Source organism: Acomys minous, assembly GCF_964271855.1.
Source record: "Acomys minous genome assembly, chromosome: 7".
NCBI classification, from domain to species: domain Eukaryota; kingdom Metazoa; phylum Chordata; class Mammalia; order Rodentia; family Muridae; genus Acomys; species Acomys minous.
Window position 1 is genome coordinate 76,108,269 of NC_140488.1, and position 122,579 is coordinate 76,230,847.

General features: G+C 42.3%; 2 protein-coding genes and 1 pseudogene across 3 annotated transcripts; 1 reads left to right on the plus strand and 2 right to left on the minus strand.

Moving 5' to 3' along the window:
* Nucleotides 1-12,175: 12,175 nt before the first annotated feature.
* NALF2 (NALCN channel auxiliary factor 2) lies at nt 12,176-38,964 on the minus strand. Its single transcript, XM_084788966.1, has 3 exons — nt 37,994-38,964; nt 15,380-15,551; nt 12,176-14,979 (listed from the first exon to the last, which is right to left on the minus strand). Exons 1-3 carry the CDS (start codon nt 38,852-38,854, stop codon nt 14,594-14,596), a joined length of 1,419 nt encoding a protein of 472 aa, XP_084645092.1. The 5' UTR covers nt 38,855-38,964; the 3' UTR covers nt 12,176-14,593.
* LOC311601492 (uncharacterized protein) lies at nt 36,381-119,645 on the plus strand. The gene is made up of 8 exons (XM_084788967.1): nt 36,381-36,465; nt 78,509-78,586; nt 81,914-81,987; nt 90,748-90,915; nt 103,140-103,250; nt 107,297-107,373; nt 107,522-107,651; nt 119,567-119,645. The coding sequence occupies exons 1-5, from the start codon at nt 36,451-36,453 to the stop codon at nt 103,192-103,194; spliced, it is 390 nt and encodes a 129-aa protein (XP_084645093.1). The 5' UTR covers nt 36,381-36,450; the 3' UTR covers nt 103,195-103,250; nt 107,297-107,373; nt 107,522-107,651; nt 119,567-119,645.
* On the minus strand, nt 81,436-81,906 carry LOC311602002 (metalloproteinase inhibitor 1-like; annotated as a pseudogene). Its single transcript has one exon. The product of its transcript is annotated as a metalloproteinase inhibitor 1-like (transcript).
* Nucleotides 119,646-122,579: the final 2,934 nt, after the last annotated feature.

The window sequence follows — 122,579 nt, forward strand, 5'->3', positions numbered from 1 at the left end:
ATATTCCATGGTCTTAGAAACACATTGGAAGAAAAGCGCTAGATACTCCATCACTTGAAAATGTGGGAGAATTCAGATGGTAAGTGCATTTACTAATTCATTCCATGACTTGGTTCCAGCATCTGTTCCACACCTTGGGGCATGATGGGCTCATTGCCTTTGGGAGACTGGATGGACAGTGTCAGGAGATTTTTGACACAGTGGAAAGTATGACTGTATAAGCCTGTACCAGCAGCATAACCTGGGTGGAAGTGGGGTGAAATGCCTCCCATATCCAGTAAGAATGGCCAACAAGATGCTTTAGGGTGTGCCATGACCATGAGACTACCAATGTGGTAGGAAATCATGACACTGTGAAAAGATGAGGCATCCTGACTCTATCGAGAATTATTGCCTCAGCCCCTTACTCCTTGCTGTAACCATATTTTGGTGCGACAACCATTTGCATCTCCTTGGATGCCTAGGATGTAGGCAAGCCCACAGTATGGCTATGCCCAAGATTGGAAGTGGCATAATTTTATTTTTTTGAGAAAGAGATAATATGTGGAAATTTCCCAGGATTCTCTGTATTCTGTGTTTTCTCCCATAAACACCCAAGTATTTGCTGGAGACTCCTTCTCATGTACCTGAAGGAGGTTCTTTCATCCAAACCTAGGACTTTGACAGTGTTTGAAAAACCACTTTATGTTGTACCAATTTCTGCCAACATGGCCAGTAGAGAAGGGTTATGCCTTCACACAGCTGCTGATATAAGGATGAAGGAAGCAGCAGGGATACAGGCTGCAAAAGTGGGTGCTAGAGAAAACAGGTCTTGTGACCCCCCCCTGCCTTCTCCCTGGGTCTGCTGGGATGGCCTTCTCCTGAGTCCCTCCCTTGCCTCCTCCCTTTGTGGGCAGGGCTGTACCAGACCATGAAGACACTGCCCCAGGGGCTCGTAATCTGAGTGAGACAGTCCAATTATCTACAATTTATGGAGCTCAATTGGAGTGAGTTCAGAAAAGAGCAACCTGAACAATTAAGGGACCGGAGGGCTCGGCTTCTGGGGCGAGATAAAAGGCAGGAGGTCTCAGGCAGCCCCAGTGGTTTCAGAAGAGTGGGTTAAGGGGGAGGGCCTGCAAGGATGTCTGCCAGCAAGGGAGTGTTAACGGGCCAACACCTGGGAGCCAGGGGGTGGACGAGCAGGAACAAGGCAAGGGATGTGAGCCCCCAGGAAGTGTGGCCAAGAGGCTTGGAGCACAGACCCAGGTGCTGGGAGCCAAGGTATGTTGAGCAAGTAGTAAATTTTGGCTTTCCTGGCCCAAGTCCTGGCTTGAGGGAATCCCAGGAAGCCCCGGAGAGTGGAGCTGGCAGCAGGATGGTGCCTTGATAGAAGAAATCTAGATTGGGGCCTAGTAAATGCCGAGGCTCCATCAGAAGGCTGCATGATGTAGAAAAATGGTCGTTAGGGTTGACTGCTGAAGAGTTCTAAATTCCAGACATGCAAGCAACCTATAGGGAAGAGATTCCTTAGGGCAACACAGTTCTTAACTCAGGGTTAGGACTCTTCAGGCTTGGAAGGAGGAGCCTCTTTCAGCCCTGACTGTTACCTCTGTTAGGCTGGGTGATTTGGGGAAAGTCCTTTCCTTTCCTGAGTCTGCTTCCTCCTCTGTCAAAGAGGAGGACCTTTTGAAGCATTGAACTCTCCATTTTAATGAAGTCTTATGTAGACTCCCACTCTGTAAAAGAGAGAGAAAGCAGTACTTGATTAATAGAGTTTAAGTTGATGTCACTTATCTTATTATAAGATGAGTCAACAGAATTATGGGGGCATTTGTATCACCTCAGTGGTGTGAAGTCAAATGGTCCAGCTTTCACTTGCTACCTAAAATCTACCCTGGCAGCCGGAGGGCATCTCAGAACACTGAGAGAAGGCCATGTACAAGCTTATATTCTAGAATCCTTCTGATTGTGATGCTTCCTGTGTGAGTACTGTGTGGGTCCTGAAAGGGCATATACTGTCTTCTTTTCTTGTGTTTACAGGGACTTGGGCCTTTTCCCGCCTGCCATGGGGCTTGGTTCAACTCTGATCAGGCAAAAGATGAACTGCCAGAGGCTGTCTCAGTGTTTCCATCCCAGATGACTCTAGAAGGTTTTTGTTGTTGTGATGATGTTTTTGTTTTTAGAGGGGAGGACTCACAGCAGTCAGACCTCTGGGTGTGTTATTCTACCAGACCCCTTTTTTCTTTGGCTACAGTCCCAAGAAGTTTTCATATCTGGGTGCTGAGGAGGTGGCCCACACAACAAAGTTTTAGAGGTTGAGTATAACCAACTTGATCAAAGAGACCTTGGACAAGAAGTTTGAGAGTGGCTGGACATGGTGGTGCATGCTTTTAATTCCAGCACTGGAGAGGCAGAGGCAGGCAGATCTCTGTGAGTTCCCGGCTAGCCTAGTCTACAAAGAAAGTCCAGGACAGGCAGGACTACAAGAGAAGCCCTGTGCAAAAAAAACAAAAAAACAAAAAAAACAAAAAAAAAAACAAAAAACAAACAAAAAAACAAAACAAAAAAACAAAAAAACAAAAACAAAAACAAACCAAAGCAAAGCAAAAACAAAAAGAGAAGTTCAAGAGTGGGCCTGATGTAAACACCACACTTGGCCATAGGGTGCGGACTGTGGAAATGACATCACCAAGCAAAGCTCTGCAGAGTGAAGGTTCTTGGCTGTTTCTCATAGGGCCTTCCCTGAATGGAAGGTAATTCTAGGTCTCCTTTGGAGAATACTAAAGAGGATTTATTAGAATTACCTTTTTACTAGGCTAATGGTGAAAATTCAACATGAATATGAAGGAATATAGTTTTAAAAAAGTATGCATGTATGTATGCTTATATTTTCCATTCCTTTCCCTTAGAAATGCAAAAGTGCCTTGCCATACTACTATTCACAGTCTTCAAAGTGTCTGTTATAGTATGCATCAAAATTTATTGAACCTATCATTTTAAATGAAATCTAAGTTCCATTAATTTATATGATCCATGATCTTACAATAGCTGTTATTATGTACACATCATTCAAGAGAGGTGTAAGTAGGTAAGCATATCTGATTACAGAGTTACTTATGCCACCTTTTAAAAGTGAACCTTGAGGTGGCAAGGCAGAATGCTCTGGAATGCTCTGGCCTCATTTTGCTGCCCTTTACCAGTTTTGGTGCTTTTCCAAATGGCTAAATGGTTTTCTGGGACATTTTGAAAAAGGAAGCCAAAATCTCAGATTGGCCTGGTAGCAGTCTCTTGAGGCTTACCTACTAACTAAACGTTCCTGATTGGTGACTTTTTTCCCCTTGAATCACTTGAAGCAGTGTCCAGAGATGGCAGACTACTTTTAGAAGCCAGGCAGATAATGAAAATTCAGAAAGCCAACTTTATGTAGGGTGACAGATGGCAACTGACACCTAGCTTCAGTGAGGGACCAAAGGGGAAGGTGTGACAATGGCGCTGACTTCTAGAGCTGACTCAATTCGAGCTGCCAGCACTGCCACCTATGAATGGAGAAGCCAGGAATTTGGCTTTAAATGAACTCTCCCCAGGATGTACATAAAAATAATAGAAAATGCATAAGCTCAGAACACTTACTACACATCAAGGCAGTGTTCTAAGAGTTTGGACATGGGCTCCACTGCTAACCAAGGAGCTTTTAGAATTGATACCTGCTGGGAAAGGGAAATCAGTTTTCTCCCATGGAGTGTCACTCGGTGTATCAACCACACTCCAGGGCAGGCCCCATGCCCAGGGGTAATTCGATACCACAAAATGAACTCCATGCTGTTGTTGGTGCTTTTCTTCCTGAATGTTTTCTTTCATTTTGACGTGTATGTGTGTGTGTGTGTGTGTGTGTGTGTGTGTGTGTGTGTGTGTGTGTGTGTTATTGGCTTTTTTGTTTTTGGTTTGATTTTTATCTTCAGTGTTGTGATTTGAGGAAGGGAGGGAGAGGGGAAGAAGGAAAGGGAGAGGGGAGACATAAAATTGGTGGTAGGGAGCATTTGGGGAAATGTGGAAAAACATGATCAGAATATATAATAATATTGACTGTAACCCAGGGAGACAGAGTAATACTGTTTATTTCCATATTGCAGATGAGCTATAGAAGACTCAGATAATTTAAGAAACCTCCCAAGAGCCATACAGATCAAGTGACAGGGTCAGGATACAACCCTAGGCTATATTAATGATTATAAATACACAACCACTTACTGTACTGTAGGAGTTAACATTACCAACCCATATGAAATGTTGCTGGAAACCTCCTGGAAAGGTCCCTGCCTTACTCTGGAATGAGGCTGACTGTCATTGATGGTCCTCAAAACCTTAACACTGGCCAAATTCACTTGCTAGCGTTCCTGCATAGGCAAGCTCTGGCTCAGGAGCAAGCCCTTTACCTGGCTTTAGGAATATTACCTGCTGATTCAGTTGCTTTTGAGACCAAGGAGAGAACACAGAGCTGGATCAGTTGGCCTAGCTTTGGCACCTCAAGAGGCCTCAACACTAGAGGTTGAGAGATAACACTTGGACTTACTTTCTAATTCTGGGCCTCCGCCTACTCCTCTTCTTCTTCGGTTGTGCTGGAGCTGGAAACCAGGGCTTTGAACATGCTTGGCAAGTGCACTCCCATTGAGCTACATCCTTAACCTTTGGGTTTGGGGGAGAGGGTTTTGCCAGGTAGCCCAGTCTGGCAAGAACCTACTAGGTAACCCAGGCTGACCTTGACTTTGCAATGATCCTCTTGCTTCCCAGGTGCTGGGATTACAGGCATGTAGCAGCATGCCTGGCTGGTTCGGACTCTGGTTCGTTGGCTTGTTTGTTTGGAGTGGGTGGATCTTTTGGTGTCTGTCAGTCTCAGTTTTCTCACCTGTAAATCCCAACAAGTAATCTGTCCTGCATAGTGTTGCTGTGAGGATCGGCAGGACACTGTGTGCACATGAACAGTACACAGAGGATGTTCTCAGCAGTAGATAAGAAGATGCCATTTCCCGGGGAAATCCACCCAGAAATGGAACCAGGGATGATGAACTCTGTTTTTCTGCCATTACATCCTTCTCAGAACCTGTCTTTGATTCCGAGCTCTTTCATCCACCAGGCCACCAGATCTATGGCTATATCTGACCATGGGCACTGATCTCTGGAGTTCAAGAGCTTGGGGCATTTTGAAATGTACCATAAGTGCTTGTTTGCCAACAGATCACCCTTTGCCATTTTTTTCACTTTCAGTTTTTAATTTTTTATTACATTTATTTATTTGTGTGTATGCAAGCACACACACAAACATTCCACAATGAACGTGTGGAAGGTTTTACCATCCACTATGTGGGTACTGCTAAAACTCAGCTCTCCAGGCGCCTTCATCCTCTGAGCCATTTTGGGGACTCTACTTTTAAGGGTTTTTTTCATGTTAATTTATAGGTTTATGTGTTGAGCCCCACAAGGCTAAACACACACACACACACACACACACACACACACACAGAGAGAGAGAGAGAGAGAGAGAGAGAGAGAGAGAGAGAGAGAGAGAGAATATATCTTTTCCTCATGAAGAACTATCTGTTGTCTTAGAACTGTAAATATTAGACTCCATAATGAACATATACAAGGGGAGGTAATCCCCCTCAGGAACAGTCATAGGGGAGGGGAATAAGGGGAAATTGGGAGGGAGGGAAGAATGGGAGGATACAAGGGATGGGATAACCATTGAGATGTAACAAGAATAAATTAATAAAGGAGAAAAAAAAGAAAAAAAAGAATAACAGAAACCAAAAAGGCTACCTGCTTGAAGTGAGGCTCAGCATTGTGGAGACACTTGATCGTGAATGTCATCAGCCACTTGGTGATGAGTGTATGCTGGCTGAGAGTAACTATCCAGGAAGCAGCAGGGAGGTCAGGAGGGGAAGATGCTGAGGGAGACGACAAAGCAGTTCAGAAGCTGGTGAATAGGAGAGGACAACAGCAGAGAATGCAGATGTACTCTGCTGTGCTGGGGAGGCAGTCACATACTCTTTGTATCTGGTCCCCAGTCTTGTCACAATACGCTCCTGAGTGAAGACTGTTCAAACAGACGCCTCTGAAACTCTTCACAGAGTTCCATTGAGTCTCCTGTTCTAGAACCACATACCAAAGTAGGCCTTTGAGTATAAGAGTTGAAGCCAACTGTCCAAAATGGTGTGGTCCAAGTGTGGAGGGCTTTGAATATCAGCTTCTGTTTTTGCCAACCAGTGGGAACCATTACAGGAACAGGAAGTCAGAGCAAAGCTTTACAAGGCGCCTGGCCCTGTGCCAGGGTTACTTTTCTATGAGGGCAGGAGGCTGGAGGCAGGTGTGGAAAGACTGAGCATCTATGGACCAAATAACAGCCATGATGATGGATCAGTAGGAGAGAAGAGGGGGGAGAGGGGATGGGAAGAATGAGGCAGACAAATGGAGAGAGGGAGGGAAGAGGAGGGAGGGTAGGGAGAGAGGGGGAGAGAGGGAAAGATAGAGGTAGAGAGAACCAAGAGACACAGAGACAGCCAGCCAGACACAATCTGGGTCATGCGGTGGGACAGGGGAAGGCGCCAAAGGAATCCTAGATGATAACTGGCTGGCTTCTTGCTCTAACTGCCCCAGGGAATGGCAGGCTATTAGTACAAACGGTGAAATGCCCCTTAGTGGCTTTCTTCCTTCTGCACCAAAAAGGCTGCCCATGCAGCCCTGTGCATCTTTTCATTCCAGCCTGGCTAGACGGGGCGGCCGGCTCCCAAGCTGTGGCTGAGGCTCTGGGGAGCTGAGTTGCATTGTATTGGCATGGTTCCGGGAGGCCCCGGCCTTCAGGGGCCTCGAGGCCGGCGCTCCCCGCCCAGCCTCCTGCGCCCCGCCCATGCCCCAGCCTAGGCCTGCCTTTGGCTTGACAGGGCGGCAGGAGAGCCAAGGCCGCCAGAGGCGGAGGGGAGCAGGCAACGCAGGGCCCGGGTGCGGATGAAGGCGGGAAACGGCCCAGACGCGAGGAAAGCACGAAGAAAGAGAAAGAGGCCAAGGAGGGAAGGCCGGCAGGGCGGACTGCTGCGGACCCCCGCGCCTGGGGCCTTGTTCAGCCGCTGCTCCTCCGCCTCCCTGACGCCTCCCGCCTGGGTAGGAGGAACCACAGCGCCACCCAGCGGTCGGTGTCGGGGAAAGGCAGTTAGGGCTTTTCCTTTGCCCCTCGAGAAAAAGAGCTTGAGAGCTGGGTGATGCAGAGTGTGAGGGAAGAGCCTGGAAGATAGCCTGATATAAAGGTTGGGCAATTTGTGATTCACTAGCTTTCTAAACCAAACCCTCCGTTCACTTCATCCACCGATCTATCCAGAAAGTGGCACTACTTGAATCTGACTTCAGGTCAGCTGGTAATATTCTTCTCAAGCTCAACAATCTTGCATGGCTCCCAATGGACCACGCTGTGAAGGCAGCCCATATCTCCCTGTCTGACTGGCCTTCAAGGCCTTTCATGTTTTCACCTTAGGCAATCTTTCAAGCTCATCTCTTGCCACCCACCCTGCACATCCCAAACCACTCTTTCTTACCCAAATGAACTACTTACCACCTCCCCATTCATTCACTCTGTGGATGTTGAGTAAAGCACCACAGAAATGATTTTTTAAAAAGAAAGAAAGAAAAGAAAGACAAAAAGGGGGGAAAAAGGTCCTTGTCTGTCTTAGAGTGTCTATTCAATTTCAGAGACAACACAAGAAAGCAGATGCGAAAACCATTGTTCCGTGTCCACTTATCCTTTAAAATAGTTGCATGCCATCTAGATGGTATATAAAAAGCAGGGTGGCATGTTAAAATATTGGGGCAAGAGGGCCACTGCTCTACTTTGAGTCGTCAAAAGAGAAGCCCTCTGAGAAATTGACGTGTGAGCTGAAACCCGATAATGAAGAGTCAGCCTTGCAAAAACTTAAGGCTGAGGAACTACAGCTCTAAGCTCCGCATAGCAGAGAAAAAGAAAATAGGTGGGGTGACAGGAAGTGAGGGAAGTGGTGAGGAGGGAGGGCAAGGCAAGCTGCTTCTGGCTGTGTAGAGCACAGCGAGCCATGAAGAGTTCAGATCTCATTCTATTCTATGTGTGAAGTGAAAGCACGGGAGGTTGTTCGCAGGGGACTATGGGCTGGTTTTCATCTCTAGGCGATTTCTGCAGGAAGGATACAAGCTCAGAAACGGAAAGACTGTTTCCCCACACCCTCTCCAGGATTTGTTGTCAGTTACGTTGTTGGTCTTTGCCACTCTGGATAAGATGAAATCTCAAAGTGGTTTTTATTTGCATTTCCCTATTTGCTAGGGATGATGAACAGTTTTTGAGATATTTCTTAGGTCTCTCTCTCTCTCTCTCTCTCTCTCTCTCTCTCTCTCTCTCTCTCTCTCTCTCTCTCTCTCTCTCTCTCTCTCCTCCCAGCATGTACGCGCATGTGTGTGTGTGTGTGTGTTTGTTTTGAGAGCTCTCTGTTCAGATACAAGGTCCATTTTTTGAGTGCATCGTTTGTGAGACATCTTTGCCTTTGCCTCTGGTCTAAGAGTCACTAGTGGTGTGAACTAGGTGACACCAATGGGCATAGGAAACATTCTCAGAATCAGCAGGCATTTGAGAGATTTCTGTTTGGGTTTTCTCCCTATCCAATCCAGGGGCTCTTGAGAGCAGACCCCATGTTTGAGTAACCTATTGACACTCATCCTATACTCCAAGGCAGTTATCCTCATGGGCATGTGACAGCACTAATGGCAGTAAGACTGAACATTGAGCCTGTTGCTGTAGTGGACTTCTACCATTTTCTTTCTTTATCCCCGTGTCTTCTGTGCTAGCAACTGGACCTAAGGATTTCACTTATCTTACTTTGAGTTGTTTTTTAACTACTTAACATCTAATCCCATCCCCCTTTTTTTAAAGAGATCAAACCCAAAAGGAGAAAAAGGACTCTATGAATGTTGGGCAGAAAGTCCAAGTCAGCATAGCATAAAACGTTCACTATTTTGAGTCTCAAATAAGCTCTTCTTCCCACTTGCCCCAATTGTTTATCCACAACCATTATCCTAAGATCATTTTTAGCCTCTCATTAAATTGTTAAAGTAGTGTAGCACAATGCAAGTGGATCTCAGGGTAAAATTGAAAGTATTAAAAAAGATTCACGATTTCATGATGTCGATGAAAATGATATTGGAGACCACCTTTAATGTCACATTAAACAACTTGAGGTGCCAGGGTGGATTAGTACCTCTTGGGGACCTCCCTTTCTTTGAGGAGAAGGAGAAGGGAGAATTGGAGGGGGGGTTAGAGTTAGGGCGGTATGAGGGTGGGACTGGGAGGAGAGGAAGGGGTTGGGATCAGGCTGTAAAGTGATTAAATAACTTTAAAAAAAACTAAATGGGCATTTAGCAGAGATAGGCCGGTTACCCCTGGCAAGTTGACCTGGGTAATGACGGGATCAAGGTTTCAAAGAGAACAACTTAACTCTCAAAGGATTAGAAGAGGTCCTTGGGATAATTGAGGAAGCGCTCTAATTTTAAACAAAACCTTGCTTATGACTGTGCCACAAAAGTCAACATTGTACTCTCATGCACTTTGGTCTGGAAAATTACATTATCTTGCAACAGTTGAGTCAGATTTTTTTTTGTTGGTGTTCATTCTCAGAATTACAATTATTTACACATTTACAAAATAAATTACTATTTTTTCCAACATGTTCAACTTCAGTTCCCAGGTTAAAGTCCCAAATCAAGACTTTCCCTTTTCTCTGACCCTATTTTGCAACGCCGATTCCCGCTTACAATGCAGCCTTTCTCTAGCACCACTTCCCCTGAAATAACAAGGACGTCGTGTAGCTGCAAACTTCTTTTCACTGGTGATTGCCAGGCCTGGCTGAACATTAGAACCACTTGAGGAGTTTGGTAAACAAAGCTGAACTGGGACCCTCCTCACCCGACACTAATTAAATTAGATTTTTTTTTTCTGGCAGGGCCTGTGCTAATGCTCTCCAGGTGATTGTGATGCAAGCTCAGGGCTTTGAGCCACTGAAGTCCTTCTGCTTCATGTTGTGTGCTAAGAGATGGAGGCTGGCTGTAGTTGCAGTGACCAGAGGCAGAATGTCAGGGTGTGGGTCTAGACAGATGGGTGCACTCAGAGAGGCAGTTGCAGGGTGATGCTATCCTGTTTCGGGAGTCAAAGGGTGGCATAAAGCTTGTAGAGCCACTTTTTAAAATTCCCTAGATGTATATTTCCTACCCCTTGACTTTTCATGTGTAGTAGCTTATAGAGAATCCATCTCTCTGTCCTATACCCAAAGCCAAGTGAACCTGCCTTGCTCCACATGGACATGTGTGAAGCCAAAATGCTAAGTGTCAATGTTATAGTGAGAATGTTATGGTATAATTTAAAAAGTCATGTTGCGTGTCTAGAATGCATCCATCCTGCTGCACTGCCAGTATCCAACACAGTGCTTGACATGTTGTAACTGTTCCATAGATATATTTTAAATGAATGAATAAGCTGAACACGGGAAGAATGTTATATGTACCATGATTAAAATACAAAGCTTTACCAAATATAGGGAAAGAGTATGTCCTGCTAGGGAAAAGAGAGGATGTGAAAGCATTTATAGCAAAACAAATATTTGAGCTGGATTTTGAAATCTAGGCAAGGTAGTGATGGGAAGAGATGGGGAGGAAACCTTCCAGGAAGAAGAAACTAATAAGAGCAAAGGGCAGAAGGTGAGATGGTGCGGGGTCCAACCACCTAAGACCTGAATGTACCAGCATTATGGTATATACTATTACACTGGTGGGATAGGATCAGAAACTAAAGAGTCTTGAGTGTCATGCTCAGAATTTTCCCTTCATTCTATAGAGGAACCATCTGATGTTTTTGATGTTGTATGTATGCATATGTGTATGTGTACTTGGTGTTTTGGAGACATGTAGTATATTAGCTTTAGGAAGATTAGCGTTGTCCTCTAGAAAAACTAAGCATGGTAGATTTTCGTTATTGTTTTATGTGTCTAAGGGTTGCTTCCATGTATGTGTATGTGTCACATGCATGTGCCAGCTGCCAACAGAGGCCAGTAGGGGATGCCAGATCTCCTGGAACTGGAGCTACAGGTGGTTGTGAGTCACCATGTGGACGTTGGGAGCTGAGTCAGAGTCCTCTCCTGGCCAGTGCTCTTAACCACTGAGCCACCCATCTCTCTAAGCCCAAACGTGGCCATTGCATTGGGTTCCTCTATAGTACCTGGGACTGGGCTAGGCAGAAGATTGACTGGGGCCAGAGTAATTGGACAAAAGATTAGCTGGACAATAGTTAGGCTAGTATCATAGGCCAAGCAGAGGTCTTGAGGTCCTGAAATGGCTTAGCGGATCTCTGGGTGGAAAGGATGAGACAGGCTTGATCACATAGTACAGAGAATGACAGAATTTGAGGTGGAAGTCAAAGAAAATGAAATGACCAACGCGTGCCACCTAGAGTGTCAAGTGGCTATGTACGTATCGTATTCTCACAATAAGGTGGTGACTTGACTTTTTACATCCAGTTTGATCTCAAAGGCCATGTGCCATGCAGCATGTTTCATTGCTTTGGAGGCAACCGGCAGTGGGGCTTGTTTCCTTGAAAAGTAATCTGGAAACTCCATTCTTACGAAAGAGGTTCAGTGGCACAGGCACCTCAGCAATTACTGAGTGTTCTTTGCTCCTACAGTAGGAAGATGAGCCTGGGGCAGTGGCCCATCTGGAATGAGGTAAGGCGGCTGATTAGCTTTTAGGAGGTATGGGGCATCATGTCAAAATCTTGAGTCCTGGCTTCCCTTGCATTCATAATAAGGACTGGCCACATGCCTCATATTCCCCACAGTAAAACTTGGACTTGAGCTTTGGCCTTTCCATATGTCCTGAAGCTCCAAGCACTCCAGGTTGAGCCTGCACTCTCCCTTGGATTTGCCCTTTATGTCAGTTACCAGCTTGGCCGTTGTCAGTGGATGGCTTTGTGATCTCCTTGTCTAGACTGGTATATGACAACATTTATGGTTCTTCTCCTGAGATTTAAACTGAGTATTGACATCTCCTGGTCCAGTGTCCTCTTCGGACCTTAAGAGTTTTTCCTAGAGCAGCAAGCTGGATTGTACAGAGTAAATTCACAAAGAGAGAGTTATCAAGTCTTACCATTTATTTCTTTTAAGGGGTTAAACAAGAGCAGAGAGATGTCTGCCCCACAGTGCAACAAAACAGAAAGCAGTACACATACAGACACTCTCACTGAAACACAGAGGCAGGAAAAAGGTAGGGCAGAGACAACTGAACCGTAGCCAGGGAAATGAGGAAGGGATGGGAGACTACTAGGGAACCAGCTTGGAGACTCAGTCATAGGAACTAGTGCAAGAAAGTCCTACTCATGAAGCACAGTGTAGAAAATGGCAGAAGAAAGCTGCCCAGCTCTGCTGCCTGTGACGGAGGGCAGGGGCAGCTGGGGAGGTGGTGGAAGATCAAGGGGTTGGGTCGATGGGGACAGTCAAATGACTTTGAGGTGGAGTGTGGTGCCCCTTTCCCCTGCCACTGGGCAAGGCCTTGGGCTGGTCTGAGCCAGGGGTCTCCAGGGCACTTGGTGAGGGGGAAGAGAGGATGGGAGTCTCCAAGGGTCCATTCCCTGGGACCACATTGTCCCCCTTTGCTGCCCAGTCCCTTTTCCCCTCCTGAGGATGCAGGAGTTAGAAGGCAGTACTGGGGTCTCTCCGGAGCCCAAGCCCCTGCCTTGCACTTATACATAAGCACACCTGGGAAGGATCCAGCACCTCTTACCCTCCCCAGCTGAAAAGAGCACTCTAGGGATGGGGTATGTGGCCAGGCCCAAAGTGCTGAGGGCCAAAAGATGGAGGACACAGGGTCCAGGCAGAGGACAGGCTGTGAGATATGAGTAAACTGGCAGAGAGAAGGGCTCCATAGGCTCAAGAAGCTGATTTGGGATCCAACAGTGGCCCTTGAATGAAGGAACCTTGCCTACTAGGGAGGGCTTCCACTCAACCCAAAGCTGGCAAGGTGCAGCTCCTCCCCTCCTCCTGTTTCTTGGTAATGCTGCTCCAGAACTGTCCTCCCCTGTTCATCCTTTTGGTCTCTGAAAGCCCCTGGCCTGTCCCACAAAGAATCTGGCTCCCATTCTTGTCAGCTTTCATTGGCCTTTAGATACCCAGGCAACATGGCCTCCCTTTTCCCCTGCAGATGAGTTCAAGCAAGGCCAAAGGCTCCCAAGCCCCATCTCTCACTCATCCCTGTAGCCTAACTGAACACGTTTCTCAGGCAAAGGTCAGCAGCAGCACTTTGTCTCCAGTCAGAGTCCTCTTGCCAGTCTCTGAACTTGGTCCAGCAAGGGGTGGCTAGAGACAGGGACCTGCTAAAGGGTGAGGAGGAGTCTAGCCGTCCCTCAGTGGGACAATAGGCCACAAGGTCAGGAGTGGGAAGGGATGAATACTCTTTGGTAGGCTGGGGATGGACACAGGATGGGGTAGGGGAGGCTCATCTCTGGAGAGCTCTGGGGCAACACCACCAGGTTCTCCTTCATGGAGGCCTGGGCTAGGACAAGATGGGGGAGTGTGGGGACCCAGGCCAGGCCTGACGCACTTGGGCTCAAGTCCCTCCTCCCTGTGGAGATTGGAAATGAAAGGTCTGTGGCCACAAGGCCAAGATTTCCAGGGCAAAAGCAGCCCTAGGGAGTGTGTGCACCTTCTGTAAGATATGGCCCTCCAGACAGCGGCAGTCCAACCATGTGCCCTCAACCTTCAGGTTTTGGCTCCTGGGCTCTTTCCCCAGGGTTCTCTTTATGCACCTTTCTGATTTTGGGGGTCGCTCTTGAGCCTGCCTCAACACTAATCACCCACCTCCCCAAAGCCAGGTAGCATTAGTCGAACCATCTCGTCAAGCTCTCTGTCCACTTCTCCCCTTTCGTCTTCCCTTCCCTATCTATTTTCTCTTTTTACCACTCATTCCATATCTGGCTCCAAGCCCTCATTGCCTAGGGTGGTGGGGGCAGCCTCATGACCCAGCCTGGTGTTCCAGCTGGGACCGCCCCACACTCAGGGGGCGATGAAGTGGCAGGAGGGCAACCACACTGTCTGCCGTCAGCTGTAAGGATACGGGCAGGAGGGAATTAAGGATCTTGGCAACGAAAGGAATGTGGAGGGGGGAGAACTACTCCCCTCTGTGCCCCCAACATTCCCTGCAGGGCTGAGGCCGGGTAAGCAGCCTCCTTCCCTGGGGTCAGGGCTCTTGGCAGAAGTGGGCAACTTCAGCCCCCCCCCACTCCCCCCCCCCTTTGATACTAAGCCCCACAGGTGGGGCTCCGGAGGGGAAACCTGCTGCTTCTACCTTTTTTCTCCTGGGTGAGTTTTGCAGCTCCTTGGGGGCCCTCTGGCCATTCTGTTGGAGCTGCTTTTAGGGCAGGGGTAGATTGGGGACAATATCTGGCCCCCCATTTCTCCCCCACCCCCACCTGGTCCTACACCTCCTGTGGGAGGTGCTCCCTCCCCCCAGCCTGGAGCAGGGCTGGAGCTGATGTCAGTATGTGGTGGAGGCTGGTCCTCCCTCCCTGTTGTCACTCTTCCTGTGTCAGGCCCTCCTCCAGGGCAGGCAGTGTCTCCAGCCCCAGTCCCCCACCCCCCTGGCTGCTGGAGAAGGACACTACGGTATGGAGGAGCATAAGAACAAGGACACAGAGCCGGATCCTGCTGGGACTGAGGCGGGAGCCCCCAGAGACCGGCAGCAGGGAGGGCTTGTTGCTGACACGGCCTGGGGGGTCATGGCGGGGGTGGTAGTGGTGGTACTGTTGGTGGTAGTGGTGAAAATAGGAGTGGTGGAATTGCTGGTGGTGGGTTTTGGGGGGCTCAGATTCCTTGAACTTCTTCTTCTCCGACTCACAGGAGACCCACTGCACATCACAGCACTTGGTTTCCGGCCGCTTTGGTGAAGTATCCAGCAACCCTGCCAAGGGATAAGGAAGGTGTATGTAGGGAGGGTGTTTAGGGGGCTGATGGCTCTGCCTGACCTGGAAAAGGGATGTTCAAAGCTGAGCCTCAGGTAGCCCTACTAAAGAACCCTCCCCACCAGCCTTCACGCCTTCCCTTCTAAGTTCCTTTCTTCCAGGGACTACAGCAGTTCCTCCAGAGTGACTCATGGCTCAGTGTATTCTGAGTACATAGATGTGGTCACTCTGGTCTTTTTGTTCTGTTCCACTTGGCCCTAGCCCAAATTTGGGACCTGACTGCCCACTCCTCTTGTCATTGACCTCCTGATCTGGCCTGATGCCCCTTGATGTCCTTCCTGTCCCCATGCCCCTAAATGCTTTCATCTCCTCCCTCTTCCCCAGTGCCCCTGACTTTACCTGTACAGATAAAGCCAGGGAGGCCGCCATACACCATTTCTTCATTGTCAGGGAGGATAAAGGGGCACCGGGTCTGCACCTCCAGGCAATATTGCTTGCAGGGCACCCAGTGCTGGCATTCCTGCTGGGTCACACTGAAGTACTCTGAGCACAGCCAGGCCTTGTAGACAGCCTGTGGAGGAAAGGAAACAGCATCAGGGCCCTGTGCCATGCGGGAGATGGGCTCTTGTGTCTCTCTATGGAGGCAAGCCAACTAAACCCCAGGGTTTGGAGAAGGCCTACATATTACCTAAGATCTCCCATCTCAAAGCCAGGGCTCCCAAGTTCTCTAATCTACCATCAACTGATATTTAGAACTATTGGTCAAAATCATAAAACTAATCCTATTGTCAGAATTGAAGGCACTTTACCAATCATCTCCTCCAACTCCATCATTTTACACAGGCTTCAAAGAGGTGTTTTGACTTCTCTGAGGCTACCTATATATAATGAGACAACCCTCAGCCATTTCCTTGGTGGATGGTACTAAGCTTTTAAATTCAAGAAGGAGAAGAGAATAATTCATGCTTGACCTCATCGGTCTAGTACGGATTAAGGAGTGCGGCACATGTGAAAATGTTTTGTAAACTCTAAAGGGCAATACAAATGTGAAGGGTTATTTTTTAATAAAAACTGGAGTCTGCCTTGCCAGACACCACATGTGTCTTTGAGGTCTACTTAATCCAGGCTCTGCCTTATTGGCTTCAATCCTGGGATGGAGCAGATATCATGGACACTGCTCCATTGCCTTTTGGAATCTTTTGTTGTGATTTGGCTTCATCAATATACATTTTTTCCTTCATCCAGCCCCCTCCCGCCCTAGACACTGGTCCTAGGGAGAAAGCTCCCCTGCTCCATACCTTGTTTCTCCCTGAGTCTATGGTTTCTCAGAAAAACCTGAGTCACTTGGGGACAGATAATTCTTTGTCGGAGGGGTTATGCTGTGCATTGTAGGGTATCAAGTAGCTTCTGTGGCCTCCACACATTAGACACCAATAGTGATGTCTCCTCTCTCATATTGTGACAATGAAAGGAATGCCGTGGGCCTTAGTCAAATGTCCCCTGGGGGAAGCCAAAGGCCTTTGTGAAGGCCACCATAATCTCTCACCTGGATGACAGACATCTCCCACCTTCCTTCTTGCCCTTTCTAATCTATTGCATGAGAATAAGAGTGGACTCAAACTGTCATCCAATCACGCCACTCCTGTGCTTCACGCTCTTAGGTGCATTTTGACAAAAAGCCTAATGTCTAAGCACAGACTTCAAAGCCCCACACAACTCTACCCATCTCTCTGCAACCTCCTTTTCCATCTCTCCTCAAGCCCATCGCGCTGCACAAACAGAGGGTTTCCTTCTTTTCCTTCAATGTGCCCTACTTCTTTCTACCTCCAGGCCTCGGCACATGTGATCTCCTGGCATGGAATGTTCTTCACCCCACCTTTGTTATAAATGGGTCCTTTACATGGTTCAGGGCTCAGATTCAATATCATTTCTGCCCAGAGTGTCTCTTTCACTCCTCTCATCAGAGGACACAGCCCCAATTATTCTTAACTATTTATTTCTTCAGCACAGATGCTATGGTGTCTGCATCCTTATTTTAGTTTCTGTGAGCTCCATGAAACGATGAGTTACATATACAGTCATGAGCTTCTCTATTAACCACTGTACATTCAGTACAATAGACATTAAAAATTTTTTTTTATGACTGAATGAACAGGATACGTAAATGAGGACAGGTCCTCTCTCTCATGAAAATTCCAGTTTCATGAGTAGACCTACCTAACTTGAACCTGTGACATATGACTTGTTCCATATGAATTATGGTTCGTTAGGGCTAATAGTAAACGGAGAAACTTTTCAATGAGGAGATAGATTGGGTGCTATAAATGTGATTCAATTAGTAGAGTCCTTGCATAGCATGCATGGAGCTCTCGGTTCAATCCCTAGCATGCCATAAGCTAGGTGTGGTGGTGCACACTTGTAATTCCACCCTGTATTCAGTCCCTAGCACTGTAGCTGGGGATAATGGTGTGTTTATAATCCCCACATTTGGGAGGTGGAGGCAGAAGGATCCAGAGTTCAACATCTCTTTGTCTACATAGTGAATTTAAGGCCAGCTGAAGATACACGAGTTCCCATCTCAAACAAACAACCCCATCAAGACTGGGCTTACAAAAGGATTTTTATAGATAGATGTGGCAATATGGCAACAGTGTAAGCAAAACTGTAGAGATGAACAAGTACACGTGGACTAAGAGAAGTGAACGTTTCATATGAATGTCATAGAAAGGGGACAACAAAACTCTGTGATCCAAAGTAGGGGTACACAGCATGAGGAATGGGAGGAATCACGCGGGCAGGATAACAGTTGAGGAAGAACAGAAGGAGAGCTGGAGGTGTACATGAGGTAAAGGGTAAGAATGAGGTGAATGTACGAGAAGGGTGAAGAAGAGCAGGGAGAAAAGCTCAGGTGGGGGCAGGAGGGGTGAGATGGAGGCAGGAGGGGATACTGAGAGAAGGCTTTAAGAAAGGGAGTAAAAAAAAGATAGGACCAAGAGAGCACGGGGATGGATAGCGAGAGGCAAGAATAACTGAGAAAGAAGGGTCGAAGATTAGACAGTGAGGAGTGAAGCAGAAAAGAAAGTACAATTTCAAAAGCCAAGGGCCCCAGCACCTGAGAACCCCCTCCATCTTCTGGGCCCCCAAGTGCCAAGATATGTCTCTGTCCATAGCCACAAATCTCATTTTTGCAACATGGACCAAGAGCCCACGTAACTCCCCAAACTGTGTAATCAGCCCCCTACTCTGTGGTCATCAGTGGAGCTGGAGCTCAGAGGGCCCTGCGACAGTCTTCCTTAGCAAGTCCAGTCCAGTGCTCCTGCTTCTAGATGAGGAGTCCCCAGCGATGGCCCTGCTCTCCTCACAGGCATTTGCCATTAGCCCAGTAACAAACTATACAGTCTGGGCACTCCCTTCGTCTGAGGGGAGGGGGAGGGAGAAGGGGTGGCCTGACAGTGGGAATATGGCCTTTCTCCTTAATTAGCCGACCCCCCCTTCAGTCCCCACACCCCCAGTTGGAGTAACCATGGCAACAAGTGGGTGAGCAGATTGCCTGGGGAGGACACCAGGCCTGTGGGTGGTGAGGCAGGAACAGGCAAGAAGCTAATGAGGGGAATAGAAGTAGAAGAGCCACAGTGAGCTCAGAGGTAATCGAATTCCTAAGCCCCACAGCTGGCCAGCTGGGCCACCGCTGGCTCACCTGGGGCCTGTCTCAGGTGATAGTACAGATCACAGTGCTACTGAAACCCTGTTCCTAGTCATCTTGTCCTGTCTCATCAGTGTGATAACTGTGCCAAGGAGCTGGCTGGTGTGGGGCTGTGACAGGATGCCTGGGCACTCCTCTGGAAGGATAGGAAAGGGTTAGGAGGGCTTGCTGGAAGGAAGCATCATAGAACCAGGTAAGGGAAGTTGGGAGACCTGTGGAGAGCTTTTGCTCTCACATTCTTAACTCTGGTTGTATACCAGGACCCCTAGGGAGTTTGTTTTTGTTTTTAAATAAACCTGTCTGCTTTACACGGCCCTCAGAGCAACAAAGTCAGAATCTCTGCAAGCGGAGTCCCACACACCTGCAATTGGAAAATGACGTGAGGCAATTTTCAGCATGCAGCCAGGGTTAAGAATGTCAGCTTTTACCATTATATAGATGGAGGAACGGATGCCTAAAAAGAGGAGAAGGATTTGAGCATAAACCGTATAAAATACTAGCAGAGAAAGGAACTGGAAGCCTGGTTTCAGGAAGCTGAACCTCCACCTCCAGGATCTTCCTATTGAAAAACTCTGTCAGCAACCAAATCCTACACTAGGGGCCACATACCAGGGGCCTGGATAGAAGAGAGCTGAGAAAAGCTAGGCCTATTCTACAGTTTCAGATTCTTCTAATGCAAGGCCTGCTAGAAAAGCCCTTCCCATTATGCCCTGTTCTCTGAGTGGAGCCATCCTAGATTCTCGAGAGAGTAGGGATGGGGAAAGATGTCCTAGGGAGCCTGGTGTGGTGGCGCACGCCTGTAATCCCAGCGCTCGGGAGGCAGAGGCAGAGGCAGAGGCAGAGGCAGAGGCAGGTGGATCTCTGTGAGTTCGAGGCCAGCCTGGTCTACAGAGAGTCCAAGACAGCCAAGGCTACACAGAGAAACCCTGTCTCAAAAAAACCAGAAAAAAAAAAAGGATGTCATAGGGAACCCCTGTACTACCAGTGCCTTCCTTTCCTCACCTCAGTAGGGCCACCACGGGTCTCAATCAAGTTCTGGCTACTACAGCCCAGTTGCTATGGGGACTGGGAGGGGAAGGAAACAGGGAATAACTAGAGGGAACACCAATTAACCCCAAAAGGAAGGAAGGAGGGCTGTCTCAACCCTTGTCCCATCTGAGCAAAGGAACCACTCCTCAAACAGGAGGGGCGAGACAAAGGGGATCCTCATTTCTCCAGAACTCTGTAATTGTCAGTTTAGGGAGGAGTGGAATGACCCAGCCAGGCTTATCCCCAGATTATGGACTTGTAGCCTGGCCACAGCATTTTAATTTCACATTCCTCTAGAAAGAAATATCTGACTTCATAGAGAGCTGTGTAACTGCACACTCACACCCGAAAGTCAGGACTTGGGGCCAGAAGGTTTAGAAAGAGGAGGCCATTGGCAGCCCAAAGCTTTGGAACTAGAAAGGCCTCCAAAGGGGAAAGCTTCAGTTATTTTCCAACCAGGAAGCAAATAGTTTCCTTCCTGATTTCTAACTCACTTCTCTCCCTAGGGTCTGTTTTCCCATCCAAATCTTCCCTGTAGACCCTTTCTTCATGGCTGCTTATCTTCTTAATGTCCCCATGGGACCCCTGGCCAGGAGCCGCAACTCCAGTGCTTGCGGAAGGAAAGCAGCAAGGGGGTGGGCTGAGCTTAGGACAAAAACCTATTGTCTACAAAAGCCACAGTATACAAGTTGCCAACCTAGCCCCAGTTTTTACCCATGGGAACCGAGGTCCATAGTATTGGACTACCTTGACTGAGTAGAGATGTGAAAGGCACCCTGGCTACTGACTGGATCCCTTCTTGCTCCGCATCTATCAGCAATCCTCAAGTTATTTGAGGGACTCTCCTGGACAGAAGAAAGTGTGATTTCTCTACTCTGGGCACCAACAGTTGGATCAGAACAGAGTAAAGGCGGTGTCGGAGCATGGCTGTCACTCTGCAGATAGCAATAATCTGCTGGGATTGGTAAAGTCCACAGTACTGGGCAAACACAGGGAATGACCGGGCTCTACTTAAGAGTCTATAAGCTTCAGCTGTCCTGCTTCTTAGTATGAGCAGCTATGAGTCGAAGTGGCCTGGTCTGGCCTGAAGAAAAGGTGGGCGAGATGGCTAGAGCCGTGGGTGAGAACCTAAAGCTAGTCCAGTCCAGAGGGTCCTCATACTGCCAAGGCTCTTAGACCATCTGCTCAAAGGCTAGCTATGCCCAGTCTGGCCAAGGGTGGACCAATGGAGAAGTGGTGCCCATAATCCAGGGACTGTTCTGAAGGGGCCTGGATGACTGATACCAAATTAAACGAGCACAGGAAGCACGTTCATAACTATTCTAGAATGAAAAGGAGTGTGAGAGTCATCACTCCACATCCACCCCAACGTCATAGTGAAGTGCCACCCAGCTTCTAATTGTAAACACTGTCATAGAAAGCTCCTCCTCTCCCAGGGCAGCCCAGAGCTCCAGAGAACTCTAGTGATTAATGAAGTTCTTTCTTCTTTGGAGCTGAAATAAATGCCTTCCTGTGACTTCACTCACGTATCTTACTAGCTCTTCTGGGGCCATATATAACATCCACAATCCTGTTCCTCAGGCCAACTCTTAGGAATATATAGACATCTCTGAATCTAGTCTCTTTATTCGTTTGTTCATGTACTGAACACCCTCTTTATCCCTGAGTGTCTGGCGCTGTGTTAGGAGCTACAGATAAAGAGGACAAATAAAATAAGAAAAGATTCCTGTCTTGAGCAAGGGAAACAACCATGTGAATCAATTAGTATAAACGTCTGTGTGATGTCACGGGTATTTGACACCATGGTAGGATAAAGGGAAGAGTGGTTAACTGTGTTTGGAAAGCTGAAGGACAGAAAACATCTCCATGTGGGGAAGGTTTAAATTCGGGCTTGACAAAAAGGGGTGGAGAAGCTCAGTAGGTGAAACAGAGAGAAAATAAGTACTCTTCAGGCAAAGGAATCCGCAGGCATAATAACCTGGAAGTAGGAAATAATGTTGGGTTCAGACAACGTACTGTAATTAGAGGCTGTGAATGGGAGGTTATGAAAGAGCACGTGCTGTACAGGAAGGACATGACCATATCAACATGCTTTAGATACTGGGGAGGAACTGGGGTTCTTCCTATAGGCAATGGAGACTTTTTTAATGGGCCCGACATAACTGCTTATTTAAAGATGTTTATGGCTAGCCTAGTGGAGCAGGTCTGTAATCCTTGCTACTTGGTAGACTGAGGCAGGAGTATCACAAATTTGAGCCAGTCTGGGCAATTTAGTATGACTCTGTCTTAGGGGCTTAGGGAAAGATTGCTTATCACTTTGTGACTAATTTTTCAGACTTCTGTTTGCAAGTGTGGAGGACGACGTGTTGACATTAAGACTGGAGGCAGGGATTATTAAGACTGGAGCTAGATTATCATTACTGTTGTTGTTGTTGTTGTTTTGAGACAGGTTTTCTCTGTGTAGCCCTGGCTGTCCTGGACTCGCTTTGTAGACCAGGCTGGCCTTGAACTCACAGAGATTTGTCTGCCTCTGCCTTCCGAGTGTTGGGATTAAAGGTGTGTGCCACCACACCCGGCTGGAGCAACGATCTGAATAAGGTAGTGTGGGGGCCTCAACTAAGGCAGTAGCAGCAGAATTTAAAATCTGAGAGTAGAAAAACAATACAAGTATTGAAATAATATGAAGGTAATAATGGATAACCATATTTTATGACAGTAGGAACCTCTCCGAACACTGAGGTTAGCAGTAGTACCCACTTGACTAATACACACCAAATGAATGAATGCTAAGATACAATAGTAAGGTTTTTTTTTTCCTGAGACTTTTGGTTCACAATGGTTATGCAAACTATTCAATAAAATTTAAAAAGTGTCTTGCCCGAGGGGAAGAATTGGGAGGAAGGAATGTATGTGAGAAAAGATGTAAATGAAGCAAAACCAACAGGATTACTTGTAGATATGGAAAACAGTTGCATGAGGGGGGTCGAGGATATCTACTAGACTTGCAGGTTGGGTGGTATGGTGAATACCAATTTCATTTTATCTTTTTAAAATTTGTTATTGCTATTGTTTTGAGAACAGGGTCTCATGTAGACCAGGCTGCCCTCAAGCTCATTATGTAGCCAAGGTTGGCCTTGAAGTCTTCTGATCTTCCTTCTACTTCCTAACTGCTAGGATCAAAGCCATGTGCCACCACCCCTGGCTAGTTTCACTTATTAAAGAAAGAATTGGGTTAACGGTGTATCTGAGAATGAAGATGAATGCAACCTGGGGTATATGTATATCTGCTGGATGGAAATATCGGGCATGCAAATGGACTGATGGTCAGAGCTCTAAAGAAGGTTCTGAACCTGATGTGGTAGCACATGCCAATATTTTCAGCACTTAATCAGAAGGCAGAACAAGGGGAAATTGCTGCAAGTTCAAGCTAGCCTTGTCTACATGGTGAATTTAAGGAAAATCTGGACTATATGAGACTTTGCCTCAAAAAAAAAATTAACCAAAAAAAAAAAAAAGGATGGGAGTCTTGATGAAGGTCTCTAAGTCATGGGGAGCTAAGGAGGTAGTCAACACAGTAGGACTATGTTTTCTTCTTTGAATTAGACATGGTCATCAACATGCCTTGAAGTAAAACAGTTTACTTCTGAGGAGACACTTTAAGGGCTGACACGTGTTTATGCCACATTATTTCTTTTGCTTCTAATTATGGAAGCCAAGTTGAGATAGATGATCCTTCTCCCCTATATAGTGACCATTATGAAGAGACGCCTTATCCCTGCTGACCTATCTTGAACATGAATCACAGCAAGAAATAACCACCTGTTGTGTTAAGCTCCTAATGTTTGGTGGTTACTCATTATGACAGTGTAACCTAGCTCACCCTAGGTGATAAAGCAATATAGAAGCCAAGGGTGGAGACAAAGGGCTCAACAGTAGAGTAGATTCCTGAGGAAACACTAAGGTAATTGAAGTGCAGGTGGAGGAAAGAAATGAGACGAAGATGGATGGCTCAGCGGTTTAAGAAATTGGAGAAGAGCTGGGGGTTTAGCTCAGTGGTAGAACATTTGTCTAGCATGCACAAGGCCCTACAACGAACCTCCAGAGCAATTAGAGGAGAAAAAGGAAGAGAATGTCACTCTGTAAATTAAGAGAGGAGAGAATGTCAAAGATTGGGGGGAGGGCAGTCAACAGATAAGGATTTATTTAGGTGAGAACACACTGGTTTGGGTAATTAAGACACAGTCCTCCTCACAGTGAGAATAGTTTCAGTGGAGCAGCAGGGAAAGAAATCAGGCTGTAGTAATTTGAAAAGAGAATGCAAGCAAAGAAAACTAGAGGTGAGTATGTGTACACAAAGCTTCCAAGAAGCCAAACATCCCCAGGTTTTCCAACTATTTCAATGGATGTAGTTTTTAGTTCCCTGTTATTCACAGATCCAAAAGCCTCTGGTTTTTGTTTTGTTTTCTGCACCAGAACTCGGTCCCCAGATAAGGGTTTATTGACACAAAGTAAAGTAGAACTATCATCCCTCCTGTCCTAGAAACTGTTTCTGTTAATGTAGCCTGAGATACCATTTGCTCTCTGGGGGACTACATCCTATTCTTCTGCTAACTCCTTGTAGATGGAGAGGGGAGGCTATTCTCAAGTGCAGGACCAAAGAGATGGCCTAATTCAAAGTCCCAGGATAGAGTTCACGCTTTCCAACGAGACCTCTGCACAGATTGAATATCATTATTATGACTTTGTGTTCTTTGAGGACAGCATTCATTATATCTTTCTTAGACGTGAATTTTTTGCAGGGTCTCACAGGCTCTCTTGATACAGAGTGGGAAGATGTATGCACAAAAAGATGTGTGCCAAGTACTTGAAAACCAAGTTCTCAGTAGCTAGCCCAGATCGAACAATGTGAAGAACTTTCTCAAAAAAGGGAAATATTAAAATAATGGGTTATAAATATATCTCCATGGACTTTCACAGTGAATGAGGAAATTGGTGTTATGTTAGCAAAATGTCAAAGAAAACCAAGCAAAGGGGAAATGAGAGGCCATTGTTAACTCCAAGAAAGCAAGTTGACCAAAGAATGAAATGTTAACGATACAAATTTATATTGCTGGATGTAAACAACAGTTATAAAGTTAACAATGTAAATATGTTAAACTCTTAGGACCAGAAATTTAGATATACCAATATTAGATGTATGAAGGGAGGAAAAGTGTGTGTGCACATATGGTGCTACTGATAGTAAGAAAGCTAAATATTCCTCTAACCATCTTCTTAAAAAAGTTTTATTTAAAACATAAATAAACAAGAAATAGCATATTGATGTGCCATTTAGAAATGTGAAGGTAAATATTAGTAAAACAACAACAAAAACAGTCAGAAGCGCAGAAGTATTTAATACTCAAGAGTGAGCTCAAGGGTGAAGCATAGGGCTAAGGTTTCAATGACAGGCATTCATATTTACATATTATTTAAAAGACATAATGCTATAAGGATAGATATATGTGATAAATGCACAAATATATGTGCATGGTGTACTTTTGTCTGTTGATATATGTATGTACACACAGAAAATCAAATAGTAGTAATATTGGCATGACGTTAACATACAACCCTGGGCACACAGTAAAGTTTCAAGGGCTTAACTCTGAAGAGAAAAATCAGGGGCAACTGGAAACAAATGCACATATAAATATATCTTCATGGACTTTTATAGTGTATATGTGTAGCATGAACATAACTGAAAATTTTGAATATGTATTACTTTGATAAAATGAAAAATAAATAGAAAGTCTCGTCTGCAGTCAAGAACCTCAAAAAGAATAAAGCAAAAATATCTAAGACTTGATATGACCAGCTTTGCCAGACTCAATCCACATGGCCTTGTCCCAGAGGCCCTGAGTCAGCTAATCTATCATCAGTGTCAGGGCTATTGGCTCCATCCAGGTGCACTTAACAAACCAAAAGAGCAAACAGAACAGTATAGACAAAGAGAGAAGCTAAGACGGGAGGAGGAAAACTTCTGGCTGGGCCTTTTCTGCACAGTGGTTGTGTTGGTCACCACACGAATGACATTAGTGTGACATGGGCAACTACAGTATATTTTGAATTGTACACACTCCTCCTTCAATAGAACACTTGTCTTTTACAGAAAGACATCTTCAGCTATCACCTAGGTCAATGAAGAAAAAAAAAACCCAATAGCTTCCTTCCCCTGCTTCACCTTCCTCCATCAGGTAGATGACAACAGGCTGGGAAGAGCAGAGACCTAATCAAAGTTTACTACAACTATTCTTTAGTTAAAATGCGAATCAAGGACTTTGGGAGTCCTTCTTTCTCTCCACCTCCTACCTCACCCACCTAAACAGGTCTTTATGTGCTTACTAAAATATCTCCAGTTGCCTTCTAGCTTTCAATTCGCACCCCCATCCCAGACACTTCACCTCCTCTTCAAACACTACCTTTTCATCCTCCTCAGCAACCCACCCCAGTGTTGAGAATTTCAATTGCGTATTAAGCAATCATTTGGACTAAACACATCTAATTAAGATGAGAAAATAGCTACCATTTATTAAGTGCTTACTATATGCCAGGCTCTATTCTAAGCATTTAATCCTGACATTTATTAACTCATTGATTCTCCATAATCACCCCCTGAGGGAGATACAAATCTTTACAGATAAAGACAGAAAGGACCAAAGAGTTTAAATAACTTATCTGAGGCACCTAGCCAACGATAATCATAATGATGTTTAGGATTTCTTGAGCACCTTCTACCATGAAGACACTGTAAGAAATTAGGATGATTTATGTCCTTCAAGCCTCATAATGACCCTATTTCTTAGTTTTGAAGGTGAAAAAAGTGGGGTTCTAAGTGAGATTAAAGAATATATTGAAGGCTGGCAAGATCATCAGTAAGCATCAGTAAGGGTGCTTGCCTCTAAGCCTGATGAGCTGAGTTCAAACTCTGGGACCCACTTCGTGGAAAAAGAGAACTGACTCCAAGAAGCTGCCCTTGTGTGCTGTTGCCTATGCAATTCACCACCTCCCCCCCTCCGCCCCAATACATATATTTTTAAAATGCAAAAAAAAAAAAAACCTATAATGCATGTCTACAGAGAAGACAGATTTCAAAGTAGAATCTGAAGTAAATATTACCTGTACTTCAGTGCCCAAGCTCTTATAACCAACCATACTGCCCTGGGGGCAGTCCTTTCAGTTTACCACTGCTATAAAACAAATTTCTTTTTGGTGTAATTTCAGGCCAAGTTGAGGAGAGATTTCTAGGCTTGGATAGAGGAGAATGGTTTTCCAAAACCAATCTATTCATTGCATTTCACATAGAAGTAGAGTTTTCTTTGTAAGTGGATGTGAGAGAAAGAACATTTGGATACTAGACACTGCAAACGATCGTTTCCATTCCCTTATTAAAGTACTCCATTCAGACTGGAGGTGCAATTCAGTGGTGGAGCACTTGCCTAGGTAATGCAAGGCCCAAAGTTCATGCCTCAGCACTGCAAACCAATAAAAAAATGAACAAGAAGCAAAACAAATTCCCAAAGGCCCCCTTTCCCTCTTTCCCCACACACTCGCACAATTAGTGTCTCTAGTAGAAATGCTTTATTATTCCCTAGGGCATGAGTTCACCTGTCCCAAGTGCTACCATTTGGGGGCTTCTGGGATTCTGGAGTAGCCTTATACTGGAAGACTCCAATGCCAGAGACCAGAGAAAATGTGGTACATTAACTACCCCTTTCCCACAACCTTCCCCACAAATATTCTTTAACCAGTCTTTGCTCCAACAGATGGGTAGTTTGTCAAAGCTTGGCTGGTCATGCCTCTGCCAATAACTAGCTGTGTGAAGTTGGACCTATCACTAGAAAGGAGGTATGGCCACTAATTTGCTATATGACCATGAGCCAAGTATTCCTTCCCCAAGCTGTCACATGAATCTGAGAAGACGGTTTTTTAGGCAACATAGGTGATGGAAAGGTGGAGTCAAACATCTTTAACTCAAACAGATCTGCAGTCAAAATCTCAGTTTTGCCCTTGCTGGTAATAAAAGCATAGGCAAAATTGTTGACCTTGCTGACCCCTCCTTTCCTGAGAGACAAGTTGTGTCCCTTAAAAAAGAAACTACCAACTGTAGAGGAATTTTAGTTGTGCAATGTGGCTGCTTTGGTAAGGGATCACATATAAAAACTTTCTAGGTCTTTGTGATCTGGCTGGATGACACACCTTTAGTCCACTGGCTGGAAGACAGACACACCCTTAGTACACACCTTTAATCCCAAACAGTGAAGGTAAAGTTAGTTTGTAGAAGGAAGCAACCATGTTTGAAAATGACATCTAACTAAGGGTCAGACAAAGTGACAAATCAGAGAGAGATTTAACAGAATGAGTCAGAGAGAGGATACACCCAACTCTCATGAGAACAAACAGGAAAGATCAAAGCTACTTAAGAGCAGTGCAGTAGACTTGAGACAGTAGAGTATGGCAGAGAGAGAAAGCGAGGAGGCAGTTTTACTGGGAGAGTTTTACACAAGTTGAAGAAAGAACACGCTTCACATAGGTGAAGACAGAACAAGCCAGAGAATGAGAATGAGACAGGTGATTAGAACATGTCTTAGAGTTAGTTTGAGGCCAAGAAGAGCAATTCAGTCAGAACCCGAGAGAATCAGTCAGCTTGGAGAGGAGTTTGCATCAGAACAGCTGAGTTGAACCAGCCAGCCAGAGTTCAGAAAGAACAAGAAAGGGCGAGCTTATTCAGCAGTAAGTTTCAGAGGCTAAAAACATTCTAGGCCTAGATTAGATTATATGGAGGCTAGAAGCTTCCAGGACTAGACTCAGGTTAGCAGACAGAGGCAGTAAGCCTCCCAGACAACAATTAAATCAGGCAAATAAAATTACATTTACAACTCTCGCCTTTCTGTAAACGATGCCTCTAAAACAAAAGTAGAAAGCTTTATCCATATGCACCCTAGCACAGATTGAATAGTAGTGCTGTCTGCCAATATGCAATTTCTATCTCCACCTCTATGGGCTGGATGACTGCAAGTCATTTGACACCTCTGGGACTGTCTTGTCCACTGCAAAATGGGGACAGTATGTGTACACTTCACAAGACAGGTATAAGACTTAAGTAAGATAAACAAATGTCTGACCAAAGGAATGTCAATGAGAATTTACGACTAGGTCATTTTTCAAGTAAATTAGTCTCACATTTTTGTCGAGGATATAAAGTAGAATAATCTAGTAATTTGAAAGAGATTCAGCAATGTATGCAAGTAGCATTAAAAAGGTTAATACTGTGATTCTGTAAGTCTAGTTCTAAACTTCATTCTGCAGAATGGATGTTTATACTTCCATTTGTATGCAAAACAAAGAAAGAGTCATTTTGTATAGATGTTTATGTAAGCTTACAGAGAGGGGAGCATAACACAAACTGTTAACATCCAGGACCATAGGGCAGTGGAACTAGGAAAGACTGAATAGGAGGATTATTAATGTTCTCTTTATAAATCTCCACATTGTTAGATTTGAGAAAATAAGCATGCATCATTTGTGATTTTAAAAACTCAGCAAAGTACAGCAATAAGAAAAAATGGTTGAGATAACCTTTATTAGTAAAAATTATAGATCTGATATGGATTTATGAAAAAAGATAATCATCACAAGATTACTTATGATAGCAAAAAGTTGGCAATAATGTAAATAGCTAACAGTACATGGCCTGTTAAATCAATTATGTAACTTGTGACAGAATATCATACTCATCAAGGATGGAGCTTATGAATTTTTAAGTGCATGGAAAGGTACTCAGAGTATCAGTAAGTTGAAAAGATCTATAATAAAATATTAGGGAACCATGTGGTTGCATCAACATGGGTATTATTATTAAAAGAACCCAGAAGATAACAAGAGTGGAGATTTGGATTCTTGTTCATTTCACTGCTGGTATGTTTATAAAATGGTGCAGAATTTAAAAAAATGTAAGAATGGAATGTAAAATGGCACAGCTGCTAACAAGGGTTGAGAAGCAATTACTCAAAAAATTACATTGAAGCAGGACACAATGGTGCATACCTGTAATGCCAGCACTTGAGGCAAAGGAAGGTGGAGCATGAGCTCAATGATAGTCTAGGCTACATAGCCATAGCAAAAGCCTGTCTCAAAAACAAACAAATAGAAATTCAGCATGGAATTATCATGTGTCCAAGTAATTCCCTTCCTAAAAAATATACTCAAAAGATGTCAACACAAATATTCGACAAGTATTAGTAGAATGGTGTTCATAGCAGCATTATTCACAATAGCTAAAAGTTAGACTAGTTCAAATATCTACTAAGAAATGAACAGGTAAGCATGTGGCAAATGCACACAGTGGAATATTATTCAGCCATAAGAAGAAATGAAATACTAATAGCTGCTAAACCTTTGATGACACTTAAGAGCATCATATAATATATAACATGCCACACAAAAGGACAAATCTTGTATGACTCCACTTCTGTGTGTTACCTAAAACAGTCAAGTTCAAAGAGATAAAAGAAGATTTCTGGTTGCCATGGAATAGAGTGAAGGTGAAAGGGGGAATTTATTGTTTAAGAGGTAGATTGTGGGCCTAAAAATATTTTAGAAATGGTAACGAAATGGAAATGTACCCAATGCCACTTACATGGTAAGTTCTGTTTATGTATACTTCATGACAATGAAAAAAAAAAACCCAACTGCCTCTAGAGCCCTTTTCTCTATTATATTTCTAGTTACCAAAAATTCTCAAAGGCCACTTTTTTTTTTAATAATCAAGGAAAATTTTCTTTAAAAAGATTTTGAGTCTATAACAATTTTGAAGAATTAACTTGAGTTGAACACTGAACAGACATATTCACCTTTCATAAATCAGCTTGGTGGACATGCTCTCTGCTTCGAATGAAGTAAGACAGGAAACTCCAGTACCATTCACGCCACCACTTGCCCTTCCCTCAGACAGAATGCTATGGGCTACTTCTTCCTTTCTGTTTCTAAGAAGACACGGCCTTTAAGACTGGGGACTCAATAAAATCCTGGCATGGGAACTGGACATCCAAATTCCAGGCCAGGCCAGGCCTCACTTGCCTTTTACATGACAAGAACCCACTGCATTTGTTTTCCCTTTTGGTTCTGCCAGCTACCAGTGAGTGCTGGGGTGGGGTGGGGCTCAGACAGGCATTGGGCCTGTGAATGGCCTCTTCTCCTTTTCTGCCCTGGCTGACACTTCCTGTAGATTGGCGCTGAGAAGCTAACAGAAATACCTTTTCCCAAGACAAGTGGAACTCAGCTCTTCCCTTCTTTTCTTAGCCTAAAGAAAAGGAAGGAGCAAACCTCTTAGTCCCATCTTCCTGTCTCTGTCCTCACTGAGGACAGAGAATTTTGTTTATTTTAATATGTTTTGAGAATTTCCTACCTATGTACTATATTCACATCACTCCTACTCCTTCCTTCCCCCCATAACACCCCTACTCCTGCTCAAATTCTTGACTTTTTCTTCTTTAATTGTCATTGGCACATGCATACATGCACACATGGAAATCTGCTAAGTCCATTTAATGCTGCTCATACATTTATGTGTTTAAGGTGGACTACTTGGGATTGGATAATTTAGCATGAAGAACTATAGTCTGCCAAGAGAGGGAAAATCTATGGCTGGATCTTAAGGACATGACGCACATATGGTAAACAAAGAGGATGCTAGTGATTCCTCACTCTGAACCTGAGCTACTCCAGACGGCTCCTAAGTTTCCACTATACTCTACTGAACCTCCCCTCTACCCAGCATAACTTCTCACCAATGTAGTCATAGCCAGCAGGGCACTGCCTTGTATATCTGACAGAGAATATTAACATCTTCCATACACCTGTGCAGTAGGAGAAGCCCAGAGGCAGGTTTGTATCCCAGCTCCCTGCCCGATGTAACCTCGGCAGGTAATTTCCTCTTGCTGAACCTCAACTATTACATTTGTAAAATGGAGATAATAATGGTGCTTTCCTGCTAGGATCACTGTCAATATAGAGTTCATGGACATGTATAACCCACCCACTCCCAACACACACACACACACACACACACACACACACACACACACACACACATACACACACACACACACACACACACACACACACACACACACACACACACACAGCTCCTAGGTACTCAAAAGCTTATATATTATTTTATTCTTGCCTTCCTTTTCTTATCCCTTTCTTCTTTGGAGCCAGCTGGACTCATCTTTTGGCCCAGAAACTTGTGGCTCAGATTCCAGATCCCATTTCCAAAATCTGTTTGAGCAAGAGCTTTGGCTGTGGCAACCCTTCTCCAGTAGTAACTCCTCCCCACTCCTCGACAAACCTAGCCCATTTGGTGCCCTTGTTCTTCCCTCTAAAAATCCTACCTGATTCAGGGTCTTGTAAATTCAGGCTTCTCTGAACTCTCTCGTATGCCCACAGACAAAAGACTGATTTGTCATTCCTCACATAGATTCTGATCCGTACACCTGTAGCCACAGGAATTTGGACATAACCATTTTCCAGAGCCCTATCTGACAACTACTGGAGAACTGTGTTGGTCGGCCCCCAGATTGTGCAAAGTCCCCAGAAGGAGAGGAGCTGAGGGGTCAGGTTAATTGACCAAGGTGAAGAAGCGCACCACAGGTAAACAGCCTTGGAGCATAGCATCACAAAACTACCCTGAGAGTGACGTTTTCCTAAGACAACGAGTCATAGGTGTTGTCCTACATCCCCAACCACACAGGGAAGAGTGGGTATACTCTTTTCCTGGGGTACCAATATCTGCAGAAGCCACCAACACGTATTCACATAGCCTCGGAGCACCCTCCTGCCTTTTGATGGATCTAGAGATCCCTGGCTCACTTTAGATCTTGGCCCCACCCACTTCTTATATGTCCTCAACCCCCCACCTTCACTGTGTTCAGCAGACTACTACCAGCCAGGACAATATTTGGGTGGGAGGTTGTTGGGTTCCTTTTGTCCCTCTTTACTCCCCCCAACCCCATCTTCAGAAGATACCAGTACATCCTTCCTGGAGGTTCTCGTTGCTATGGTGACTATAGTAGTCAGGCCACCAGCTTGTAGGAAGTATGGGAAGTAGCCACGAAGCCAGTGCATGTCTATGTTTATGAGTGTGAGTGCATGCACTCATGCATATGTCTGCCCTGAGTAGGCTGAGGAAGGGGAAGAGAAGGGGGAAGAAAGATCAGAGGAAGAGAGGAGGAGAGAGGGGGAAAGTGGCAAAGGAAGAGACAATCAAAAGATGAAAGAAAATCGGGGCAGAAAGAGAGATAGGCATGAGGGAGGTAAAGTGCGAGTTGAGTGTGAGGGAGCATGGAGCTGTCAAGGGCAAGAAGTATGGTGCCAAGGAGCTGAGGCAGGCAAGGCAGAAAAGGGTGTGAGATCTGAAGTAAAGGCAGGCCCGGAGCTTGGGATGCTGGGGTAGACGGGGAGTGGCCAGGAAGATTAGAAGTAAGTTTTAGGAGGAGCAGAGGTTAGAGAGTGGGAGGGAGGATGAGGGTTAGAGAGTGAGGTGTGGGATGTGGTCGAGGAAGGGTGTAGGGTAACAAAACACTGTCCAGCTGGCACTCCCGGAAATATGGATGGGAACGTTGGGCATGGGCTACCATGGTGGAAGAACATGGGAGTTAGAGTGAAGGGAACAGGTCAGGATGTAGGTCAAGGAGGGGGAGAAGTATATTTCAACAAGTACCTGCTGTGTGCCGCTCCCAGCTTTAATTCCTATGTCCTTGTCCTAGCTGTAAGCATTACCTCTTCTCTGTGCTTACTCTTGGACTCTGGGTCACTGGCCTTTCCTAGAATACCATGGGTACAGCCCTTAGTGATGAGGAGATGAACTGTTGTGGACCTGGAGGCCCCACCCTGCAGCCAGCTTTGCTGTGATTCCCAGGAGGCTGCTTATTGATGGCTTTCCTCTTCCTCCAAACATGGAGGGCACCCTTTCTAGCTTTAAGGGTTCTGGGCCAGAGAGGACATCTGGGTGACAACTATTCAACTTCAGACTCCTGTCCTTTGCCCAGTACTTCAAGCCCTTTGCTCTTTGTACCCATCATCTCTAGTGTTAGCCTGAGAGTCCTGTTTGGCAGGAAAGCTGTGGCAGGTGGGAGGAGAGAAGGCAGGGAGGCAGAAACAGCTGCCAGCCTGAGTGGAGGAAGAGCAGGGCCCCAGTAGGTATGGGCAGAAGGTGGGCAGTCCATACCCTTTACCTTTGTTGGGGTGTTGAGGGCAAGCATCCTTCCCCAGCCTCTCCTATCCAGTGCTGCTGTCAAGGATCAGGCTCTGCTCTAATGCCTAACCTACCTCTGGACTGAAGCGGACCTCCGAGGTCAGCTGATCCAATTCCTTCCTCTATGCACATAGAGTCCTAGAGTCCTCCTCATGGCATTTTCACCCAGCAGCCCACTTGTATTAGGACAGATACTTCCTGGGGACAGGAGCTCTGAGGCAGTCTGTTCCCTCTTTGCAAAGAAAACCTGAATGGAGAACTTCTGATGTGCTAAGCCTAGATGCTGTACAGACTTCTCATTGATAATGGATTCATAGGGCTTTTCTGATGAATGAGCCCATTTGACAGATGAAAAAAGTGAGGCTCAGAGACTTGAAGTTCATAGGTTCAAGGTCACACTAGAATGAAATGAAAAAAATCTAGGTTGGAATGCAGGACTTTCTATGAAGTCCCTTGGGGCCAAATCAAGACCTACATCTTTTATACAAGGACAACCCTTTTGAGGTGTGAAGTCTGGGGACCTATTTTCCTGAATCTCCTCTTCTCCATGTCAAACTCCTTTAATTCCATCCAGGGAATTCAGGCTCCAGCCTCCTTCTCAACCTCATCAGTTGATCCATCCCAGTATGAATCCTGCAGGCTGCCAGGTGGGTGGTAGACAGTCTGGGGTGGATCAGCACTATCCCAATCCTTCCTTGAAAGAGCTGGTTAGAGCACCTAATGGCCGCTTAAAGAGCTGACAATGCCCCTCCTCTTGGGTCTCTTGCCTTCTTAAAGGAGTAGCTGTGAGAAAAGAAGCCAGAGTTTTGCTCCTATGCTCTCATTCTCCTCACCCTGAGTGTTCTGACTTGAGAGGAGGAGAGAGGCAGAGGTGGGAGAGGCGATCAGCAGCAGGCAGGAGCATGATAAGATCAGGAGGATTGAGCCGGGGAAGGAATTTATTTGTATGATAACCCTGGGCAAGGCCAAGGGAAAGTGTGTGTGTGTGTGTGTGTGTGTGTGTGTGTGTGTGTGTGTGTGTGTGTGTGTGTGCTGGGGGTCATTCACAGGGGATTAAGCGAAGGATGGGGTACAGCCCTCGGACCTAGAAGAGGCCAGTATGGGGATGGGCACTGGCTCAGGTTAGCTACATCTTTCTGCTATGCGAGAGGAAGTCAGTCGCACATTAAGAAAATGTTGCAGCTGGTACTAAATTGGGAGGTGTCACAGGCAGCAGTGAGGACAGGTATGATTTGTGGAGCCCTGTGTGGCCCAACAGGGGCAGAAAGAAACAGGTTTCTAGGGCCACACCAAAAGGATCTGATTGAGGCACTTAGAACAAGGACCCTGTTGATGGAGGGTTACCTGCCTCTAGAACCAGACTCCAGACTTGGTTTACAGACATAGAAGATACAGCCTCGTCTTGGCTTAGGACTTCAGGATCTCACTTAAGAGGATTCTCGGTGTGGGTCATTATCTTTACCGGATTCTATTTGGGATGAGGGCTGGAAAGGAGGGCTCTGAGCTCAGGGGGAGGCTAGGATGGGTAAAGAAGGCCCGGGAGAAGGTGGGGTGAGTGGCTGAGGAGACAAGATTTCAAAAGGGGGGTCAGGACTGCCTTTCTCTTTCATGTCATCGAAAAACTGGATTAAAAACTCAGGCCGAACTGAGGTTTGGGCCTCAGCTGAAGGAGAAAGCTGTGAACGAGGTAGAAAACACAAGAGAAGAACTGAGGAGCCCTCCCAGCCCTTCTGCGAGCAGGCCAGAGAGCAGGAGAGCTCACTTGCTGCTGGAGAGACAAACAAGGAGCCGAGAAAAGGCCTGGTTGGCATGAGGGCACTGAGCAGGAGTACTGGAATTCTTGCTCATTGCTGAGGGCAAACTGTACGACCCCTCTGCACCTGAGTTCCTTCCCCTGTAACATGGAGGTGACCTAGGCGGCTATGCTCTCATAACACACGTGAACGACCGCAACCCCTAAATATTACATCTATGTCAGGTGTTAAACTCTTACTACAAAACGCTGCCAGCCATGCCTTGCCACTTAAATCTCACAAACCACTCGGGGCTTGGGCAGGGCAAGGATATTTTTTCTGTTTTACAAATGAGGAAATGAAAGCTTAGAGGAAGCAACATAAAGTGCCCAAGAGAAACTGCTAACAAGCCCTCAACAGAGGTGGTAAGACCTCCAGAATCAGAGAGAACCTCTGCTTTTCCAGACATCAAACAGCTTTGTATCAGCAATCAATGCGAGGGATTTTAATTCAGTGTGGGGTCAGAAGGAGGCAACTGTCACATGGAGAAAACCCCAGGAAAAAAAAAGTTGTGCCATGGTTTTCATTCATTCTGGAGACTGAACAAAAGAACAGTTGTGGCCACAGGCTTGGAGAAGGAACGGCAAAATATGGACATCTTCTATTGTGTCTGCTAGGGGGACCATATCCCTCTGCTCTCCCTGAGGACATGTGCCTGTGGCAGGTAATTAGAATATGTGTCTCTAGCTCTGTATGGCCAAATGTGTCTTTTTTTTTCATGTGACTGTATGCCTAAATGCATGTCTCTGACTCCACAGGGAGATGTATGTGACATGGTGCCCGCTTCTGTCTATGAAAGTGAAAACCTTTCTGTTTCTCGGTATTACTTTCTTCAGAGTACTGCCGGTGGTGCATGGCTGTATATGTTTGTCTATCTGCCTGTACACCTTTAAGAAGTGGAATATCTCATTTGGTAGTGTGAGTGAGGCAGTGAGTCAGCTGAGGCTGAGTGAGGCGGGAGGAGACTGCTAGGTTACGAGAATAGGAAAAGGGAGAAGGAGAAAAGTGAAGTCAGGATCCAGGAGCTACTCCTTTCCTCCCCAGTCCTCCACCCCAAATCCCGAAGGGGCCCACAGACGCCAGCAGAACCTTACAGAAGTCCAGAGGACCAAAGCTTGCTGGAATAGAGGCGCTTGCTACCCCTTCTCAAAGCCTTGAAAGACGGTCTACCCTAGGAAGCAACTGCCTCACTCTCCAGCTGATGGCCCCCAGCTCCAGAAGGAGTGAGACCTACCTGGTCTCACTGTCACTTGACCTTTTGACCTTGCTGTTCTTTTGTCTCCAAAGCAGGCCACCTGGCTAGGCAGGAAAAACAGGGAAGTAGCTTCAGGCACCAAATGTGTATAGCCCCTCCTACCTACTGTGCAGAACAACCCTACTGAGGGTCAAGACGTTTCTCAACACTCAATTCTTCCCTAAGAAGGTCCTTTCTACAGTTGTCTACTCTCAGACTTCCTCTAGATGCCCATCCCTAGCATCCACACAGCCAGGTTTTCCTGTCGCCACCCTGGAGCACTGGAGTTTTGTAATGCACCAACCTTCCACGGCCCTTGTAGGAGCTGATAAGCCCTGTTCCCCCAAGCTTTCTTTCGTCAGAAGACAGAAGCCTACAGGTTCCCTTCTAAAGAGAAGGCAGGCAGCCCTGAGCTCCCCAGCCTAGGACCTGGCCAGGCTATCTCAGGTCATATAAGGTCAACAGTGTGGTTGGTATACCCCGTCACCAGGCGTGGCCTGGCCTCTTATCCATTGGCAGGAACCAAAGGATGAGGATTAGGTAGTCAAATATTCTTCCTCCTGCTTTTGAACACACTCCCTCTTCCACAGCCAGTTCCAGGACTAATTCTAGTCCAGGACTGAGGTTCAGGGCCAGCCAGGGTGGGAGCCGGGAGAGCATAGACTCTCCTCCTACCACTTTGCCCGGCCAGGTGACCCACTTCCCCCCTCATGCGGGAAGCAATTCACCAGGAAGCTCCAGCCTTAAAATGTTCAAGCCTGAAACTCATAGAAGTTGACCTGAATCCCTGCAGGTTCTTCTGTAGAGAGGGGTTCAGGGTGACACTTACAGGGCTACACTGGGAATGTGGGAGTGGTGCAGTCCATAGAGAGGGAGCCCTTTATTTTTTCCTGGTCCCACTGCCACAGGCACTGCTTCTGGCCAGGCAGCTATTGTGGCTTGGGTTGCCAATCCCTACCTTGCAGCCTTTCGTGCAGGACCGGATAGAGTACTCTTCTGCCTGTAAGTATTTATGCAGCACGAGGTCGAACTCGTCATATTTTTCCTGAGCATGTCGGTCCAGTCGCTGGTACGCCTCTATGCAGTTGCTACAGGCCTCCCAGGTCCCAGAGCCCGGGCTGGCCACGACGGCCAGCAGATCCCCCAGCAGGGTGTCCAGACTGCAGTCAAGGCTGTCAGGGCGGTCCATGCCAAGCAGCAAGTCCCAGACCGTGTAGGTGTCGCAAAAGGAGAGAGTGAAGTTCCGAAAGTGGCCTTTCAGCAAGTTTTTTTTGGCGGAGGGGAACTCGGGCGGGGCACGGGAAGGGGAGTCAGGGGGCCGCAGAGGGGGAGCCGGGGTGGTCGGTTCGAAAAGTCTCTGCAAAGATTCCAATTTGGTGCAAGCTGCGTCCAGCCCCGTGGGCTCTGGGACGCCACCGCAGACCGGCCCGGGGCCGGCGGCTGGGGCAGCTTTGGTCAGGTTGCTGTATCGCGGGCCGCAGGTGCCCGAGGACGCGCTGGATTCGCCGGGCGACGGCGGCGGCAGCGGCAGCACCGCGCGGGGAGGCACCGGCTGCCGCTCGCGGCCAGCCCCCCAGGGCGGCCGCATGGCGCTGCTCAGCTCTCTGGCCCGGGGCCGGGCCCCCGCGCACAGCCACAGATGGTCAGCGAGCAGCACGGTGAAGAAGAGCAGGGACGCCAGGGACAGTCGCCATCGCTGCGCCCGCTCAGAATCGGCGCAAGGTTTGTCGCTCGGCCTGGGAGCCCAGCAGCAGCAGCAGCAGCAGATAGTCAGAGCGGCGGCGTCTTTCCCGGGCCACATCCAAGCGCCCCTGAACATATTTCAGGGGGGTCCGGGCTGGAGGGAGTAGGGAGGCGCGAGGCCGGACGGCCGTCTCGGGAGGGCGGGCTGCGCACCGCACCGCGCTCCTCAGCGCCGTCCAGGCTCTACCTCGGGGGCCGCATGGCTAGACAGGCCGGCCGGCCGGCCGGGGGCCCCGCTCAGGTCGGAGTCGCGGGGCGCTCTCGGGCCGTCCCCTCGCCCCTCCCGCGCTCCCTCGCTGGCAGCCGGGGCGCCGCCGCCCGGCCCGCTAGGCGCAGCCCGGCGTCCCGGCGGGGGGCGGTGCGGGGCACTGGGGCGGTGGCGGCTGCGGCGGCAGCGCCGCACTCCTCATAGTGTCGGGCCCCTCAGCTGCCCTGGGCTCCACGCCACTTCACTCCGCGCCACCGGCCACCTGGCTCGCACTCTGTTCCAGCCGTCTCGGCTCGGCGCGGCTCTGCGCCCCTCAGCGCCGCCGTGCGGGCCCCGCCGCGCTCCGCTCCGCTCCGCTCCCCTCGCCCGCGCCGCTCCTCTCCCGCCCGTCTGCCCGCTCCTTGCAGCTCCCTGCCTTGCTCGCGCCCTCCTAGGCCGGCCGGCCGGTCCGCTGCCGGCCCTTTGGGCTTCACTCGTGCTCTGGCCGTTTACCGGGGCCGGTCCCGGGCCGGCTTTGCTCTGGCTCTGCACCCGCAGCTCCCGGAGTTCCGGCTCGGGCGGGCCACCTGGCTCCCCGCAGCGCCACAGACGCCGGACGCGGACGCCCGGCTTTACTTAGTGCGCCTCTCGCTTCCGCCTCTGGTTCGCACCGCTGTGGCGGCCGCCCAAAGGCATGGCCCCGTGGCTCCTGCTGGCCATGCCCCCTCAGTCTGTCGCCATCTTCCGCTGTGCGGAGAACACCTTGAGAGCCCGTGTGCGAGTGTGTTTGGGGGGGAGCAGGGCGGAGAAAGAGGCACCGGGAGGAGGAGGGAGCGGGACTGGGGCCCCGACTGCGCCTGCGCCTCAGGACTCCCCCCTCCCCAACCCCAGCCCCCGCCGGCCGCAGCCTGTGCTGTTTGGGGATGTTTCCAGTCCACCCCCAACTCCATTCACTTCAGCGCCTCCGTTCATCCGACCGCTCCCCGCGTGCACACGCCACACGCTGAGTCCCAGGCCTGGCGCTCCCCCTCCCCCCACCAAGCCGGCGCCCGCCTCCCTCCCCAGGACCGCCCCTCGCTCTCCCCCCCCCCCCCCGAGGGCTAGGGGACTTCTGAGGGTGATTCTAAGAAGCAGGAGGCGTCTCCTTAGGCTCTTGCTACCTCTCTGGGTAGCCTTGCCCATGTCCTCATGACTAGGGGACACTGAAACTGGTTGCGAATCGGACCGGTCTTGAGTCCCTAACTCCACTGACGCCCTCACTGTCCTGCCTGAGGCCAAGGCTGCCCCTGGTGCTGAAGGACAGCTCCCAGTTTAGCTGCACAAGAAAACTGAGCTAGGAGTGCGTCCTGAAGGAGGCAAGGCGCTGCACTGAGACCAGTAGTAGTGGTGGGGTGTCGTTTTTGCCCTTAGGAAGATTTCCAGCAGCCTCCCCCCAAACCCCGTCCTAGCTTCCTGGCTCCCCCTACAGGCTGCTGAGAATAGCTGAGCGCCAGAGTTAGGGAAGCTGCGCCAGGTGGAACCATGTGCTCCGGGCTCATAGAGTCACATGGCTCTAGGAACTCAACTCCGACGCACAAATGTCCTGTCGCGCTACTAACCTTGTTTGGACTCTACAAAAATCTCAGATTGTTCCTGTGGTATACTTCCTTTCATCATTCCCTCTTTCCCCCGTAACTCCTTGTCGTTTTTTAACAGACCACTGCAGCAGAGATTTGATACTAGTCATACCAATGGAGAAAAGAGCCTTTATGGAGCACACATACAGTTTGCTAGATACTGGACTTGCCATTTTAACTTGCTTTATTCTTCTAATCTTAACAATCTTATGAGATAGAAGTTAGCTTTGTCTTCATTTGCATGAGAGGAAGCTGAGATTTAGTGTCCTTAAACCACCTCAGATAAACAGTGCATCCCGACAGAAACCCAGAGAGTCTGGTCCTAGAAGTCTCTACAGCTCCAAAAGGTCCTGGAAAGATAAAGGAGTAGAAGACACAGACCTGCCTTAAAGGAAATGACAGTCCGCAGAATGAGGGAACAAGGCTTATATGTTGGCTAGTAGAATTCACGGACAGCATTGGGGGTCACATAATACTTATACAACTGGCCATGCTTTGTGCCCTGAAACAATCCTTCCCCTTTCTTCGTCTTGGCAACATGAGAAGAGACCAAGGGCTAAACGAGATGATGGGAACTGTTAGCACTACTCAGAGCTAGACTGCAAAGGATGCTTGGGGCTTGGAGAATTGGAGCTAGTTTTTAAAGAAGTAGCAGAATTGGCTGGGTTAGTGAGGACATTCCAGATAAAAGAAATGAGAGAGAAAATTGTCAAGGTAAGAAAGCAGCCGTATATGTTTGTGAGTGCGATAGTTTAGACTTTAGTGGCAAAGTAAAGCAAAATATGGAACAAGTAAAAAACTGTCAGACAAGGCTGTGATCTTATAGAGGGGGACAAGCTCCCCTTCTGTCACAGACCTAGGAGAGGGGAACAGGATGAAAGAGGGAGGAAGGGGGAATGGGAAGATACAAGTGAGAGGATGACAAATAAGATGTAATATGAATAAATTATTTAAATACATTTTAATAAAGAAAAAACCTGTCAGACATTCAGGAGGCCTATTCATTAATTTTATTTAAGCACTCCCTGGACCTACATAGGGTGTTGCAATTATCCAGAAATAGCCTTGCTATGGAAGTTTAATTGAAGAAGCATAGATGTTAAGGAAGGGATTGTAGCCCCAAATAAAACAATGGTATCAATGAGAGGTCTCCCTTCCATCGAAAAATGGACTAGTCAACTCTGAAAGCTTTCCTCAGAGGCGGTTTTGCCCATAGCTAGGTCAGCTGGCAAGCAGCTACTGAGAATGCACTAAGTTCCATGTGCTACAGTAGGTATCAGTGATGAAGACGTGAGTATCATGTGTGTCCTGGGACGGAAAGAGGTTAGTTGAAGTGGTAAGAAATAAGTAGATCTTGGCTAAACAGAAAGTAGAGAAACTGATGCATGAAGGATCTCTGAGTAGAAAGGAAGTCACATATAAGGGTGTAGAAGAAAAGATAGAGAGAGCATGTTTAGAAACCTACAGAGTAGTTTGCTGTGGCTAGCTGTAAAGTAGGAACAGTGCCAAAATGGAAGGAGAACATTTGGCAGAAACCTAATCATGAGGGCCTTGGATTTAACCCAACCAAGGCTACCTAAATCCACAGAGGAGTTTGGATGGTTTTTGAGAGAAGATGCCATGACCAGATTTGTGTTTTCAAAGGACTGATTTGGCTGAGGCGTAGAGACTGCATTGGAGCAGACAAGACTGGAGGCAGGGAGATGGGTTAGGAGACTGTTCAGGAGTCTAAGGGAAGGGCTTTGAGGACTGGACAAGCAAGCATGAACTGAGATGGGAGAAGAAATGTGCAGCAGGAGGAAAAGGAAAGATGTATAATTGAAAAGACCTGGGACTGGCCTAGGTATGAGGAATGAAGACAATTCAGTGGAGAAGGAGGGTGAAACTAAAGGGCTCCACTAGTGACACCAGCATGACTCATGACTCCTTGTGGCCACATAGGAGCTGTCTTTGAGGGGCCATGCTTTGTTCAGTCTTTGGAGGATTCAGCATTGAACAAAGAAGGCTAGTAACTTGCAGATGTCTAGTATAAAGATGACTGGCAGACCCACAGTGATTGACACCCTTCCTTGCCTGGCCTAGGCTATCAGTCATCTCTGAGCACATCTGGAACTTTCTTGAGAAGCTACTCAGGCAAGGTTCCCTCTTTCTCTGTACAACAAGGTAAAAAGTGTCTCACAGAGGTCCATTTATCACAGGAGCACAATATCACAATGACTTACCCACACAGCACCTGGCACCCACAAAGGAGAAGTGCTAGCACACTAGCAGTCAGGAAAATCTCATTCTCTCACTCTAGATGACACTAGAAAGTGGAATGGAGGGGGGGAAGCATTGTCATGTGTTGGAGCAAAGAAGCCAGGATGAGAAGGGGACTGGAGTGGTGTACTGTACCCTGCAACTGGTAGGCTCCAGCCAGGCTTCTTCCTAGCCCTTGCTCTCCATCTGCACCCCAAGCAGAGACCAGAGGCTAAAGGTTGGTCACGTCTGAGAGGACTCACACTACACATAAAGAACATCCTGAAACTGGACAAGGGAGAAGACAGCTTGGGGTAGAGAGAGGAGGGAAAGATTTCCATGGTAAAATACTGACAACAACAAGAAGAAGACAAAGTAGGAAGTGTTTAAAGAGACAAGGGTGATTACACAAGAGGCCTTCTCTTAAAGCCAGGTCTTTACAAAGTTATGGGTAAAAGGAGGAAAGAAAAGCATGTAATGAACAGTGAATCTAAGGAGAGTGTCAGGAGGGCTAAAGCACAACTTGAGTTAAAGCTTGTCAGGTTCTGCCTGTGTCACATGGGGGTGGGGGTGAGGGACCGTCTACTTCCATGAACTGAGTAAACCCAGCTTGCCCCAACTCCGAACCTGGACTACAGCATCAGTTTGGTTTATTTTAAAGATTTGTTTATTTATTATGTATCTGCTATTCTGTCAGCACGTACACTTGCGAGACAGAAGAAGGTACCAGATCTCATTATAGGTGGTTGTGAGCCATCATGTGGTTGCTGGGGATTGAACTCAGGACCTCTCTGGAAGAGCATCCAGTGCTCTTAACCTCTGAGCCAACTCTCCAGCCCCCAGTGTATCTTTTTGATGCTCTTCTGAGTTTGGTCTCATGTTTCCTGATCCTCTGCCTCATTGCCCACTTCTGACTCTTAGTCTTCAGTGTCTCATCCTGTACCCAAGTTCCAGCTTCATACCTATACCCTAGGAAGACCCAGACCTGACAATGCTCTTTTAGCCTGCCATCTAGGGAGAAAGTACTGACCCTGACCTTGAACCTGAACCCCATTGCAGAAGGCTCCTGGCAGGTCCAATTGCCTATGTGTATTTCTTAGTAGCCCCTATTTTTATTTCTAGAGTCATGTTTGTCTTTCATTTAGATCCTTAGTTTTTGTTATGACTTTGTTCCACTTAGAAAATTCTTTGGCAAAAACAAAACAAACAAAAAACCCAAAAACAACAACAAACCCCCCCAAAAAAACAAAAAACAAAAAAAAAACCCAAAACCTACAATTGTAGCTTAAATAGGTAAAGATTTATTTGTTTCACTTAACAAAATTTCCTTGATCTAGGACTACCATGGCAGTTCAATGACATCCTTAATACCTTGAATTTTGCCAGGTGTGGTGGTGCACTCATAGTTTCAGTAACTTAAGCAAATGAGCCAGATGCTGCTGCATTTAAGCTAGCCTGAACAATGAAGTGTGGTTATCAATCCCCACCCCAACAGAAAGACCCTGGCTTTTCATCTCTACTATTCTTAATACGGGGGAGGGGCTTTCATTAATTTGCATTGTGCTATAGGATCACAAGATAGCTGCTTTATATCTGAGCTTCTCTGTATTCTAGACAGGAGGAAAGAAGCACACTGAATAGGAAGAGAACTAAAAGGAAAGGTCAGTTTACAGAGCCTTTGGTTTTTTAAAAATTCACAGTGATATTCTGTAACCAGTGACATCCACCTACACCTCTTTAACTACAACTATGCTATATGGACATTCTGAGCTGCAAAGAAAGCTGAGAAATCCACTAATTTTTGCTTAGCACATTGCTTCTCTGAACAATGGTGCAATTCTGTAAAAAAAAAAAAATGAAGAACAGGAAAAATCATTACGGGCAGAAAACTGGTAGCATCTTCCATGACCTCCAACTATCAACAGCTTGCCTGGACTGTCTTTTCCTTGTAACTAAAGTCTTCTGCTACTTGGCTTTGATTGCTGCCTGGGACTTTCTCCTTGCAATTACAGCTGGTTTGTTCCTCTAGTACAGGATAGAAGAGAACTGCCTGGTTTAACAACAGCATATGTGAAAGAGACCTTGATTTGATTGTAAAGTCAATGTGAGCCAACAGAGTGATGATGCTGCCAAAAAAGCTAATTAGATTTTTAGGCTGCATTAATAGAAGTATAGAAGCAGAACAAGAGAAGCGATGGTTTTTCTCTTCCCTACACTTGTCACATCCTACCTGGAGCACTGGGATCCATTCTAGACAGCCCATTTAAACTGCCATACAGTGACAAAGTGCAAGATGTCTAAAAGTGAGTTACCAGGCTGGAGTAACAGCAGAAACACCATATGGAAAACAGTTGAAAGCTGTGGGCTTCTTCAGTCTGGAGGTAAACAGTCTCAGAGAAAAGCACACAGAGCAGAAGGTTAAGAAGGACTCATTTAGGTTAGCGTCCAAAGCTATGGAGACGAGAGCAAGCAGAATAGTCTCAAGTGGTTAAATAGGAGAGATGGAGAGAGAATAAACAACAATCAAAAGAAACATTTACATAGAACCTAATGTGCACCTGATGCTGTTTTATGTATTTGTATATATTGTCACTTAGCTTTCCTTTCCAAATAGAAATCTTTTATTAATATATAATAATCATATAAAGTAATATATTTCATTATGACATTTTCATACACATAGAACATACCCTGATCATATTCACCCAACATTACTCTTTAATATGCCCCTTCAGTCTCCTTCTGATTCCCTTCCTTTCCCTCAGATAATTCAATTGCTCCTTTCATATCTTCCTGAAATATAGATTCTATATATAAGATAAAATATAGTATTTTTCTGAAACTGCCTTATTTTGTTTAACATGATTATCTTCAGCTCCACCCATTTTCCTAAAAAATAACATAATTTCATTCTTTCTAACCAACTAAAAGTCCAGTGGTGTGTGTGTGTGTGTGTGTGTGTGTGTGTGTGTGTGTGTGTGTGTGTGTATGTTTTGTGTGTTGTATTTTTTATTGATAGCCATTCATTACTGGGTACCTAAGCAGATTTCAAAATTTGGCTGTTGTGAATAGTGCTAAATATGGATGGCATCTATAACAATAATTCTGTGAAGTATTATTATTGTTTCCATTTTCCAGATGAAGAAATTGAAGCACAGACAAGTTATTCATCAGAGGTGGCAGAACTAATAAGTGCCTGAAGTATAATTAGAACACATGTAGTCCACTCCAACTTTCATGCCTACCTCACCTCATTTCAGAAGTGGATAGTGATAAAGTAACTGTCTAGATATGTCAGCTAACATTTTCCACTTCTTAATTATTTGGAACTTAAGGGTAGATTGGTGCATGTGGGGCTTAGGAGTGGAGGGTACCATTTTAAGTTCTATAGCCTAGACTCCACATAAATTTTTTTATATCTTCATAGTCAAAGGCCAGAGCAGTGAATGTCTACACTTTAGCTCACTATATGCTCTCCCTCTCCTCACTCCGACTTTTTTTGTTCTGCTTTGTATTTTGAAACAGGATTTCTCTGTGTAACAGCTCTGGCTGTACTGGAACTCACTCTGTAGACCAGGCTGGCCTTGAACTCAGAGATCTGCCTGCCTCCGCCTTCCAAGTGCTGAGATTAAAGGCAATGTGTCACTACCACCCAGCCTCACTTCCCATATTTACTATGAGGAAGGTAGCAGCATCCCTAGGTAGCTGATGGAGTGGCCTCATCCTAACATCTACTTTACAAAAAAAGGAGCAGAGATGGCTGCCCTTAGGATCACCAGTACTCTAGAGCATGCAGTGTACACACTCTGAAAGTATTGCAGCTGCCCTCAACTCTGGCAGAGGGCAACACAAGTCTAGCCATTAGGCATAAGCCCAGAGCCCACTTCCCCAAAGCTCCCGTGAATAACTGCAGTCTGTACTCCATGTCCTAAAAACTTCAGTCAGCTCCCAACATGCAAGCCCCATATTCCCCTTACAAAGATTCACAAATTGCTCTACATTTCTCTTCAGCCAATCTAGGCTCATTATTTTTTTCTCTACCTTCAAAAGTTGCCAGTATGTCCACAGTCCTCAACTGGCATTCTCAAGTCCTTTGGCCTCACTGAAACCTAACTAGCTGGAGGACTCTGTTTTCCATGTAGCCTTTCTCTATGAGACCTACTAGTTGTCTTTTCCAGTGCTGTGTGATCAGGAGTTTGGTTAAGAGTTTTGCTTGCTCCTGACTGCCACTTTCAAAGCGTTTGCCTTTTCTTGTACAAACTACCAGGCGTTGAGTCTTATATCACTTTTGGTGTGTTAGACACTCCCCATTGCTGTCACTTACTAGTCTCCTGATCATTTCTTCTGTAGTGAGTTGAAATGTGCCCCCTAAAGTACCTCTGAAGGACCTATGAACTTATTTGAACACAGGGTCTTTGCAGATTGAGACCAAATTAAGAGGAGGAGTGGGCCACAGTCACATGATTGATGTCCTTAAAGAATAGAGACATTTGAACATTAGAACTGTCCACAGAGACAAGTCGCAGACATGCGATAACAGAGGCAGAGATTGGAGTGATGCAGCTGCACACCAAGGATTGCTGGTGGCCTCCAGAAGCTACAAGGAAGTCATGGAAAGATTTTTCCCTGGAAGCTTCTAGAAACCACCAAGATTTTGATGCCCATACTTAGAATCTCTGGCCTCTCTATGAAAGAAAAAACTTGTGTGTCAAATCTCCCACCTTGTGGCAATCTGTTAGGTCAGCCCTAGAAAAATAATACACCTACCCTCTCAATGAAGACTATGGTTTCTCTCTCCCTGGCTTCCCAAGCTACCATGACAAGGATTGCCATCATCCGAGGTGACAACAGTGTATACATTGATTACCCAGCCATCACTTGAGTCTCCTTGTTTTTAAATTTCACCATCTATTCCTCTATAGCTCAGTTGCCTCCAATCATTGTCACCAAGTGTGTCTCAAATAAAGCCCTCATCACTGCTTTGCAGTTCTTCTCTGTATTAAATTCCTTAAATGCCTCTCATTCTCCAGGATGACTATTTAGAACCTTCTTTACTCTTTTCTCAAACCTTCAGCCCCCTTCTTACTCTTAGCAGATAGCCTTATCAGGTATTTTACTGCCACCATATCTACACATTAGCTCATCTATGCCCTCTGTAGGTACTTTTGTCTGAAATGGTGGAGAAGACATCCTTCTTTTCGGGGGACTATGCTTTCCATAGGTGCTTTATAGTTCATCCCTTCCTACCGTCTCTTATTATTAAATATTCTTTTCTCTCAATACAGAAAGCCCTTTTCCTTCAAGTGGGTGCCTGTTAGTAGCGGGTGAAACAGTTCCTCCTATCTCAGAGTGATGACCTCTACGTTTGTAGTCCAGTTATCATTCTTTGCTTCCAAAGACGTTTCTCAGAAGACTTGTCTCAGCCTGCTCCAACCTCCCCTAAACAGGCCGAATCTTCTTTCTCCAAAGCCACTAGTGACCTGCATGCTAGGAAACCCAAAAGATGTTCTCAATTCTTATTTTACCCGAAATCTCAGTGGCTTTTGACTGGCCACTTCTTTGTTGAGATTTTCTTATATTAATTTCCCCCTTTTTTCCTCCTACCTTTTAAGATGTCCTTTGGGGCCTATTTCTCACTCTACAAGTGATCTATATCCACAGTCCCTTTTCCACTTTTTATTGTGAAACTGAGATCTCACTAAGGAGCAAAAGTTGGGGAGTCTGCAGCCCAAGCTGACCTTGAACTTCATTCTTTCTGCCTCTGCCTCCTGCATCACTGGCATTAAATATTAGAGTTCTCAGAATCTATCTTTCTTATTCTCTGCTCTTTCTTTGGGAAACCTCATGAATTCATGCTCATGGTTTGCATCCCCCAGCTTTCTCCTTATTGAGATGTTTGAACTATGGCTCAAATAACAATTCAAGGTCAAGCCCATCATCTCCTTCCTTTGAGCTAGCTCTCTATCATTTTCCTCTTTTAGTTCATGGTGCTCTCAAATATCCAATTAGCAATTCAGAAGACCAAAAGTTATCTTAGTTCCCTCTTCTTCATATCTAGTATGATAGTAAGCTGTATTTGGAAGTCTTTTAGTCCAATCACACATATGTAGTTGCACTGCCAGCCACCATGTTTATTATATGCCACTTTATTTATTGTAATCGACTTGTAGCTACACATCCACATTGTGCCCCTCAACCATTGAAAATAGTATTAAAACTTTTAAAATACACTATATTCTGAGTACATTATCCCCCCAACTCCTTTTAGATATTCATCACCTCTAAATGCACTCAACTTCATGCTCTCTCTCATGTTTCTCTCTCTATTCTCTTTCAAAAACAAGAAAAACAACAAAAAACAATACACAGACTTCAAGAGTTTGTACCAGTGATAGGGAGGGAAACACCTCGTTTATGCTGCTTTGAATCCTGGACACAGTACAGGATAGCCTTTATAAGAAAAGGTAGGCATGGTTGACTGGGAGATATGTGCTGTGAAAGATATGTGCTGGGTGCTTTTGGCTTTGGCAGGGTCATTTGCATCTCAGAATGCTTCAGTGTGTGTGTGGGGGGGGGTGGTGGCGCAGCAGGGCCCATGAGACAGAAAGAATCAGGCTCTACCATAGGACTTAGTATGGAGAAGCCAGGAACAAGAGTTTTTCTCTACTATGACTTCCTCCCAAAAATCTTTTTTACTCTGACATGGAGGTTCCTGTGTTTCATTTACCAAAGGAGTGACACTGTTAAGATCATAATGAGGCACAGAGCCCTGTGGAGAGAGGAGAGACTCAAAGAGTCCAAGCTTGAGGGTGTCTATGGCCTCTTCCTCTAGAGAGCCTCTTTCTTCTGTTTCTCTTCTCACAGAGTACTTTTGTATAGGTCAACAAGAGCTATGTAGACAGAGAGCTATGTCTACACCTATATAGACAGAGGTGGGCCTCCTCAGAGGTGGCCAGGGACCCACCAACACTGTTGTGCAGACCCTCTTCAAAGCCAGTTTCTTGGCAAGAAAATTTCTTTCCCAAGGAAAGGCTTTGGCACAGATGAATCTCTAAAGGCCAGAAAATTTCTCCTTCAGCATCCCATTTCACTGTAACCAGGGATGCTGTCTCATGGAGGTGGTGATAGGTAAGCCAAGGGGACCAAAAAATGAGTTCTGTCTTCCATACACACACCAACATAATATCACTGTTTCCCTCACCTCCTGCCACTAGAAAGGCTGTCTATAAGTCTTAAGACAGCAGACTTGGGCATGTACACTACAGTCCATGTCACATTGGATGTTGACACATTCTTGACCTGGGGCTTTTTTCCCAACGATGGTTTGCCTGGACTCAAAGCTTCTCCCATTGCACCTCCGAGAACCTGCTTCTCCATTGCCCCTGGGTGGGTAGAAGGCATAACCGGATACATGCTGCACTTTGACTCTGTGGCTTTCTTATACCCCATAGGGCCTGTGGTTGTTCTCCTGTGACTTGGGCCATTTTCTGTTGTCTTGAGCTTGCCTTTAAAATCTAGCTTTGTGGGCTTTAGTTTATGGTTCTGGAAGTCCAAGGCCTCCCATCATCTTGAGGAAGCCACTCATTATGGGTAGTGGATACACTATTCATTTGGAAGTCAGGCAGATGTGGGTTAACATCCCAGCTCAGTACCTCTGTGTATCAAGGATAACAAGCAATTTCCCCTTCAACAAAATGAGGGCATATCTATCTACTTTGTAAGGTTGTTGTGCACCCTAAACATCATGATGGCTCTGTAGTGTATTATACATAGCCCTGGGCACATATTAGTCTACCTTAAACTAGTCTTTGTAGGACAGAATAAACATTGCATTTTCCTTCTCTCCTGGTGTCTTTCTGTGCTGTTCTGTTGCTTGAGACACATTCACAAGCAGGTTATTAAGTCTGATTCTCTGCTGGGAGGAAACTCCCTAGAGGGGACAATTTCTATGTATAGCCGAGGCTTGTGGGTTGAACGCTTCTTTTCAGCACCCAGTGCAAATATCCTTGGAGATCCAGATTCCATATGCAAAGAAGGAAGGCCAGCACACATTTGCTTTAGATGTGAGTTGGGAAGATTGTATATGTGTATTGGGTTGAGAGGCGCGCTTTGTATGTTAGGGAAAAATAACCTCTGCCTTCAGGGTAAGGAGAGTGGAGGAAAAGAAGTCTAAAGGAGCATCCAGTGGCCATCTAGGAAACAGGCTCCAAACGCCAGCTCTCTGAAGACTTTAGAAGATGGAGCCTTTGCCCTTTTATATTTATTCCAGTATAACAATCCACCAAACCCAGTACATTCAATGTCTTGTTTTTAATTTTGTGACTTCTGTTCTTTTTGCTTTCTTGGTGGTCAGGAGATTCCTTTATCTGAAGACTGTCTTTAGATTTATTGGTGGGGAGTATGTTAGGCTGGCTTTATCTCACTCCAACCCAAAGGAAGGTTGTATTTCACCCAAAGGGACAGATTGCTACAGCAGCTTTAAGGAGAAAAGGAAAGGACTAGATACCTGGGCCCATCATAAAGAAGCCAGGAGGTCTCTTGGAATTGGTTTGAACCTGGACGTGATCAGGAAACTTAAGAGGAAACAGATGCGAGGCTTTCCCAGGACATTGCTCTGGGACTCAGAACCCTCCCTTGTTGATCTAAACTCCTATCTGAAGTGATTTATTACATTGGTTACATGGCCTCTGGGATGCATGGTGTCTGGGGCTCAGGTATCTCAGTTAGCAGCCTCATTCTTCCTGTTCTCAAATCTTAGCTCTCCTTTGAACTTTGCCAGTTCAAAAATGCGTTTGGATTTTAGCTCATCCGTACAGTTTAAGCAGCCAAGTATTTGAGTTTATAGCTAAACAAGCTAGCATGGATAACCAAACCACCCTTATCTTCTCCCGCAAGAAATTACTTGCCTTTCCAGTATATCAGAGGAGGATGGAATTCTCCCCAATAGCAGCAAATTACATCCTTACAATACCAGAATACCCTAAATTCATGGGCCATAAAATTTAAAAGGTAGCTCTTCTATGCCAGAAAGGCCCAGCATGGTGGACATGAAAATAATGTTGTTGCCAAAATGATCTGGGACAGCAGTTCAAGCAGCTCTTCTAAGCAGTTTTAGGTTAGGAGAGTTCAGCTTAGACTATCAAAAGGAGGAAAATAGAATGTACGAATGAGTCCATTGGGAAGGAGGAATTCCTGGGTATAGCTACAGTGAGGGTGGAACTGAATTGTACGCAATAACGGTCTCTTCTTACCTGCTATTTCTCTAGTGTAACAGTTTTGGTCCCCAGGACTGTCCTAGTGTCCTGGAACCTTCCTTTTCTTGGACTTCTCTGACTGTTCTTTGGATCACTCTCCTGCCCATTGGGACAGGACTGTGCTGGCCTGTAGGAAAGTGATCCCAGTGTGGGATGGGGCTGATCCCAGACAAGAATTAGAGCACCCAAGCAGTGTAAACCAGTTCTTAGTCTAGGTTTAAGGTTCTGTAAATTGGCCTCTGCTGCCCCCCCATGGTAACTGAGATTACTTTTCCTCACCTGGGGTGGCTTTTGAAAAATGGCCCTCAGATTCCCACATTTCTAGTCACGTTGTTTCCCAGGTCTGGGCTCCTCCTTCCGCACAATACCCTTAGGAACACGACTCTTTCCTGAGACACGGAAAGGACAAAACTCAGTGAAGTGCTGACACTAGTGAGATGTTAGCTGTGGCAGAGGTGCCACTTTCCCTTCTGGCTTGCATCCAGATTCCCCATCTCGCATTATTCTGGGGCTGTGGGAAAGGTGCTGAGAATGGGGGAGGAGGATTCAGAACGCTGGAAACGGAAGCACTTCTCTTAGATTGCTCCAAATCTCCAGTGTGTGCCTTTGTTAGAGGAGTTTTGCCACTGGAGGTGGGCTTTGAGGTTTCAAAAGCCCACCCCATTTCTGGTCAGCTTGTCCTGCTTCCTGCTTGTTGATAAGATTGTAAACTCTCAGCTACTGCTCCAGCACCATTATCTGCTTGCCTTCTGCCATGCTCCCGTCCATGACAGTCACTTTCTGAAACTGTAAGTCCCCAACAATCTCTGTATTCTATATGCTGTCTTGGTCATGACGTATAAAAATAAGTCCTGGTTTCAAAGGGTTTTCTGTCCATTATGGAGGTGATCTATGGTAGAATAATTCACTTAACAGTGGCAAGAGTGGATGGTCGAAGCTGTTTATATCATGGCAAGCCAAGAGTCAAAGAGCAAAGATGGACCTAGAGAGCTCTATGAATTACCTGTGGCCGTGTCTGTGGGAGATTGTCTTGACCGTTAATTGATGTTGGAGGACCCAGCCCACTGGAGGTAGAACCATGCATTCCCCGGACAAGTGATTTTGGATTATGTAAGGAAACGATCTGAACGTGAGCCTGAGCAATCAGCAAGCAGTCTTCTTCTATGGTCTGCCTTCAGGTACCTGCCTTGATTTCCTGCCCTCACTTCTTCCATTGATGGACTATGACCCAGAAGTATAAGATGAAATAAACAATTTCCTCATATATATTGCTTTTAGTCAGAATGTTTTATTGCACCACCAGAAAACAGACAAGGGCAAAAATTATTTTGCATATTTGTGAATCATATACTTAATCTTGTGTCGCAGTTGCAGCAATATATGATTCATATACTGTATGATTTGCCCACATAAATGTACAATTGAATGTTTTTTAGTATGTTCAAAGGGTGAAACACCATGTGGCTGCTGGAAACGCAATCCAGGTCTTCTGTAAGAGCAACAAATGCTTTTAACAGCTGAGTTAATTCTCCAGCCCATGGAGAATATTTTCTTCATTAATGATATATATGGGAGAGCCCAGATCAATGAAAGTGGTACCACCCATTGGCATACAGTTTTAGGTGATATAAGAAAGTTGGGTGAACAATCATGAGGAACAAGCCAATAAGCAGCACTCTTCCATGGTCTCTAATTCACTTCTTGCTTCATGTTCCTGCCTTGAGTTCCTGTCCTGGCATCCCTTTGTGACAGACTGTAAGCAGTAAGATGAAATTAACTCTCTCCTCTCCAAATTGATTTTGGTCATGGTGTTTATCACAGGATGAGAAATCAAACTAACACAGAACTTGGTACCAGGATCTGAGGTATTTCTGTGACTGATCTGACCATGTTATTTTGGGGAGGATTATGGAAGGAGATTGGAACGTTGGGCTGAAAAGGTCATTGAGTGTTCATAATTTAATGGGATGTTGTGGGAGATTCGAAGGCAGGAATTCTGAGATGCAGATGATATAAGTCTGGCTTGTGAAGTTTCAGAGATAAGAGGCCATTTATGTGGTATTTCGAAGATGAATATAAGATTTTTGGTCAGCTCCCGATTAAGAATCAGCTGTGAGTAACAAGAGCCCACAATCACTAAAATGAAATTTTTGCTTTAATGGAGCACTGGTTAGCTAAGGCTGAGAAATCAGCCATGATTAAGAGACCAGAATCATTAAGGTAAATTCTTCCGGGAATATTTCCTGTGGGCCAGCACACAGATGTTTTGGTTCAGGGGTTGAGGCGGGGGTGGGACAAAAGCTGAATTGCATGCTGCCACTGAAACTGATACTATTAAGAACCGTCTAGGTAGTGCTGGTCTTGAAGGCATGAAGGGGTAACAAAGAGAGGCTTAGGCTTGACATCATGGGAGGCAAAGGGAAGCATTGGTGAAGGTGCAGCCTCAGCTGGAGTGGAGACTCCAGGACTGCAACAGTCGTGGAGAGAAGCTGCGGCTTTGCAGGATGAGGGAGGGCCATGATCCGTGCAGAGACCTTAGATGAAGCTATTGATGAAGGTGCAGTCTCAGTGGCAGTGGAGACCCCAGCATGTCGGAGATGCCGGGACTATAGGATGACTGCCAAGGACAGCAGCAACTGTGGAGTGGGGTCAGCCTGAGTCCAGAAGAAAAGCTGCGTGTGCTGTGAATGGCAAAGCATGAGAGGTAGAGCTTCCCGAACCATAGGCACCTAGAAGATCATAAGTGAATCCCAGATGCTGGGTAGCAACCTACAGGACTTGATCTATCTACACTGTTGAATTTTGCTTTTGCTTTGATGATTGTAACTGTTTCTTGTTTCTTTACTTTTGAAGTAAGAAAGCACATAATTTATTTTGTATTTTATTTTTTAAGAGTTCACAGTTGAGAGACTTTGAGTTTGTAGAGAGTTCCTGTGTTTTAATAGATAACTTGGCCTTTTTTGAAATTCAGTTAACTTTCCTTAAATTGAATTTTTTTCTTAAAACTGCATTTAATATCAAGATCCTTTCTCATAAAAATCATCAGTATTTCTAAGGCAGAAATATTTATGTTAACAAAACAAGCTTTTACTTTGGAGTTTATTCTTTAAACAAATTCTGGAGCGTGGAGAGAAAAAAAATGGTGATTTATAGAACATGTCTACATATGTACTCAGGTACAAACTCGGTGACAGAAAAGGCCCCAGAACATACTGGCATCTCAGAAAAAGTTCCCAAAGATTTGGTTTTATCAGTTTCTAGCAATGCCTAAAATTCTAGGGCTGAGGGACCAGCTGTATCTTCAGCCCTTAATGTCATGCTGTCTGCATTGCCAGCACATTTTAATATTTTGGACATGTCAGCATGTGAGGTTCAGGCTCCTGGCCAGGCTGTGTTTGCAGCAGTATGTGGTGAAGCCTTTAGAGCACAGGGTGGACTACAGCAAGAATATGTGCAGCAAGTTCACAGCCCTGTTGTCCCAGCAAGCTGAAAGGAACAAGGCTGCCAACGGCTCCTGGGTCATGATGCAGAAGTGACGGTAAACACCCTGACTAGATGACTATCTTGGACTTTTAAAATGTTGAAAAATTAAAGGACTGTGGAAATTTTCAGGGCCAAAGAAATGGCTTAGCAGTTAAGAGCATGGACTGCTCTTGCAGAGGACCTAAGTTTGATTTCCGGTACCCATGTTTGATGCCTTGAACATATGTGCACACAACCTCACACAGTACACATAGTTCAAAGTAAAATAAACTTTAAAAGAGATTGTGAGATGAGAAGACCAGGTAGGCTACCCATAAACCTATTTGAGTATCTCTGTTTCCTAAGATCCCATCCTCAGAGTCATCCCAGGCACTGCAACAGAACACCAGCTGCAGCCTTCCCTTCCCCTCCCTCCACACCCATGCATCCTGTGGATCCCACAGACCACCCCCTCCTGGGCTCCCCTCCCCAGCCTCCAACACCAGCAGGAATTCCTATGGACACACCAGCACAGCAGGCCAGGAAAACAGGCAACACAAATCCAACCAATCCCTGACAATGCAGAGAGGAAAAAGAAACCAAAGAACAAAATATGCACACAACAAAGGCAAACCCAGAAATTAGTAGCTAGACCTATAACCACCTCAAACTCAGATACAATAACAGCGATCAATAACAGCTCTCCTACCACAGCAGGTGTGAATATTCCAACATAGCTGAAGCCGAAGAAAAAGACCTGAAAACCAAATATATGAAGATGATAGAGATTCTTAAACTAGGAAATGAATAAATCCATCAGAGAAAGTCAGGAAAACACAAATAAACAATTGGGGGAAATGAATAAAGCCTTGGAAAAACAAGCAAACAGTTGAAGGAAACAAAAGTGTTCAAGACGTGAAAATGGAAATAGATGCAATTTTTAAAAATCACAAACTGAAGGAATTCTGGAGATAAAAAATTTAGGAATTTCAACAGGAGTTATAGAGGCAAACTTCACTAATAGAATGAATACAAGAGACAGAAGAGAAAAATCTCAGGCATTGAAGATACAATAAAAGAAGTAGACATCAATCAAAGAAAATGTCAAATTAAAAAAAAATTCTGACACAAAACATCCAGAAAATTTGGGACACAATGAGAAGACCAAACCAAAGAATAATAAGAACACAGGAAGGTCCTGTCCATCGGGTAGATCAGAGTAGGGGTTCAGTGTTTACTATTGTATTGTCCTTGGTTAGTGCAATAGTTTGAGCAGAACCCCCTGGGCTCAGATCCACCTGTCATGTTCTTCTTGTATGTTTCTAGGACCCTCTAGGTCCTTCTATTTCCCCATCTCCTATATTTCTCTTACTTAGAGTCCCAGTAGGATGTCCTCACATCTATCCTAATCTCCTAGTAAGTGAAGAATTTCATGGGACATGCCTTTGGGCTAGTGCTCAATTATAAGTGAGTATATACCATGTGAGTCTTTCTGCTTCTGGGTTAGCTCACTCATTATGATCATTTCTAGCTCAATCCATTTGTCCACAAATTTCAGGATTTCCTTGTTTTTAATAGCTGAGTAGGATTCCATAGTGTAAATGTACCACAGTTTCTTTATCCATTCTTCAACTGAGGGACACTTAGGCTGTTTCAAAGTTCTGGCTATTATGAATAAGGCTGCTATGAACATGTAGAGAGCACAGACTGACTCTGACATGAACTCTGGTGCCCCAGGATGATCATTTCTAGTTCCATCCATTTGCCTGCAAACTTCATAATTTCCTTGTCTTTAATAGCTGAGTAGTATTTCATAGTGTAAATGTACCACAGTTTCTTTATCCATTCTTTGGTTGAGGGACATGTGGGTTGCTTAGGTTGAGACTCCTAGTAGCGGGGGTGGGGGGGAGGTGTTATGGAGGCTGAAGACACCACCCTTTAAGAAGACATGATTCTTAGTGAAAGGAGTGGAACACCAACTTATCCACAAAATCTTCCACCCAAAACATACCCTGCCTGCAAGACGCGCAGGGACAAAAATAAAGCAGAGATTATGGAAATGTCCAAGCAATGCCTACCCTACCCTGAGACCTACCCCGTAGGAGAGAACCAACCCCTAACACTATTGGTGATCCTCTGTTATGCTTTCAGCCTGGCATGGCTGTCCTCTGAGAAGCTCCATCCAGCAGCTGATGGAAACAGATGCAGAGACCGACAACCAAACATTAGCGGAAGCACAGGGAGTCTTGAGGAAGAGGGTGGGGCAGGAGGATAGAAGAACACAGAGGGGATAGGAGGTCCACAGAAAGGCCCAAAGAAGGAGTGTTCCTCTTTCTCCACATCCTCGCCAGCATGTAGTGTCACTTGAATTTTTTATCTTAGCCATTCTAATGGGTGTAAGATGGAATCTTAGAGTGGTTTTGATTTGCATTTCTCTGATGACTAAAGACGTTGAGTATTTCTTTAAGTGTTTCTCAGCCTTTCGATATTTCTCTGTTGAGAATTCTCTGTTTAGTTCTGAGTCCCATTTCTCATCTGGACTATTTGGTTTGATGGTGTTTAATTTCTTGAGTTCTTTATATATTTTGGATATTAGACCTTTGTCAAATGTAGAGTTGGTGAAGGGCCCAGGGGGTCTGCTCAAACTATTGCACTAACCAAGGACAATACAAGTAGTAAACATCGAACCCCTACTCTGATCTACCCAATGGACAGGAAATTCTCCACAGTTATGTGGAGAGCGAGGACTGACTCTGACATGAACTCTGGTGCTTCATATTTGACCACTTTCCCTTGGTGGGGAGGCCTGGTGGCACTCAAAGAAAGAATAAGCAGGCTACCAAGATGAGACTTGATAGCCTATGACCACATAGTGGGGGAGGAGGTCCCCCTCGGTCATAGCCCTAGGGGAGGGGAATAGGGTGAATGTGGGAGGGAGGGAGGAATGGGAGGATACAAGTGATGTGACAACAGTTGAGTTGCAATATGAATAAATTAATAAAATTAAAATAAAACATTTTTTAGAAAGGCCAAAAGAGCCAACTAACCAGGACCCGGGTGGGGGCTGTGGAGACTGAAGCTCCAACCAAGGACCATGCACAGGGTCCTTGACCCCCTATGAAGATGTAGCCGATGGACAGCTTGGTCTTCATATGGGTCCCTTAGTAAGGGGAGCTGAGCATGGCTGTGACATGAACTCTGTTGCCTGATTTTTGATAATTCCCCCTGGCTAGGCTACCTCAAAAGGCCACAGGGGAAGAGGATGCACTCAGCCCTGATACAACTTCATGAGCTGGGGTGGGTGGGTAGGAATGACTCCTCTTCTCTGGGACATAGGAGAGGGCTGATAGGAAAAGCAGGGAGGGAGGGTGGGACCAGGAGGAGAGGAGGAAGTAGACTATGATCGAGATGTAAAATGAATAATTAATAATAAAAATGATCACCTAGCTATAAGCTCTGTGACCTATAAAAGTGGCCTGCCTGCAAAATGTACTGGTACAATAGTGGCACACATATTATGACAGTAACCAACTACTTTTTAATTCTATTTAAGGCGCACACCATAAAATGGAATCCATACCCGAAACTGCTAAAGTGGTAACCTGGTAGTAGATAAGTCATGGGCCCTAGGGAGGAAACTACTTCCGTTACTCTGCTAAAGGAACATAGCAATAAGGTAACTTGTAATAACATAGTACTACGTTCAACCCTCATCAGAGACACTTCTTTTTTCAGTGGTTGATAATCACTACAGAGACCCACATCTAGACAATATGCAGAGATTTTTGAGACCTTAGAGCACTCAATTGGATGTAGTTATAAAAGCTCTCTCTTCAAGACTCAGAGATCTAGGGAGGAGATGAAACAGAAAGATTGTAAGGGCCAAAGGTGGTAGATGACTCCAAGGAAACAATATCTTTTTGACACAACAGGACTGATACACATGAACTCACAGAGACTGTGACGGCACACATAGGACCTGCACCAGTCTAAACCAAAGTCAGAGTATTGAGAAGGGGAAAAGGATACAAAGTTCTACCCCTAACCAAGATGCTGTTTTCAATTGATACCTGCTGAAAGAGAGAAATTAGTTTTCTCCAATGAAATGTCATTTGATGTATCTATAAATACTCCAGGACATACCTCATGCCCAAGACACCATGGGCATGTGTTTCATGGGCTTCTTGTTTTGTTTGGGTATTTTTTGTCTTGTTTTTTGTTTGTTTGTTTGAGTTTTGTCTTGATTTTGAAAAAAAAGATAGAGAGACTTTATTTTAAAATCATGTATATTTGCTTAACTCATGCATCAAAGAAGGAACTACTCTAAATGAGAAATATTTATAATCAATGCTGACAAAATAATTCATATCAAAATATATAGAGTGTAGCAAATAAAGATTGTACATAGAAAAATTTATACTTTTAAATATACTCTTTTTAATAAAAAAATTAGCAGTTATATATAATGTGCCAAACAAGCCACTAGAAGTGCTGTAATGAAGCAAATACAAAGCAGTCTGGCACATGTCTTTAACTTCAGTACTTGACAGGCAGATGCAGGTGGATTTCTATTAACTTGAAGCCAGTCTGGCCTAATATTGTATTCCAAGCCATTCAAGGCTACATGGTGAGACCTTGTCTCCAGAAAATAATCCTAGGAAAATAGAACAAAGAAAATATTAAAGAGTGAAAACCAGTAAAAAGAGAAAAACAAACTATAATAGAGAAGATTTAAGGAACTCTCTTATTGGTATCTCAAAAAGATTGACTTCTTGAAAATAAATACTTTTGACAATGACAATAAATTAATAAAGAAGAAAAGTAAAAAAAAAATGAAAAGTCTACAAGAATGTAAAAAAAGAATAAAAATAATTTATTACCTTGAACTATTTTATTATGATAAAGCTGAAACATAAACAAGTTAGATAATAATATACACAAATATAATGTGACAAAATGATTCAAGAAGCTAAAAGTGTGACTATAACTATAACCTTGAATATATGAACCAATAGTTAAAACTCTATCCCAACCCCATAAGAAGCTGACTCTAAAAGTTATGTCAAAATACAAAGAGTCCAGTTTAGACACTGATATTTATTGAGCATGGTGTATTGCAGTTTTCTAATCTTGTATTAATGGCTTACATGTATTCATTCATTTAATACTCACAACAATCCTGAAAGTTAGCACTATTTTGAGTCAATTTTGTATATGAGAAAACTGAGGTATAGTAAGGCTAAGTCACTTGGCCCAGGTAGTGCAGCCAATAAACAGTAGAACCAGAACTCAAATCCAGGAAATTTGGCTCTAGGTTCCACATTCATAAAGTACATTGTAGATGAATTGAATAACAACAAGCAAAAATAACATTTTCTCTACCTGGTATCAGTGTGTATTATATAGTTACAGTGAATAGGAAAAGTGGTTCTGATGTAAGCTTAGACAAATGGGACAATGCAACAGAATGCAGAACACAGAAATAGACCCTCAGAGACCAATCCTAAGAAGGAAGCTATAATTAAAAATCATTCAACAGATATTTATGAAGCACTAACTTTGTGATAGGTACTGGAAACACAGAGTGTCGCCTTTCCTTTCACTGACTTTACATTCTAGAGAGAGACCACAGAAAACAAGCAAGTAATTTGTAGTAATAAAGTCCAGCAGGGAGCAGTGTGCTCAAGAGAAACCTAAAGAACCATGTGGAACATATTATATACTGCTGTAAGAGATTCTGAAGCAGTTGGAGAACTGGGTAATGATTTCAGAGATCTGGAAAGGATCCATCGATGGCCTCACTTTTTTACATCAGGATTGGCTGAAGCAGGTGGTGCCAGAGAAACAGCAGGCCAGATTTCCTAGGTGGCCCGCAGCCTCTACCTTGATGGTCAGTGTGTTCATGAGCAGCCATGCAGCCTGGAAAACAGCCTAGAGTTTCCAAGGCACTGACCAAATGGTAATTGCCGTGAGCGATTCCATTTACCATCACTGAAGCCAAAGGTTTTTGCGTGAAGTATAGTAGCCGTTCAGGACGTCTGGGTTAGTTGTTAAATTAAGGCCTTCTAGGGTATATATGCTATACGTACAGGATGGTAATGCCATATATGAAGCCACTAAAACCCAAAGGACCACATTCAGTATTTTCCTGAACACACACACTTCTGGAATAATATTGTGTAAGGAATGCCAGCTATACTTGCCATCCTTTTTCTTCAACACATTCTTCTCATCCCTAACTTTACACTTGTTGTAATAATCTGTAAGATGGTTCTTCTTCAACCGCTTACTTTCCACAAAGTAAGCCCTCAATCATATGGTCATATTATTTGCTTAGTAATCTTTTCAGCACCTATCAAAATTTGAAGTTATCTCATGTTTACTGCTTACTTTCTCCTACTTAAAAAACAATCTCTGCTTGGCATAATGGCATACACCTGTAATCCTAGCATTTGGGGAGGCAGAAGCAGGTGGATTTCTGTGAGCTCAAGGCAAGCCTGGTCTACAAATTCAGAAGAGCCACGAGGCTATACAGAGAAACTCTGTCTTGAAATGAAAAAAAAAAAAAAGAACCCAACGAATCTCCATGATGTTAGAGACAATTTCTATCTTGATTACTGTCTAATTTCCAGATATTAGTAAATGTTTTGATGATGGAAAGAAGAAAAGAATTAGAAGTCATCTAGATTGATTCTTTGACTCCCTTGGCTTCTACTATGCAAAAATTGTATGCAGCTATTGGCCTGCTATCTATGGAAGATTGCTACTACTATCTACAATCAGAATAATCAAGACAGACTTCCATACTTTGTGGTTATAGATGGTCCCAAGATAGAACTTTGTACAATGTTTTTAGTTGTCAAAGAACTAATGAAAATGAGGGTGATAAGATGGTATATAACATGAAGGAATACATAATATAAGTTTCAAAACAGTGCATAGGAGCCAGGCATATGGCACACACTTATTATGCCAATAGTCACAATGCTGACTGAGGCAAGGGGATTACAGCAAAGCTGTAGCTAAACAACAACAAACCACATATTACTAAAATAGTCCTTATTCCACCGCCATTTACACTACATAACATCATAATTTTTTGTTTTTCTTCAATGTGTCACAAATATGCTTCTATATGTAATCAATACACATTGTAACTTACCAGCCACTTTTAAATTTTTGACAATTTCCTATGTGTATATAATACATGTTGATGGTCTCTCCCATTAGCCTCTCTTATTACCTTCCTCCTCCAGCTTAATCCCATCTTCTTCCCAACTATTCCACCTCCTGTTTTCATGATGGGTTTATTTACAGGATTGTGGATGTGAGGTGTTATTTTCTGGAGCATGGAAAAGTTACCAGTGACTACACCGCAGAAGAAAATGCCTCACCTTCCCTAGCAGCCAGTAACTGTCAATAGCTCCTCAGGGAAGGATTGGGCTTCTAAACCCCTCCTCACCCATAAAGTAATGTTGGCAGGCCCAGTCTTGTGCAGATAACCACAGAGGCTGGGTGCTCAGGAGTGCAATGGTCATGTCATGTTAGGAAGTCAGAACTTCACAGTACTTCTCCCATTTTGGGCTCTTATTCTCTGCTCCCTCTTCTTCGATGGTCCCTGTGCCTTGGAAGGGATAATAGAGATGTCTCATTTAGATATGAGCACACGACAGTCACCTATTCCTCAGCAAATAGTCACTTTTCTCTAAGATGTTATCTGAGTATGTTTCACATTTAACGCTAGTGCCCATATGAAAAAAAAAGAAAAAAAAAGACAACAGAATGTGATGGTGCAGGCTTGTAATTTCAGCACTTGGGAGACTGAGGTTACAGAATCTCTAATTTGAGATCAGCCCTGGGATATACAGCATGACTAGGAAGGAAAGAAATAAATGAAGGAAGAAGATAGAGGGGAAGGAGGAAATCAGGGAAATGCATTTGCTGCTTTTAGCTGTTTTGTATTCTGAAAATGTTCATACAGCTTTCCTTTTAGCCCAAATGCATCTTGAAAGTGTTTCCAGAGCATGTAATTTAGATTTTTACATATAATTTCTCCACTTTTCTTACAACAGATACAATTCTGACTAAAAAAGAAGAAGAAAAGAATTTAAAGGTATCTACTAGATATTCAATATTAAAAGACTGATGAAATTAATGCATTTTAATAACTACACCATCAAGACAAGTCATTAGAAAGTGTTACATGCTGAGTAATCTGGAATTGTTTTTAAATTGTGGTAATATAAAACAACTAAGGAAAAAGTAGAAATTTAGCCCAGGCAAGACATATGACATCCCTAACTATATAATTTCTTACACCACAACCACTACAAGGGAAGGACAGGAGTGGCACAAAAGCTCTGTCTTTGAAGATAGATTTGTCAAGACAATAGTAAGGCTCTACCTTGGGAACATCTATGACCAGAAAGTTTGAAGGTCTTGTTATTTTGATTACAACTAATGGCAGCAACTATAAATAGATATTAACCCAATGGCTATATACCATTTTGCTTGGTAGAAACCAAGGAAGCCAAAGAATCAATCTAGAGAAAATTCTCTTCCTTCCTTCATCAATAATTGACGAATCTGGAAAGGAGTGGGTTACCTCATTCAGAATAGCTGTTTGCAGCTCCATCCATTTACCTACGAATTTCATAATTTCATTTTTCTTAACTGATGACTAATATTCCATTGTGTAAATGCACTACATTTTCATTATCCATTTACTGGTTGATGGACATCTAGGCTGTTTCTATTCCCCAGCTGTTGTGAATTGAGCAGCAGTGAATATGGATGAGCAGATAGATATCTTTGTAGTAGGATATAAAGTGCTTTGGGTACGTGCTCACAAGTGATATAACTGGATCATGTGGTGCATCTATTTTTAGCTTTTTAAGGAATCTCCACACTGATTTCTATAGTGGATGCAACAGGTTTCACTCCAATTGGCAGTTAAAAAATGTTTTCTTTCCCCTGCATCCTCACCAATCTGTGCTGACGTTTGTTTTATTGCTCTTGGTCATTCAGACTAGGGTAAGATGAAATTTCAAAGTAGTTTTAATTTACATTTCCTTGATGGCTAAGGATGTTGAATTTTTTAAAAAAAATTCTCATCCATTTGTATTTCATTTTTTGAGAATTCTGTTTAGTTCCATGCCACATTTTTAATTGGCTTGTTTGTTTCCTTAATATTTAATTTGAGCTATTTATATATTTTAGATAATAACCCTCAGTATAATGTACATCAGGTAATGACTATTTCCATTCTGTAGGCTTCCTCGTCACTTGAGTGATGGTGTACTTTGCTCTACAGGAACATTTCAGTTTTATGAGGTTCCATTTATTAATTGTTGGTCTTGGTGCCTGTAGAACCAGGTTTCTGTTCAGAAAACCCTTTCCTGTGTCACGGAATGCAAGCATATTCTCTACTTTCTCTTTTTTATCAAATTCAGGGTGTTCAGTCTTATGTTGAAGTCCCTGATTTATTTGGAGTTTTGAGTATGGCAAGAGATAAGGATCAAGTTTCATATTTTTTCAGTTAACTATATAATTTTACCATCATGATTTGTTGAAGACGGTGTCTTTTCTCCAATGCATATTGTTGGCGCCTTTCCCAAAAATCAAGTTGTTTATACAAGCGTGGGTTTATATGTGGGTCCTCTATTCCATTGGCCAGTGAGTCTGTTTTTAATGCCAGTACCATCCTGTTTTCATTACTCTACCTCTGTAGTATAACTTGAAATATGAGATAGTGATACTTCCAGTAGTTTTTCCCTTGTTCAGGTGGGACTTTGGGGGCGGGTGAGAGACAATTAGGTTTGTGTGTGTGTGTGTGTGTGTGTGTGTGTGTGTGTGTGTGTTTCCATATGAAATTTAAGGTTATTTTTCTTTTCAATTTCTGTGAAGAATTGCATTGAGATTTTTATGCGGACGAAATTGAATCTGTAGATTGCTTTTGATATTACGGACATTTTCATGATATTAATTCTGCCAACCCCTGAGCATGTAATGTCTTTCCATTTTCTGATATCATTTTCAACTTTTAAAAAATCTTAAAGTTTTCATAGTACAAATCTTTCACTTCCTTGGTTAGGTTTATTCCAAGATATTTCCAAGATTTTTGTATTAACTCACACCGCTTAATTATGGATAAACTGCAATATAGAGACATCAAGTTACTATAGCACATCCTGGGAAATAGTTGGACTTAAATTTGATTCCAGGCAGTCTTACCTGGGAGTCTTTTTATCTTAACCACTTCACTGGTACACTTGGCTACTAATTGTTTCCCTTTCTACTTGAGAAAATTGCCATCAGGTGGAGAAATAGACTTAGGAGAGAAAGAAAGGGGAGCATGGATCCTCTGGGGACAAAGTAGCCTACAACTTTTAGAGTATTAACATGTGTGTTAATATATACATATATACTTATATAAATATTGTCTTTGTCTTCATAGTTTCACACATACACACAGAGAGAGAGAGAGAGAAGAGAGAAGAGAGAGAGAGAGAGAGAGAGAGAGAGAGAGAGAGAGAAAGAGAAGAGAGAAGAGAGAGAGAGAGAGAGAGAGAGAGAGAGAGAGAGAGAGAGAGAGAGAGAGAATGGTAAAAGTGCATTTAACAGTGAACTACAACATCAAACATATTACCTAAATTCATACATTTTAACAGAAAAAATAGAAGATTCAAGTAAAGAAATGAATTCTACTAAAAAGTATTGTATCAGTTACTTTTTTATTGTTGTGATAAAATACCATAACCAAAAGAAACTTAGAGAAGAAAGAGTTTATTTTGGCTTCTGGTTCCAGAGAGAGTTTATAATGCCTAAGAAGGCATGGAATGGCACTGAAAACAAGGAGCTGGATGATCACATCCTTATCCACACTCAGGAAGCAGAGACAGAATGGGGGCGTGGAGCAAGTGCAATGAGTAGAGTAGGATGAAGCTATAAAACTTTAAAGACACACCTCACATTGGCATGCTTCTTCCAGCAAAGTTGCACCTCCTAAAGTCTTCATATTCTCTGCCAAGCAGTGCCACCAACTGGGGACCAAGTGTTCAAGTATATGAACTTTTGAGGGACATTTTTCCATTTAAACCACCACAGGTAGATAAAATGAAACTCATTGTTTTTGCTGCTGGAGACCAAATCCAGGACTTTGTACATGCTAGATAAATGTTCTACCACTATCACAGTCCCAAGGGTAAAATAAGATTTTAAAGATACACTCTGTTCTTAAATTTAAAAAGGTTTAATATAGTAAATACTGTTGATTTTCTCACAATTAGCCTACAAATTAGAAACATTCTCAAAAATTCTAAGAGTTTTGATGGAACTTATCTGAAGGACTACATATTTTAAAAAGCAAGGATGTTTTGAAAAGTCAGAGAGGACTTACGTAGCCACATATTAAAATTCATTATAGAGCTACAAACAGGGTGGAGAGACAGCTTAGCCATTAAGTGCATATACTGCTCCTGTAGAGGACCTGAGCCTGATTTCTAGCATCCATGTTAAGCAGCTTGCAACTGCCTGTAACTACAGATCCAGAGGATTAGGTATCATTTTCTAGCCCGCAAGGTACATGACTCACATACACTTACATAGGCACTCATATACATACATACAAGCATACAATAAAAATATTTTTAAAAAGCTACAGTAATTAAATATTGTAATATTATCCCAAGAATACAGAATAAGAAATCTAGAAATAAACTCCAAATGTAAATTTATGGTTAAAGGACTCACTGCAAGTTAAGGATGTATATATATGTATACGTACATATACATACATATATAATTATTTTAAAAATAAACAAATCTATAGTAATGCCCCACTCTTATGCACACACAAAACTTTGGTATAACAATGGAAAACATGAGAACAGCTAACCAATAAACGCAACAGAAGGAAATGTGAGAATTTTATAATCTCAGAGTGCTAGGGCCTTTTGGGGCATGATATGAAATGCATAAACTATAATGAGAAGATTGACAGATTTGACTACATAAAAATGGAAAATTTTCCATATAGCAGAATATGTCATAAACAAGATTGAAAGACAAACAAAATGTTTGGAAAGAGCAGCATGATGGACAAGGTTTCTTTTTTTTTTATCTCACAAGCTATTATTAACAAATGTATAAATACTCCAGTGGAAAAGTGGACAAAGGATACAAATAGAAAAATCACTAAAGAAAAATATGTATGATCAGTAAAGCATTGAAATTCAGCTTTTCAACATCACCTTTAAGCAGAGAATTGAGAATAAACATAGTGATATGGACTTTATCATTTTGGGGTTATGGAATATTTTAAGGTAGTCTTTGTCTTTTAGAACAGCTTTATATTTCTAGAAAAAATTGAAAAGATATTACAGAGTTCCCATATACCCTAAACCCATTTTACTTTATTATTAAAGTGTTACATGAATATAATATGTTCACTAAAATAATGAGCTAGTAAAAACGTTATTGCTAAAATTCATACTTGAGTAAAAAAAAAAGAAATAAAAAGGAAAAATGTGATTGCTCCTAGGTATGGTGGAGAAGATTTGTTGTAGATATGAGGCAGAAACATCTGGGAGAGTCCAGAGTGAACATAACCCTGAGTAGATCCATATGAAGAGAGGCAGGAGTTAGAGGAGGGGAGAGCCAGAAGGCCAGGAGACCAAAAGGCCAGGAGGATAATGGGTAAAAGAAGGACTTGTGTAGCCAAAATTGCTGAATTATATAGGGAACAACTGTTGAGGGAAGGGCAACCAAGAGCCTGGGCTGGGGAGTTCAGGGTAGAGATGGGTTATGCCAGCCATGCCCTTTAATAGATAGGGATTGAGGGATGCTGGGAGAACCTTATAACCAGGTCTGCTTTGATATGTTAAATAGGTACTTCAGCCATTTGTCCTGGGTTGAGACCTAACTGTATTTAGATTCCTCTAGTTTTGTTTTGGCTTTTCAATATAGCCTTGGCTGTCCTACACTCACTTTGTAGACCAGGCTAGCCTCAAATTCAGAGATCCACCTGCCTCTGCCTGTCTGAGTGCTGAGATTAAAGGTGTGAGCCACTGCACCCTGGTGATTCCCCTAGTTTTAACCTCATGTCCATCACTCTTCTGTTCCAGAATCTCACTAAGAATAGATGCCATGTTGTGCTAGCTAGTCTTATGTCAACTTGACACACAAACTAAAGGGATCTGGAAAGAGGAAACCTTCAGTGAGAAAATGCTTCCAAAAGATCCAACTCTGAGGCATTTTCTTAATTACTGATTGATTGGTGGCAACTTATTCCATTGTTGGTAGTACCATCCCTGGGCTTATGGTCCTGATACTGTAAGAAAGCAGGCTGAGCGGGCTGTGGGAAGCAAGCCAGTAAGCAGCACCCCTCCATGGCTTCTGTATCAGCTTTTGCCTGCAGTTTCTTTCCCTGTTTGTGTTCCTCTCCTGGATTCCTACAATGTGGAACTATACGCCAAATAAACCCTTTCCTCCCCATCTTAATGTTTGGTCATGCTGTTTTATTGCAGCAATAGAAACCCCAACATAGGCACATGCTGGCAGCATCTTTTCCTAAGTTCCTCTTGGCTACAGTAATCTCTCAGATTTCTTTGCAATTATTTTCAAGTACCAGTTAGATATTTCCTGGAATCTACAGTATGGAATTTGTCAAATATTCTTCTCAGATAAACTGTAAGATTGGATCATGGATTACTGGCAGGAAGAGTACAGAATTAAAGTAACATTGTATGACATAGTGTAAGGATATATGTAATCAAATTTTTGTCTGTTGGTGTTGAGCTTGCCAGGGTAGTACTGTTAGAATTTGCTGCTTCTCCCAAATACCCCATGTCATTCCATTCCATTCAAGTCCTAAGGAGTTGGTCATTATGTTATCCATTACTGAGGGCATAGCATCTATATAAATGACAGTAATTATTCTGCAAAGCTTATTTATTTATTCCATATCTGTTACTTTTTCCTGTTATTTATGTCAGCATAGGCTTTCAGATATCTATTTTATGGTTTAGGTTATAACGTGGAGCTATCTTGTTTTCTTGCTAATTTTATTCTAGATTTAGCCATTGGGAAATTGCTTAGTTGAGGTCTGTGTTCCTTTTGAGGCCTTGGGCCCCAGGAAAGGGAAAGAGAGGATGAGAGAAACATTTCCAGTTCCCCTTCTCTACTTTAAGGTTCTCTTTCCCATTTCTCTTTCCTGGTTGTTACTGCAGGGCCTCCCTGATTAGTCCCAAACCCTAAGCAACCAGCAGTCATTTAAATACCTACCACCAGGCATCCTCTTGGAAAGAGATGGGAAGTCCAACTCCTGTGCCTTAGGACCAATAGAGGAGACAAGAGGGTTGCAGGAAGAGGGTGCTCGAAATCAACAAAAGCCCAGGTCCCCTCAGAGTCAGTGGTACCCTAGAAGTCTGTAATGTTTGCCAAAAACCTCCCTTCTCACTTTGCTCTGCCCTATTTTCTTATATTTTGGTTCTTTTCTTAATGCTTTTAATTCTTTTTAACTATGTATATGTATGCATATCACTCTGTGGGTGTGTAAACATTAGTGTTCCTACCTACATAGGCCAGAGGCCTTGGATCCCCTGGACCTGGAGCTACAGTTGGCTCTAAGAACTGAACTTAAGTCCATTATACAAGTAGCAAAAACTTAACTGCTGAGACATCTGACTCAGTGCCTTTTAATTCTTTAACTTACGGAGAAAAAGAACCATCCAGCCATACCAGTACCATTTTTGATATGCCATTAGTGTATGGGTGTGTTTGGTACTTCTTCAATATGTGACATTATAAAATGCTAGGCTTTCATTTTATGTATTCCCCATTGCAGTCCTAAAATCACCCATTTCTCCAAAAGGCTCTCATGTGGTTCTTTTTGTTTTTGTTTTTGTTTTTGTTTTTGTTTTTTTAAAGAATGGTATTGGAAACCAAGATCTATATGCTTGCTTCATTGCTTTCAGACAATCTCAGCCCACAGAACAAAGAAATACATTCATGAATACTAATGTGTTTATATACATATTTCTATAACTGTTCTACATTTAACCATCTGTAACAATATTGTGTTAAATCTGAGTTCATGCTGATGTTTCCAACTTTAATTTACCACATGGATCATTTTAGCCTTTTCCTCTTGCTTATCTATATATTTCTACACCAACAGTGAGAAATCTAGTTCCCACCATAGGCTATCTATATAATTAGTTGTTCATTTTGACATATATGCATAGCACCGTCATCATTGATAACACATAGCCCTATGGGAAACGGGTTTTATCTGCTATATCACAGGACTTAAGAACACATCCTTGTGTTGCTCTACGGAGTCCACATGTTTCCAAAGCTGTGTGGGTCAGGACCTGTTCCTCCCTACTTCTTTCAATGAATTTGTTTCATATACTTGTGGTAAACTAAGAGTCTCTTGTCATAAACTGCATTCCTTGCCAGGATCCCAGACCACTTAGATGACATCTTAGAACTGCATGTTATACACTAAGATCTGTTCCTTGTGCTGTAACATCCTATGGGTTTTTGGCAAGTATGTATTACCAAGCATTACATTATTACACAGTTATCTTACTGTCATAAAACATCCCTTCTGCTTTATCTTTCATCTTCCCACCCTCTGAAGCACTATTAACCATTAATCATTGTGTCTAAAATTGCCTCTTCTCTAAAATGTAATATCCTTTAAATGGTACATTATGTAGTCTCTTCTGGTTGACTTATTTGACTACATTTGAGTTTTCTTCCATGTGTTTTTATGAATTGATATTCATTTATGTTTTAGCACTGAATATAGTCCATTCCATATAGGTGTACCAAAGTTTATATACTCACCTATTAAGAGACATCTTGGTTGCTTCCTGGTTTGTGTGATTATGAATAATACTGTTATAAGAAATTAGGACAGGCGTGGTGATGCCCACCTTTAATCCCAGCACTCAGGAGGCAGAGGAAAAGGCAGGCAAATCTATGTGAGTTTTAGGCCGGCCTGGTCTACAAAGTGACTCTATGACAGCCAAGGCTATGCAGAGAAATCCTGTGTCAAAAAACTAACACACACACACACACACACACACACACACACACACACACACACACACAGAGGCTGACACAGGAAGGCTACCTTTCAAAGCCTTTTTTAAAAAAGTATGCAGGTGTTTGTAAGGACACGGCTTTTTCAACCAACTGCGTAAACATCTAAGAGAGCAAGTGACATATTGAAAATATATATTTAGCTTTGTAAGAAATTGCTGATTCTTAAACTCTATGCAATACACAATTCATTGTGATTGCATCCATCCTCCCATATTGCTCTCTCTTATCCCTATCTCCCTCCCTCTGAATGCTTTTTCTTCACCAAAGGTCCCTCCTACTTTCACTACATTTTTATCTACTAAATTTAGTTGGGATTAGTTACATAAGCGATATGTAGGGGAGATTTTGCTGGAGCATAGGCAAGTAGTGGAACCACTAACTACCAATAGTTCTTTAGGAAAGGACAGGTGCCTCATTGGCAATTTCCTCACTGCTTGTGGAATGCTGATAGGCCCAATCCCAGGCAGGCCTTATGTAGCAATGGGCAGATACTATATATTTGTGATGGTAGCAGCCATTTTGTATCAGGTTAGCATTTTCTTTTTCTTTTTTTTTTTTCCTTTTTTTTTTTTTATTAATTTATTCTTGTTACATCTCAATGGTTATCCCTTCCCTTGTATCCTCCCGTTCTTCCCTCCCTCCCATTTTCCCCTTACTCCCCTCCCCTATGACTGTTCCTGAGGGGGATTACCTCCCCCTCTATATGTTCATAGGGTATCAAGTCTCTTCTTGGTAACCTGCTGTCCTTCCTCTGAGTGCCATCAGGTCTCCCCCTCCAGGGGACATGGTCAAAGGTGAGGCACCAGAGTATGTGAGAAAGTAATATCCCACTCTCCACTCTACTGTGGAGAGTGTTCCGTCCATTGGCTAGATCTGGGTAGGGGTTTAAGGTTTACCGCCTGTATTGTCCTTGGCTGGTGCCTTAGTTTGAGCGGGACCCCTATGCCCAAATCTGCCTATCATAATGTTCTACTTGTAGGCTTCTAGGACCCTCTGGGTCCTTCAGGTTAGCATTTTCATAGCACTTTTCTCTATCCTCAACCTTTTACATTCTTTCCACCCATTCTCTACAGTGTTCTATGGACAGTGGCAGGGATGATACAGGTGTATAGGTTATGGCTGAACATTCAACAGTCACTTACAGTCTCAGTACAGAGACCAGATATGTCTCTTCACTAATCTTCACCCATTGCAACAAAGCAAAAGACATCTCTGCCCAAGACTGAGGGTAGCACTAGTTTATGAGCATAAGAATAATTATTTACAAGATATTTGAGAACATGTCAATTTAGCAAAATAACAGTGGTAGGCTCCACAGCAGGGCCTTTGAACCCTCCTCTTAGCCATAGGTTTTGATTTAGCTTACAGTAACAAGAGTGTATTTCTTCCCATGGTTTGGGCCTCAATTCTTATCAGAAAGCTGTTGGTCACTACCCAAGCACTCATGTCACTATGGTACCAGTAGTCATCACATCTTGCCTGGCAAGTCAGTATTGTATCACACAGGGTCCACACACAGCAACATCTAGCTCTGGACACTAATCTGTAGAAGGCTTCCAACCCAGTTCCATTTTGAATTCTCTCTGTTTGGGGGACAAAATGTGTGAGGTTTTTGGTAATAGGGTCTTATAATCAAATCCTAGTGGTCAGCCAAGAGGAGCAACAATAAACTGTATTATTTTCAGAGCTTGTGGGTTCTTTCTGACCAAAAACTTATAGGAAGATGTCCTGCACCTGGCTCTGGAATTTTCACACTAACATGCATGAAGTAACAATAACTAAAGCAAAAAATATTATGGAGAGCAGGGAAGGGCATATGTGAGGGTTTTGAGGGAAGAACAGGAAGGGAGGAAAGTATTCAAATTATAATCTCAAAAAATTAAAAACTAACTGTGGTGGTTTGAATAGGTTTGGTCCCCACAGACTAATGTGTTTGAATGCTTGGCCCACAGGGAGTGGCATAATTAGGAGGTGCACACTTGTTGGAATAGGTGTGGCCTTATTGGAGGAAATGTGTCACTGTGTAGGTGGGCTTTGAGGTCTCCTATTGCTCATGTTCCCTACAGTGTGGAAGACTGGCTTTTCCTGGTGCTTGTGGATGACAATCTCCTCCTTGTTGCCTTAGAATCAAGATGTAGAACCATGTCTGCCTACATGCTGTCAAGCTTCCTGCCATGATGTTAATGGACTAAACCTCTAAAATTGCAAGCCACCGCAATTAGATGTTTACCTTTATAAGAGTTGACTTGGTCATGGTGTCTCATCACAGCAATAAAACCCCAAGACAAAACAAGCAAACAAGAACCAAAATGCCATGCCATTAGGGAGTAACATTATCCACCTATATAAGCTCCCTTTCAAGTTATATTTTTGGTTAGATTATAAAATAATGGGATTCTGTATGTTTTTTTCATACAACCTTTGTTTCTGTTAACCTTCTCTCTTGTTCCCCCTTTCTTTTACTCTTCCTCCTCATCCCCCTTAAACCTTTAATTCCTAGTAGTTTCCCTTTTATTTTAGTATACCATCTGTTTTACTATACATCTTAATACCTACCCCTATCCCCTGGCTCCTTTCTTGCTCCCTGGCCTCTATAGACACTCTAAGTTAAGTACAGAAATGTAAAACTTTGAGGGTAGGGTCTCTATAAGAAAGAACATGTAGCATTTACCTACTGAATTGGGCCGCTTCATTTGGTATAATAATTATTTTCAGTTTCATTCATTTTCTAGCAAATTTCATTTTCCTGTACAACTTGGTAAAATCCCATTGTGTCTATATCTCAAATTTTCATTACTGGTTCATAAATTGATGGACATCTAGACTGATTTCATTTCCTATTTATTGTGAGGGAAGTACTCATGAAGCACCTACCCTTTTCTGAATAAATGTTGGCAGTTAACAGTCCCAGGGGAAGGAGGGGATATTTTATTCATCCTGGGCTATCTTGACAGGTAGCCCAGAACATAACCATATTGAATACTGATAAGCAAGCATCTCTTTTGCAATGAACAGAGTCCTTTGGATATATGCCCAGGAATGGTATGGCTGAATCATGTGGAAACTCAAGTTTCAGCTTTGTGAGAAACACAACACAAATTTCCATAGTGACCACCTCAATTTACACTCCAACCAACAGTGAGGAAGGATCTCCATTTCACCACAAAAGATCTTTTGATCTTTTGGTGATATTCATTCTGACTGGGGTGAGAAGGAATATTAAAGTGTTTTAAAATTAATTAATTTGCTTTACATCCTGAATGCAGTTTCCACCCTTTCCTCTCCTCCCATTCCCTTCCCCCATCCTCTCTAACCACTTCCACTCCTCCTTCCTTTATCTTCAGAAAAGGGGAGGCTTCCCCTGGACTTCAGCCAGCCTGGGCATGTCAAGTTGCAGTAAGACTAGGGTTATCTTTTCCTACTGAGGCTAGAAAAGGTATCCCAGTTAAGAGAAAGGATACCACAGGCAAGCAGCACAGTCAGAGACTGCCTCCACTCCTGCTGTTAGAAGCCCCACATGACACCAACTGTACATATGTTATGTAAGTGCAGAAGGCCTAGGTCCTCCCATGCATCCTTTCTGGTGGGTGGTTCATCCTCTGTGAGCCCCTATGGGATCAAGCTAGTTGATTCTGTCAAAGGAGTTTTAATTTGCACTTCTCTGAAAACTAATGAGTTTTAAAACTTTACTTTAGAGTCATCTATTTTATGTGTATAACTGCTAGCATGTGTGTATGTGTATGTGAGTGTGTGTGTGTGTGTGTGTGTGTGTGTGTATGTGTGTGTGTGTGTTCTTTGTGCCAGAGAAGGTCTTAAGTGGGTGTTGAATCCCCTGGAACTGGAGTTACAAGTGGTTATGAGTCACTGTGTGAATGTTGGGAACCAAATCCTAGTCCTCTGCAAGAGCAAGTACTCATAACCATTGGGCTAGCTCTTCCGTCTAATGTTGAACACTTTTAAGTGTGTTAATTAGCCATTTATATTTCTCTTTCAAGACTTCTTTGTTTGGTTCCATAATCTATTTTTATTAGGCTTTTTGTTTTGTTGATTTTTTGAGTTCTTTGTATATTCTGGATATTAATCTCTGTAATATGTATATCTGGAAGGTATTTCTTTCAATCTTCCATTTACTTAATTGACAAAAAAAACCCTACCAATCTGTTTTATAAAGTCATTTGTGGTTCTCCTTGTCCCCGGGGGTGGTGGGGTGCTGTTGGCCACCAGCCCACCAAGGCAGAAGGAGCAAAAGGCAGGGCGCAGAGCTTGGAAGGCCACGAGCACAGTGGATATAAAACACACCAGAGAACCACTTCAACTTTACTCAGGGAGAACAAAGGTTTTATATAGTCCTTGGGGAGTAGGGAGTGGGCTTCCAGGATAGGTGTACATAATTGGTTGATACCAGACACTTTAAGGATACTTGTTTTGCATTTGGCAGCATGCTCCTATCATATGGATGGAAACACAATACATAATTATCCTATGGGCACATGGAGGGCAGAGCTAGCAGGGAGCTGTGTCGAGGGCCATATAGCAAATGTGGTTAGGGGCATCTTTGTCTAAAGACATTCTGCGGATGAAGTCAGGCAGAGAGCAGAAGGTCCTCCTCTGGGAGAATGAGTTCTTTACCTAATGCCAAGCTCAGAATGGCTATCCAGACTGTGATGATTGCAACCTCAAACAGCAGGATCTTTCCAACAGTCATTTGTACTACTTTAGTAACACCACTAACAATGAATTAGAGTCCCCATATCTCTATCATTACCAGAACATTGAATTTATCATGTTTTATGTCGTAACCATTCTTATAGGTATATAATCATATCGGTTTTGTTTCCATTTGCAATTCATTAGTGACATTAATGTTCATATGCTTATTTGTTATCTGCCTATCTTAATAGTTAAGATATTTGTTCACATATTTTTCCCATTTCTTAATTGTACTATTCATTTTCATATTGTTGATTTTAAATTATTATTGGTAAGCTCAGTGTGGTAGGCATATGCCTTTAATCCTAACACTCAACACTTGGGAGGCAGAATCAAATGGATCTCTGTGAGTGCAAAGTTAGCCTAGTTTACGAGCTGAGTCCCAGACCAATCATAGCTACATAATTAGACCTGTCTCAAAAAATATAAAGTGTTCATCGGCTAGGTCTGGGTAGGGGTTCGAAGTTTACTGCCTATTTCTCCTTGGCTGCTGCCTTAGTTTGAGAATGACCCCAGGACCCAGATCTGCCTGTCATAAAGTTCTTCTTGTAGGTTTCCAGGACCCTGTGGGTCCTACTATTTCCCCATTCTTCCATGCTACTCTCACCTAAAGTCTCAATAGGATGTCCTCTCCTCTGACCCACTTTCTTGGTAAGTAAAGTTTTTCATGGGACGTATCCCTTGGACTAGTGTCTTGATATAAGTGAATATATACTGTTTGTCTCTTTTTGCTTCTGGGTGAACTCACTCATTATGGTAATTTCTAGATCAATCCATTTGTCCACAAATTTAGGGAATTCCTTGTTTTTAATAGCTGAGTAGTATTCCATAGTGTAAATGTACCACAGTTTCTTGGAGAGTGAGATCTGACTCTCACATGAACTCTGGTGCCCCTTTTCTGACCACGTCCCCTGGATGGGGAGGCCTGGCGGCACTCAGAGGAAGGATAGCAAGTTACCAAGAAGAGACTTGATGCTCTAAGAGCATATATATATAGGGGGAGGAGGTCTCCCTCAATCACAGACATAGGGGAGGGGAGAAGGGGGGAAGTGGGAGGGAGGGAGGAATAGGAGGATACAAGGGAAGGGCTAATAATCGAGATGTAATATGAATAAATTAATAAATTAATAAAAAAAGAACTACATGCACAGCGTGAGGACACCAGGGACTGGCTGCACATGTGAGGACAAATGGCTGTGCTAAAGCACAACTTTGGCTATTGGTCTAGGATATGCATGAATCACGGTATGTCAGATGGCCATGCACGGCTGCCTAGCCATTATCACGTTTCCTCTTTTACCATGATTATAATAAATTGTGCTTTGTGCTAGCCTAAATATATATATATAAAGTGTTATTGATATATGTGATGTGTAAGTCCTTTATTGTATATGTGATTTCAAATGTTTTCTTTCTAATTTGTGGTTTACCCTTGATTTTGTAAACAATGCCTTTGACAGAGAAGCTTTGAATTTTACTAGAAATCTATTTTACATTTTTTTCTTTTCTTTTGTGAGTTGCAGTTTCAGTCATGTATATAGAGGTGAATTGCCAAATCCAAAGTCACACGTATTTTTCTTATTCATTGTTTTCTAGACATTTTATAATACGGAACTTTATGTTTATTGGACTATGCTCTATTTTAAGTTAGATTTTTGTGAAAGATATAAGGTCTTTTTAAAAATCATTTTGTCATGTGGATAGCATGCTTTCTCACCATTAAGACTGATGTATGCTGTTATAGGTTTTATGGATATCTGTCAAACTGAAGAAATGTTTCTTAATTCTTAATTTGTTGAGAGGATTTTTCATCATAAAGTGATATTGAATTTATAAAAAGGCTTTTTAATGTATCTATTGATTTGATTACTTTCATATATTTTTGGACTCATTTCCTAGTATTTTATGGAGGATTTTCATTAATGTTCATGAGATATCATGATCTGTCTTGTTCTCTTTTTTTATATTTATCCATGGGCCTCTGCTAGCCTTATATAAGGCAGATTGTTCTTTTTATGTTACTATCTAGAATATTTGTAGGAAATTAACGTCTTCTTTAAACAGTTGGAAGAATTCACTAATGAAACTAAGCTTAGAACATTATTATTGATTCAATGCTTATAATGTTTTTTATTATCCTTTTATAGTCTAAGGGATCAGGAAAATCATGCCTCTTACTGGAAGTCTGTGTCTTCTTGTTGTGCCTAACTACAATTTTAATGCTTGTAAGTGCTTTTTTTTAAAGCAGCCTTTTGTTTTGCTAATTTTGTGCATTACTTTCCTGTTCACAATTTCATTAATTTTATATATTAATTTTGATATTTCTTTTTCTTGATTAAACTTAAATTACTGTATTTTATATTATTTTATAAGTGGAAGTTTGCTGATTTTAGATTTTTCTAATATAAAGTTGCCTTTGAAATTTTCTGCATCAGAAAAATTGTGACAAGTCATATTTTCATTTTTACTTACAACAAGCATTCTTTTTTTAACGTTTATTGAATGTCTGTGATTTACACGCATGCACCAAAATCCCTCTCCTCCCCCCAGTAAAATAAAACAGACAAACAAAAAATCTTGTCACAGAAACGGTAGTGTATCACGTGGTATAGCCTTTTGTCCACATATGTTTACTTTCAGATATTCATTGTTATGAGTCATGGGTCTGGTTGGAGGCCTACACTATCATTACCTGATCCTCACTGGGACTGCTGTTGGATATCCTGTTGTTGCTGTGTGTCAAGGAGATTCTTAATTTTTGATTCTAGTCATACTGGGGTAGATGTTGGGGTAAGGCTCACTCAGAGCCCTGGATCAGAGCCACTCCCTTGTCCTCAAGGCAGGGCCCGCTCTCTCGCTCCCAAATCATCATGGCAGGGCCAGCTCTCCTGCTCCCATGTCTCAGGGCAGGAACTGCTCATCTACTCCCTTGTCCTCAAGGCAGGGCCCACTCTCCTGCTCCCATGTCATCATGGCAGGGCCAGCTCACCTGCTCCCATATCCTCAGGCCAGGGTCCAACAAAGCATTCTTAAATTTTCTATTGAGACTTCATTGGCTGCTTTATTTAGAAATGTGTGCCTTAATCTCTACATATTTTGATATTTTCCAGGATCTTTCCATTTACAGATTTCTAGCCTAATTCCACTGTGTACTGAGAACATATTTTGTAATATTTCTATTATTAAAAACTGTAAAAATTTAGTATGGCTCTTAATATGGCCTTTATTGGTGAATGATTATTATAAACTTGAGAAAAATAGTACTCTTCTTTTGCTAGATGAAGTACTCTATAAATGTCAACTATACCCAGTTGATTGATGGTGCTCTTCAGTTACACTATACCCTTGCTGATGTTTGATCTATCAATTATCAAAAGTAGAAGTTTGTGAGCTGAGCGTGGTGCCGCACACTTTTAATCCCAGCACTTGGGAGGCAGAGGCAGGAGGATCTCTGTGAGTTCCAGGCCAGCCTGGTCTACAGAGTGAGTCCAGGACAACCAAGGCTACACAGAGAAACCCTGTCTCGAAAAACCAAAACCAAACCAAAACAAAAACAACAACAAACAAAACAAAAATGAAAAACAAAAGTAGAAGTTTGTAGCTATAGTAGTAGATTTGTCTGTTAGTACAGTTAGTTTTTCCTTGTTTGACATTCTATAAACATATGCATTTTATATCTTCTTGGAGGACTGATCCCTTTATTATCAGGTAGAACCTTCTTCATCCTGGATACCTTTCCTCGTTCTAGGCTTCTTTCTATAAAGTTTGTATATTGACTCCAGGTTCCTTTGATTAGTGTAAGCATGGTATATCTTTCTTTCAACTTTCACAATTTTAAATTTGGAAACTGCAGTACCACTACTACCAGCAATCTTGATGTGGTCTGTTATATTAAATTTACCTTTAAACCGCTTTTATTTATTCTTTAAATACATTTTATTAATTTATTCATATTACATCTCAATTGTTATCCCATCCCTTGTATCTTCCCATTAAACCACTTTTAAATGCATAGTTTACTACTGTTAAGTCCATTCATAATTTTGAGGACATCACCACCATTTGCTTCCAAAATGTTTTCATGGCCCTCTATGGAAACTCTGTATCCACTAAACTATAACTCACCACCTCTCTCTCTCCCAGTTTCTGTTAGTCTCTATTTTCTCTTTGAATTTACTGATTATACATGTCCCATAGAAATATAATCACAGATTATTGGTCTTTTTAGGTCTGGCTTGACTTTACAGCACAATAATACATTTACTGTTCACCCATGTTATAGCATATATCAAAAATTCATTTATATGGCTGAAAATATTCATCATAAATACTTATTATAATATGCCTATCTATTCATATCTTGATGAGAAATTGGGTTGTTTGCTAATTTGGGCTACTAAGACTAGTGTCTCTAATGAGTAGCCTGTGCAAACACCAGAAACCACAATGTTCATGGTTCATTGGTGCTGCTAAGGGTCATGTCTGGGTCTGTGGTCCTACTGTAGCCAGGGGTTCTGTTGATGTCTGTGGCCCATCTTAACACTGACGACCATGAAGATACCAGTGGTCTGCACTGTCACCTGAGGCCATGTTGATATCCTTGGCTTGTGCTGCCACCAAGGACTGCGATAGTATCCATGGCCCATGCTGTGTCAGAGGGCATTGTTGATGTCTGTCTTATGTACTGCCACCAGAGACCATGCTGAAATCTGTGGCACATGCTGATGCCAAAAACCATATGGAGGTTCACGATTTGTGCTCCCCTTGACTGTAAAGAGCATGGAAGCTAATTTTGCTGTGGTATTTTCACAGCTGAGAAAGAGGGACATAGAGAAGGTTTATGTGACAACCTCTACTCCCCACGGACGTAACAGCGTAGACAGAAAGCCATCAATTGTGATAAGGTTGCTGAAGTGTAGCTGATGAGGATGGACTCTTTTTTTTTTTTTTTTGCTGTGAGTTGGTTCTTTACTTCACCATCTAAGAGAAAGAAAGACAGAGTGAAGGTAAAGAGTGTTCAGGCTTCAGCTTCCCCTGGGGGCAGTTTTCTGGTCATCGAGGCCCCCAGGGATTGTCAGGTGCATAAGCCTGGATTCCATGGCTGGCAGGCAAAGTTAAAGCTCAGGTAGCCTTTCTCAGAGCCCATGACAATCTGATCTGTCCACAAGCAATGAGAGTCACTCTCCAGTTTGCAAGGGAACACTCTGCACACCCCACAGCCAGCACTATAGGTCTTCAAGAAGGCCTTTTGCTGAGCAGGGTTCAGACTATGCCAGCGAACCAAGAAGCTGCAGGAACTAATGTGCAAATTTCTATTTCTTAGCCATCCAGCAATGAGAAACTCTTTGCTGTGGTTCTGGGACTTGTGGACTTATCCATAGAGGCTCTCCATGGCTTGAGTGTAGGCGAACAGGAAATCTGCAGCATTCCCCACAACTTAGAGTTCTTTGAGCATCTTAGTCATCTTGATCTCATAACGCTGGTATAAGGTGATATCATTAATTTCTGAGGACCCTACAAATTTAGCCTTTATGACTTTGGTGTCTCACTAGGAGCAAGATCTGTGGCGATGCCTGAACTCAGTTTTCTTTAATGGATTGACCACTGGGAATTTGACCATGCTCCGGTGAGTATACGGGCAACACATATTGCACTTGTTTTTTTCTTCTTCTTCTTTTTGGGGGAAAGAGGAGGTCACAATGGTAGGGGGCAGACTTGGGAGAACTGGGAAGTGAGTATGCTTGGGGTTCATGACATGAAACTACCAAATAATCAATAAAAATATTATGAATAGAAAAAATAGTATTGCTATAAACACTCATGTACAAGTTTCTGCTTTTAATTTTTTGAATATACTTGGTAATGGAAATGTAGGATAATATAGAAATTCTATGTTTAGAAATTATAAAATTGTGTTCCATAGCATTTATATTATTTTATATTCCCACGAGAAATGTACAAGGGTTCCAATTTTTCACATCCTTGCCAATGCTTATTATGTCCTGTTGTTTTTCTTTTTCTAAGTAAAAAATGAAAATTTTAATTTAATGAGGAATTGTTACTAAGTAGTACAATCTCAGCTACTCTACAAAGCACTAAAATACAAAGCAGAACAATATTATGCAAGAAAAGCCTAAGCAGTAGCATTTTTAGTGATCAATCTGAAAATGACCACTAATGAGAGTATCAAAATTATAGTCATATAATGGGGTACAATGAGAAAAACAAAATAATTATGTCTGAGATATACTTTGCTAAAAGCAATGTTTTGAGTCTAATAATAATGATAAATCAGAAAATTCCAACTATAAGACATTCTAGATTCAAAGATTCCAGGTCCGGAGGTCAACAAAAGACTGAAGAATGTTTCAGACTAATGGAGTCTAAGGAACATACTGCATGGACTCTTTTTCTTGTAAAGGGCATATAGACAAGTAACAAAACTTGGGAAAGAGTCTAAAGGTTAAATGGTAGAAAATGTTAGCATTTTCTTTCTAATTACAAATGCTGTGTTGTTGCAGAGAAAGTTCTGACTTACAGGAGAAACACACAAGTCATGAAGGATGGTGGCATATGTCAGCAATTTGGTTTGGAGAGTAAAAGTTCTTTGAACTAGAATGTGTAATTTTTTTCTCTGACTTTAAGTCCATCTCCAAAAGTTATTCAATGATGAATAAGTAATAACAAATAAACAAGCAGAAAAGGTCAAAATCCTTAGGAAAATGTTTCCTCATGTGCAAACAACAATAAATTATTCCTTAAAATTATAAGCTTCGACAGACTAGAGTGACAGCTCTTCAGGTAACAGTACTGGCTGTTCCAGAGGCTTCACGTTCAGTTCCTGTTGCCATATGGTAGATTACAATTGTAACTCCAGTTCCTGAAACCCTGATACCCTCTCTAGCCTCAGTGGATACTGCACACATGTGTTACACAGACAAACATGCAGACAAAACACACATAATACACATAAGGTAAAAATAAATATATCTTTAAAAAATTATAATTCTAAACATTTAAAATTATATGCTTAGAATCCTATATAGGTAAAATCCACACTAACACTGACTGGAATAGAGTACGCAGTGACATCTGTCTAAATCTTCAGGTCCATACTAGCAAGAGTTCATAAATCCAGCTACTCAGGAGGCAGTAGGATTGTGACTTTATGTCCATCATAATGGGACGGTAGAGCAGAGGATGGAAGGAGAGATAACCAACACTAAGAATGTTTTAAAGAGCCACATGGAAACCTACTACTGTATAAACTTCCTTAAAGATATGTATATATTTATTTAAACATGAATGCATGCACACGTGTGCATGAGTGTGTGTGTGTGTGTGTGTGTGTGTGTGTGTGTGTGTGTATTCATATACAAGAGTTTAATGCTTACATGGGAGATTATGCTTCTCCCAGGTTGGCATAACTAAAGCTCAGTAACACGTGAGTAGTACCAGGACTTGTTTTGCTGGTAAGAGTTGCTTTTGCTCTTGATTGACCACCAGAACTGGATTCTAAGATCCCTTTGCTAAAGACACCACATACATTGTTCACAGGACGTGAACAATGAAGAAACTAAGAAGAAATTAAGTTGGTACTGACTAGGAAGCTTCCTTCCTGCTGGTTACTTTTCATAGTAATGGAAGGTATACATAGGATTCTGGTAAAAATATTAATTGTACTACCCAGTTGTGAATGGTGTAAATTACAATAATGATGACTGTGTCAAGATATACTCATGGGTTTGATAGTGGCAAGAATGTTATGGCAGTAACCACCCACTTTCTGATTAGTTTTAAGGTGTGCTCCACAGGAAGAAATGAATGCCTGGTACTATGCATCTGAGTAAAACCCCAAGGTTGGGGAGCTCATAGGCTCCGGGAATAAACTTACTACTATTATTCTGCTAAATGAAGAGAGCATAAAACTGCCCTCTAAATTCATATCTCTATGCACCATAGATTAACACAGCAATCAAACTTCCCCAGAGACGTTTCTTTGGGAAGTGGATGATGAGTAACATAGAAATTCATAACTGGTTAAAGTGTAGAGAAAAAAAGTATGGAGTGCTCATTCATAAAGGAGTGTCTATGTCATCTTTTCCCCTCAAATCTCAGGGAGAATCATGGAAAGGGGGGTAGAAAGATTTTAATAGCCAAAGGTCAGCAAGATTAGTGTGGCAATGTCTTCTGGACTGCTGGAGGGATGGCTTGACAGTTGACAATGTCTTCTGGACATGACAGGACTGCTTACCTCATGAAATCACAGCAACTGTGGTTGCCTGAATAAAATCAAGCCAGACAACATTCCAGCACCAAAAGGGCAGGAGCTCATATGTCCATACCCCTAATTAAAAAGTAAAGACAACTGATGGTTTCTTGGAGAGGGAGACTCAGTTTTTTTTCCTAGGGGGTGTGGCCCCTGATAGATTGACCAAACTCCAGTGGATCATTCCACACTTAGGAATGTTGGAATAGCACAGATTAGACTGTAAAAGAAACTAATTATTCTGTAGATATTAATACTACAATTCAATACAGGAGAAGTTTCTTTAACAAGCTAGTTCCCCAATGATTGACACAGGGAGACTATGAATTATTATTAAGCTGTACACACCATGCTGGGTGGAATTCTGAGCTACTCTAATCCTAATACCTTTAAAACCCACATAAAAACCAATCACTTGCCAATCTAATGAGTCCCTGGTGTCTTTTCCATTAGCTGTACTCATGGCATAATTTCCTTGACCTCAAGCTTCTAGTCCATCCCATCCAGTAGCTGATCTCCTTCCTCCTCATCTCCTGCTACATCTTCTCTTCCCTTGTGGTCCCTCAGAGACCCCAAGCCTGGGAACCTAAGCCCCACCTACCTCTCATCTGCCCAGTCACCGGCATCAGTATCTTTATTAACTAATCAGGGATAATTGGGGAACATTCCTTATATCATGTGGGTACAGGACATGGCACAACATTCATAACAATGCCTATGGCAGGGTGGTAACCAAATCTCTGGGCACTGAAATTAGCATCTGAAAACATTGTGCATGAAATCCTCCTCTACCATCTCACTCAATGGGTTATTTTAAAAAAAATATGTCACAAAGTTGCAAGGTTAAGTAGGTGAACATGGACCAAGGAGGAAAGTTTTTCTTTTAAATAACTAAACAAGTGTATGTGAAGTGCTTTCTTATTGTGATTGTTATTTTTGGTTCTTTAAGTAATTAATCTACATGTGTTTTTATGGTCATTTGTGTATCTTATTCAGATAAATGTTTACTAAAGTTGATTGATCAATTTCAAATTGGTTATTACTTTGTTGTTACATTGTTGAATTTCTTTATATAGCCTGGCTATTGACTCCTATCAGATATAGAATTTGTGACTATTTTCTCTCATTTTATTTTTTCATTTTGCTGTTGGTATTCTTTGGTATACAAATAGCTTTTACTTTATGATGGTGGTGGTTACATACTACTGTAATACCAGTACTGAAAAGGCTGAAGCAAGAGAATTGAAAGTTTCGGGCCAGCCTGGACTACACACGGGTCTCAAAATAAGGGCCTTAAACTTGAGAAAGTCTAATCCATTGTTCTTTTGTTGCTAGTCAGTTGGTGTCATCTGTAGATCATTGCCGAATCCCATTTCATGGAGAGTTTCTCTTATGTTTTGTATGAATTTTATAATTTTAGATTTTATGTTAGTTCTCTGATCCATTTTGAGGTTTTGTTGTTTGTTTGTTTGTTTGTTTGTTTGTTTAGAATCAAGTAAGGGTCCAGGTTCTTTTGAGTGTGGATATCAAGTTTTCCCCCATTGCAAATACATTTTGTTTGCTTAAGCATTTCAGTGCCTAGAGCTCACAGTAGCAGCCAATAAATACTAGTTGAATGACTTAACAATACATTGGTATACCTAGAAGTGCCTGGTATATAACACACATGAAATAAATACTCTAGTATCCTCTCCAAATCTTTGCTTAATTTGCTTAACAAGATAAAAGCCATGTATGAAAAACTAACAGCTAATGTATTCAGTGCTGAAAGACTGAAAGTTTCATCTTACTCAAAAATAAAATGTTGGTCACATATGCAAGAGCTTATTTCTGAGCTCTTTATTCTATTCCATTGGTCTATATGTCTATTTTTATGAAAATTGCAAATTACTTGGATTACTATAGGTTTGGGGTTTCCAGATCAAGAGTGTTAGTCTCCAACCCTTCTTCTTCTTCTTCTTTTTTAATCTCAGGAATGTGATTGGTGTCCTTTAAGATTTTATGTGGATTGTAGGATGAGTTTTCTTTTTCTATAAAACAAATAACAAGACAAAGAGGAATTTTTGACAGGGAATGCATTGAATCTATAAAAAGCTTTGCATATTATTGTCATCTTAATACTGAGTCTTTTGATCACAAGTTTCCTTTCAATTTATTGATATTCTCTTTCATTTCTTTCAGTAGTGTTTCATAATTTTCAGTATACAAGTTTTTTCCTTCCATGGTTATATTTGTTCCTTTTGATGCTACTGTAAATAGAACTACTTCTTATTTTTTTCTGAACTGCTTATTACTGTGATTGTTCTTTGCTATAAAATCAAATCATTTCTACATGTTGCTTTTCCATTCTGCAGCTTTGCTGAATATATTTATTACTAGTATCAGTTGTTTCTGAAATTTCTAGTATTTTCTATATGTAAAATCATGTCATCTGTGAACAGAAATAATTTTACTCCTTCCTTTTATTACTATTTTTTGCCAAATGATCTTGCTAGAGCTTGCAATAATATGTTAATTAGAAGTGGTGAAAGCAAGCATCATTGTCTTGTTTTTGATTTTTGAAGAAAAATCAGTCTTTCACTTGAATATGATGCTATCTGTGACTTTTTGTTTCATAGGCTTTGTCATCTTGAAGAAGGGGAGATAGAGGTTGATAGAAGAAAGTCATATTTATTGCATACATTTTATATTCCAGATAATATTCTATATGTGTTAATTCATTGTTAAATTATTCAAAAATACTTATCGAGTGCTTGCTATGTGCTAGGTAATGCAATACAATGGAAAATGAAACATTTTTTACCTTCCTATCCTGGCAACTACAGTTCACTGAGTGAAACAGACATACATGTATATGAATAGATGATGATGATGGTGGTGATGATGATGAAGAAGAACAGGGGCTATTTTTCTCCGGAATCCCCTGGGAAAGAAGGGTAAATCAGTAGAGACCATTTTTAAAATTAATGTTAGAAAGACTTTTTCTCTGAGAGAGGTTTTTTTTTTTAGGCTGAGACTTAAAAGAAAACAAGGGAGATTATTATATTTGAGGGACAAATATTCCAAACAGAGGAAACAGCAAAGTTCTTAAAGTGAGAAATGACAGGTTGTGTGAACACAAAGGAGGCCAGCTTGGCTAGAAGGAAGTAAGTGATAAGAGACCGTATGATGAGAGGTGTGAAGATTAAGAATACAAAGAGCATTGTAAAAGCATGGTAATGAATTTAGATTTAATTTCCTAAGGGACATAAAGTCATGCGGGGGCATGAAATACAGGGATCTAAGTTACATATACAAACAGTTACTCAGCTGTGGGCTGGGAGCAGGTAACTAAGCACTAGGAATTGGGGTGAGAGGATGAAAAGGTTCTGGGTCTTGATGGCAGTGGTGTTTTCTAATGTCTGTCAAAACTCATCAAATTGTGCCATCAAATCATACCACCAAACATCAAGTGCTACTACGGATTGATTTGCTTTTTGTACATAAATTGTACTTCAATAAGGTCAATGTTTACTTTCTAGTTGTTGCACAGGGAGTAGGTGGTAGGAGGCAAGAGTAGCAGAGATGTTAATCAGAGAGCTATTCTAGTTACTTTAACCACAGGCATTAATATCACATTTAGTTGTTACAGGTAACTTTAAAGGGCATATTCTTCATTTTGGAGCTGGAGAAATAGGTTCAGAGCAGTAAAGTAAATCTTTCAGCATCACCCAACTAGGAACTGGCAGAGGCAGAGCTAGAACACACACACACACACACACACACACACACACACACACACACACACACACACACACATCCTACTGCCCCCCCCCCAGATCCCAAGAATTAGAGCCTAAAGACGAACTCTGGTGCCCCATATTTGACCACGTCCCCTGGAGGGGGAGGCCTGGTGGCACTCAGAGGAAGGATAGCAGGCTACCAAGAAGAGACTTGATACCCTATGAGCATATACAGGGGGAGGAGGTCCCCCTCAGGAACAGTTATAGGGGAGGGGAGTAAGGGAAAAATGGGAGGGAGGGAGGAATGGGAGGATACAAGGGATGGGATAACAATTGAGATGTAATATGAATAAATTAATAAAATATATTTTAAAAAAGACTGGCTAAGAATAACCTTTGACCCAGTAGTATGAACACTCAGTTGACATATATGCCATATGATCTTAGTTCTTGAATAGAGTATCCTATGTGACTTCTGATCCCAAGCCCTTGCCCATTGTTAAGGAGCCCAGACCTCAAGAGGACTCAAAGAGACAGAGAAAAAGAACGTCTTCAAGATCCTTTCCGTTGTAACTCAAACAGATCTAATTTCTGTGATTTCTTTTGTACTCTAGGAATTTACGTATTGTGGCTTTAAAAAAAAGCCAGAGAAGGACAAAAATATAGTTTGCCATAATCTCATTTCTATAAATCCCATGATTTTATCTAATATCACCAAATGTAAAATGCTGTGGCCTGTTTGCATCAATATCTCCCTAAGGGAAGATCTGAAAAGTAAGAGTTTGAGTGCTACATCCAAGACTCTTTTGACCGCCAGTGACAGAAGTCTAGGTAAAAGTGGTATAAGGCAAGAGGGAAAGTCCAGGAGTGCAAGTGACAGTTGCACTCATCTCTTTCCCAAGAATGTCAGTAAAGTTATTAGCTATTAGTCCAGAACAAACTAACAATAGTCTGGCAAATGAAATTCCTGCTTGATACTTCGAAGAAATTATCCAACCACTCTGGTTAGGTAAAGTGAGGCCATTTACAATGCTGTGAAAATGGCAGGTGGGATGATTTCCCCATCTGGATCTCATGAACTAAGTTAGGAGGAATGACTCCCTAAAGAGATACTGTGTCAGGAATAAAAAGCATGACCGTTCACGGCTGAATTCCTCCTTTCTACTGATGTCTTAGATGCCCTCTCCTACCAGATCCCATGCTTAGAACTTGGATAAAAACCAAGTGGGCACTTCCCATAAGACACTGAAAGAAGGTGACCAAGTAGCATAGGAAACAGGATAAACTAAAAGGTGGGGTTTGAAGGTACCTAAAGCATCCCAAGATACCACAATCAGATGGTGATCAGTGAAGACATGAAAACATCAAGGACAGAGAAAACAAAATCAAGAGCATAGAAAAGAGATGAGGAAGAGTGAGGTAAAGACAGGAATGGTGGCTAGCCCCTATAATTACAACACTCAGGAGGCTGAGATAGGAAGATAATTGAGAGTTCAAGGTCACCCAAGACTACATGGGCCTGAGCAAGAGATGGAGACTGAGTGTTAGTCTCAAAGACAATAAAGTAATACAGTGAAGAAAATTATTCAAAATCAGACATAATGGTATACTTGGAAACTGAGGTAGGAATGTCACATGTCCTAGGCCAGCCTTGGCTAAAATGATTGGTTGTCTTTCCCACTCCTCACCAGCTGCAGCACTGAAGAGAGTGGGCCCTAACACCTTGGCTGGGCAGTGTAGGAGAGCTGGCCCTAAGGGCATGAGCTCAGGGGAGCCAGTCCTGTCCCTGGCTGGCTGCTGCAGGCAGGGTGGAAGGCAGGACCCAGTCCTCAGCTGAGAGAACTGGCCCTGGTGGCACAGGCACAGGAGAGATAGTAGGCTGATCAACTCAGTTACCACCAAGGCCCAGATCCAGGACTTTGAGTTGGCCCCACCCCAACATTTATCCCATCCATGAATTGCTGGAGTGCATTAAGGGGCCAGTCTTGTAGAACCAAAGCTACAGAATCTCCAGGGCATGAGAAGTAATAGCATATCTGAGAGATGTCCAGGTGAGGATCCAATATTGATGGTGTAACAGAAGCCAGAAGCCTTGAACCAGACCAATGACTCATTGCTATGAACATTTTCAAGTAAAGCTCTTTGAGCAAAGGGTGTACTGTGTGATACATTGTGATACACCACAGCTTCCACAGGGAGATGTTTGCTGTTGTTGTTTTGGTGTTTTTTGCTTGTTTTCTTTTGGGGGGAGTTTGAAAGGGCAGAGGACAGGTATGGAAGGATGGGGAGATGGATGGGATTGCTGTGCATGGTGTGAAATTCACAAAAAAAATCAATAAAATTTAAAAAGATTGTCTTCCAGGCCCTGTCTCCTCCTCTTCTCTTCTTGCCTCAGTGGGCTGGTGGCCTACTGCCCCCCAGGGAAGAGGATACCTAAGTATACCAAGTATACAAACTTGGTAATACTTATTATCGAAGACCCAAGGAACCAAACAAAGAATGGCCAAGTAGGTCAGCAGCAAGCCTGTGTGATTCCTGACACTAGGGGAGCACATGAGAAGAGGTAAGCCAAAGCTAGTTGATGGAATCTGGGATCATGATGATTGCTGAGTTTATGGAAGCTGAAATTATGGAGGAAGATGCTGCCACTGCCAGAAATGCTTCTGGAAGGAGAGTGGGGGTGGGCGGGGAGGGGGGAGCAGAAATACCTTGTTCTGACATGTTTTCTTACTCCATCTCCAACCAATATTTTCTGCTAGCCAAATCTAGTTGTCAAAAGAACCTGAGCCACATAATTTATAAGAAAAGAGCATGGCCTGAAGCTGGAGCATACAATGTCCATAGAGCATTCATTCTTATTAGAATGGTCATGAACAGTAATTCCTTACTCTTCTCTTCATTTACCTGATCTTCAAACTTTCTACCAACCTCCTGCCAAAGCTACAGTCCAGATGATCCCTTAGCAACATACCACTTGTTTTTTTTTAATATCATAATATCAGTAATGTTATGCAGGTATCATTTTATGTCTTGTGTTTCTTCTTAAGGACAGATTTAGTGTGTGTGTGTGTTTGTGTGTCTGTGTGTGTGTGTGTGTGTGTGTGTGTGTGTGTGTGTGTGTGTTCCACATGTGGGTATCCATGAAGGACAGAAGAGGGTGTTGGGGTCCCTGGAGCTGGAGTTACACAAGTGGTAATCCACCTGATGTTGGTCCTGGAAACTGAATCTGGATCCTCTGGAAGAACAGTAAATCCCTGAGTCATCAATTCCAGCCCCAGTGTTTTCTATATGGCATTAAAATCTTGCTTATGAGGCAAATATGATCTTGGATGTCACCCTCACCCCTTCTTCATTGCTTCTGTCTATCAGTACCACAGCAATACTCCCTGATCCCACTCATAGGCTCACTTATTCTCCTTGATTAAAGACTTTGGAATCTATCTCATGCAATCTTTTCACACATGACAGAAATATCTAAATCAACTGACTTATAAATCAACCAAAAGTTCACATAAATAATTGTATTTCCACCCACAACAAGAGCTCTAGAAACAGAAAGGGCAGGCTCCAAGCTGCTTAATTCAGTGGCACTATAGTGTCATGTAGAGGCCACCTGTTGTTTTTTTTTTTCTGCCGTGGTAGCTATGATGCAATTCTCTGCATGTTTGCTTAGAGTGATTACCCTTTCCATTTTTAACAGCCACATATAAACCTGTAAGTCATTTTGCATGCATACAAAGAGTAAAAGACATCAAAAGTATAACGAGAAATTTGCTTATTGAGCATGACAGAAAGTGGAAGGATATGGTTATATTATTTATATAAAAGCATCTAGCCAAGAAATTTGGAAAATTCTCCCAAAATATGTGGGTTTTCAGAGATAGGCCCTTAAGCCAGGTAACTATATTATTTGGAAAGTGTGAATTGCTCATATTTGTCTTTTGTTCTGTCTCCATTTACAGTAGACCAGCTCCTTTTCTATTCAATGTATTATTTCTTTAGACATACCAATAACTTCTATCAGGTCCCAGTCAAATTCTTGCTGGCAAGGGAGCCATTCTGTCTTATTAGGGTGCCATTGCATATTTTTGTTAATATTCATCTTACACTAATTCAACAGCTCAGCTCTCAAGGGCAATCTTAGTTTTTTCTAAGCTCTATACATACACTTTGCTTAAGTGGAAGATAGTGGAACATGATTTGATTCTAGAATAGCCTTCCGATGCCACTTTCAATTTCTGAGCCACCGTTTTGTCATCTATGATGTGAAGATTAAAAAGGTACTTACTTTGCAAGGTTGTTGTGAAGATGAAATGAGAAAATAATTTGAAAGCATATACTGCAGCACTGGTGCACAGAATGCACTCAATAAATGTTATCTATTATCATTATGATCACAGTAAATTTCCTCAATTATCATTTTTGTTTGACTATCAGAGAGAAGGCAGAATACAAAGGCCCCAAACACATTAGTAATAGATAAATGCTATCTATTAGTCTTACTATAAAAAATATTTTTTCTCCAGTTGTCTTTCTTCTTTTAATATCTTAAAATGAAGAGTACAAAAGTCCCCATACAAGATAAGGCATACTAGGAAAAATACAGATGATCCTGTATGGTGTGAGGATAGGTGTCTGGTTGGATGAGCAAATGTCCAAATATAAAGTATAAAGCTTAAGAGACAAATGGGAGTCTAGTCATGGTATGGAATTGTTTTGTTTTGTTTTTGAGATAGGGTCCCACTATACAGCTCTGACTATCTTGGAACTAACTCTGTAGACCATACTGGCCTAGACCTCACGGAGATCCGCCTGCTTCTGTCTCTAGTGCTGGTATTAAAAGCATGCGTCACCACGTCCAACAATGCTGTCGAATTTTGACACTGTCCTGTTGTTAAATCTTGGACATAAAATGTGTCCCGTAGGATTATTGTTGAAGGCTTGGTTCCTAATTAGTGCTATTTAGGAAGGTTGTAGAAACTTTCAGCGGTGAGAACAACTTAAGAAAGTGGATGACTACAGGCTTGCTCTTGTGTAGCCTCTATCTTGTTTCAGGCTACCACTCCTCCTGTTTCCTATCTGCTATCAGGTGACTGGAACCCGCCACACAAGCCCATCACTATAATGTGTTACCTCACAATAGATCTGTAGTTAGTGGAGACAAAAAGTGTAAACTAAAACCTTTGAAATTGTGATCCAAAAAATCCTTTATCCTTTCAGCTCTATGCGTAAGCTATTCAATACAGCAACAGAATGTCTGATGAATACACTTGTGCATGATGAGAAGGAAAGATGCTCAAAATCATCAAGGAGACTAGTTTTTAGCTTTAAAAACAAACCATTCCAGCGATGGTTTTAGTGTGGTTTATAAAAGTAGCTAGAGAAAAAGAATCCAGAAAAGAGTCTATTCCAATAGCACAGCTCAAATGATAAGGCTGTGATTAAAATAAGGGAAAGGGGGGGAATTCTGGTCCCAGTAAGGACAGCATAGCTTATATTAATCTAAGCTTTCCACAGATAATAATTATGAACCCTAGATAAAGTATTTGTAAAGTATGATTTGAAATCAAACACGTTATTTGAATGCTTTGGAGACCGAATGAAAGCACAGACACTAGAAGAGATTAGATTCCTAAAAGAAGAGACTGTCGGTGGCTGAAAGCCACAGCTATGCTTCTTTTTCCCTGTGTATAACCAGAGTTCTTGTGCCACACAATGGGTTCACCTTAACGAGAAAAGCACACTATTTCCTTTTGCATTGCTACAGAATAGAGATTGGGCTGGTTAGAGCAGCCAACAGTTGGGAAGGGAAGTCTTGTAGAAAAGGAACCCTGGGAGAGAGATTCTGTGATTTTCAACTGACACTGGATTTTGCGTGCATGAAAGGACTCCAAGGACTTGGAATAAAGCAATAGCTAGGAGTTTGAAAATCATATACAGGGCCTTCAGCCTCTGTCTACTTCAAAGAAGACAGAATTTGGAGTTTGAATATTGCCAAATAAAAGGGTAAACATTTCAGGTTTCCCATTGAAACTCAGAAAGCTTTTGGCTGGAACAAAGATTGTCCAAAGATGAAAGGACTTGCCCTGAGACTGAAGACTAATTCTGAAACAGGACCACCATGTAAAAAGTATAAGAGCAGGTGGTAGGAGAATGACTCCATTGGTAAAATGCTTGCTGTGCAATCACAAGGACCTCATTTTTGATCCTTTGCACTCATGTAAAACTCTGAGTATTACAGTTGGCATATTTAACCCCAGTGAAGGGTCTCTGGGCCTTGTTAGTTAGCAAGTCTAGTTAAATGGCTGAGTTTCAGGTTCAATGAAAAACCCTGTCTCAAAAAATAAGATGGAGAGAGGCTGAAGAAGATACCCAACATTGATCTCTGACATCCATATACATACACACTCACACAAATATATATGTATGTAAAATGTAAAACAAAATTCCTATTAATTTTATATTATTAACCGGTTATTTATTTGCCCACTAGAATAAGAAATCAACAATCCGATTGTCCTGTATAATCTACAAGGTTAAAGACAAAATAAAAAGTTAGCAGATGTGTGAAGAAATGGAAATATCTATCTCAGGGCCAAAAGAAACAGAAACTAGTAGAAACCAACCTGAGATAAGCCATTTATAGAGATGACAATTTACACCCCATGATAAGATAAATGCAGGAAATAGCACCAGACTCAACCCAATGAGAACTCTTAAAAGTGGAAAGAGAAAGATGGACTTGTTGGTACTTTAGGGTTGGGAAAATATTCGAACAGCATTCTCTGACTTCTAGCCTAGAAGAAGAAAGATAGCGTCTACGGATTCCATTCTAGCAACAGAGGGCATCCTAGATGGAACTTGTCTTTACCTGGGTGGTTCAGGAAACCCAGTGGAGATTCTGGAGGAAAGTGGATACTTTAAAAAGCAAAATCAGACCATAGATTTGCAAACAATAAGGGGCCAAGAGATGTAATGTCCTTCATCAGCACTGATACTGCCATCTCCTGACAGGAGAAAGCAACTGGCTTAGTGCTGGAAGCACTAGAAAGAGCCCCTACCCAAAGTAGTATGGCTCAGGAAGTAGTCTTCATTCTCATATAATAGCCTGCGGGAATTCCTTCTGCCCACTTAATATTACCATAAGAAAAACCAGTGGGAACCCTGCAGTAGCATATAAATCAATTTGAGAAAACAGCCTTCAAAGCTCTCAAATTTAATTGTCCCTGGAATTAGAGTCCATGGGCATAGTCCAAGATCTGTATGCCGTATGTAGAGTAACTACTGCTAAAATAAAAGCTTTAAATAGGATCAAGAACTCCTGAAATAACAGACAGACAACATGTCTAAGACAAAACATTTTTGTAATAAACTTTTAAAATACTACTTTTTGCACATGGGTGTGTACACACACTAATGTGCCATGTTGCACGTGTAGAGGTCAAAGGACACTTTGCAGGAGTTTGTTCTGTCCTTCTACAGTGTGAGTCCTTAGCTTAGCAGTTCTGATTTGGTGGGTCATGACCTCTTTGGCAAACCTCTATCTCCAAAAATATTTACATTACAATTCTCATAATGGTAGCAAAATTATAATTATAAAGGAGCAGCAAAGATAATTTTGGTTGGGTGGGGCTCAGCACAACATGAGGAAGTGTATTAAAGGGTCGCAGCATTAGGAAGGCTGAGATGCACTCCTCTAACTGCTGAGCCATCTCACTGGCCCTTTCATAATAAGAACAAGGAAAATCAAAACTTGCAAGAGGAGAAAAAATGAGAAATAGATGAGAGTGCTCAGATGAATCAGATGTTGGAATTATCTGACACGATATTAAAATAATCATCATAAGTGTTCCAACAGATAACTAAAACTTATCTTGAAGCAAATGAAAAACCAGAAATTCCCTGCAACAAATAAAAGCTACATAAAATAATCAAATAGATACCACAGAACCAAAACCACAATAATAAAAAATAAATGCCTAATAGATGGGTTCTACAGTGCATCAGTCATTTTTGAGGATAGGTCAATGGAATTTACACAATCTGAACAACAAAGACAAAAGAGACTGAAGGGGGAGGTGAAACAGAGGCATGATACCTATGGGCTAATGACAAAAGTAATGCACTGATGTCATTGGAGTCCTAGAATTAAAAGAAAATGTGCTGAGGATATGACTCAGTGGAAGAACACTTGCCTAACATGTGCAAAGTTCTGGGGTTTGATCTTGTCAAAGAGGATGTGGTACTTAAGCACTTACAGAAATAATGGTGAGGGGCTAGACAGATGGCTAAGTAGTTAAGAGTGGGTAGTACTGTTATACAGGACTTGAGGTTAGCTACCAGAACCCACGGTTGTGTGGTTTATAACTTCCTGCAAGTTCAGCTCCAAGGAATCTTATGCTCTCTTCTGGACTCCTTAGCCACCTGCATACACATGGTATACATACTCAGATGTTCTCTCTCTCCCTCTCTCTCTCTCTCTCTCTCTCTCTCTCTCTCTCTCTCTCTCTCTCTCTCTCCCCCCCCCTCTCTCTCTGTCTTTCTCTCTCAAACACACACACACACACAATCACACACTCACACACACAATTGAAAAAGAATTTCAACAAAAATAATGGACAAAAGCTATCAAAAACTGAGAAAGCCTTAAAAGGGTTGCCCATCAAAATGCAAAAACTACACATTGAGATATATCATAATGGAATTTCTGAGAGGTAATGAAGGTTGAGAAAGAGAAGTGACAGGTTACGGGTATGGAAATTCCCAATTCAAACTTCAGAGGATTTTCTGTTGGAAAAAAAATCTTCTATCTGACTACTGGAAGGAAGTGGTGCAGTTTTGAAGAACTTAAAAAATATGCTCTCAAGTATAAATTCTATGTCTAGTCAAAGTATCCTTCAGGTGTAAATAAGAAATCAATTCTCACATAAAAGATGCTCAAAAATTGGTTCGCAGTAGCATTTCCCTTCCATTTTTTTCTAAAAGAAGTGTTTTAAATAGAATTAGTAAAAGGACTTGAGGCAGCAGAAAGAACAGAAAGAAATATGAGTATGTAATATAGAGTATCTTCACAGGTTTTCTAAATGGTATTTGGTGTGTGGACCATGTCTGATACCCAAGACAATATTTAACTGTGGAAAAGGAAAAGAATTTAAATGGAAGTAATGCTTATCTTTATGTTAACTTTTCTTTCTTAAATTCTATATTATTGGCATTCTGGCATCTAGGATCTTGCTGACTGTGAAGAAACTGGCTGTCCCAGGATTAGTCAACATTTAGAGAAAAACTCACCACAGAGCATAAGTTTCATATACCAACTAACAAATCCCAAACCCATACTCTAAATTCCAGCTTTAAAACTGAGACCAAGTAACTAAATGCGAAGGTTTTTAAATTTTTGACCAAAAAAAAAAAATCGGTATCAGATGTATTAACAATCTTACTTTTTATATGGTTTATTTTTGGTTTTAAAAGTATGTGGATGTAGGGGCTACAGAGATGGTTCAGAAGTTAAGAGCACTTGTTGCTTTTGCAGAAGAACTGGGTTTGATTCCCAGCAGCCACTGGGGCGCTCACAACAATCAGCAACAACAGTACCTGGAGATCTGATGCCCCCTTTTGAATTCTATGGGATCTTGTATGCATGTGGTGTACATGCAAATGTACACTCTATACAAATCACTACAGGTAACTGAGTAAAGCTGCGAGGGAAAGAGGTGATCCTCCCTAAGGTAAAGCTCAGGAATTGATTGTCTAGTCGGTAGACTCTAGTGCCAAATGGTGAGCACTACAAAACAAGTGTTGTACATTTAAATTTTTCTGTATGACTTCTTTTTTTTTTAATTGAAAATAGATTTGTCTCTCATACAACACATCCCAACCATAGTTTCTCCTCCCTACACTCCTCCAAGCTCCTCTACCTCTCCTGTCCATCAGATCCACTCAGGAAAGAGCAGGCCTATGAGAGACAACAGCCAGACTGGACAAAGCAAGATACCACAAGACAAAGAAAAAGCCTTCATAACAAGGCTAGACAGGGCACCCCAATAGGAGGAAAGGAGCAGGCAAAAGAGTAAGAGACACAACTGCTTCCGCTGCTAGGAGTCCCACGAAAACACCAAGCTAACAGCCATAACATATATGCAGAGGACCTGGTGCAGACCCATGCAAGCCCCATGATTGCCACTTCAAGTCTCTTTGAGTCCACATGTTCCCTGATTAGTTGATTCTTTTCTTGGCTATACATTATCTTCAGAGATTGTTACGCTGTTTTTTCTTTTTCTTTTGTTTTTGCTTTTGTTTGTTTGTTTTCTGAGACAGGGTCTCTCTACATCACCCTGGCTGCTGTAGAACTCAGTGTGTAGATCAGGCTGGCCATCCACCTGTCTCTCAGAATAAAGGCATATGCCACTACAGTCAGTTTATGTTGGTTTTTCTGATTTCTGTTTGAATTATGCATGATGAAATTCTTTAAAATACTTGAGATTTTTCCAGGGCTGAAGAGATGGTTCAGTGATTAAGAGTGTTTGCTCTTCTTGCAGAGGACCTCAATATGATTCCCGCACTAACATTAGGTGGCTCTCAACCACCTCAAACTCCTGTTCCAAGGGTTCTGGTGCTCTTTTCTGGTCTCACCAGCACCCATACTCATGTGCACACACATACACATACATACATACATACATACATACATACATACATACATACATACATACACACACCTACACACACAGTAAATTAATTCATGTACTTTTAAGCTAAAGTAAAAAACAAATCCAGACCCAGACAGATTCCCTGTAGAATTCTTCCAGACCTTTACAAAACTAACACTAATATTTCTCAAAATGTTCCATAAAAATGAAAAGGAAGATACATTTCCTCTTTTTTACAAAACAGGTATTAGTCTGATCCCAGAACCAGATAATGATACAAGTATAAAAACAAAATCATGGGGAAATCTCTCTGATGAACATAGATAAAAAACTTCTACATAAAATACTTGCAAACAGTATTCAAGAGCTCATCAAAAAGATCATTCATCATGATCAAGTTGACTTTATTCTAGAGATTCAGGGATGATTCAACATATGCAAATCACCAAATGCAATTCATCACATAAATGGACTCATGGACAGAAATCACATGACAAGATCCAACATGACTTCATGATAAAAGCCCCAAAGAGACTAAGAATAAAAGAAACATATCTCAATACATTAAATGCTACGTACAATAAACGTATAGGCAATATCATACTAAATGGGAGGAAAACTCCAAGTATTTATACTGAAAGCAACAGGTGTTAACATATTCTCCACTCTTGTTCAATATAGTGCTTGAAGTACTAAATACCGCGATAAGAGAAGGAAATAAAAGTGCTTGACATAGATAAGGAAGAAGTCAAAGTATCCTTATTTGCAGATGATATTACTCTATACGGAAGAGACACTGAAGAATTCATCAGAAAACTCTTAGAGGTGATTCTCACTTTCAACAAAATGGCATGGCATAATATAAAATTAACATACAAAATCAGCATCCTTTCTATGTACAAATTACAAACATACTGAGAAAGAAATCAGGGAAATAGTCCCATCTCAATTGCCTATAAAGACATACCTTGAACTATGTCTAATCATAGAAGTAATCCCATGCTCAGGAATTTAAATAATTGATACCATTAAATGGCTGCTCAACCAAAACTGATCTACAGATCCACCAAAATTCCAACATAAGTTTTCACAGAAATAAGAGAAATTGTTTTAAAATCTTAAAATTCATATAGGCATAAAAGAGACCCTGGATGGGTAAAGCAATTCTGAGTGACAGTAATACTACTGGGAGCCTGTTTGTATCTGTTTTCAAGTAAGTTGTTTTTTAATTTTTTACTTTTAATTTGTTCACTTTACATCCCGAATGTTGCCCCCTCCCTTGTTGTCTCCTGATCCCACCCTCCCTCTCTCATACCCTCTCCCTCCCTCCCCTAGTCCTCAGAAAGGGGGAGACATCCTCCCTTAACATCTGACCTCAGCCTATCAACTCTCATCTGGACTGCCTGCATCTTCTTCCTCTGTGGCCTGGCAAGGCTGCCTCGCCAGGGGGAAGTGATCAACATGGGAGAGCCAGAGTCCATGTGAGAAGTAGTCCCTGCTCCCTGTATTATGGGACCCACAAGGAGACTGTGCTGCCTATCTACTACATCTGAGCAGAGGGTCTAGGTCCTCACCATGCACGGTCCTTGGTTGGTGCACCAGTCTCTGCAGCAACCCCTTCTCCGCCTGGATTTGTTGGCTCCATTGGTCTCCTTGTGGAGCGTCTTACTTCTCCAGGTCCCTCTATTCAACAGCTATTCCATAATACTCCCTGCCCTCCATCCCAAAGTTTGGCTGTGAGTCTCAGCATCTACTTGGATCCCTTGCTGAGTGGAGTCTCTGTGGTAGGCTCCTGTCCTGTTCCTTCTCTTCAACTGCTTCTGGTGTCTATTCTATTTGCCCTTCTGAATGAGAATTGAGCATCCTCTCTAGGGTCCTCCTTGTTATTTACCTTCTTTAGGTCTGTGCATTGTAGTGTGGTTATTCTGTATTATTTGGCTAATATCCACTTATAAGTGAGTATACACCATGTATGTCTTTCTGGGTCTGGTTACCTGACTCAGGATGATTGTTTCTAGGTCCATCCATTTGACTGCAAATTTCAAGATGTCCTTGTTTTAAATAGTTGAGTAGCATTCCATTGTGTAAATGTACCATAGTTTCTTTATCCATTCTTCAGTTGAGGGACATCTATGTTGTTTCCAGTTTCTGGCTATTACAAATAAAGCTGCTATGAACATAGTTAAGCAATAAAGAACTAAATGTATAATGTACATGTGCTCCAGCAATTGGACTCCTTGCATTTGTTCCAGAGAAGTGAAAATGTAAACTTAAACAAAAATTTGTGTGTAAATGTTCATAGAAGCTTCATTCAAAATGGCCCAAACCTGGAAAAGACTCATTTTTAATAGGCAAATGCATAAGCAAACTGTTGTATATTCAAGTCTTGGAATACTACTCACCAAAAGAGGAATAAGCCATGCTATATACAACCATGTAAATTAATCTCGAAGGAGTCATCTTGAGTGAAAAAAGCTAACCATGCAATTTTATATACAGCATGAGTCAACTAATGTATTTTTGAAATGAGAAAATTATAGAGATGTAAAAAAGATTAGTGGTTGCTTGTGATTGAGTATGGGAGACAAGGCAGGAATGAGGCAGATTATAACAACATAAATGCCCACACAAACACTTGGTATATGTAAAGCTAGGGAAATTCAAATAAAATCAGTCTATTGTTCCAGTGTCAATATCCTGATTATGATATTGTGCTGTACTAATGCATGCTGTTCCCACTAAAGGAAACCAGGTGAAAATTAGGTAGGATCTCTGTATTATTTCTGGCACATGCACATGAGTCTATAATAATTTTAATTAAAAATCTGAAAATGTTGGCTCTCATGTTCTAATTTGGATAAAAAATAAAAAACTAATCTTTTCAAAGAATTAATTTTTGTGGAGGTGTTCTGGGGGTGCCAATGTTTTTCAGGAGTCACAGTAGGGTGAGCGGATATGTGTGGTGTCAACTAGACAAAATTCCTAAAACTGTGTAAAGTGAGAAAAATTTGTGTCCATGTGCATTTTACCAGTCTTTTAAAATATAAAACAAAAACTTAGTTAAAAAAGAATTAATTTTTAATTATTGTTACTATTGCTTTTGCCTCTTTCATTTTTAATTTTGTGTGTGTGTTTGTGTGTGTTTGTGTGTGTGTGTGTGTGTGTGTGTGTGTGTGTGTAAGTGTTTGCAACACATCTGTGGAGGCCAAAACAGTGCATTGGGCATCCTGGAGTAAGAGTTACAGAAAGTCATTAGTCACCCAACATGGGTGCTGAGAAACAAGCTCGAGTCGGCTTTAAGAATAAATATGTGAAAAAAAAAAAAAAGAATAAATATGTGCTCTTGACTACTGAGCCGTCGCTCCAGCCCCTCATTTTTATTTCTTTAACCGTAATAGTTATACATTCTGTGTCCATTTAGAGGACTTCACAGAAGTATAACCCTACTGTCTTTTTTTTCTGCCAATGCTAATTAATATTGTTGTTTCTTCAGGACTTTTTTCCTTTCTTCTTTTTTCTTTTTTTAATTAATTTATTCTTGTTACATCTGAATGGTTATCCCATCCCTTGTATCCTCCCATTCCTCCCTCCCTCTCATTTTCCCCTTATTCCCCTCCCCTATGACTGTGCCTGAGGGGGACTTTTAATTCAGTTGTGACCTCAGTTTCATTTGTCGGTGAACTGTTCGGCCTGGCTTGACATTCCATCCTATGGAGTTGGTTTACTTTTGCTTCTCAGGAGCATAGAAACCTAGGACACTTTTGATAATTTTTAGGTTCGGTTTCCTGGATATCCAGGTCATATAAAATTTTCCCCATAACTGTTAGTGGTTATGAATTTTTTAGAGACCTTATCCACTAATACATACATAGAAATGCTGAAGCTAAATTGCTATATTTACTTGTTCTTTTACATTGTTGTCAAGTGGAACTTTTCTAGTGTAACTACCAAGATATGGGCTGTGCCTTCATCTATGTGTGGATGATCAGAACATAACCATGTTAATCATATAGGGAAAATGGTTACATTGGGTTGTGGTAAGGTTTTTTTTTGTTTGTTTGTTTAAATCAAGAGCTACCTTTAACAAATGAGGAGACAACTTACAAGTGGGTAAAAATTTTTGTTTTGTTTGTAGTACTGGGAGTCCAGACCAAGACCTTGCACATGCTGAGCAAGCACCTTTCTCCTGAGTCTAATGCCCTCGTTGTGGTACTAAGGATTGAACCTAGAGCCTTGTACGAATCAGGTGAGCACTCTACCACTGAGATACGTTCCTTGTTCAATTATAAGTCATGAATACTGTTTGTGTGAGAACATATTTGTACAATCACTTTGGAAAGTGCTTGTGGGCATCTACAGAATTCAATACATACGTCATCTCACTCATAAAGCAGCACTTTTAGCATATATATATATATATATGTTCAATAATCAAAAGACTTGTATGAGATGATGTTTTAGCAGAGTTCTTTATAATAATAACAAATGAAAACAGCCCCAACAGCCAGCATCAGTAGATTGCATAAAGAAATCCTGGTATATTTATACAGTGAAATATTATATATAAATGAAAATGAACAAACTGTACTGATATCTGGTATCATGGATGAAAGAGGTCAGACATGCACCAATCAGTCCTATCGTGTTTCATGCTAAAGTGGTTGCAAACCACATAGAATTTCTCTCAGCGGCAGAGCACTCGTGAAGCACAATGCCCTGGACTCCCAGCATCACCACCAAGAACAGTGCAGTCTGAGGAATACAAGTGTTGGTGAGATGTGAAGAAATTGGAAATCTTTACTAAGCTGATGAGGACTTAAAATAGTTCAGGGCTATTGAAAAGAAGCATAGTTTCCTCCAAAAAGCAGAGCTATTCATTATATGATCTAGCAGCTTACTTCTGTACATATATGTAATCTCAAAGAGCCTAAAGTGGGACCCCAAAGCAATGTTCACACCCACACTACTGCCACACTGGTTGGTTATAGTAATCAGGTTATAGAAATCAGCTTAGTTGAAAGACAAATTGATAAAGAAAATGTGGATATATGCACAGTGTAATGTTTATTATCTGTAGCATGAAAATGAAATTCTGACATTTGTGACAACAAAGTTGAACCATGAAAAAAATAATGCTAAATGAAATAAGCCAATCATAGAAGGAAAAATACTGCATGGTTCCAATGAGACAAGGTCCCTAAAAGAGTCAAACTCATAGAAGCAGAGGCTATAACTGTGGTTACTGGGGATTATGAATAGGAAAGAGTAGAGAGTTGACCAATTGCTGTAAAGTTTTAGTCATCCAAAATATATTAGCTGAGGAGATCTTTTTTCTGTTTTTTAATTTTAATTTCAATTTATTTTTAAAAATTTATTCACTTTACATCCCAATTGTAGCACCCTCCCTCATCTCCTCGAGGTTCTACCCTCCCTCCATTTTCCCTCCTATTCACCTCCCCTAGTCCTCAGAGAGGAGGAGCCCTCCTCCCTTACCAACTGACCCCAGCCTATCAAGTCTCATCAGGATGGCCTGCATCCTCTTTTTCTCTGGCATGGTAAGGCACCCCGCTAGGAGGAAGTTATCAAAGTACAGGCAACAGAGTCCATGGCAGGCACTCCCCTTAATAGGGGAGCCATATGGAGATTGAGCTGCCTACTGGCTACATTTGAGTGAGGGGCTGAGGCCCCCTCCATGCATGGTCCTTGGTTGGCCAATCAGCCTCCTCTAGCCCTCCCTGAGTCCAGATTTGTGCCTTGAGCTCATTGGCACAGGAGACAACTTCCTGAACAGAACACCAACATCTCAGGCTCTAAAATCAACAATTTATAAATGGGACCTCATGAACCTGTAAAGCTCTGTAAAGCAAAGGACACTGTCAACAGAACAAAACAAAAGCCTACAGACTGGGAAAAAAATATATATATATAAAGAAATTAAACACCAACAAACCAAATAATCCAATTAAAAATGGAGTGTACAGAGCTAAATAGATAATTCTCAATAGAAGACTATCTAATGGCTGAGAAACACTTAAAGAAATACTTAGAGTTCTTAGCCATCAGGGAAATGCAAATCAAAACTACCCTGAGATTCCATCTTACACCTATCAGAATAGCTAAGATCAAAAAACTCAAGTGGCAGCACAAGCTGGCGATGCTGTGGAGAAAAAAAAATTCTTCCATTGCTGGTGGATGTGCAAACTTGCACAAGACTTTGGAAATCAATCTGGCGCTTTCTCAGAAAATTGGGAACAGCTCTACCTCAAGACCCAACTATACCACTCCTGAACACATACAGAAAAGATGCTCCACCATACAACAAGGATATTTACTCAACTATGTTCCTAGCAGCTTTATTTGTAATAGCCAGGAACTCAAAACAACCCAAATGCCCCTCAGCTGGAGAATGGATAAAGAAACTGTGGTACATTTACACACAGGAATACTATTCAGCTATCAAAAACAAGGACATCATAAAATTTGCAGGTAAAAATAAGTGCAGGTAAATGGATGGCACTCTAAAAGATCATCCAGAGTGAAGTAACCCAGACTCAGAAGGACCTGCATGGTATATACTCACTTTATAAGTGGATATTAGCCACATAATACAAGATAACCATAGTACAATCCACAGACTTAAAGAGGACCCTAAAGAGGATGTTTAATTCTCATTCTGAAGGGCAAATAGAAGCTGAGTCTCAAAGGCAAACTTTGGGCAGAGGGCCAAGAATCCTATGGAAGAAGGGCCCAGGAGGGATAGGAGCCCCACAAGAAAACCAACGGATTCCTTTATTTTAATAAAACAAGCTTCATGATTTGGGCAGCTCTAAATAAGCCCAGACATGGTTCTGGGAGCTTTTTATGGAATGGGAAATAAGAAGCTTTTGGTTTAGGATGGATGAAGATGAAGCCAAGAAATCATTCAATGGATTACAATTATTCACTTGCCTTATTTTGTTTATCTAGTTGGAACATTCCTACTCCAGCCTGAAAGTATATTGGCTATTTCTGACTGGTCGTTTGATTTCTGTTTTTCTCTAATATAAGCATTTACAAGGCAGAGGTCAGGTTAAGCTTCTGCTTATGTTTGCAAGGTTAGAGACTGCCTGATAACCTAGCAGGCTCTGTCTGCTTGGAGATGCTCCAGGCTTGCTCTCCACCTTAACTCACTTTAGCATCCCACATCACTTACTTAAGGAGTCTCAGTGAAGACTTCTTAATTGGGGAGGAGAAGACTTTCCCAAATGGGGCATCTATTCCATTGCCATTTTTACCCAAGGACAACCCACTACTATTGGAGTTGAGGGTTCTTTTTCTAAAAGGACTAGAAATTTAGGACAATATATGAACTCATCTGATTTTCTCTTTGACCTTTAAAAACAAGCATGAAATAAAGCAAACAAATACAGAGGCAAACACTGGGCAGGCTGACTCAAATTCCTCTGCTTGCAGCTGGTCTTGGCCAGAGGTAATCTTAATCCTGCCTGACCCTCCAGATAGCCCTTTTTCTGACCCTGTCCCAGGATTTGCTGTTACAACAGCAGGCACTGTTAGCACTTCCCAGACCCCTTCAATTTGTTAGGTCAGAGCGTTCTTGCAGAATTTTAGCTGCTTTTTCTGGAAGCATGGAAGGTTGCTTTATTCATGGAGAATGTGTGGCTCTGGAAAGATGGGGTACATCTGAAACACATCTTTCTCTGTTTTCCAGCGATTCCCCCACTACATGGATGGCTTATTAACATACATGCTCCTGACCACCTTTTCTTCCCTTTGTGACTTCCTTACTGCCTTCCCAGCATTCCCACATCCCCCAATAAGCTACCTAAACTCCTGTCTGTTTCTGGCAGAAAAAAGCTAAGCCTATTTCCTGGTTTGCCCTCGGGTCCTTTGCTGTTTCCTCTGTTTCTGGATTCTTCCCTCTGTTCACATGGTTTACCCCCTCTCTTTGTTCTTCATTCAGTTCAACAGTCACCTTTGCAGCTAGGTGACCTCAGACCACCCAAGCTTTCCCAGTTCTTCCTGCTTTGCAGTGTGATCCTTTTCATTTTCTCTGTGGATCTTTTAGTGATCGGGTGGTATTTTGCTCGATTTTAGTTCCTGTATTTATTATCTATCTGCTCTCAGCAGCAGCTCTGTGAAAACAGAAACCCTTTCTGACTTCTTCTCTCATCTGTCCACCATGTGGAGCACCAAATGCATCACCAAGGGGAAGATTTTCCACGGTTATTGGACTTCACGTTTATTTCCTCAGTACTTCCTCCTCTGATTCCGTGGTCCTGATCTTACCCTCAGGATGCCACAGAGTTGCTACAAGTAGGCACAAAGGACTCTATCCTGTGGGTGGGACGCTCAAGTCACTCCGTCAGACGGTGAGTCTATTTCAGTTGTGGATTTCTTACTCCTGCGTCTTGGTGATATATCTTTGATTTTTTTCTTTACTTCTTTGTGTTTGAAAACAATCTCAATTTGCTTTGTTTTCTGCTCTCCCTCTTCACACTGGCGTATTGACAATTGAAGCTGGAAGCACTGTACCCAATTTCCTTCTCAGTCTTTTTCTCCTGCAAATCACGGGGTGTCTCTCTGTTATTCTTCTGTTGCGGACATGCCTGCTGCTGTCTATAGTATCTGGCCTTACAGTGTGATATGGGTATGTACCCCCCCTCCCTCCAGTTAAAGCCATCTCGATCAGATCGGCAAGTCTCCAAGCAACCACATTCTTCCCTAGTGAGATGCACTCGATCCTTAGCCAAAAGCCTATCATTCCAGTATCTTAAGCCATCGTCCAAAAAACAAATCTGCACAGCTTCAACCCTTCTTTGCATCTCCAGCTGTGCTGGCTGCAGCCACCCCCACACCTAGCCTCAAGGGACCCCTGACCTCTAAGCTAGCCCTACAGCGACCAAGTTGTAGACAAATCCTATTTCCCTTGGTTCAGATGAGACGATATTGGAATTTTTTTCAAAAGGAAATTTGCAGGGAACCAAGTGAAAAACAAAGCTAGAGAGGGAGGGAGAGAGGGAGAGAGAATACAAAAGCTTAAAGAATGATGCTTTATAGAGTCCAATTCCTTATCCTGAGATAACTACACTCTGGCTGCAGACTGGCTTGGCTGGCATAGTTCACAAGGCACACAGGATATGAGAATATAATCCTTCAACCTTTTCACAAAGGGAGATGAGGCTGGAACTGCAGAACTGCTTACAGAAAGACAAATGAGTCTTTGTGTGTCTGGACTATTTCATTCCACAGAGATGGTAGCCTAGAGCATGGAAAGGCTGCTCCAGCGTCTCTGGACAGTCAGGAAATCCAGTCTTCTAGCTCTGATGCCCTGCAAGCTTCCTGCCTCACTGCTGACCTCCTGCTTCGGTTTTAGTGGTGTTTATTTTAGTGGTTTGTTTTGGGTTTTTGACATATAAGATCATGTTGTCTGCAAACAGATGTGATTTTTTTCATCTTCTGTTCTAATCTAGGGGCCTTTTCTTCTATTTTCTTACCTATCTACCCTGGGTAGAATGTCCAGTTCAGTGTTGAATAGAATTAGCCTGAGTGGTCTCTGCATCTTGTTCTTCATCCTAGTGGGAAGTATTCAGTCTCTCCATTGAGTGTGAGGTTAACTGTGGCTTTTATGTGGATACAGGCTCAACCAAGCCTTCAGTGACCCATGCTTTATTGGAAAGCTTAGCCATGCTTTTTGCATTTCCTTCTTTTGTGGTACTTTCAGCTTCCTTTACTTTTTGCACAATTTCTTTCAAAAAGTCTAGCCTGCCTTTATATGGCTAGAAGATTCGGGAGCAATGGCTTGATTTCCTTGCCTTTGTCCATTCAATGACATTGAGTAAATGCCTATGGTGAGCCAACACTCTCCCAGGGTTGTGGGAAGATAATACTGAATAAAATAAAATGCTTGTCTTCTGGAGCTCACATTCTAGGATGACTTTAAAAATAAGTAAATAGTTAAGACAATGACAAAGAGAAGCGTGAGAAGGAGTGCAGTGGGCTTTGTGGGAGGGAGGACACCAGAGCTGCTAGGTGGCAAGGGATCAGTGAAGTCCTTTTCTAGGTAGGTGGGCTCAGCTGGCCTCTAGATTATGAGAAGATATTAGAGAAAATGATCGCGGGAGAGGAACAGTGCAAAGGGCTTGAATCAAAAGTAAGCCTGATGAGTGTGGAGGGAAGGGCTACTGGGAAGGCAACTCAATGAGGCTGGAATAGCTAGAGGAAGGGGAGAGTGGGGAATGATGAGAACAAAGGGAGGCACAGCAAAGGCACCAGAGTGGACTGGATGTGATGGGAGGCCACTGAAGGGTCCTAAACGGGCTTGTGATCTAAGTAAACAAATCCCTCTGAGTGATGCATCCGTGCATATCATGCCTTGTGGGTTGTGTGAAGATCAGAGCCACAGGGAATCTGTTCACTTCTGCAGCCTCACCTCATACAGTGGCCAAACGGATTCTTCTCAAGCACAGGTCAAGCCAAGCCTTCCTTTCTTCAAATGATTCTTTTTCTTCGATGTGGCTGGAGATTGAAGTCAGGGCCCTGTGTAGCATAGGCAAATGCTCTGCCACTGAGCTGCAGCCTCAGACCTTTGTAAATAACGTTCCTTGTATCAATAAAGTAGATACCTGCTCATTGGCCATGAAGGTAGGCTTGTCAGTTTATTCTTGTTTCTGGAACAAAATACCACAGACTGGGTAATTTATTAAAAATAGATGCTTATTTGGTTGACAGTTCTGGAGGCTGGGAAGTCTGGTAAGCAGGATTTCTTGTTGCATCATTACATGGTAGAAAGCCAGAAGATGCCAGTATAGAGTAAGTGACTGTGAGAGAGACAGAAAGATGGAAGAAAAGAAAGGGACCAGACCCATCTGTTTTTGTCAGGAGCCCCTTTCTGTGATAAGCTAACTTTCTCCATGATTACAGCATTAATCCATACAAGAAGGTGATGAGCTACTTACCTCTAAATCACTAATCAGCACTGTTATATGGGGATTGCACCTTCAGTCCATGGCTCGGGGAGGACATGTTTAGACCCTACCAAAGGTGCTATAGCATCTTCCCCTCCCTGTAGCTGTCTTCCTTACTATATCACTCTCACTCTTCTTAACTCTCTTCAAGCCTTCCGAGTGGCTTTGGTTATTTCTCAGAAAAGCCAAGCATGCTGCCACCACAGGACCTTTGCCTGACCGTTCCCTTTATTGCCAATGCATTTGTCTAGCCATCTGCTAAAAGACTGCCTCATCAGAGAAACTCTCCCTGGACAAATCCATTTCCTGTCTAGCCTTGGCCAGCATGTTCTTGCTCTTTTGCTTTCTGTACTTCAGATACACTGGTTTACTTACCATTATTTCGGAAGCTTAGCAAGAGATTTTAATACTACTTTCCTTCCTCTAAACACGATGGCCTTCTTTTACATACAGCACCTCTGGGACAGACACTAAGGGACTGGACAAAAGGAAATGTACGAAGTAAAAGTTGTCAAGCTAGACCTGGAGTTATTTCCTGAGTCAAACAGTACATGGTGGGCTATAGAATTTTTTGTGGTTTCTATTGTTGTTAAAGAGAATTTATTTTTTATTAAAAAGCAATAGATATTCATAAAAGCAAGTTAGGAAAACAGCCTTGAGGTTTCTTAAAGAGTTAAGCTGAGATATGATATAATCATAAAATTCTACTCTTAGTTTTCTACAGAAGAGAAATAAAAGCTCGTTCACACAAAGACTTGGGCACTAATATCGATAACATTATTATTCATTGCAAGATAAAACCAAATTACCATTAACAGATGAATAGATGAACAAAATTTGGTTTGTTCATGCAATGGAATAGTACTCATCTATAAAAAATAATTAAGTACTGATAATTGTTATAATGTGGATGAACATTTAAAACACATTAAATAAAAGAACCCAAATATAAAAGATCACATATGATGTGCTTCCACATATGCATACAAAAATCCACAGAGACAAGACAGAAAGTTAACTAGTAGTCAATAGGAGCTAAGGTGGCATTAAAGTGTGACCATAAAGTGTCATAATGGGCATGACATTTCTTTCTGAAGTGATGATGATGTTCTAAAATTAATAGTGGTGATGGCTGCACAACATTGTGACTGTTCTCAAGCCACTGATTTGCGCACAAAGTGATGCTCTTCCATCCCACATACTCATTCTTCCTACTGTTTCTGTGGCTTCACACTGTCACTACTTATGAGTCCTGAAATATACATGCTACCATTTGCTGCTACTTCTGTAAAGGCCTCGGTGCACCAGAGAAAGAAGAATAGGATATGTTTGCCCTTGAAGTATTGTCCCATCATGCATTTTATAATTGACCACAAAAGGGAGAATAGACATCAAGTTTGGGATGATGAATAAAAAGTATTATTTTCCTCAAGAGCCAACTAGCAGAGGCTGAGCCTGGCCTTACAGCCAGTCCTAGTAACTCCCAATGAAATAAAATATATAGGCTAAGACCTTAGCCCTTCAACAGGGTATGTGTGTAGGGGAGGTCCTATGCTACTGTGCTCAGTACTTTGGGGTTAGTAGCATCTCTCATGCATCTCTTATTTGGGGGAATGGGTGTGACTGAGAGTCAAATATATACCAGAAAGATAGTTTATTCCTTGTAAATAGTCTGGCAACCTTCTTAGGAAAGATTCCATGAGTTGTCTAAATGTATGTGCTGGTTAGATTTATGTCTACTTGGAATAAGCTAGAGTCACTAGAGAGGAGGAGTTGAGAAGATGCTTCTACAAGATCTGGCTGTAGGCAAACCTGTAGGACATGTTCTTTATTATTGTTGATGCAGGAGGGCCCACCCCATTGTGGGTGGTGCCACCTTGGGCTTGTGGTCCTGCGTGTTATGTGAAAGCAGGCTGAGCAAGCCATGGAGAGCAAGCCAGTAAGCAGCACCCCTCCATGGCCTCTGTATCAGCTCCTGCCTCCAGGTTCCTGTCCTGCTTGAGATTCTGCCTTGGCTTGACTGTGGTTCAGAATCTTCAAGCCAAATAAACCCTTTCCTCCTCATGTTGCTTTTGGCTATGGTGTTTCACACATCACAACAATAATAACCCTAAACAAAACACCATATTACATTTATGTCTTGGTAGAAAAATATCAATATTACCTTATTCTATCTCTAGAATGGCACAGATCAGCAAGCTGTCATTTGACAACATATGGCTTAACTCCATAGTTGAATAGTCTTACCCTGAGGCTATGCTTCCAAGTGGAATCCTTATCTAGAAAAATTAAACTATCGCACGCAATAGGTCAAAGTCTTAGTCCTGGACCTTAAAGTTAACTTTGCTTCCTGGCTACATTGATTTGGGAATCATTTTGAATTACACTTTAAATAGATAAGAAGAAGCCAGTGGGTAAAAAAAAATGGGCAAGAGAGGGGGTCCTAGTTGGTAATAATTGAAATTGAATCAAGTGCAGCCACAACTCTTTTTTAAAATTAATTTATTTACTCACTTTACATTCCAATCATAGCTCCCTCCCTCTTCCCCACCCCTCCCTTACTCCTCAGAAAAGGGGACCCCCCCACTCACCCACCCCTGCACATCAAGTTGCATCAGAACTGAGTGCATCCTTATCCACTATGACCAGGCAAGGCAGCCCTGTCAGGGGGAAGTGGTCAAAAAACAGGCAACAGAGCCCATGTCATTGACAGCTCCTGCTCCCCTTACTAGAGACCCACATCTGCCCATTGGGTACATATGTAGAGGGCCTAGGTCAAGTCCATACATGGTTCTTGGTTGGTGCTTCAGACTTCATGGGCCCCTCTGGACCCTGCTTCACTGGCTCTGTTGGCCTTCTTGTGGAGCTCCTGTGCCCTCCAGGTCCCTCTATCCTTTCCCCTACTCTTCCACAAGGCTCCCTGCTCTCACCCAATATTTGGCTGTGAGTCTCAGCATCTGTTTCAATCTGTTGTTGGGTGGAGCCTCTCAGAGGATAGCTATGTTAGACACTGCAAGAATAGCAGAGTGTCGTTAATAGTGCCCAGTGTTGGCTATCTCCCATGAGGTGGGTCTCAGGTTGGGCCAGGCATTGATTGGAGATTCCCTCAATCTCTACTCTATCTGCTCTATCTTTATCCCTGCACATCTTGTGGATAGGGTAAATTTTGGGTCAAAGTTTTTGTGGTTGGGTTGGTGTTCCTCTCCTTCCACTAGGAGTCCTGTCTGGTTAGAGGGTGCAGGCACAACTCTTGTTTTTTTTGTTTGTTTTTTTGTTTTGTGTGTTTTGTTTTGTTTCTCAGCCTCACACTGTCAGGCTTCCTGGTATAGAGGAAACCAGAGGGGAGTGGTATCTCAGAAGATATGTTAATATTTTTCAGTGGTATTAAAGAATTGAGCCTAGTGGGCCCAGGTATTACCCTGTAGAATTCTGCTAGGATTTATTGTAGAACTTCCTAGCTTATGTACAAAGCTCTGTGTTCAGTCCAAGGCATCACAAAACAAAGTAGAATCTCCATAACTTTTTTGTTGCTGTTGAATATACACAAAACAACATTGCTTATTTAACTCAACAGGATCAATGGAATAAATTGCTTATCAGCAGAAGTCACTGACCCAGATTGTAACAGCCTCAGGGTCTACTCAGACATTAGTCTAACAAGACTAATAATGTCAGTGCTGCACTGTCTATGCTCTGTTGTCTGTCCTGTGTCACACAGGTTGGAAAGCTCTGCTTTACTGAAGGACATTTGTTTCTGAGAGCACTTTGGAGCATGATGCTGAATATGTTTGAATATATATATATATATATATATATATATATATATATATATATATAGAGAGAGAGAGAGAGAGAGAGAGAGAGAGAGAGAGAGACCTAGAAATGTATATTCTGGAACAATTGAGACCATGAACTTCATCTATGATGCATGCTGCCAACAATATATTTAGGCCAGGCTTGTGGCCAAGTTATCTACTTTGCTAAAGAAATTGCCATCTATTTGAGATGTACTTTAAGAACAGAGATGAGACGGGTATGGTGGCACACTCTTGCAGTGTCAGCACTTAGGAGGTGCAGGCAGGAGGATCAGGAGTTCAAGGTCATCCTTTGGCTACATAGTGAGTTCAAGGCCAGCCTGAACTACATGAGACCCTTTCTAAAGAGAAAATATTAAAAATTAAAGTTAAAAAAATAAGTAATAAAAATTTTAATCCTGTTTCAGAACTTCAGACAGCCCCTGGGTCTTAGCTGTTCATCCATGGAAAAGGAATGGGTTTGCTTTGGTACAAGAGTACAGTTTCTTGGATTGCAGGCATAAAAAGCTACAGTGGAGGTTCAAGTTTTCGAATTCTTCTACTCAGGACTGGCTCTTTGTAAAGAGGAAGAGAGACTGTTTCAAGTGATAGGATATCTCTAGTGGGTAAAGACAACAGGTTTGGAGAAATGTTCAAGTATGTGTTGCCTTTGGCCTATTGGCTAGCTATGTCACTCAAATTAGAAAGTTGAAAGTCCCATTTCAGATCCACTTAGGGGTACTAGAAGGAACAATTTATCATTCTTAGACATGAGTTAATTCTTATTTTTTTAAATGTCACCTAAATTTTGTGATCTTCTCTTCTGACTGCATCTGGGGCCCTGACTTTATACTATTTCTTCTTTAAACCTGGTTGGTTTTTCACAGTTCAGAGTTATACTGGAATACTACAGCAGCGCCACCTGCAGGTCACAGTAAAGAAATGCATATTGACTGCTTGAAATATAGACTCTAATTAAGTCAGACTAGTAGCTAGCTTGCTAGACATCTGAATAACTGAAAATCAAAAAACAAATGAAAGACCAAAATTTAAAAATATGTCTCCTGGACTTGGAGAAATCTCCAAAATTGGAAATTCTTCAGATGGGGCATGAATTCATATTTCAAAGTAGTTCTGCTAGTCTTGATACCTTTCCTTCTGGTACCTACTGATCTTTGTTGATCCTAGACAAAGTGCCCTCAATACACGAATGGTACCCCCTAAACTATGTGGGAGAGAGATACAGGGTTAGGACTTTCCCAGTTTCTTTGCAGGTCTATAATCTGGGTTTTGGATCTAACGCTGACTCACACAGCATTTTCAAAAGGCCCCCAGGCATCATCTGGACAATTTTTGTATCCAAGGATGTTTTTCTTTAAAATGTTTTTATCTTCTAAATGAACACACGGAGCTTCCAGTCTAGTATACAAGGAGCATAGAACCTGCCACTCCATCCTAACAAAGAAAAGGCCAAACAAGGAAGAGGGGATCAGCCACTCTTCTTAGATCTGAGGGTAGTAAGGTCTCAGGGCCAACTACTGTCTTAAAACTGAAGAAATGGAAAGTGATGCATAGAAACCATGATGCCCCAGAGAAGAGCCCTGGAAAGAGAGCCCTGCACCAGGACCAGGGCGAGACTGGGAAAGTCTGCACAGCAGGTGATGAATTGCTGAAGTCTCCAAATGGAATGGGATGAGAGTTTCTATAAGAGCCCCCATATTTCTTGTGAATTTTAGCAACAGGAGCTCTACCAGGCTCTCAAAGGATACTCCCATTGTGCTTCCAGCAAGGGTATGAGAAGATGAGCCATTCTGAAATATACTCTGTTCTTAACAAGACTTGCCCTTCTGAGAAACTGTTTTATGAGTCTAATCTGCTGGGAGTTTTTCAAATCATATCCTACCTAGAAGAATGAAATACCTAACCTAGCCCACTCTATTAGGACAGGGAGAAGTCATGAGCACCTCTAAGTTCACACACAGTCCAGGGCCACAGGCTCATCCAGAGACTCAGAGCTAAGCACAGAAATGTGAAATCTTTCTTCTCCCCAGCACTTTACCACTGCATCACTAAAGGCCTCTCTGCTACAGTTCCTTGTATTTAGTACATCATGTCCACTTTCCAACAACAACAAAACCCACGAGGCATAATAAAAGGCAGAACCATAGTCTGAAGAAACGAAGAAGCATCAAAAAATGAGACTCAGAACAGAAATGGCTTATCAGACAAAGACTTTCAAGACTCCATAATTAATATGCTGAAGACATCAATGGGCAAAGCACACAGCAATGTGAGGCAGATGGATGATATAAGAGAGGAGGATGCTCTAAGAGACAGTTTTAAAAAATGCTAGAGATTTAAAAAAAAACTGGGACTCAAATAAAGAATTGTTTTGATGGACTAATTATCAGACTAGATAAGTCAGGTGTGTGTGTGTGGGGGGGGGGTGCATCTCTGAGTTGAAGACATGACAATAAAACCTCCAAAAACTAAAGAATAAGTGTAAGAAAGACTGAAACAAACAAACAACACAATATCTAAAAAGTGTGAGACAACTACAAAAGAAACAGCATATTCAAAGCAGAAACACCAAAAAAAATTTAAAAAGACTAAAAACACAGAGGGACAGGAAGCAGAATTTGATACAATAGCAACTGACAATTTCCCCAAATTAATGTTAGACACCAAATTACAGATCTAGGAATCTCAGACAATAACAAGCAGAGTAAATGTAAGAAATCTCGGACCAAACCATATTACTCAAACTTGAAAAAGTCTAAGATAAGTCAAATTTTGGAAAGCCAGAAAGATTCCAACCATACTTTCTGTATAGAGGAGCAAAGATAAGAATTTTATCTGGATTCTCAGAATCCAGCAATGTGTGTTTCAGCATCTACATCCTTGTCAGCACTTGGTATTATCACTATATTTCACTGAAAGCTAAATTTGTGTTTCTCTGCAGATTTTGACTATTATTTGTGTATCTATTTGCCTTTCAAATGCTGGTGAAAAAAACTGAACACTTTTGATTAAGTTATTTTCTTACTATTCAGTTTTGTTCCTATATATTCTAGCTATAGAGCTTTGTTAGGTATGTGGTTTCCAAGTTTTTCCTCTCTTACACTTTGCCTTTTCATTATTTTAACAACATCTTGCATTATTCGGGACAAGTTTTTAATTGTGCTGAATTTTTAATATTTTCTCTTTATGCTTCATTTAATATTTTGGTGCAATGCCTAAAAAATGCTTTAACTGCAACTTATGAATATTTCCCCTGTGGTGTATGGTACATGGTGTGTGTGTGTGTGTGTGTGTGTGTGTATGTGTGTGTGTGTGTGTGCTTGTGTGCCTATGAAGACCAGAGTATCTTGACTTAGAGTATCCTCCTTTATTGCTGTCCATCATGGTTTTGGAACAGGGTCTCTCGTTGGACTCAGAGCTGCTCATGAATTGGCTAGATAGGCTGAGTGAGCTCTGAGTACCCATCTGTTTCTGCATCTCCCAGCACTAGGGTTCTAGATACCCTGCCACATTTACATTTTTCATGGGAGCTAGGAATTTGAACTCAGACCCTCATGTTTGCATTATAAGTACATCTAACCCACAACTCCAGATTTTCCCATGTTCTTCTAAAAATGTATAACAAAACTTTCCATTGAGCTCTGTACTCCATTTTGGACTACTTTTTCTATAAGATGTGATGTTTAGAGTAAGGATGCTGCTGGTGGTGGGGTTTGTTTGTTTCTTTTGGTTTTGTTCAGGTCAGGTTTTTGTTTGGTTTGAGGTTTTTACACATGGTAGGTATTCCTATTGTTGAAAGGATACTGTATTAGGCGGGGCTTTCTAGGAGACCAGAATAGAATGTATTATGTTTAAGCAAAATGTAGGGTCAGAGAGATGGCTCAGTGGGTAAAAGATCTACTCATACAACCCTGGCAACCATGGAGTCAATATAAAAAGCCAGATGCAATAGCATGAGCCTGTAATCCCAAAACTCCAAGATGAGACTCACCAGAGAGCCCAGATATCTTGAAGCAGTAGCAGAAAGAAAAGAGACCCAGCCTCAACAAGAGAGAGGAGAAAAACTTACTGTTGGAAATTATTCCCTGACTTCCCACATTTGTTCCTTGGCACAAGCATCCCCTCAACATCCCTCCCAATAAGTAGATGAATAAAAGAACCTAGAAGACAAGTCTTATAGAAGGAAGACAAACAATCAAGCAAAGGAATAAGTAAATAAATAAGATTTCCTAGAAGAGATATGGGTTTCTTTCTAAGCACAGTCTGGGCTCTTCTCTCTATCTCTGATGTCATTCCCTGAAGTAAGTAAGCTACTCCATTCCCCCTTCTCTTAGTGTTAGCACGGTATATCTTTCTCTAGCCCTTCTAACATATTTGTCTTCATATTTAAGGCGATACTATTTTGTAAAAAAAAAAAAAAAAAGAAAGAAAAGAAAGAAAGAAGTAGATAGTTGTGTATTTGTAAAGAATTCTTTCTTTTTTTATGTTTTTGGGAGTGTCATGCTGCATAATGATTACACAGTTGATGTGCCAGTGCAGATAGGGAAACTCTCACCAGGTCCCACCCCTAGATGAAGAGCTCCAGGCAATGGATGGCTACGGAGAAAAGGAGAGTCGCTTTTCTCCACGGATGAGCCCTCTGATAGGTTAGCCTATTTCAAATGTCTTGGTTCTTATTCTGTTTTTATTTAGTTAATTTTGAGAATTTCATATATCAGTACTGCATCCTTTATCATCCATATCAGTTTCCTAGTTTATTTTAATCATTTACATTTAAGAGATTAATTTTATATTATTAGGTATATAAATATCATATATAATATTGAGACAGTATTAGGTATATAAGTTACACACACACACACACACACACACACACACACACACACACACACACATATATATATATATATATATATATATATATATATATATACTGTAGACCACATGACAGAGATCTCACAAGAATCTCTCTGCCTCTGCCTCCTGAGTGCTAGGATCCAACATGTGTGCCATCATGCCTGACCAATTTTTTATATTTTAATTGGAAAATTGATAAGATTTCATTTTTCTCTCCTCTGAGTAGACCAATTATTCATTGGGGTTTTTGAAAAAGTTATTATTTGCACTAGAGTCTGTGATATACCTTTTTGACCCATCATTTCAATAGCACTGCACCAGGAGAACCTTATAACAATATATTTAACTATTCACTCGCACCCTCATAGCACTACTATTCATTCTATTTACCTATAAGCTATAGCCAACAAATATACTGTTGCTGTTAGGAACAGCTGTTTAGGAATTAGTTATCGGATCAACTAAGAAGAAAAGTAAAAGATTGTATATTTATTTATTCTTTCTTTGTTTACACAGCTCTTTAGCTTCTGACCTTATTTAGTTTCTTGGTGAAGAACTTTAGACATTTTTCTCAAGGTATCTTTTTTTTGGTTAAAGAAAACATTTATTTCTCTTTTACCTTTAAAAAAACTTAAATTACATTCATTTACTTTACTTGCATGAGTGTATGTGTGGATACATGCCTGCAAGTAAAGTGTGTGTGTGCGTGCACCTCGGCAAAAATTTGAGAGAAGGGGTTCTGTTCTTCTACCTGTTTAAGCAGAAAGCACTTTTACCTGATGAGCCATTTTCTAGGCCTAGATTGTTAGCTTTGAGACCGGGTTTCAATAAGTAACCCTGGTTGGCCTGAAACTCATAGTGTAGACCAGATTGGTCTGGAACTCATGGAAATCCACCTTCCTCAAAGAGCCTTTCTCCTACAGCAGATGGGAGCAAATACAGAGACCCACAGCCAACAGTATATGGAGAGTGAGAGACCTTGGAATACTCAGTCCTAAATACGATGTCTCATCAAAGTCTTACCCTCAAGGTTCAGAGAATCCTGCAGAAGAGGAGGCAAAAAGAGTGTAAAAGCCAGGCAGGATGGAAGATACCAAGGAAACAAGGCCTTCTAGACACAACAGAGCTGACACACGTATGAACTCACAGAGACTGGCAGCATACACAAGTTCTGTGGTCTAAGTCAAATGGGTCCTGCTGCTAAGAAGAAAAGTGGACACAAACATCCATCCTGAACCCTGAAGCATTGATAACTGCTTGCCAAAGGAAAATTAATTTTCTCCAAAGGAGTCCTATTGGGTATACAAACCATACTTAAGAGTGAGCCTCGGCCCAGCAGTAGATTTTCAACACAAAACAAACTCAGTGGTATTTCTGGAGGGTTTTTTAATTTTTATTTTTGTCTCATAATGCTTTGTCTGGATATTATTTTGAATCTTACAGATCTTTTTCGTACATTTTATGGTTTTCAATTTTGTTTTTGTTTTGTTTTGGGTTTTGGAGTTTTTTTTTTATTAAAACCCCCTTTTTTATTCTTGTTACATCTCAATGGTTATCCCATCCTTTGTATCCTCCCATTCCTCCCTCCCTCCCATTTTCCCCTTACTCCCCTCCCCTATGACTATGCCTGAAGGGGACTTCCTCCCCCTGTATATGCTCATAGGGTATCAAGTCTCTTCTTGGTAGCCTGTTATCCTTCCTCTGAGTGCCACCAGGCCTCCCCCTCTAGGGGACGTGGTCAAATACGAGGCACCAGAGTTTTTAATTCATTTTCTGTGCCTGACAGATCAACAACTGTATGTGTTTCTAGTACTTTTTCTTTGGCTTTTTATGCTGTTTGTTTGTTTTGTATGATTCTGTTTGCTTTTGTTTTTATTATTATTACTATTATTATTATTATTATTAAAGGTGTTTTTGTGTCCTTATGTGTGTGTGTGTATGTGTATGTGTGTGTGTGTGTGTGTGTGTGTGTGTGTGTGTGTGTGTGTGTGTGTGTGAGAGAGAGAGAGAGAGAGAGAGAGAGAGAGAGAGAGAGAGGGTATGGATTTAGGTGGGTAAGTGGGAAGGATCTGGGAGGAGCTGGGGGAGGGAAAAACCACAATCAGAACATATTTATGAAAAAAATCTGTTTTTAATGAAAAAGAAAAAAATCTCCTTCCTTTTTCTACCAAATGCTGGGATTAAAGGTGTGTGCCACTATATCTGGCTCTCCTTTACTTTTATATACTTTATCCAAATTATTTCACTTTATTGCAATTTTTTAAATTAAAGAATAATTATGATTCCATCCTCCCTCTCCATTTCCTCCTTCCTTCCAACCCCTCCAATACTCACCCTACATCCTCTCAAATTTCTGGCGTCTTTTAAAAATTATTATTCTTACATATATATGCACCTAAATACATAATTATAACCTGTTGATTCTGTTTAGCATTGCTTGTATTTACATATGATTACAGGGCTGACCATTTGAGATTGGATAACCTAGTAGGTTATCACTGGGGACAACTAATTGTCCCTCTTTCAGCAGTCATTAGCTGCCCAGAGCTGAGCTTTGGGAGAATTCTCCTGTGCATGTTGGTTTGTCAACTGGTGTGGTCATTGTTCAGGTCCTGTTTAGGCAGCCATATTGTTGAGGTATCATGGTTGAAGCTTTCATGTCATTTCTAGAAGACACAACCTCAAAGCCAACTTTCCAGTCTTCTGGCTCTTACAATATTTCTTCTTCTGTGGTATTCACATCCTCTTGGGTGAATGAACTGTGTTGTAGCTGTGCCAATTGGGGCTGGCACTACACAACTTGTTCTTTGCTTTTCGACCAGTTGTGGTTTTCTGTAATGGTATTAGTCTGCTGCAAAAAGCTTTTTGATAAGGGGTGTGAACTACACTTACATGTATGTATGTAGCTTTAAAATGCTTTGTTCTGTGTTTGACTGTGTTTGACTGAATGTATGTTAGTATGCTAGTGCATCATATGTGTGTAATTTCCAAAGAACCCAGAAGATGGTGTCAGATCCCCTGGAACTGGAGTTCCAAATTTCAAATGTTCTCTTCCATATATGGATGCTAGCTTTGAATCTTCAGATATGAGGGCTTGAATTGAAGTAGCCAAAGAACTCAGGAGACCAGTAAGGGACCATGGGGAGTATTTCAGGGGAAATCGGGAAGGGTGTACAATGGGGGTAGTAAGAAAAGGGAAAGTAGAGTCATGGAACAGAACTCATTGACTAGGGTGGAGGATGGAGGGCAGGGTAGAGGAAGGAGGGGAGAGTATGGGGATGGATAACTAACACTAAAGATATTTGAAAAGCCCATATGGGAACTTAGCACTATAGAAGCATCCTAAATGTAAAAAGAGAGCAGGCTTGCCCACTGCCAGGCCAGGCACGGGTGGACGGAAGACACCCAGAGGCCCGCCCACCTCATGGCCTGCCTGCCATGAGAGCCACTACTATATGCAAGTATGTGGAGGAGAGATGGGAGAGAAAGGGAAGCAGAATGATCTGAGCTCTATGAACAGACACAGACACAGAACAGACACAGACACAGAAAGGGAGAGACAAGGGTGACGAGGAACAGTCTGATGTGAGAAGCCTGAACTGTCACCTGAGGCCATGGTGAACTCTGAGCCTGTGTTGCCACTGAAGGCCATGTCTGGGCCCGTGGCCATGCAGCAGCAGGAGTCTGTGTTGATGTCAGTGGCCCATGTTGTCATTAAAGGCTACGGGGAAGTCCCTGGTCTGATGTGCCTCCTGGGGCCATGTTGACATCTAAGGGCTGTGCAGAACTGACCCCGCCTTTCACTGGGTGTGGCACTCAGGAGAGCACCTTAAATCTCACCCCCCCACACACACACACAAGGAAAGCACAATAGAGCTGACCCTGGTGGTGAGACTGCTGGTGAGCAGCCATAGGGCATGAGAGCTGGAGAGCTGGCCC

Excerpts from the sequence above, each read along its gene's own strand:
- LOC311601492 (XM_084788967.1), top strand. Across the intron at positions 78,587-81,913 it reads TAACTACAATTTTAATGCTT|GAGCAAGATCTGTGGCGATG; the intron begins GTAAGTGCTTTT and ends GTGTCTCACTAG. Across the intron at positions 81,988-90,747 it reads GGGAATTTGACCATGCTCCG|TGGGCTGGTGGCCTACTGCC; the intron begins GTGAGTATACGG and ends TTCTTGCCTCAG.
- NALF2 (XM_084788966.1), bottom strand. The coding sequence starts at position 38,854 with ATGTTCAGGGGCGCTTGGATGTGGCCCGGGAAAGACGCCGCCGCTCTG. Across the intron at positions 15,552-37,993 it reads CCTGCACGAAAGGCTGCAAG|GCTGTCTACAAGGCCTGGCT; the intron begins GTAGGGATTGGC and ends TTTCCTCCACAG. Across the intron at positions 14,980-15,379 it reads CCCTGGCTTTATCTGTACAG|GGTTGCTGGATACTTCACCA; the intron begins GTAAAGTCAGGG and ends ATCCCTTGGCAG.